The 144,179-nt window shown below is 38.0% G+C and overlaps 1 protein-coding gene across 4 annotated transcripts; it reads right to left on the bottom strand.

Moving 5' to 3' along the window:
* Positions 1 to 44,648: 44,648 nt before the first annotated feature.
* Positions 44,649 to 126,820, bottom strand: LOC106094760 (hemocytin). Of its 4 annotated transcripts, none has more exons than XM_059365539.1 (31): positions 126,430 to 126,820; positions 106,213 to 106,338; positions 105,721 to 106,047; positions 105,552 to 105,638; positions 99,891 to 100,292; positions 99,698 to 99,825; positions 99,336 to 99,629; positions 99,108 to 99,271; positions 94,374 to 94,531; positions 94,152 to 94,306; positions 93,486 to 94,088; positions 92,305 to 93,417; positions 85,889 to 86,465; positions 85,458 to 85,774; positions 85,017 to 85,393; positions 77,676 to 77,847; positions 63,943 to 64,970; positions 62,704 to 63,047; positions 62,377 to 62,629; positions 59,650 to 60,391; positions 59,400 to 59,580; positions 56,397 to 56,707; positions 56,230 to 56,329; positions 55,741 to 56,156; positions 51,235 to 51,718; positions 50,951 to 51,156; positions 50,584 to 50,894; positions 48,947 to 50,231; positions 45,565 to 46,239; positions 45,351 to 45,503; positions 44,649 to 45,286 (listed from the first exon to the last, which is right to left on the bottom strand). In XM_059365539.1, exons 1-31 carry the CDS (start codon positions 126,525 to 126,527, stop codon positions 45,051 to 45,053), a joined length of 11,823 nt encoding a protein of 3,940 aa, XP_059221522.1. In that variant the 5' UTR covers positions 126,528 to 126,820; the 3' UTR covers positions 44,649 to 45,050. The 4 variants fall into 4 exon arrangements, with proteins under 4 accessions (XP_059221522.1, XP_059221543.1, XP_059221606.1 ...); XM_059365560.1 differs by having other exon boundaries at positions 105,721 to 106,017; XM_059365623.1 differs by having other exon boundaries at positions 105,721 to 105,825.
* Between the last annotated feature and the right edge of the window lie 17,359 nt (positions 126,821 to 144,179).

Below are 144,179 nucleotides of genomic sequence, written 5' to 3'. Positions count from 1 at the left end.
TACTTGGCACAGTTGTTAGATATCATAACAAAACACGTCGTGCAAAATTTCATTCCAATCGGGTAAGAATTGCGCACTCTAGAGGCTCAAGAAGTCAAGACCCAAGATCGGTTTATATGGCAGCTATACCAAAACATGGACCTATTTTAACCATACTTGGCACACTTGTTGGCTATCATAACAAAACACGTCGTGAAAAATTTCATTCCAATCGGATAAGAATTGCGCACTTTAGAGGCTCAAGAAGTCAAAACCCCAGATCGGTTTATATGGCAGCTATATCAAAACATGGACCGATATGACCCATTTACAATACCAACCAACCTACACTAATAGGAAGTATTTGTGCAAAATTTCAAGCGGCTAGCTTTACTCCTTCGGAAGTTAGCGTGCTTTCGACAGACAGACGGACGGACGGACAGACGTACGGACATGGCTAGATCGACATGTCGCGACGATCAAGAATATATATACTTTATGGGGTCTCAGACGAATATTTCGAGTAGTTACAAACAGAATGACGAAATTAGTATACCCCTCATCTTATGGTGGAGGGTATAATAAATTATGTGCATGTGTTGATGTCGGGTAAGAAATGTGCCTTTAACGACCCAAAATCTCAAATCGGAAGATCGGTATATATGACAGCTAAATCCAAATAAGATCAGATCTGTAACATACTCAGCATGTATGCCACGGGGCTAAGCAAACCCCTATGTGCCAAATTTCACCGAAATCGGGCAAGAACTGAACCAAGGACCTCAAATCGAAAATCGGTATATATGGGTGCTGTATCCAAAAATGGTCCAATATGGGTCATACGTGTCATCAAAGAACCTGATGCAACTCACTGTTGCAAATTTCTATCAAAGGGCCTAATAAAATTTACTCTGTTAAATTTGACCGAAATTGAGTACAAATTATGATCCAAACCGGACCATACTCAGTACCAATGTCGAGGAATTTAACGCAACTCACCTTGACAATTTATTAGGCAATCGGGTAATAAATGCATCTTTAATAGCCCCAACACCTTAAATTGGGAGATCGATATACATGGGGACTACAACAAAAAAACGAAACTTTGCACAGTTTTTTTTTTTGTCTATAAGCAGGTTAAGTTCATCAGCCCCTCGACATCTTTCTACAATTCGGCCCAGATCGGTTCAGATTTGGGCATATAAAAGGCACATTTATTTTCCGATTTCGCCAAAATTTGGGACAGCAAGTTGTGATAGGCCACTCGACGTACATTTTGAATTTGGCCTAGATCGGTCCAGATCTGGATATAGCTGCCATATAGACCGATCTCTCGAGTCTTAGACCCATAAAAGGCGCATTTATTGTCCGATGTAGCATGAAATTTGGGATAGAGAGTTGTGTTATGCCCTTCACCATCTTTCTGCGATTTGGCCTAGATCGGTTCAGATTTGGATATAGCTGCCATATAGACCGATTTCTTTGGACCCAAAACAGACGCATTTATTGTCCAATGTCGCCGAAATTTGGGACAGTGAGTTGTGTAAGGCCCTTCGATATCCCTCTTTGATTTGGCCCAGAGCGGATCAGATTTTGATATAGCTACCATATAGACCAATCTCTCGATTTAAAGTCTTGGCCCCATAAAAGGTGCATTTATAATTCGATTTCGCTGAAATTTGACACAGTGACTTATGTTAGGCTTTTCAACATCCGTGTGGTATATGATTCAGATCGGTCATTATTTGGATATAGCTACCACCAAAAATTCCAAATCGGACCACCGAATTTCTACAAATGGTGGTTTTCATATGTTAGTGGTGGGTATCCAAAGTTCGACCCGGTCGAACTTAAGGCCTTTTTACTTGTTGTTCTATCGTAAGAAAATCTTACATGGTTCTATTCGATATTTCAATAGGTGTGCAAAATTATAGTCTGAGTAGACTTGGAATTAAGTTCTATATATCAAAAGTAGTACGTAAACTATTTGGTGTAGGGTAATATGTATTCGGCTCCGCCCGACTTTTGGTTTTCCTTGCTGGTTTTTTTAGTGGACCTGACCTAGGATAGGTTGATGATTTCGTTCTCTCTGGAGTAATTCTGGACCAGAAACTAAGCCGGAAAAGAAATTTCGAGAAAAGGCTCTTAAGAGAGCAGAATTCGCTCTACTGCTATCGCAAATTGGACATTATTTGGCAGGGGTTGTGAAGTGGCCTAAAGCAGCTCACTGTACCAAAATGAGGCGATATCGGTACCTTAGATTAATGCATGCTGAAAGAAAAGAGGAGAGCGGGGTTTTGAAAATCTTCACCAGAAGAACTTCGCATGTAGTGGTTCTATCCGCTCAAGAATAACTGAAAAGGGGTCTGAATGCGCTCTATTCCAAACGCAACTCGAAAGAAGGTGCTGGGGGTTAAGGCTGAGAATGGTACACGGAATGTTTACGGCGTTTGTTTGGTGTGGCATCGGGCTTTGATCAACTGTGGTCTCCGAAGCATGATTGAGAAGTTATAAGGTACGGCGTCGTTGCTGGTCACTGGAGCACGGCGGAGCGCATCGCGAAAAGCTCTGAATGCCATGCTCGATCTTAGGCTTTGTATGTTGGGTGTATGGCAAAGAATATTGCCTTAACACTGAGGAGGTCAGGTATCTGGCGCTTCTCAAACTCTTGGTACTCTTCTATTTTGCTTGGGAATTGAGATGCATTAAGGAGGTGGGTGGCGCAGCGAAGAGGTTAGCATGTCCGACGATAAATGCCTGGGTTCAAATCATGGCATGAACATCAGAAAAATTTGTATCCTGACTACATTTGTGATGTATCCTGCCATGTGGAAACTATTGTACCGTTCGGACTCGGCATACAAGAAAAAAATTTTAATCGGACTGCACTCATTGCTATAAGAGAAAAAAATTAGGACTGATTTTAATGAAATTTTAAGCTCGTATTGGAACGTCAATTTAAACGTCTAATGCAAAATCAGACGAAAATTGTGGCTTCTACAGCCTTAAAGGCCAAATCGGATGAAAGATATATATGGCAGCTATATCTAAATCTGAACCGATTCTGATGAAATTCTCCAGATATGTTAAGTAACAGTAACAAAACCGTCCGTGCCAAATTTTGTGCAGATCGGTTGAAAATTGTAGCTACTACGGCCATTTAAGTAAATAAAACACCCCATCCCATATTTGGCAAAGATCGGTAAAAAATTATGGCTTCTACAGCCTTAAACGGCCATTTCGGATGAAAGATATATATGGAAGCTATGTCTAAATCTAGACCGATTTTCATGAAATTTTCCACACATATTAAGACGTCAAATAAAACACCTCGCGTAAAGTATTATAAAGATCGGACTAAAACTGTGGCTTCTACATCCTTAAAAGTCCATATCGGATGAAAGATATATATGGGAGCTATATCTAAATCTGAACCGATTTTTATGAAATTTTGCACACAAACGTAGACCTCAAATAGAACACTCAGTGCCAAATTTTGTAAAGATCGGACGAAAATTGTGGCTTCTGCAGCCTTAAAAAGCCATATCGGAATCAGGGAATCATATAAGTTTCTGAATAGGTAAATCGAATTTTAGGTCGAGATCTTCGCGGTCTTGAGGCAACAGAAAGTCCGATCGGGTCGCCGCTCCCGCAACCATATCGTTAGTTTCGGTAGCGGCGACCCGATCGGACTATCATAATATACGCGTACAGACAGAATGCGCGGAAGAGTTTGGCTTCAGGCCTTGTAAGATCGACACTGGTGTGAGCACGGAAGAGCCATAATAAAGGCTGTGAGGCTTTGTCGGGTTCCGGGGAGGTGGGAACTAAGCTGCCGTCGAGCTGGCCAGATTGACGCAAATGGTGCCACGAAATCAGTGAGTTCTCCCCTATGCGAGCTTCTTGGTAAGGTGCATGCCATCTATGATGACCGCGCGAATGAGGCGTGGGCTGTTGCTGTGGGCTGTAGTGTGACAAGGCCCCGTGGCAAAGTATTTTCGAAAAAGGATATCGCTGAGGCTGAGAAAATTTGACCCATAACTAGTAATTGAAACGTCACAGAGTGGAATGGGAAAAACCATTAGTGGAAATAAATCAGCCATTTTTGAACGAATTAAGATATCTTAAGGAAATTTTTAATGGTTAAAGGCCGGAGCGCCTTTTGTAGGGTCACCTCGACTCTACAAAATTTTATTCAGGGTAGCAAAAACGCGTTTATGCCATTTTATCTATTTTAAACCGTTATACAAAACATGCTTATGTGTGTGAGACAAACAATTTTTATTCGCACCACCATACACCCCCCAAAAAAATAATTCGTTTGACATAAAGGAATTTTAAGCCAAGTAAACTTCTTTTCTGAAAAATATTAGACTTTGTTTACGATAACAGTACATGTTTTTGCTACAAATTCTTGCAAGAATTTGTGACAAATTTAAAGTTTTTTATACCCTCCACCATAAGATGGGGGGTATACTAATTTCGTCATTCTGTTTGTAACTACTCGAAATATTCGTCTGAGACCCCATAAAGTATATATATTCTTGATCGTCGCGACATTTTATGTCGATCTAGCCATGTCCGTCCGTCTGTCGAAAGCATGCTAACTTCCGAAGAAGTAAAGTTAGCCGCTTGAAATTTGCACAAATACTTCTTATTAGTGTAGGTCGGTTGGTATTGTAAATGGGCCATATCGGTCCATGTTTTGATATAGCTGCCATATAAACCGATCTTGGGTCTTGACTTATTGAGCCTCTAGAGTGCGCAATTCTTATCCGATTGGAATGAAATTTTGCACGACGTGTTTTATTATGATATCCAACAACTGTGCCAAGTATGGTTCAAATCGGTTCATAACCTGATATAGCTGCCATATAAACCGATCTTGGGTCTTGACTTCTTGAGCCTCTAAAGAGCGCAATTCTTATCCGATTGAAATGAAATTTTGCACGACGTGCTTTATTATGATATCCAACAACTGGAACAAGTATGGTTCAAATCGGTCCATAACCTGATATAGCTGCCATATAAACCGATCTTGGGTCTTGACTTCTTGAGCCTCTAAAGAGCGCAATTCTTATCCGATTGAAATGAAATTTTGCACCACGTGTTTTGTTATTATATCCAACAACTGTGCCAAGTATGGTTCAAATCGGTCTATAACCGGATATAGTTGCCATATAAACCGATCTTGGGTCTTGACTTCTTGAGCCTCTAGAGGGCGCAATTCTTATCCGATTAGAATGGAATTTTGCACGACGTGTTTTGTTATGATACCCAACAACTGAGCCAAATATGGTTCAAATCGGTCCATGTTTTGATATAGCTGCCATATAAACCGATCTTGGGTCTTGACTTCTTGAGCCTCTAGAGGGCACAATTCTTATCCGATTTGAATGAATTTTTGCATGAAGTATTTCGTTATGATATCCAACAACTGTGCCAAGTAGGGTTGAAATCGGTTCATAAACTGATAAAGCTGTCATATAAACAGATCTGGGGATTTGACTTCTTGAGCTTCTAGAGGGCGCAATTCCTATCCGATGTGGCTGAAATTTTGCATGACGTATTTTATTTTTACTTTCAACAACTGTGTCAAATAAGGTTCAAATCGGTTCATAACCTGATATAGGTGCCATATAAACCGATCTGGGATCTTGACTTCTTGACCCCTAGAGGTCGCGATTATTATCCGATATGCCTGAAATTTTGTACGACGGATCCTCTCATGACCATCAACAAACGTGTTTATTATGGTCTGAATCGGTCTATAACCCGATACAGATCCCATATAAATCGTTCTCTCTATTTTACTTCGTGAGCCCCAATGGGCGCAATTCTTATACGAATTGGCTTAAATTTTACACAGGTCTCCAACATATAATTTAATTGTTGTCCAAACCGGACCACATCTTGATATCGCTCTAATAGCAGAGCAAATCTTTTCTTATATCCTTTTTTTTTTTGCCTAAGAATAGATGCCGGAAAAAGAACTCGACGAATGCGATCCATGGTGGAGGGTATATAAGATTCGGCCCGGCCGAACTTAGCACGCTTTTACTTGTTTAATCTGACATCGCTTTTCATTCTTGATATATAGAACATGTTATTCGGGGTATCAACTAGTTTTTCTTTATTTATAAATTAATTTAATGTCAAACGTTTAAAATGGATTGTGCATATTGGAAAGGATGCCAAGTTCAATTTAATGTTGTAACATAATTCAAACTCAAATTTTGACGAATTGTAAGCACATCTCAGTTTATTTGGATTTATTTCTATGTTATGATACACAATTTTATTAAAAGTCTTCCATTTTCCCACAATTCTATTATGGTTTTGTATTATGATCTGCTGTATTCGTTATGGTGTAATAAAACAAAATATAGTTGTTGTTGTTTTCACACATTTAAATACCTTCTTAGCGATGGATATTTCTCTATCACATAAAGGTTATCAAATAATGCATGCGCCTTAGAAATTCTTGTTGTGTTTTCTTGTACCTAGCAGTCATTTGTGTGTTGCTCTCATGACTTCTATCATTGGACATACCAGCATTTTTTGGTACCGAAACTTTTCGAGTTTACCATCCGCACTCGTCAGAGCTGCTCAATATACTGACTGCTCTTTGCTCAGTCAAAACAAAAAAGGAAAAATGTTGTGTATGATAATGTGTCTTTTCCAGTGACGAGCATACAATTGCAATTATTTGCAAGCCTTTGGGTCTGCTTAGGATTATCTTCTCGCTTACGTACAAATTAATGAGCAATAGAGTGAGTACTTTTGCACACACGGGTCCATACGCTCATATACTCACCCTTTCTCTCTAGTAGAAGTGACACAAGAGAATAATTATTGGTCCAGTACGCGAATAATCTTTTGCAGCTATCGAAGCACTTTTGCAATAAAAGACTTTTTGGTTTTACAAGAAAAGAAAGGTCCTTTTACCATAGACGAAGCTTCTAAAGGGTTAACGATAAACAAAGTTAGTTACGTTCAATAAAACGTTACACGGTTACAATAAAAGCAAAACTTAAATCATATTTGAGTCAGTGAAATCGGATAATGAATGCAGATTTTATAGGCTTCAGAATGGCAGAATATGGCAGCTATATCTAAATATTGTCAGATCTGAACAATATTTACTTCAGACGTTGGGTGGCTTAAAACAAATCACTTTTTTTTTAATTTCTGCGAAATCGTGTGATGCATAAAACTTTTATGGGCTACAGATCCTCTATCGGCAGATTGTTCTATATGGCAGTTATTTCTAAATATAGTGGGATTTGGCCCGTTCCAGAACTTAACCTGCATGCAGCAAAAAAACGTATCCGTGCTAAATTTCGGCTGTAAGGTGATTACAATAGACAGACACACGGGCATCGTTAAATCGTCTTTGAATTTTACAACAATCCGATATATAAATACTTTGTAGGGTCGGAAATTGATATTTCGATGTGTAGCAAACGTATAAAAATAAAGATATTGAGCTGACACTTTGCTCAGATTCTGTCTTTGTCCATAGGCAGGTTGAGTTCGAAGATGGGCTATATTGGACTATATCTTGATATAGCCCCCATGTAAACCGATCTGCCGATTTCTTGGTCTTGGGCTCATTAAAGCTGCATTTATTATCCGATATAGCTGAATTTTGGGACAGTGAGTTGTGTTAGGCGTCTAGATAACCTTGTTGAACCATGCAGACCGATTGCTCAATTTGGGTCTTGGGCCCATAAAAGGCGCATTTATTAGCCAATTTTGCTGAAACTTTTGACAGTAAGTTACGTTAAACCTCTTGACATCCTTATTTAATATGGACCAGATCTGTCCAAATTTGTATATAGCTGTCTTAAAGACTCATCTCTCAATTATAGGTCTTGAGCGCATAACAGCCGTATTTATTGTCCGATTTCGCTGAAATTTTGTATAGATAGTTATGTTAGACTTCTTGACATCCCTGTTCAATACGGGCCAGATCGGTCTTGATTTGGATATAGCTGCCGATCTCCATATTTAAGATTTTATACCCAAAAAAGTTGAATTTATTAACATATTTTGCTAAAATGAGTTACCTTAGGCCCCTAGAGTTCTGATAGACCCTTACATAGCCTTCTTGAATAGCGGAGATCGGACTATATTTAGATATAGCTTCTATGGGTTCATAAGTGATGCATTTTTATACCCACCACCGAAGGATGGGGGTATATTCATTTTGTCATTCCGTTTGCAACACATCGAAATATCCATTTCCGACCCTATAAAGTATATATATTCTTGATCAGCGTAAAAATCTAAGACGATCTAGCCATATCCGTCCGTCTGTCCGTCTGTCTGTTGAAATCACGCTACAGTCTTTAAAAATAGAGATATTGAGCTGAAATTTTGCACAGATTCTTTTTTTGTCCATAAGCAGGTTAAGTTCGAAGATGGGCTATATCGGACTATATCTCGATATAGCCCCCATATAGACTGATCCGCCGATTTGGGGTCTAAGGCCCATAAAAGCCACATTTATTATCCGATTTTGTTGAAATTTGGGACAGTGATCTCTCTATTTTACTTTTTGATCTCACAAAGAGCGCAATTCTTATTCGAATTGGCTGACATTTTACACAGGTCTCCAGGTCTCGCTCTAATAGCATAGCAAATCTTTTCTTATATCCTTTTTTTTACCTAAGAGATGCCGGGAAAAGAACTCGACAAATGCGATCCATGGTGGAGGGTATATAAGATTCGGCCCGGCCGAACTTAGCACGCTTTTACTTGTTTTATTACTGATATTAACATACCTGTATGATTTCTTCTAAATCGGTTCAGATTTGGTTATAGCTCTCTATATAGGTATCACCTGATTTGCGCTTATATAGTAAAAACATTTTTCAACCGATCTCCACAAGATTTGGCACGGATTGTTTTGTTACTGATATAAATAAAAATTTCATCAAAATCGGTTCGGATTTTGGCAGAAGTAACAAAAATTTTCAATCGATTTGTTGAAAAAAGTAAGATAAAGCTCTCATATACTTATATCTATTGGCCGAATTTACAATTTTTGGGTACTTGGAGGGTATTACATTTTCGGCTCAGTCCGATTTTAGCCTTTCCGTACTGGTTTTATGTAGCTGTCATATATTACGAGACTTCAAATTAAGGTATTGGATCCGTAAAAGGCGCATTTATTACCGAAAAATTTTGAAATTTGGCGCAGATAGTTGTACCGATCCCTTCACATCTAAGTCGAGTATGGTCTAGTTTCTGCCGGCTTAACCTGCATCTATACTAGGTAGCTGAAAGAGCTCGACTTAACAGTTCTAGGTAAAATATCACAGTTTAATGAAAATATAAAAATTTATTTAAAATACCTTTATCACCTTAAATAACCAAATTTTTTGTAAATTGTGTAAATTACAAATTAAATTAATTATGCGAAAGTATTAACTAATTAAAAAACGTTATAAGCATAACTCATAGCTAATCCTTACTTTTGTGTTTTGTTGTCCAATAGTTTTCATTTAACTTTCTGTTTTGTTTTACCAGTAACTTGGGATTTGGAAACGGGATGCAATTCCGACATTTTCCCCCACTAAAACAATATAAGTGACATAATCACATTCACACACACACACACAAGTAAACATATTCGCACTGCTCAGTGTTCACTCAAGTTTTGAAAACACATTGCTTACTGGCATGCTGGGGAATAAGGTTGAGTTCATCAGGGTGGCGGATGAATTTCGAATGCATTTGATTTTGTTAGCCATACTTTTATTTCATTTCATTCATTTTTCGACCGTCTGTCCGTTCTTGTATTCACAGTTTTGCCAATGCAAACAAAGAACCTCACCAAGCGGATGCTACACTCATTCTATTGTACATGCATTTTGGGCTGTGTATGGGTTTAAGGTTTGTATACATGTATTATTAATGTTGCGTATGTGTTTGTAACGGTTTAAGGCTTCGACTTTTTTGTAAATATGTGTTAATGTGTGTGGTTGGTTCAATGTTTGCATGCGGGTTTGTATCCCAAAGCAAGCGCATTTGTGTGTGTAGGAATGCGTTGATATGTGTGTTTTTGTATTGTTTACCTTTTGTTTGTGTTTTTCCAGTTTTGTAGAATTTTTGATTTGTTTTATTTGTTTAAAGTGAAATTTGTGGCTTAATTTTTGTGTTGTTTAACTAAGAGGATTGAGGATTTTTGTTGGTTACCCTCATTTTGGTATAGTTTTGGATTTCTTTTCTCCTCTCCATAAACCAAAATGGTCAAGTTGAGTGCATTCCCCTTCGAGCAGTAGTTATTAAATAATGAAATAATTATTGTTTGAAAACTAACGCAAACGAAAACGATTTAAAAAAGATTGAAATTAATAAAGTATGTAATGAAAATAAAATATCAAACTGTGGCTAATGACAGCTGGCACATTGAAACTTGACAAATTTTGTATCTAGAAACTGTTGTCTCAGACAAAGTTTTCTCTTCAAATTTTAAATTAGAAAATTTTTTCTCAGACAGATTTTTCTCCATAAATGTTTTTCTAGGGCAAATCTTTCCATCTGCAATATTTCAGCCAAATCGGTCAAAAAATGCGGCTTGTAAGGGCTAAAGAAATCATATCGGTAGATCGGTTTATATGGGAACTGTGTGTGGTTATAGATCGATTTAGACCGTGCTTGGTACAGCTATTAAAAGTCATAACAAAATACTATTGCAAATTTTAAGCCAAATCAGACAATAAATGCGACATCCAGGGGCTCAAGAAGTCAAATCGGGAGATCGGTTTTTATGGGAGCTACACTGTTGGACAAAACAAAATGCGGTTTTAAATATTTTAAATTTTTTGATTTAAACACAAATTTGTTGTTTTCAAATATTTATCTAATAATGAACTTTTTATTGAATTCTTACTTTATATTTTCTATTTATAATACAAACTTTATGGCACATTAGGAATTTCAAGTGACAAAATAAAGTTACACTTCTCAAATAAATATTATAAACAAGTAAAAGTGTGCTCGGCCGGGCCGAATCTTATATACCCTCCACCATGAATAGCATTTGTCGAGTTCTTTTCCCGGCATCTCTTCTTAGGCAAAAAAAGAGCGATATCAATATATGGTCCGGTTTGGATCACAATTAAATTATATGTTGGAGACCTGTGTAAAATGTCAGCCATTTCGAATAAGAATTGCGCCCTTTGGGGGCTCAAGAAGTAAAATAGAGAGATCGATTTATATGGGAGCTGTATAGGGCTATGGACCGATTCAGACCATAATAAACACGTATGTTGATGGTCATGAGAGAATCCGTCGTACAAAATTTCAGGCAAATCGGATAAGGCAAAATCGGATCAGGCTCAAGAAGTCAAGATCCCAGATCGGTTTATATGGCAGCTATATCAGGTTATGAACCGATTTGAACCATACTTAGCACAGTTGTTGGATATAATAACAAAACACGTCGTGCCAAAATTCATTCAAATCGGATAAGAATTGCGCCCTCTAGAGGCTCTAGAAATCAAGACCCAAGATCGGTTTATATGACAGCTATATCAGGTTACGAACCGATTTAAACCACGTCGTGCAAAATTTCATTCAAATCGGATACGAGTTGCGCCCTCTAGAGGCTCAAGAAGTCAAGACCCAAGATCGGTTTATATGACAGCTATATCAGGTTATGAACCGATTTGAACCATATTTGGCACAGATGTTGGATATCATAACAAAATACTACGTGCCAAGATTCATTCAAATCGGACAAGAATTGCGCACTGTAGAGGCTCAAGAAGTCAAGACCCAAGATCGGTTTATATGGCAGCTATATCAGGTTATGGACCGATTTGAACCATACTTGGCACAGTTGTTGGATATCATAACAAAACACGTCGTGCAAAATTTCATTCCAATCGGATAAGAATTGCGCACTATAGAGGGTCAAGAAGTCAAGACCCAAGATCGGTTTATATGGCAGCTATATCAAAACATGGACCGATATGGCCCATTTAAAATACCAACCGACCTACTCTAATAAGAAGTATTTGTGCAAAATTTCAAGCGGCTAGCTTTACTCCTTCGGAAGTTAGTGTGCTTTCGACAGACAGACGGACGGACGGACAGACGGACAGACGGACGGACGACATAAAATATCACGACGATCAAGAATATATATACTTTATGGGGTCTCAGACGAATATTTCGAGTAGTTACAAACAGAATGACGAAATTAGTATACCCCCCCATCTTATGGTGGAGGGTATAAAAATCAATTTGTATATGTTTGTAGGTTTGTTTGTTTGTGTGTTCCTTATAGACTCAGAAACGGCTGAACCGATTTTCTTGAAATTTTCACAGATGGTGCATATTGATCCTGTGGTGAAAATAAGGTACTACATTTTTTGATATCTGAAGGGGGGCGGACCCTCCCCCTTACCCTAATTTTCAGAAACGCCAGATCTCGGAGATGGGTGGTATGATTTAAGCGATATTTTGTGAGCTCTCATATAGTACCCTAAAAATAAAAAATTTGTATCCAAATTTCGGATGGAATACCTAGGGGGGCCGCCCCACCTCTAAACCTACCAAACATATACTTAGACCAATCACGACAATATGGGACTCAAATGAAAGGTATTTAGAATAAGAAAATCCAATTGTCGGACCAATTGTTAGGACCACCCCAACACCCAAAACACACCTTAATCGGACATATTTACCGTCCATGTCAATATGGGACCTCACCGCCGAAAATACACCGCGGAGGGTATTTTATACTCGGCTCCGCCCGAAAAGAGCTAAATCCATTGGCAAGTATACCGATCTGCTTGGAATCACTTCCTGATTCGATTTAGCTATGTCCGTCGGTCTGTCCATGCATTCTTTTGATCAAGTCACAGGTCGCATATATTGTCCGATTGTCGTGAAATTTTGCACAAGTCTCTCTTTTTGAGTTTGAACAAAATCGGTTCAGATTTAAATATAGCTCCCATATATATCTTTCATCCGATATGGAAGCCACAATTTTGATCCCATCTAACAAAATTTGACATGTGCAAAATATCGTCAAAATCGGTCTAGATTTAGACATAGTTCCCATATATATATTTCATTCAAAATGGAGTCTATGGCCGTAGCAGCCACAATTGTGGTCCGATCTTTACAAAATTTTGCATGAAGTGTTTTCTATAAAGTCTCAATACGAATGCAAAAGTACAAAAAAATCGGTTCAGATTTAGATATAGCACCTATATATATATTTTATCCGATATGGAGTTTTAAGGCTGCACAGCCACAATTTTGGTCCGTTCTTTACAAAATTTTGCATGAGCTGCTTGAGCATTTGACGTCCTAATTTGTGTATAAAATTTTTTAAAAATCGGCCCGGATTTAGATATAGCTCCCATATATATATTTCATTCGATATGGCCTTTTAAGGCATGAGGTGTTTTATTAAACGTCCTCATATGTGTGCAAAATTTCCTCGAAATCCGTTTAAATTTAGGTATAGCAGCCCCAATTGTGGTCCGATCTTTACTACATTTGGCACCAATACGAATGCAAAAATTCATAAAAATCGGTTCAGACGTAGATAAAGCACCCATATATATCTTTTATCCGATATAGAGTTTTAAGGTTGTAGCAGCCACAATGTTGGTCCGATCTTTACCAAATTTGGCATGGGGTGCTTTATTTGGCGTCACCATATGGGTGGAAAAATTCATTCATTTAATTCAAAAATTTGGACCTTTAAGGCTGGTGGAAGCACAATTTTGGACCGATTTCTATAAAATTAGGGTGAATTGTTTTATTTAAAATCCCAATGCGAGTGCGAAATTTCATATAATTCAGTCTCGATTGAGATATGGCTCCCATATACATCTTTTATCCGATATGGTTTTTGAAGCCACAATTTTAGTCCGATATTAACAAGATGTAGTACGAGGTGTTTTATTTGACGTCCTAATACGTGTGAAAAATTCCATAAAATTCAGATTTAGATATAGTTCCCCGATATATCTTTCATCAGAAATAATTTTATCCTGTAGAAACCACAAATTTCGTCCAATTTTGCATGAGACGATTTCATTGACATTCCAATACGTGAGCAAAATTTCATTACAATCGGTCTGGAATTAAATACATGTAGCTCTTATGAATATATTTCATCCTTTATGGACTAAAAAGGCAGTAAAAGCCACACTTTTGGTCACATCTCTACAATATAGGGCGTGAGATGTTCTATTTGGCGTCCCAGTTCGTGTGCAAACTGCCATAAAAAATTGGCACAGGTCCCTGTAATGGTTTATCCGAAACGGCCTTTTAAGGAAGTGGAAATCCAAATTTGTATACCAACCACCGAAGGATGCGGGTACATATATTCATTTTGTCATTCCGTTTGCAACGCATAGAAATATCCTTTTCCGACCCTATAAAGTATATATATTCTTGATCAGAGTAAAAATCTAAGACGATCTAGCCATGTCCATCTGTCCACAAGCAGGTTAAATTCGATTTTGGGCTGCAAAATTATTAATATATACATATATATATTCCCGGTTATTTACCCAAATTACCGGTTTAATACCTTTTGGGTATTTACCCATCGCCCATCTCTTTTAATAAACATTTTGTTTGCAACTATCAATTAATTTCCATATATATCCGAAAAAGATTTTCCATTAGATACCAGCTTTTTGGTCAAATTTTGAGTTTTCATCAATGGAATGCTGTTCTTGTTCCATTGCTGTGTAAAATGGTGACCATTTTAACTGATTTGAGTTTAACGGTAACATAGCATCACAACATTTTCCAATTTGTCTATTTATTCAATAAAAATACCGTGATTTGGGAGACAAACTTCATGTGATGCTATTATTTTGACTGCGGCAATATTGGCTCCAACATTAAAAATCGATTACAATATCTAAACAAATGTTATATGATGGACAAATGCATATGATTTCAAAAGATTACATAATTATCTATTGTATCTTCCATATAAAACTGAAGGTAATAAGAAATATTTTAATGTGCATGTTATGCAGGTACCATTAATGGTGCCATTATTTGGACCGACACTGTATGTATCCGCGGTGGTGGGCATCCAATGTTCGGGCCGGCCGAACTTAATGCCTTTTTACTTGTTATGGTCTCATCCATTTGAAGGAAACCATTTATAAAAATTTTTAATTTTTCCTCACTAATTCACGAATCTCGTAATAAAACAAACTTAACCCTTAAGGCTTATTCATATCAAATGGCAAAAATTCAGGTCACCGTTTCCCAAACCTTTTCAACTGACCTTAATTTTTTTTATATCCTCTTTTATGTTTTCATTTTCTCGGTTGGTTATTTTACATAGTTTGCAGTAACTTGTTCTAGCATATCCCCATTCCAGTCATTAGGCCTAAAATGTTTAGTGAATAGGATATGAGAAGAGCACAAAACAAGTAAAAGCGTGCTGAGTTCGACCGGGCCGAATCTTGGTAACCCACCACCATGGATTCCGCTTAAAATTCATACAAAATAAATTTTGTTGAAGGGCATTATTTTATTCTACATATCAAACCAGCAAATATTAAAGCTTCTAGGAACCGAACAAGGTTGATCGAGAAACCGGTTATGTAGTCTCTGACGAATATTTCAAGGTGTTACAAACGGAATGACTAGATTAGAACACAACCATCCTATTGTGGTGGGTATAAAAAACGCATCTTTCGCTATACAAAAAAAAAAACTTTATAATCATATACAGTAATGGGGCTTTTAGATGCTCTCTTTTTTTTTGTAGGACGATATTGCGGCAACTAAAAACCCATTGCTGTGGAAGCGAACTGCAAAGGAACTCAAATAGACCCAACACAACATTCACGCCAATTATAACTAAAGTGTCTACAAGGACACCGCATTATGGTCGCTATTACAAAGTTATTTACAGTGGCTGATGCTCTTTAGCAGGCCACGTACTCCTTTTCTTGTGGCATCACTTTAAAAAGCAAGAGATTGCCAAGAGAGAAGGAGAGGTAGAAAAGAAACTTTAAAATTTTATCTCACACTTACAAAACAGATGCATTAAATTGATGTTTACCACAATCCTTGCCGCAAGGCTGTTATACTAATTACAGTGAAATTTTCTTTCATCGCTTAAGTATGATGAGAAGAATTTCGGAAATATATAAAATAAGCCTTGCAGACATATTAGAAGATATCTAGTAACGAGAAAATATATTTTATGCAGTTTTTTTTTGTTTCATTTTCATAAAATTTGATAGAAAAGCCATATGACATTTTGAAAGTACAACATTTTATGTTTGGTTTTTAAAACTGTAACACGATTCCAACTGAAAAGTAAGTTAAAATAAAAGAAAAGAATAAAATAATATAAAACAGCATATACATAATAAAATAAAATAAATTAAATTTAACTAAATTAAACTAAATTAAATTAAATTAAATTAAATTAAATTAAATTAAATTAAATTAAATTAAATTAAATTAAATTAAATTAAATTAAATTAAATTAAATTAAATTAAATTAAATTAAATTAAATTAAATTAAATTAAATTAAATTAAATTAAATTAAATTAAATTAAATTAAATTAAATTAAATTAAATTAAATTAAATTAAATTAAATTAAATTAAATTAAATTAAATTAAATTAAATTAAATTAAATTAAATTAAATTAAATTAAATTAAATTAAATTAAATTAAATTAAATTAAATTAAATTAAATTAAATTAAATTAAATTAAATTAAATTAAATTAAATTAAATTAAATTAAATTAAATTAAATTAAATTAAATTAAATTAAATTAAATTAAATTAAATTAAATTAAATTAAATTAAATTAAATTAAATTAAATTAAATTAAATTAAATTAAATTAAATTAAATTAAATTAAATTAAATTAAATTAAATTAAATTAAATTAAATTAAATTAAATTAAATTAAATTAAATTAAATTAAATTAAATTAAATTAAATTAAATTAAATTAAATTAAATTAAATTAAATTAAATTAAATTAAATTAAATTAAATTAAATTAAATTAAATTAAATTAAATTAAATTAAATTAAATTAAATTAAATTAAATTAAATTAAATTAAATTAAATTAAATTAAATTAAATTAAATTAAATTAAATTAAATTAAATTAAATTAAATTAAATTAAATTAAATTAAATTAAATTAAATTAAATTAAATTAAATTAAATTAAATTAAATTAAATTAAATTAAATTAAATTAAATTAAATTAAATTAAATTAAATTAAATTAAATTAAATTAAATTAAATTAAATTAAATTAAATTAAATTAAATTAAATTAAATTAAATTAAATTAAATTAAATTAAATTAAATTAAATTAAATTAAATTAAATTAAATTAAATTAAATTAAATTAAATTAAATTAAATTAAATTAAATTAAATTAAATTAAATTAAATTAAATTAAATTAAATTAAATTAAATTAAATTAAATTAAATTAAATTAAATTAAATTAAATTAAATTAAATTAAATTAAATTAAATTAAATTAAATTAAATTAAATTAAATTAAATTAAATTAAATTAAATTAAATTAAATTAAATTAAATTAAATTAAATTAAATTAAATTAAATTAAATTAAATTAAATTAAATTAAATTAAATTAAATTAAATTAAATTAAATTAAATTAAATTAAATTAAATTAAATTAAATTAAATTAAATTAAATTAAATTAAATTAAATTAAATTAAATTAAATTAAATTAAATTAAATTAAATTAAATTAAATTAAATTAAATTAAATTAAATTAAATTAAATTAAATTAAATTAAATTAAATTAAATTAAATTAAATTAAATTAAATTAAATTAAATTAAATTAAATTAAATTAAATTAAATTAAATTAAATTAAATTAAATTAAATTAAATTAAATTAAATTAAATTAAATTAAATTAAATTAAATTAAATTAAATTAAATTAAATTAAATTAAATTAAATTAAATTAAATTAAATTAAATTAAATTAAATTAAATTAAATTAAATTAAATTAAATTAAATTAAATTAAATTAAATTAAATTAAATTAAATTAAATTAAATTAAATTAAATTAAATTAAATTAAATTAAATTAAATTAAATTAAATTAAATTAAATTAAATTAAATTAAATTAAATTAAATTAAATTAAATTAAATTAAATTAAATTAAATTAAATTAAATTAAATTAAATTAAATTAAATTAAATTAAATTAAATTAAATTAAATTAAATTAAATTAAATTAAATTAAATTAAATTAAATTAAATTAAATTAAATTAAATTAAATTAAATTAAATTAAATTAAATTAAATTAAATTAAATTAAATTAAATTAAATTAAATTAAATTAAATTAAATTAAATTAAATTAAATTAAATTAAATTAAATTAAATTAAATTAAATTAAATTAAATTAAATTAAATTAAATTAAATTAAATTAAATTAAATTAAATTAAATTAAATTAAATTAAATTAAATTAAATTAAATTAAATTAAATTAAATTAAATTAAATTAAATTAAATTAAATTAAATTAAATTAAATTAAATTAAATTAAATTAAATTAAATTAAATTAAATTAAATTAAATTAAATTAAATTAAATTAAATTAAATTAAATTAAATTAAATTAAATTAAATTAAATTAAATTAAATTAAATTAAATTAAATTAAATTAAATTTAATTTAATTTAATTTAATTTAATGTAGTAATTGTCTACATTGTGGTGGTTACAAAGGATGAAAGGATTACTTTACTTTAATTGGCAATGACAGAACATTTGTTCTATTAGCCGAACGTACAATAGCGTTTCGAGTGCCTCGATCCTCTGCGCTCATTCTAAAATCTCTGACACCAAGTTTCGATTTGCCTCCTACAACTTTATCTTTTCATCGAGCTTTTGCTCGTGCAGGTTTGCGTGTACTACCGTGATAGCCTTTAAAAGACTTATTTGCTGAAGCTCCAGCAAATAAGTCTTCATCTCGTCATCCATTCATGACCTAGCCAACGCAACCATTGAATTTTGATATGTGTAACTATGCTATCGTCGTCAAACAGCTCGTGATTCATACGACGCTTATATTCTCCATTAACGCAAACTGGTCCATATATTTTACAAAGAATCTTTCTCTCAAGCATTCCAAGCATTACCTCATCTGCTCCATCGTAACGATATAACAACAAAAACTAAAAGTGAAAGTGTATCGATAACTTCACTCGGGTTGATCAGTTTATACGGGAGCTATTTCATGTTCTTGACCGGTTTGAACCATATTTTGGCACAGTTGTTGGGCTCTGGAAGTCAAATCGAGAGATCGGTTTATATGGGATTTATACCAGGTTATAAACAGATTTAAACCGTACTTGGCACAGTTGTTGGAAGTCAAAATAAAACACTATGTGCAAAATTTCTGCCAAATCGGGTTCCATGGCACAGGAAGTCAAATCGGGAGATCGGTTTATATGGGAGCTATATCAAGTTATGGACCGATTTAGACCATTCTTGGCTCTGTTGTTGGAAGTCAAAATAGAACACTATGTGAAAAATTTCAGCCAAATCAGACATATCTGTGAAAAATTTCAACCGGTTAACCTACGCGTTCGACCGCTTTCCTGATTTCACACTATTCCTCATTACTATGTAGGTACACAATAAAATAAGCCCCACGAAACCAGGAAACCCAGGAAAATGTTTAACGTTAGGCCTTAGGAAACAAATAAAAAGACGTTAAGTTCGGCCGGACGAACTTTGAATACCCACCACATCGGGTATATACGTAAACCAACTTTCATCACCATCCAGTGGAAAATGCATAATTTATTCCCCCTTAGCAGCTTTAGCGAAATATGATCCGATTTGAACCAAATTCGAACCGGATATTGATTGGTCTAATAAGTAAAAATCATTGTTCAATGGTAGTCAAATGGTATCCATATCCAAATATAGACCGGTTTGAATCATATACGACACGGATGTCGAAAAGCGTAACATAAGTCACTGTGCCTCTTATTGGACCAAAACTTTAAAACGATAGATAGATTCCGGCGAAATCGAACAATAAATGCGCCTTTTATGGGCGCAAGACCTTAAATCGAGAGTTCCCTGTATATGGCAGCTATATCCAAATCTAGACCGATCTGGTCCAAATTGAAGAAGGATGTCAAAGGGCCTAACACAACTCACTGTCCTAAATTTCAGCGACATCGCACAATAAATGTGCCTTTTATGTGACCAAGAACTTAAATCGAGAGATTGGTCTATATGGCAGCTATATCTAAATCTGAACCGATCTGTGCCATATTGCAGATAGATGTCACTGTCCCAAATTTTTGGCGACATCCGACAAATAAATCCGCCTTTTATGGACCCAAAACCTTAAATCGAGAGATCGGTCTATATGACTGCCATATCCATATTTAGACCAATCTGGTCCAAATTGAAGAAGAATGTCAAAGTGCCGAATTAAATTAACTGTCCCAAATTTTGGCAAAATCGGATATAAAGTGCGCCTTTAATGGGCCCAAGACCTTAAATTCAGAGATCGGTTTATATGGCAGCTATGTCCAAATCTGAACCAATTAGGGCCAAATTGAAGAAGGATGTCAAAGGGCCTAGCACAACTCACTGTTCCAAATTTCAGCAAAATCGGTTTATAAATGGCTTTTATGGGCCTAAGACCCTAAATCGGCGGATCGGTCTATATGGGGGCTATATCAAGATATAGTCCGATATATCTCATCTTCGAACATAACTTGCTTATGGACAAAAAAGAATCGGTGCAAAGTTTCAGCTCAATATCTCTATTTTTAAAGACTGTAGCGTGATTTCAACAGTAGACCGACAGACATGGCTAGATCGTCTTATATTTTTACGCTGATCAAGAATATATATACTTTATAGGGTCGGAAATGGATATTTCGATGTGTTGCAAACGGATTGACAAAATGAATATACCCCCATCCTTCGGTGGTGGGTATAAAAAAAACAACAATTTTGATTAGTATTTTTATATCCATCACCATAGGATAGGGTGTATATTTATTTGGTCATTCTGTTTGCAATCCATCGAAATATCAATTTTCGACTCTACAAAGTATAATTATTTCGGATCGTCGTAAAATTCTAAGACGATTTAACGATGTCCGTGTGTATGTCCGTCCGTCTGTAGTAATCTCTCTACAGCCTTCAAAACTTGAGATATTGAGCTGAAATTTGGAACAGATACGTGTTCCACTTAAGTTCTTGAACGGGCCAAGCCAAACCATATTTGGGAAAAGCTACTATATAGACGGATCTGCCGATAAAGGGTCTAAAACCCATAAATGCTTTAGTTTTTATCCGATTTCGCTGAAATTTGAAACAGTGGCTAGTATTGGTCCTCCCGACAACCCAAATATGCTTGAGATTGGACTATATTTAGATATAGCGTCTGAAGCCCGTAAAAGCTTTATTTTTTCTGATTTCGTTGAAATTGAAAACAGCGAGTAGTTTTAGGCCCCCCAACATCCGACCTTAATGTGGTTCAGATCGGATATAGCTGCCATATAGACCGATCTCCCAATAAAGTGTCTGAAGCCCATAACAGCTGCATTTATTACCCGATTTGCTGAAATTTGAATCAGTGAATTATTTTTAGCGACTCGTCATCTGACCCAAATATGGTCAAGATCTTGAGATATAGCTGTCATATACACCGATATGCCGATAGAGGTCTGAAGCTTATAAAAGCTTAATTTATTACCCGATTTCGCTGAAATTTTAAACAGTGAGTTTTGTAAGCCTCCCGACTCCCGCCCTAAATATGCTTTAGATCGGACTATATTTAGATCGGACTATATTAAGATATATTAGTTGTCAAATAGACCGATCTGCCGTTTAAGGGTCTGGAACCCACAAAGCTGCATTTATTACCCGATTTCGCTGAAATGTTGGTTTTTAAACCTCCCGCCACCTGACCCTAATATGGTGAAGATCGGACTGCATATGAATATATAAAGCTGTCATATATACCGATAAAGGATCGGAAGCTCATAAAAGCTTTAATTATTACCCAACACCCGACCCAAATGTGAGTCAGCTCAGACTATATTGCTAAAGCTGTCATATAGACCGATCTTCCAATTTAGGGTCTTAATCCTATAAAACGCAGATTTTTTGGCTGAAGATGTTACATGTTTATAAGTTCTCGGGACCCATAAAATAATGATCAAGATCAGCCCTTATTAAGATATAACTACAGATATAGGAGTGGAGTTATAATAAAATGGGATGATTATTATATCCTTGGTGGTGGGTATCCAAAGTTCGTCACGGCTGAACTTAACACGTTGTTACTTGTTTTATTTCGTTTATAGCATAATAAATATAGCAGTCATAATACAAAACTATAATAGATTTATGCCAAAATGGAAGATTTTTAATTTAATTATGTATCATAAAACCGAAAGAAACCCAAATAAAGTCTCAAAGGATTTGAATTAGCAACTGAGATCTGTTTATATATGGTCAAAAAATTGGCTATGCTTGTCACAAATTCTTGCATGAAATTCTCGCAAAAAAATTAACTTTTATCGTAAACAAAGTATAATGTTTTTTTACAAAAGTAATTTATTTGGCGAAAATTTCCTTTATGTGAAACGAATTATTTTTTTGGGTACATTTTCAACGATTCTCTTTTGATTCTTAAAAAGGCTGCAGTTAATACTCCCGGTGACCGATCTGTGATATAGATGTCGTCGGCATCGGCGAGTAGCATGTGTTGTCTTGTAAGTAGTGTGCCACAACCTCTAACATCTGCATCTTGTATAATATTCTCCAGCAGGATATTAAAGAGATCACATGAGAACCTGTCTTCTTGTCTGACACCTCGATTGGCATTGAATGATTCGAATGGAGATTCTTTCCTGTTCTTACTGAGGAACGTATATCAGCAAGTGTCATCCTACAGAATCTTATTAATTTTGCAGCGATACCAAACTCAGACAAGGCTTGAAATACCTTTGAACGCATAGGGCTGTCTGTCAAATAAGGGATGACAGGTGTTGACTTGTCCTTCTCGGGGTCTTTTCTAGCATTTGGCGCAGTGTGAATATCTGGTCTAAGGTGGATTTACCAGGTCTAAAGCCGCATTGATAGGGCCCAATTATCTCATTGACTTCGGGTTTTAATCTTTAACACAGTATGCTCGAGGGTATCTTGTATGAGATGGGAACGATACTTTTCATCTAAAGTTGGCCCCTTCCTTCTGGTCCTTCTTATCTCCTTTCTTGTGTCCGTACACATAGTATGCTGAGGTTCCAATCACCGGGTATGCGTTCTTCTAGCCAGATTGTGCAGACAAGTTGATGCATATGCCTTATCGCCTCCGGTCTTAAATAGTTCAGAGGGTAACCCTTCGACTTTTTGTTCTTCGGGCACTGTGGCCCATATTAAATCGTTGCCCAACACTTAGTCTGAAAAACAAAAATCTTATATTTTAATGCGTCATTAGACCTATTTTATCATATGCATCACCCGTTTGGTATAACGCTGCTAGATGTGACATCAAAAAAATGCAAATCATTCAGAACAAATGTTTGAAAATGATACACAGCAAACAACGGAGATTCCCAAGTTCTAAGTCAAATGTTTGGGGGTCGTGACAACCCCTAAACCAATGGCAATTGGGGATCAAATGAATGAAATTAGAGAAAGGAAGTACAGCACGATGCTGATATGTTTTCAGGGCTAGGTACGGGCTAATGCTGGCAACGTTTTTGAGATAATATGCCATGTAAAACTTCTGTCCAAAGAGGTGTCGCACTGCGCCACGGCTTTCGGACTCGGCTATAAAAAGGAGGCCCCATATCATTGATCTGAAAACTTGAATCCGACTGCACTCATTGATATGTGAGAAGAGAAAGAACAATCGAAAATAAAAGAACATTGAACAGGCTTGTTAATGAACTCAAACGCATCACACAGGAGTCAAAAAATAAGGCTATGTCTAGATACTTAGGAAACCTAACAGCAACCAAAGAAACCAACTACAATCTATGGAAGGCCACGCGGCAATTAAATCAAGCTTCCCCAACCATTCCACCACTTAAAAATGTAGATGGATCATGGGTAAAAAAAGCCGAAGAAAAAGTAGATTTGTTTGCAAATTATTTTAGCAACATATTTAAACCACTTGAATGTAGGTCTGACAATGAAGAAACTTATAAATTAGAAAAATGTGACAACCAAGTCATTAAACCAGCTACAATTAAAGAGCTAGAAAATCTCATCGCCAAAGATCTGAGCGCTAAGAAATCTCCAGGTTATGACTTAATAACAACCAAAATACTTAAAAAGCTTCCACATATAGCTGTTAAAAAGCTTTTATTTATAATAAATGCATGTTTTCGTCTGCGACATGTTCCATTAGAATGGAAAGTTGCAGAAGTTATCGTAATCAAGAAATCTGGAAAACCTGATCATGAAATAACATCATACCGTCCGATATCGCTACTACCGGTTATGTCAAAGATATTTGAAAAGTTGCTAATAAAAAGATTGCGTCCCTTATTAACAAGTAGGCTTCTCATACCTGACCATCAGTTTGGATTCCGAAATAATCATTCAACTATACAACAAGTTCACCGAATAGTTGATATAGCCGAAAGAGCCATTGAAAATAAACTCGTCTGCTCTGCCGTGTTTTTAGACGTGGGACAAGCATTTGACAAAGTTTGGCACCAAGGGCTCTTAACCAAACTTCATAACGATCTCCCAACGGAATTTTATGAAATCTTGGAATCATACTTAACCAACAGACACTTTCGAGTAAAAATAGAAAATAATTATTCAAAACTGAAACCAATAAAGGCTGGAGTACCTCAGGGGAGTGTCCTAGGCCCTGTTTTATACCTTCTTTACACCAGAGATATACCAAACCCGCCTGATGCAACAATTGCAACATTTGCCGATGACACTGCAATTCTTACGACTGCCAATAGTGAAATTGAAGCTACAAATAAACTTCAAGCAGCTCTGTCGGACATTTTACTTTGGATAAACAAATGGAGGATGAATCTAAATGAAAACAAGTCAATCCACATACTTTTCACAAACAAAGAACTTCGTTATTTACCGTTATATCTAAATGGTAAAGTAATACCATTCGCAAACACAGCAAAATATTTGGGAATGACCCTAGACACTAAAATTAAATGGAAAGAGCACGTGAAGAAAAAAAATAAGGAAATAAAAATAAAATTCTCAGAGCTGTACTGGATGCTAGTGGACAATAGAATATCGATTCAAAACAAACTTCTTTTGTATAATCAAATGATTAAACCAATATGGACCTACGGAATACAACTTTGGGGTTGCGCTGCCAAGAATGAAGTAGAAAAGATTCAAAAAACCCAAAATTTAATCCTTCGTACCATTGCTAATGCACCTTGGTACATACGAAACACCGATCTGCACAGAGACTTGGGAGTGAGGTCAATATCAGAGGAAATATCCATTCACGCCCTGAAACATGCGAACAAGTTACATAGTCACGTTAACTCTGACTTAAATAATATTGTTCGAAACTATCCAGCCACCAGAAGACTTCAAAGAACTATACCAATGGATCTAGTCCCTTAAGAGGCCCTAAATCCCAAGAACTAGGATGTAGTTACTGAACTATTTCCACAAAATGAATTCGAACTAGGCTAAATTCTCTAGTTTGTATTATTTATCTATACGCTATCTTAAAATTACTAGATGAGTGTAACTCAGTTGTAATGAAAATAAATAAAAAAAAAAAAAAAAAAAAAAAATGTGAGAAGTTTGCCCCTTTTCCATAGTGGAATGGTCAAGGGCAAAATTTGTTGTTTGTTTGTAAGTACGTGGGTGGCCGCCCCACCATGCATACCCCTCAAACTGGACATACTTGTGGATTATGGCAAAAAGGGGCTCAAATCTGTATCTGTTTCGTGGCCAAGTGTTTCAGGGACGCCTCACCCCATAAACTCCCCCTAAACCACACATATATACCGACTACTGGAATATGCAGCTTCAATATGATTTTCGGGAGTGGAGTATGAATCTGATATCCACTTTTGGGGCAAAGAGTTTGGCTACTCGAATCCACCATCAAATCCAAGAGACTGAAGTAGATCTAACATCCAAACTTTAATGGGCGATCCCTCTCCTAACCCCATTTCCAAAAACGCCAGATCTTGGAGATGGGTGGGATATCTAGGGTCCGCCCCACCTACAAAGCCACCAGCTAAATGGAAGATAAACCAAAAATGACAATATGGGAATCAAATGAAAGCTATTTGAGAGCAGAGCACGAATTTGATATATGGGCATTCGCCTCACTCTCAAAAACACCCGCATACCGCACATATTTACCGACGATAGCAATATACGGCTCCAATAAAAGGTATTTGGGAGAAGAGCACCAATGTAATATCCACATTGGCGCGAAATATCTACAAGGTGGTATGGCCCCCAAACAGGACTTATTTCGTGACGTGGCCGTATAGGGCTCAGATAGTATAAGAGAGTTAAAGAAGGCGCAGCGGATCTGGCCCTGTCCAGCTAGAATATATATAAAGCCCGTTTTAGCCGAGTCTGTGCAAAATTTGAACTCAATATCTAAATTTTTAAAGACTGTAGAGTGATTACAACTGACAAACACACGGACATCATTAAATCTTCTTAGAATTTAACGACAATCAGAAATATATATAATTTGTAGGGTCGGAAATGGATATTTCAATGTGATGCAAACGGAATGACTAAATGAATATGCCCCCTATCTTTTGGTGATGGATATATAGAAATGAGCTGCCATCTATATTTTTATGTTAGGCCATGCCATAGATGGAAGTGCTATATGATTAAGCGCTTGGTTGTCTGTTGAAAGTACATTTTCCTTGTGCTCAACATATATATTTTATTAAAAATTCATAAAATTTAGCTTTGAAATGGTGATGCGGAAATGCATGTATGCACGCTGAAAGAGGCAGCCGATGAATGGATGCATGACAACTTTTGTGTATTTCGGGCAAACAAAATAAAATTCTAATTTGACGCTGTGAAACAAGTCACAAGGATTCGGAGCATTTGAAATACAAAATGAATTTGAGAGTGCATTTAATTTTTTCTCAATTTACAAAAATGGAATTTTTTTTTATTCAAAAAGAATATGTTTTTTTAGTTTATAAACATTAGCATAGGATTTGTATGCATGAAATGGGGGAAATTTTAGAATAAGCTTAGAAGATTACCTTTGGAAAACGTAGTACAAGTAATACAATATGATATAGCGATATGAAAGATATAACAAGTAAGAGCGTGCTTAGTTCGGCCGGGCCGAATCTTATATACCCTCCACCATTGATCGCATTTGTCGAGTTCTATGCGCGGTATCTCTTTTTAGACAAACATAGAATATTGAATAAGAACTGTTATCCTATTGGAGCTATATCAAGTTATAGTCCGATTCGGACCATAATTGAATGCTGATTGACATTGTAGAAGTCATTGTGTAATATATCAGTTCATTCGGATAAGAATTGCGCCTTGTAAGGGCTCAAGAAGCAAAATCGGGAGATAGGTTTATATGGCAGCTGTGTCAGGCTTTTGATCGATTCAGACCATACTAGACACGTATGTTGAAGGTCATGAGAGAAGGCCTTGTACAAAATTTCAGCCAAACCGGATGAGAATTGCGCCCTCTAGAGGTTCGAGAAGTCAAGATCCCAGATCAGTTTATATGGCAGCTATATCAGGTTCTATATCGATTTACGCCATACTTAGCACAGTTATTGGAAGTTATAACAAAACACCTCGTGCAAAATTTCAGCCAAATCGGATAAGAATTGCGCCATCACTTGGCTCAAGAAGTCAAGATCCAAGATCGGTTTATATGACACCTATACCAGATTATGAACCGATTTGAATCATACTCAGCACAGTTGTTGGAAGTAATACCAAAACACTACGTGCAAAATTTTAGTTAAATCGGACGATAATTGCGCCCTCTAGAGGCTCAAGCAGAAATCATGGTGGTGGGATCCCAAGATTTGGCCCGGCCGAACTTAGCACGCTTTTACTTATTATTATACCCTCCACCATAAGATGGGGGTATACTAATATCGTCATTCTGTTTGTAACTACTCCAAATATTCGTCTGAGACCCCATAAAGTATATATATTCTTGATCGTCGCGAAATTTTATGTCGATCTAGCCATGTCCGTCCGTCTGTCCGTCCAACCGTCCGTCCGTCCGTCTGTCTGTCGAAAGCTCGCTAACTTCCGAAGGAGTAAAGCTAGCTGCTTCAAATTTTGCACAACTACTGCTTATTAGTGTAGGTCGGTTAGGATTTTAAATGGGCCAAATCGGTCCACGTTTTAATATAGCTGCCATATAAACTGATCTTGGGTCTTGACTTCTTAAGCCACTAGAGAGCGCAATTCCTATCCGATAAGGCTGAAATTTTGCATGACGTGTTCGCTATGACTTCCAAAAACTGTGCTAAGAATAATTCAAATCGGTTTATAACCTGATATAGCTGCCATATAAGCCGATCTTGGGTCTTGACTTCTTAAGCTTCTAGAAGGCGCAATTCTTACCCGATTTGGCTGAAAATTAGCAAAAAGTTTTTTATTTTGACTTCCAACAACTGTGTTAAGTGTTGTCTAAATCAGCCCATACCCTGATATAGCAGCCATATAGACAGATCTCCCAATAAGACTTCTTGGGCTTCTAGAGGGCGCAATTCTTATCAAATATGGATGAAATTTTGCATATGTCGTTTTGGTATGACTTCCAACAACTGTTCCAAGTATTGTCTAAATCGGTATATAACCTATTGGTTGCCCAAAAAGTAATTGCGGATTTTATAAAAGAAACTAAATGCATTTTTAATAAAACTTAAAATGAACTTTAATCAAATATATAATTGCCATTTTGTTCGATAACCTTTTGCCATCTTCCTGGCAAATTTAATATTCCACGCTCATAGAACTTTTGGCCTTTATCTGCAAAAAACTGAACCAATTGCGATTTTATAGCCTCATCATTGCCGAAAGTTTTACCATTTAAGGAGTTCTGCAAAGATCGAAATAAATGGTAGTCTGATGGTGCAAGGTCAGGGCTATATGGTGGATGCATCAAAAGTTTCCAGCCAAGCTCACTCAGTTTTTGGCGAGTGACCAAAGATGTGTGCGGTCTAGCGTTGTCCTGGTGGAATATGACACCTTTACGATTGACCAATTCTGGTCGCTTCTCCTTGATGGATGTATTCAATTTGTCGAATTGTTGACAGTAAACATCCGATTTAATCATTTGGTTCCTTGGAAGCAGCTCAAAATATACCACACTCCTTCAATCCCACCAAACAGACAGCATAACCTTCTTTTGGTGGATATCAGCCTTTGAAGTGGTTTGAGCTGGTTCACCATGCTTGGACCATGATCGTTTTCGACTAACGTTGTTGCAAACAGATTAGATGGCGCTTATCTAAATGTTAGTGCTGCCATCGTTAAGGGAAAGGTTTAGACTTTAATACCCAAAAAGGTTAATAAAATAACTTAAAAGTTCTTCGTTCAATGTCGCCCGGATGCTAGCGCAATCACATATAAACGACTGAGAATTTGACATTTCCCCCATTTTTGAACATATTGTTATGATTCTATAGATTTCCTTTGTCTATGCTGCTACTCGCATGGAGCGGCTTAGCGCCTATAACATTGACCATCATGTGTTAGTTGTCTATAACTGACTATGTATATGGCTACCTGTTGAATAGTCATAATTTAGTCTTTCAAATTGCCATTTTAATCGAACTAATTTGCCGGTCTTTATATTAGGTGCGGTGGCGACAGTTCATAGTAATTAAACCATGTAAAACTTTTGAATATGAAAGTGTTGCCCAGCAGCACGTTGTTTGGACTTTTCTAGGAAAAGAAGACTCCTTGTCGATGAGCTAAAAAAGGCGGCCCCCATGACGTTAAGGTTTGCAACTGCTCCTATCACACAGAACGTCATAACTTTGGAGGTATGGCGGCAGTGTCCTATTAGGTCGTTAAACTGATCAACTGTTTTTGGGTGAGGTGGTCCGCTAGATATATGAGCAGAATAATGATATCATATTTACAGTCCACAACCTTGTACTTTGAATTTAACCCCATATTGTCATAATTAGTGTATACAGCCGTTTGGTGGGGGCGTAAACAATTGTGCGCCTATTGGAGGCGATTTTAGGAGGTAGAACACCACCAAGGTTCTTGGACACAAAATTTAATGTCATATTCGTAATCTGCTCTCAAATGCCTATCATTTGAGTTTCATCTAGCTATGATTGAGTAGCATTCCCATTTGGGGAGCTTATCGGGGATGGGGCGACTATCAATTACTTGTACCTTCTTTTTTATGTCATATTCGTATTCTACTCCCGAATACCTTTCATTTGAGTCCTATACTGATATATTGGGTTGCCCAAAAAGTAATTGCGGATTTTTTAAAAGAAAGTAAATGCATTTTTAATAAAACTTAGAATGAACTTTAAGCAAATATATTTTTTTTTATACTTTTTTTCTAAAGCAAGCTAAAAGTAACAGCTGATAACTGACAGAAGAAAGAATGCAATTACAGAGTCACAAGTTGTGAAAAAATTTGTCAACGCCGACTTTATGAAAAATCCGCAATTACTTTTTGGGCGACCCAATATATGTCCAATATGTCTAATTGGAGCAGTTTTCAGGCTTAGGCTACCCCTTGGATACTTTAACCCAAGATTTTATACCACATTTGCTTTCTGCTCTCCAATATCTTTCATTTGATACCCATATTATCCCTATCGGTCAACTTTTGATTTTGGATGGCGTTTTTGTGGTAACGGGGGAGGATTTGCCCCTCTTGCAACATCAACAAATTACATAGCCTTTACCTCCTTCTTGACCATATTCGTAATCTACTTGCGAATACCTTTCATTCGAGCCCCATATTGTCATTATCGTCCAATAAACCAATTTGGGGGGTTTTGGGGTTGGGTGCCCCCCAATTACTTAGACTCAATTCTCAATATGGAAATCGTAATTTACTCTTGGATACCTATCACTTAAGTTCCATATTGTCCCACTCGGTCCACTTTTAATTTTGGGTGGTAAGGTTTGGGGTAAGGGGGAGGGTACGCCCCCCTTGCGGTATCAAGAACTTATATAGCCTATTGCTCCTTCCGGACCATATCGTAATCTACTCCCGAATACCTTTCATTCGATTCCAATTTTGTCATTATCGTCCAATAAACATATTTTGTGGGTATTTTGGGGTCGGGGCGGCCCCCCAATTACTTGGACCCAATTTTTAATATAGAATTTGTACTCTACTCTTGAATACCTTTCATTTGAACCCCATGTTGTCATTATCGTCCAATAAACCAATTTGGGGGGTTTTGAGGTGCCCCCCCAATTACTTGGACTCAATTCTTAAAATGGAAATCGTACTCTACTCTTGAATGCCTTTCATTTAAGTCTCATATTGTCAAAATCGGTCCACTTATTACTTATTTAGCCTATTGCTCCTTCCGAACCATATCCGAATACCTTTTATTCGATTCCAATTTTGTCATTATCGTCCAATAAACGTATTTTGGAGGGTTATTGGGGTAGGGGCGGCCCCTCAATTACTTGGACCCAATTTTTAATATGGCATTTGTACTCTACTCTTGAATACCTTTCATTTAAGTCTAATATTGACCCAATCGGTTTACTTTTATTTTTGGCTGGTACTTTTGGGGTAAGGGGGAGGGTCCACCCCCAATGCGATATCAAGCAAGTAAAAGCGTGCTAAGTTCGGCCGGGCCGAATCTTATATACCCTCCACCATGGAGCGCATTTGTCAGTTCTTTTCCCGGCATCTCTTCTTAGGCAGAAAATGATATAAGAAAAAAAAGAAAGAAAAATCTGCTATTAGAGCGATATCAAGATATTATCCGGTTTAGACCACAATTAAATTATATGTTGGAGACCTGTGTAAAATGTCAGCCAATTCGAATAAGAATTGCGCCCTTTGGGGGCTCAAAAAGTAAAATAGAGAGATCGATTTATAAGGGAGCTGTATCGGGCTACAGACCGATTCAGACCATAATAAACACGTACGTTGATGGTCATGAGAGGATCCGTCGTACAAAATTTCAGGCAAATCGGATAAGAATTGCGCTCTCTAGAGGCCCAAGAAGTCAAGACCCAAGATCGGTTTATATGGCAGCTACATCAGGTTATGGACCGATTTGACCCATACTTGGCACAGTTGTTGGATATCATAACAAAACACGTGGTGCAAAATTTCATTTAATCGGATAAGAATTGCGCACTCTAGAGCCTCAAGAAGTCAAGACCCAAGATCGGTTTATATGACAGCTATACCAGGTAATGGCCCGAATTCAACCATACTTAGCACAGTTGTTAGAAGTGATACTAAAACACTATGTGCAAAATTTCAGTCTAGTCGGATGAGAATTGCGCCCTCTAGAGGCTCAAGAAGTCAAGACCCAATATCGGTTTATATGGCAGCTATATCAGGTTATAGACCGATGTGAACCATACTTGGCACAGTTATTGGATATCATAACAAAACACGTAGTGCAAAATTTCATTCCAATCGGATAAGAATTGCGCATTCTAGAGGCTCAAGAAGTCAAGACCCAAGATCGGTTTATATGGCAGGTATATCAGGTTATGGACCGATGTGAACAATACTTGGCACAGTTGTTGGATATCATAACAAAACACTTAGTGCAAAATTTCATCCCAATTGGGTAAGAATTGCGCACTCTAGAGGCTCAAGAAGTCAAGGCCCAAGATCGGTGTATATGACAGCTATATAAGGTTATGGACCGATTTGAACCATACTTAGCACAGTTGTTGGATATCATAACAAAACACGTTGCGCAAAATTTCATTCCAATCGGATTGGAATTGCGCACTCTAGAGGTTCAAGAAGTCAAGACCCCAGATCGGTTTATATGGCAGCTATATAAGGTTATGGACGGATTTGAACCATACTTAGCACAATTGTTGAATATAATAACTAAACACGTCGTGCAAAATTTCTTTCCAATCGTATATAAATTGCGCACTCTAGAGGCTCAGGAAGTCAAGACCCAAGATCGGTTTATATGGCAGCTATATCAGGTTAAGAACCGATTTGAACCATACTTAGCACAGTTGTTGGATATCATAACAAAACACGTCGTGCAAAATTTCATCCCAATCGGATAAGTATTGCTCACTCTAGAGGCTCAAGAAGTCAAGACCCAAGATCGGTTTATATGACAGCTATATCAAAACATGGACCGATATGGCCCATTTACAATACCAACCGACCTACACTAATAAGAAGTATTTGCGCAAAATTTCAAGCGGCTAGCTTTACTCCTTCGGAAGTTAGCGTGCTTTCGACAGACAGACGGACGGACGGACGGACAGACGGACGGACATGGCTAGATCGACATAAAATTTCACGACGATCAAGAATATATATACTTTATGGGGTCTCAGACGAATATTTCGAGTAGTTACAATCAGAATGACGAAATTAGTATACCCCCCATCTTATGGTGGAGGGTATAAAAACTATATAGCCTATTGCTCCTTCCGGACCACTCCCCACAATCTGTGAAAATTTCAAAGAAATCGGTTTGACAAATTTACAAACCCACAAACAAACAAACAAACATACTAACAAACAAACAAACACAAATTCATTTTTATATATATAGACTAGCTGACCCGGGCCCGATCCGCTGCGCCTTCTTTTACTGTATATGGAACAAAAGTTTCCTTGGAATATTTATTTTCGTTAATTAAAGAGCTTTTGGTGAAATACCATGCTACGAAAACAGTATATCGCTTGACTAACAGTTTAACAATATAAGTACCTTTATTTGAATCCCATATGATCTTTATTGGTCTACGAATTTAAGTTTGGATATAAGGTGTACTATATTCTTAAAATACTTTATTTCAGCCCGATATTCTCATGTTTTCTCTGATTTAGGGGCGTTTTCGGAGGTGGTCCCCCAGACACTTGGCCCTGAAAAAATATCAGCATCGTTATCTTCTTTCAAATACCATTTATTTAAACCCCATATTGCCATTGGTTTAGGGGAGTTACCACGATGAGGCGTCCCCCAAACACATGACCCCAAAATAGGTTATCAAATTCGTTTACTAATCTCAAATACCTTTCATTTGAGCCACATGTTGGTTAGGTCGAAAACTTTTACCCTTTGGGGTAAAAGTCCAATTTGGGAGTATACTAATTTCGTCATTCCGTTTGTAACTCCTCGAAATATTCGTCTAATACCCCATTAAGTATATATATTCGTGATCGTCATGACATTTTAAGTCGATCTAGCCATGTCCGTCAACTGTGCCAAGTATGGTTCAAATTGGTTCATAACATGGTATTGCTGCCATATAAACCGATCTGGGATCTTGAGTTCTTCAGCTTTTAGAGGGCGCAATTCTTATCCGATTTGCCAAAATTTTGTACAATACAATCGTTCAACATATGTGTCCAATATGGTCTGAATCGATCTATAGCTTGATACAAATCCCATATAAACCGATCTCTCGATTTTGCTTCTCAAGCCCTTACAAGTCCCAAATCTTATCCGAATGGACTGAATTATTACACAATGATTTCCACAATGTTCAGCATTCAATTCATTTATGGTCCGAATCAGACTATAACTTGATATAGCTCCAATAGAATAACAGTTCTTATTCATTATTCTTTGTTTGCCTAAAAAGAGATACTGCGCAAAGAACTTGACAAATGTGATCTATTGTGGAGGGTATAAAAGATTCATCCAGGTCGAACTTGGCACGCTCTTACTTGTCTTTATCTGATCGGTTGTACAGGGCATATTGGGAGTGGATACCATCCATTCTATTTTATCTCCATTTACGGCCAGACCCATTATCAACGATTCTCTTTCGATTCTTCCGAAGGCTGCAGTTACTACCTACGGTGACCCACCAATGATATCGATATCGTCGTCCCTCTGTAGTTGCCACATTCCGTCTACTCTCCTTTCTTGTGTACGGGACATAGTATGCTGAGGTTCCAATCTTCGGGTATGAGTTCTTCTAGTCAGATAGAGCAGACAAGCTGATGCATATGCCTTATCAGCGTATCTCCCCCGGTTAAGCGCCGCCTTGTTGTTCTTCAGTCGGGTTACTGCAACTTGGACCTCGTTCTAACTAGGAGGCAAACATTCCATAACATCATCAGGGATTGGTTCTGCAGTAACCTCTTCGCCGCTATCGTCGGGCACTATCAGTTGGGTAAAATGTTCTTTCCATATCCTCAGCACGTTATCTGTGTCAGTTACCAGATTTCCTTCTTTGTCTCTGCAGGAGGATGGGACTATACCAAAGCCATCGAATTGATGTTTATTTCATTGGTAGAATTTTCGGACTTGATTCTGATATCTCAATTCGCTCACCCTCACGTCTTTCCATTTAACTTCTTGTTCTGAGGAATAGACGTTTCTCCTCTGTCAAATAACTCATAAACCGTTGGAGATACTAGACATTTCAGCATGTTTGTTGTAGGGTTTTGCGAGCTCTATCTTTTTAAAAGAGATTCAAACCCAATGGCCTATAAATGTCTATTTGGCAAGCAATTCAAAATTTGATATGCTCGAGGTGACCAACTTTTAAAATTTTGGATACTTATTGGAAAACATCTATGACTATGTAAAGTTTTATGCACATATCTCTATCCGTTTAAAGTTCAAGAATTATTTCCAAGACTCACTTGTGCCCGCATGCCCTAGTGCCAATCAAAGCTGGTTGGTCTAAGGAAGGACTGCAGAAAACTCTTCAACAGAGCAAAAGCCAGAAGAGCACCTGTGAAAGAATTTTTGTCCGGTATTGGCAAAGCAACTAAGTATTTTGTGAAATCACAAATAAGTGTTACTGCATACTCATTGCCTGTTTCGGATTTCGGGAAGGGTCCAATGGTGTCAATCAACACAATATCAAAGGGCTGTGCTGGCGTATGTGTCAATGTCATCGGAGTTTTGGTATGTCGGGTTACCTTTGAGAGTTGACATTTCTTGCATGCCTTAACATATCTGGTAATATCCCGAACCATACCTTTCCAATAATAGTGTCTTTTAATCTTCCCGTAAGTACGTGTAATACCAGCATGACCTCCTTCAGCGGCATCATCATGGTATCTTGTCAAAATAGTCTTTTTTTTCATTCTCATTATTTCCGTTTATAATGGTCACCATAGGTAGTAGCGCTACTTTTACCCTATTTAATATCTTCTTGCCCGTTTTCTTGAATAAATCAAGTGGAACAAATTTAAATATTTGTTCGCTTGGTGCCATCTGAAGTTGGGATATTTTCAGTGAGCCAGCTTCTCTATTAAGCCTGTGGAAAAATTGATCTAAATCAAAATTTCCATTAGCACACAAATCCACAACATGAATTCGTTTTAAAATCACTTTGCCATGTTTTAAGCAACACTGGTTTAAAGATAACTTTAATTTTACGAATTTTTTAACATCATTAAAATTAATGACGTCATAAACGTTGGGCTCTTCGATTGAAATATTTCCACGAGTATCGTCATAAACGTGGTTTGGACTATTTCGACGAGTTTCAGATCTTGTCACGACTTTATATACTCCAACTGTCTGTTCATATTGCTCTTTTAGCTCATTAAGAGTGATGCGGGAAAGAGCATCCGCTACAACATTTTGTTTTCCCTTGAGAAATTCCACGGTAAAATCATATTCCTCCAAATCCAATCTTATTCTCGTCAACTTGGAACTTGGATTTTTGAGCGAAAATAAATATGATAAGGGCTTGTGATCCGTTTTCACTAAAAAATGTGTTCCGTAAATGTACGGCCGGAAATATTGTATTGCCCAATGAATTGCAATTAACTCTTGTTCGGTTGTTGATTTATTACTTTCGCCGTTTGTAAACGTTTTGGATGCAAATGCAACAGGAAGCTCTTTTCCATTATACTCTTGGCTGAGCACAGCTCCACATGCATATTTGCTTGCATCCGTTGTAATACAAAATTGCTTTTCAAAATTCGGGTACTGCAGAAGTGTAGGTTTCAACAATTGTTTCTTGAGGTACTCGAATGCCTCATTGCATTGTAATGTCCATTCAAATTTTACATTTTTCTTGCAAAGTCGAGTTATATGCCGAGAATAGAATGAAAAATTTCTGACAAACCTTCGATAATAATTGCAAAAAGCAATAAATCTTCTAGCACTATCGCTATCGGTTGGAACTGGATACTTTTCAATTATGTCGTATTTGCTCTTATCAGGTAGAATACCATTATCCGTACATAAATGACCAAGAAAATTAACTTCACATCGAAAAAATGAACACTTGTCAGGATGAAGCTTGAGGTTATATTTACGGCATTGTTCGAAAACATTCTTTAAATTCTTTAACATATGATTCGAACTACATCCGATAACAATCAAGTCATCCATGTAGACAAAAGCTTTTGTGGGTTCTAGTCCCGAAAACGCAAGTGTCATCATACGCTGGAAGGAATTCGGAGCAATTTTTAATCCATATGGTAATCGAGTGAACCTATACGAACCATTGTCCGTGGAGAATGATGTTATGTCTCGTGATTTTTTCTCCAGTTCTATCTGATGAAAGCCAGACATCAAATCTAAACATGAAAAATATTTAGCTCGACCGAGTTGATCCAAAATATCTTCGATTCTCGGGAGGGGAAATTTGTCTGCTATTACCTTTTTATTAATTTGGCGATAATCAACAACTAAACGCCAACGCTTTTGTTCAGAATTTGGAAGCGCCTTTTTCGGAACAAGAAGTAGTGGGCTATTAAATTCTGATACGGACGGTTCAACTATACCATCAGACACAAGTTTATTTACTTGTTCGTTTATTTCTGCTCTATGTGTATGTGGAATCCTATAGTTTTTTATATATACCGGGTCAGAGTCCTTGAGTTTTATCTTTTGTTTATAAAAATTATTAGCTGTGATTGGTTCTGTTTCTAAACCAAAAACATCCGTGTAATCAGAACACAATTTGTGAAGTTGATCCTTAAACTCTTTGGGACAATTCTTTTCCAACCTTGAAAGAATTTCCTCTTTTCTGTCATTTTGTAGATATTTTTGTTCAATCAAGTCATAATTTTTCAAACTCTCAGTCGCAATACTCTTGGTGTTTAGTATAACATTTTGTGAAGTTGTATTCAAAATTCGAACAAATGTGTTTTTAGCATTTACTATAGAGCTAGCGACTAAAACACCAGGTTGAAGTTCCTGATTCATCACTAAAAACTCTTTTTCGTTTGTTGTTATATGTACTTTTCTAATTACTTCAGAACGAGCAGGTAACAAAACGTTATGGTTAACGTCAGAAAATATAATAGGGACTTGAATATTACAATGAAAGTTGTTAGGTCTTAGAATCAACCAATCATGGTGCTCATTGAAATCCAAAATACAGTTGTATTTCTTAATGAAATCCATGCCAAGAATACCAACACAAGGTATACGGAAATTCCTACCCACCACCTGAAAATCATGGGGTATTAAGAATTTGTCAATTTGGAGATCCAAATCAATTGATCCAAATGACTTGGTTGTTCCTTCACCTATACCACTTATTATTGTGGTATTAGACTTGATTAATTGACTATATTCTTTATTAAATTGCTTTAATAAAGATATATCCGCTCCTGTATCTACTAATAATGTGAGAATGTTATTAGAAAAATTGTTTTTTGCCTTCACAAATATGCTCTGACTTAGATTTATATGATGTATAGTTGGATTTTGGACTATTGTTCTCCCAAGGGAAGATTCAGGTTTCCCGAATCATTATTTTCTTCGGTAAGGATACGCACGTTGCGGTTCCTATTACCTTTATTGTTTCGACTGTCGAAATTGTGGTTATTGGAGCCACGTCCTCGATTGTTTCTATAGTAACGACCTCGTCCTCTATAGTGGCCATTACCCCGTCCACGACTATTTCCGCGTCCATACCATTTCGAATTGTAGTATCTTACATCAAAGGTGGACATGCCCTCGGTGCAAGATGATACAAATTTCGACACCGCATCATTCATTGTGCTAAAGTTCCCAGACTCCATTATAAGCCGAACTCTATCGCTGGATGCGTTTTTCGACATCGTTTTGACGGCTACTTGAGTTGAGTACTTCTGTGCTAATTCTACAGGTAGTCCGTCAGAAATGTAGGCGTTAGACAGTGCTTTCGTAAGCTCCTCAATTTCACTCACAAACGAGTTTGCCGTCTTATTTCCTTGTCTAATATTTAAAATTTTTGCTGTGATAACTTCAGTTGATTCGCCTTTGACAGATTTTCTCAATGTTATTATTATGTCCTTGATGGTCCCTTCTGAGCCGATAAGGTTTCTCGCCGTCCCTTTTAATTTTGTCTTAATGACTCTCACTGCAATCTGTTCATGAGTTTCTTTTACTGAATCTATAAGGTCCAGTGCATCAAGAAAACTCTGCAGATTTTCGGAGCTTCCGTTAAAATCCGGTATGACCCTTGTGGCCAAACCCAGAAAGTCCGTAACCGATTGTGTCATGTTTCCTGCCTCGTTTGCAATGTCAAAGAGTTTGGTAAGTGATTCACAATCAATGTTTTCGCCAACTTCCTCTAATTTAATGTAGAAAACGACCTCGTCATGGAAACTCACTGACAATCTATTTTCTATGCCCTTAGATTCCAATAAATTTGCTAGTTTATTTCGTACATCCAAAAAATATGCTTCTGCTGCTATTTTGTGGGAGGGGGTAAGATTATCGTAGTACCCTTTTAAAAATGTCCGAATTTTTTCCAGGGCTTCAAATAATATTTTGAGGTGTCGACCTAATGTCTCATTTCCTATCGGTCTGTCAACTTTCAGACTTTTGTATGACCTATCAAAGTTCTGCTCTTTGATTATTCTGGCTACACCGATTATGTCGATCCAGTCCATGTGAGTTCTAAAATTTAAAGATTTTCATTTATTTTGTGTGCTGGTATGGCTGGTCAAGATTTTTTTTTAAGTTATTTTTTTGACATATTGATTCCTATACCTTTTCAAGATCGTTTGCAACAGAAGCGGCCCTTATATAATTCTTCTGTAGAGCCCTCTTATGCAGTTGGTAAAGAGTTACCAATAGCTGGGCTGCCAATAAACTAATTATGATTAAGAAGTAGTTGGTAGGACTTTCTACCTTTACAACAATGTCGTTAATCACATTGGCATTGGGATCCTCTATCTTTGATTCCGTACTACCCATGATTACTATACTCTTAAATGATTACGCCGATTAAAGTCTAAATATGTTGAACGAATCACTTGTGCAGCGTCAACAACCAAAGGCGGTAAGAAGAGGCTTAATAAAGTATATGGTGTCTCTTTTAACTCGTTCCTTAAGATACGCTTGTTGCAAATGATCCACAAGATAATTTATACCAATGAACCGTCATATCTGGCTTCTGTTTTGCGTTTTGCTAACTCTACAAGAGGTAAACAAGTAATACAAATACGTCATCAATATCGTGTATCTGAACAACAGTTCTTTGTTAATGCTATACGTCTCTGAAATAATCTTCCCAATAGTATTCAAATTATAAGTAATGAACGTCAGTTCAAATCTTTGATTTATAATCATTTTAATTAATTATTTGTTTTGTTTTTTTTTATAACTATTTTTTTTTTAATTTATTTTATTAGTAACTTTGATTAAATTGTTAAATTTTCTTTAAAGTTTCTTTTTCTTCTTTTTTTTTGTTTTGTTTAAACCTTTTTTTAACTTAAATATTGTATCAGTAACTTTGCTTAAATTGTTAAATATTTTGTACCAATTATTGTTCTATTTAAATGAAAACTTGTTGAACTCATTGTATTTATCAATTTACTAACCCATGCTTTATATAAGACACTGTCTTTTGTATGGGTTTTATCATAATAAAATACAAATACAAATACAAAATAAACTGTGTCCACAAATACATAAACTGAAACATGGTCTTTTCTTATTTTGTACATAATATAAATTAAAATTTTTACTTTTTTTTTCGAGACAAAAATAGTCTTTCTCCTTAAAAAAAAAATCTATACATATATGTATATTTAATATATGGATTTTACTTAACTTTTGAATGCGTTATTGTTGTTGTTGTCCTGCGAAACTCTTTGCGATGGAAGCAGTTAAACTATTTTTAACAATTAGAATTAGCTTATGCTGGAACATCTTTACGTTTCTGGTTGTGGTGGTGGTGGAAGTTGTAGATGCGGTCCCTCTATTTGTATTGTTGTTGCTGCTACTTGTTGTTGGTAATAATAAAGGATTGGAAAAGATGCAATTAACTGATTGTTGGTTTAGCAACAAATGATGGTTGTTGTTGTTGGTGCAGTGTTTCATTTTATAATTGATGCTTGATTTTGCTTAAAAAGATTCTTTTTTATTGTGCTTCAGTTCTCATCTTTTTTTGGTGTTGCTGTTGTGTTTTAATGTTTTCTTCTTGTTTAATTCTTTTTGTTTGCTTTTTTCAGTTTTTTTTTTGGAGTTTTTTGTATTTCATTTATGTTTATTTTCTATGTGTTGTTTTTGCCGTTGAATAATTAAAAAAATCGTTTTTAGTTTTTTTTTTTTCACTGTGCTCTAAATGGCGGCGAGTAGGGGTTTTTTTTTTTTATTTTCACGGTCGCCATGTGAAAGAATTGAGGACCACTTCAATTGGCTGTTGTTCTTAAATTGAATTTTATTTAAACAAAATATTTCTAAGCTAGCTTAAGCCTAGCCAGCGTGTTCCCATGCTGTTGGGTTGCTCACCTGTGTGAATATGCAACGTATGTATATTCACACGGCAACGCGGATGGGTGTCCATATGCGCGAATCAGATTACCTAAGCCAGACAATGATCATGACCAAGGCCAGACAATTGTCTCACACATATACACACTACACACCACACGATTGGGACATCTATAAAACTGAGCTAAGAAAATATAAGGGCGAGCTTAGAAAGGCCCCGAACAAATCCTGGGTAGAATTCGGCAGCTCCGTGGAGGATACCTCAGAGGCCTCTAGGCTAAGGAATATTCTGTCCTCGAGACCTATTACGAGGGGTATATTCAGAAGTCAGAGAATGCATGGACAATGTCCAGGGAGGAAACACTAGAACTACTCGTTGATACACATTTCCCGGGAAATTCTCCAACGAGGGGTATATTCAAAAGTCAGAGAAAGCATGGACAATGTCCAGGGAGGAAACACTAGAACTACTCGTTGATACACATTTCCCGGGAAATTCTCCAACGGACAACGTGGCGCCAGAAGAGGTTCTCACTGGTATGCATTCGTCGGAGGCTATTAGGAAAATTGTGTCTGAGCCTCCAGGCCCTGATGATGTATCACCGGTTGAATTACAAGCTGTGTCTGGCTTAGGGAGATATACTCTGCTTGTATCGGAATGTCATATATACCTGTGGGATGGAGGGACACAATGGTCATTTTCATATCGGAGGCAGGAAAACCCTACCACACGAAGGCGAACGATTTTCGTGCCATTAGTCTTTCATCCTTTATGCCTGTCGCGGCAGCTGCATGCATATAGTAAAAGCAAATTCACTGAAACAGCTCTTCACGACCTAGTCGGCTACATCGAGGGTTCTCTCAATGGTAGCATTTCTTGACATTGAAGGTGCTTTCAATAATGTAAAACCGACGTCAATCAGGAAGGAGTTGGAGTTTCTAGGCATCGACTCAACCGTAAGAAAGTTTATTAATAACTTTTATACTAAAATATGCATAATGGCATGCTTGGGATCTGTGGATCTAAAAAGACGGGTCAGCAGAGGAACACTTCAAGGAGGTGTACTGTCTCCTCTACTTTGGAATATAGCCATTAATATATATTATTCAATATATTATTGTCTCTGGAAGAAAAAAGGCGTAAACGTGGTCGCGTATGCTGATGACGTGGCTGATGAAGCTCTACGTGCAACAGCAAAGTGGGCTACCGAAAGTGGTCTAGGTATAAATCCCTGCAAGACAGAAGTAGTTCTTTTCAGCAAGAAATACAAGTTGCCTACAGTGGAATCTGTCTCCTTGGATGGAGAGAATGTTCCATTTACAGAAAGCGCAAAATACCTGGGTGTTTTGCTGGACAGGAAATTGAACTTCAAATCCAACAATTTGGAAATGGCAAGAAAGGCTACTCTTGCCCTATACACCTACAAGAGGGCCATTGGCAAAAGTTGGGGGCTTAGACTGCGTATCATGCATTGGGTATTTGGTGCAGTTGTCAGACCTATAATGTGGTCTGGTGGACGGCGCTTCAAAAGTTCAGCTGCAGCTCAATACTTAACCGGATCCAAAGGATGGCTTGTTTGTGCATCATAGCCGCACTGAGGACGACACCATCTGATGCACTGAATTTAAAGCTACATCTATGCCTCTGGACATTATGGCTACCCAAATTGCAGCGACCACTGCCGTGAGGTTAAGAGAGCTTTTTCATTGGTCATGTGGTGGCTGCGGACACTGTGTTATCCTTGATATTATAATATCCGATGTTCAAGGCAGTGTGGATTACACCCTACCTGATGCGGTTTTTGATAAATATTACTGTACCACTATTCCTGATAGAACCGTATGGAATAGAATTTATATAGACTTCTGGATGATTCCAAACTAAACGACCAGGTGGGCTTTGGGGTGTAAAGATCTAGTACTGGTCATATTGAAAAGGTTACCCGACCATTGCAGTGTGTATCAAGCAGCGATCTTTGCAATTAAGGAAGTCGTGGAATGGCTTAGATGTAATGCCAGGCAGCCATTAAATCCCTGAAGAACGTATTTCTGAACACTTAAACCGCCCTCGGCTATCACAGATCTCTCAACCAGATGGCTGAACAGTTCTAAATTCACCTGTTCTGGGTGCCGGGCCACAGAGATATCCCAGGGAATTGTAAAGCGGATGAGCTTGCGGGACTAAGAATTACCCTAGACATTCCATGGATATTGGAATCTGTGTGTATGCCTTTAGCGACATGTAAGCTAAGTTTTCAGAACCAGGTCCGAAAGACAACGAATCATAGATGGTCACAAAGAGGGGGCTGTGAGCATTCCAAAACTATGTGGCCTAATTTAGACATGAAGAGGTCTACTGCTTTGCTGTCATTGGCTAGAACTGACGTCTCAGTCATTGTGTCCGTCATGACAGGTCACTGTATAATCGTTGAGGGTTGCCAGCAACGACTTTTGCAGAAGCTGTGAGGACATCGAAGAAGAAGATACTATAGAACAACTTCTGTGTGTGTACCGCACTAGCAGCTAGAAGGAGTTCCACTTTAGGTTCTCATTTCTTTGACAACCTGTCTGATTTAGCGGATGTGAACATTCGCAATTTATTGGGCTTTTAAAAGCGATCTGGATGGTTCAACGGTAGCAACTAGAAGGCATCTTTCTTCATCTGTTCCTGTGGTATCACAATGGACGTAAACGTGTTAGAGCAACTTCAACCTAACCTAACCTTCCAAGATTTTTTCAAATTCACAACACTGTGTATGGTGGGATAGGTGGTAAATCTTTATTCTGGGTTTAATATCATACAAATCAAACAACATGCTTGGTTTTGAATACAATTCCGTTTTATTATTATTTTTTTTGCTTCAAGGCAACATTGTAAGCTTATTTATAACACTTAGATATATTTCTTAAATCTAAACGTGCCTCAAAACTAAAATTATGGGAAAGCGATATAATGTTATCTGAACGCTTTTTAATTATTTAATATAATATTTTCAATCTTCGCTATAGACAATACTCGTATTTGGGTGGGAAGAAATATAAAGTGATTAGTTTTATTTTTCCAATTCTTATAAAGAGTTTTTTAAATTCTTGTACTTATTTAACTTACAATTACTCCTTAAACTAAAGCCCGAGTCAAACTAAATTTAAGAATTTTCGATAAGGTTTTTTGTGTTTTTTTTTTTTCTTTTTTTTGAAATTGATGTTCATGCAATTTCTCTTAACGCCTCTTCATTTCGATCATCTTTGCCAGAGGTAATGGTTGTACACGTAAATCAAATCCATTGCCTGAAGTTTGATATTCTGCAGAATCCGAACAAGGCTGGCAACCACAAGCTGCTGGTATTTCCAATTCCTTGGAGATCTTGACGCCATCTTCACAGGTTAATTGTACAGATATTTTCTTATAGGATTTTATGGTGCAACACTGGCAGATCTTGTCCTGGCCAAAGGTTTCTAAAAAGGGAAAATAAAACAGTAAAAACAAAATGAAAACCTTTAATTTCTCAACACATCCTACCCTTGTTGTATTTTGAACCAGAATTACAAGAGCCCATGCACTCTGTAAAGCCTTGTATAGGTGACTCGTTAATGCAAAAACCGTGACCCGGTTTCAAAACTTTTACCAAATTTCGAGTTTCAGTTTCAGCCAAAGAGACTGGCAAGCAGTTGGCTAAAAGAAAGAAAAAGAGGTTAGCGTTTCTTTTCACTTTTTCCTCAATAATGAGCCTTACTTAAGTCCTCCTTATGCGGCTCCTCTTTGCACAACTTGCAGCAGCTATCCTCTTGTGGCATTAACAAATGCTCGGGACAATCACTGACATCGGGACATGTTTCTTTCATTGAGCTGACAATGAGGCTCTCACCCTTCTTTACACAAGCAAAGGTGGTACAATTATCCACCGCCGATGGCCATTGTTCATTGGCTTCATACAGTTTGCCATCCAAGACACATTGAGTCTGCACACACTCGCCACAGCATTTGGACAGATCCTTGCGTTTATACTCAAAGCCTGGGCCGCACTTGGTATCACAGGTCACAGTATTGGTCACCACTTGAGCTGAATCATGTGGTCCAAAGGTACATTGGAGAATTTTGCAAGAATCATTGGGATCTGTCCAGGTATCGGTAATAGCTTTGGTGTATTTTCCATTGGGTCCTCCGGGTACAATGCAAACTTGCTTGGGCGGATCACAGTAATAGATTGGACAGCAATCGTTGGGCTCTTGTTTGGTGTAGACCTCATAGAATTCTTCGATACAGAACTCAGGTTTGGCCGGGCACTCTTTCTCATCGCAGACAATTTTTTGAGTAGGACAGCAGCCGGCTTCTTCTTTGACAAGTTTTTCGCCGGGTTTCAAAGCGACAGGTGGTGTTAAAGGCTCACACTCCTCTTTCGGTTTGCATTCTAGAAAAGGAAAACGCAATTGAATATATTACAAAAAACAAGTAAAAAGGCATTAAGTTCAGCCGGGCCGAATTTTAGATACCCATCACCTCGGGTATATATGTAAACTACCTTTCGTCATAATCCGGTGAAAATGCTTAATTTATGCCCCCATAGCAATACCATATCGAAATATGGTCTGATTTGGATCGAATTCTGCACGGCATTGAGTGGTCTAATAATTACAAGTCATTTTTCAACTTTGTAGAACAAGATATTGGTCTTTATGGTAGCTATATGCAAATAGAGACCGATGTGAACTATTGTTTATAAGACACGGATGTCGAGAGATCGGTCTATATGGCAACAATATCCAAATATGGTCCGATCTGAACCATATTCAGTTCGGATGTCATGAGGCTTAAAACAACTCGCTGCTTCAAATTTCAGCGAAATCGTGTAATAAATAAAGCTTTAATGGGCTTCAGACCCTTTATTGGTAGATCGGTCCGATTTGGCCCGTTCAAGAACTTAACAAGTAAAAGCGTGCTAAGTTCGGCCGGGCCGAATCTTATATACCCTCCACCATGGATCGCATTTGTCGAGTTCTTTTTCCTGCATCTCTTCTTATGCAAAAAAAAAAAAGGATATAAGAAAAGATTTGCTCTGCTATTAGAGCGATATTAGGATATGGTCCGGTTTGGACCACAATTAAATTATATTTACGTTGGAGACCTGTATAAAATGTCAGCCAATTCGAATAAGAATTGCGCCCTTTGTGGGCTCAAGAAGTAAAATAGAGAGATCGATTTATATGGGAGCTGTATCGGGCTATAGACCGATTCAGACCATAATAAACACGTATGTTGATGGTCATGAGAGAATCCGTCGTACAAAATTTCAAGTAAATCGGATAATAATTGCGACCTCTAGAGGCTCAAGAAGTCAAGATCCCAGATCGGTTTATATGGCAGCTAAATCAGGTTATAAACCGACTTGTACTTTATTTGACATAGTTGTTGAAAGTAACAATAAAAAACGTCTTGCGAAATTTCAGCCAAATCGAATAGGAATTGCGCCCAAGAAGTCAAGTCCCCAGATCTGTTTATATGACAGCTATATCAGGTTATGAGCCGATGTGAACCATATTTGGCACAGTTGTTGGATATCATAACAAAATACTACGTGCCAAAATTCATTCAAATTGGATAAGAATTGCGCCCTCTAGAGGCTCAAGAAGTCAAGACCCAAGATCGGTTTATATGACAGCTATATCAGGTTATGAACCGATTTGAACCATATTTGGCACAGTTGTTGGATATCATAACAAAATACTACGTGCCAAAATTCATTCCAATTGGATAAGAATTGCGCCCTCTAGAGGCTCAAGAAGTCAAGACCCAAGATCGGTTTATATGGCAGCTATATCAGGTTATGAACCGATTTGAACCATATTTGGCACAGTTGTTGGATATCATAACAAAACACGTCGTGCCAAAATTCATTCAAATTGGATAAGAACTGCGCCCTCTAGAGGCTCAAGAAGTCAAGACCCAAGATCGGTTTATATGACAGCTATATAAGGTTATGGACCGATTTGAACCATACTTGGCACAGTTGTTGGATATCGTAACAAAACACGTCGTGCAAAATTTCATTGCAATCGGATAAGAATTGCGCACTCTAGAGGCTCAAGAAGTCAAGACCCAGATCGGTTAATATGGCAGTTGTTGGATATCATAACAAAACACGTCGCACCAAAATTCATTCAAATTCGATAAGAATTTCGCACTCTAGAGGATCAAAAATTCAAGACCCAAGATCGGTTTATATGGCAGCTATATCAGGTTATGAACCGATTTGAACCATACTTGGCACAGTTGTTGGATATCATAACAAAACACGTCGCGCAAAATTTCATTCCAATCAGATAAGAATTGCGCACTCTAGAGGCTCAAGAAGTCAAGACCCAAGATCGGTTTATATGGCAGCTATATCAAAACATAGACCGATATGGCCCATTTACAATATCAATCGACCTACACTAATAAGAAGTATTTGCGCAAAATTTCAAGCGGCTAGCTTTACTCCTTCGGAAGTTAGCGTGCTTTCGACAGACAGACGGACGGACGGACAGACGGACGCACAGACGGACGGACATGGACGCACAGACGGACGGCATGGGTCTCAGACGAATATTTCGAGTAGTTACAATCAGAATGACGAAATTAGTATACCCCCCATCTTATGGTGGAGGGTATAAAAATTTTAAAATTTAGTCTTTGGAAGAAATTTTATCCTTAGAACAAGATTTGTAAACATTTTATCTTTATACCAACTTATATTTAAATATTGTCGTGAGAGCTTAAATATTTGTTTAAAAAATAGTCATTAAAATTTGTTTTGAAAATAATTCCATTTAATTTTTTTTAGCACTGACAGTTTTTTCCCATTTCTTCCCCTTTTCTTCCCTCTCTACTCTTTTTCCGTTCCCCTTTTTTCTCACTTTTACACACTTTTATTCCTTCCCAAACTTTTTCGTTTACCCCTTTTCCACTTTAAGCATGAAATGGCCCACCACCCACCACCCTTATCCACCCTTTTTCTTAATTTTCCTCTTTTACCCTCTTTTTCTTCATTTTTCCTCATTTCTGCTCACTTCCCGTTACCCTTTTTCTCAATTTTTCATCTTTTGCCTTTTTACCCCTCAATTCACATTCTTACTCACCGCATATGTATTGTGGACAACCATCCGAGCCAGTCTTAATCTTTTTAAACTGTCCCGGTCCGCAAATCGGCATTAAAGGTTCCAAGCAATCCTTGCGTAACGCTTGTGGCGGTTCCTGTACACAAGTGTAGCGAGGACAACACTGATCTTCTGGATCATATTTCTTTTGTTGTACAAAACCTTCGGCACAGATGTTCTCCTCCACCAGACACTTGCGTTCCATGCATTGAGTCTTGCCTTGCTTGTCACACAAGCATTCGGTGCACTTATCCTTTTTCCATCTCTCGCCAGGCGTGTGATCAGGATCTTCACATTTAACGCACATCTCCTCGCTAATGCATTTGCCGTTTTCCAATACCTTGTTGGGAGGACAGAAACAGCCTTCATAACGTTCGCTAGGGGCACACAGCTCCTCGCTGGTCACTGTATTCACCATGGTGTTGGTATTGATGTTGACCGCTTGGAATTCATTGAGTTGCTGCAAGGAATCACAGGATTTGGAGCAACCACAAGATTCGTAATGCATATCGGCGGGACAATCATAGGGACACAAACCAGGACTACGCCAGTCCAGGCAAATGCCCTGTTTGGCACATTCCTTGGCATAGGCCGACAAGGATTCACATGAGCCCTTCTGGTCATTGCCCGGTTTGCACAAGTCCTGCTGGCAGGTGGAAATATAAGGCAAGGGATCCACTATCATATTACATTTGCCAAAAATGGACTCATCAAACATAAGCATGCAGGGGTCTTTCTCAGGTGGCAAGGGCAAGCACTCTTCAGTTACTTGTACCTCACTCAAGCACTCGTCGAGTTCAAGTCCCAACTTGGGTTCTTCAGCCTTCCAGGAATTGATGACATCTACCAAATCTTTGCTGGGTTTGCGACCCTTCTTCTTAGCAGGATTAGGCAACAAATCATTGTCAGGATTGCCATCACAATCGCCACAAAGTCCTTCCATTTTACTGCCGTACTTAATACTGGGCACTCCAAGCGAAAAGATAAGATCTTCTAGAGATGCTTTAAGCTCCACATGAGCTTCGGTCAAGCTAAGCACCAGCTCTTTGCCGGGCACATCTTTTAGATTAATCCAGGTGTCCTTGTAGGGTAATTTCTTAACCAGAAAACCATCGACCAAAACTTGCAAAGCTTTGGCTTTCTTGGGATCTCTTTGGATGTGTATAACATGATCACCATTAAGAATGTGAAGAGATTTGGCACAGCTGGAGTGTTCGGGAGCGGAGAGTTTACCCATTTTGCGGCAATCCTCCATGGTGACGTAGACCTGCAAAGCAAAAAAGGGGGAAGAAGAGGAAAAAAAATTACAAAATAAAATAAAAAAATATAATAAAATACAATAAAATAAAATAAAAAAATGTATCTCGATATCTTTTTTAAGACAAATAACCTATATCAGGTTATCGGCCGATTTCAACCATACTAACCACACATGGACCGATATGGCTCATTTATAATCCCAACCGACCTTAACTTATAAGAAGTATATGTGCAAAATTTAAAAAGCACGCAAACTTTTGAAGGAGCAAGGCTAGCCGCCTTTACTCCTTCAAAAGTGGTGAATATACAAATGATTTGCTTTCATTTGCTTTAAACATTTTATTCATCTCTTCACTTACCTGGAATGTGTGAACTCCTGGCAGCACAATGTCTCGCGACAACAAATAAGTACAATTGCCATTAAAGGTAAAGGAATTGCGATCGTAGGTAAAGTATTTCTTGGCGCCAATGGTATCACAAACGCAATCCTTACAGTCTGAAATGGGTACACAGGTTTCACCCTTGCGTACAGTACCCTCAGGACAATAACAACCGGCAAAGCAGGCATCACCCAACACGGGACAATCATCGGTGTTCAAAGTATCACAAGAGGGTTCACAGCGACGTTTATAGCAGTCCGAATGAACGAATGGAGCAGGACAGGCAATTTCTGATTGTAAAACAAATTTATTTTTTTTCCCCTTCGTAAAGTTATGTTTTACCTACCACATTGATGCTTAGCCCTCCATGTATCCAATTTCACATGGGGATTTACGGTCAAACACTGTTTAACATAATCTTCCATTAGGTTACATCTGCACTTCTTAACATCGCCATTGTGCACCTTAAGGCATTCGCATGTGGTCTCCACACATTTGGTGGCGAAGGGCTTATAACTGACCGATTTCTTGCAATTGATAAATTCATCAAATCTAAAATTTAAATTAAAGATCAATAGCACTTAGCCTCGAAACCATCTATCACTTGAACCCCTTTCAGTGAAGACTTACTTGATTGAGTTACACAACGTCAAAGCTTGAGTGCGCAATTTCAATGGGCATGTCTGAGGATAGCATTGATCCTTGGGTGTTTTATTGTCAAACCAACTGTCACCGAATTTCGCCGTATTTGACATTTGAACACCGTCGGGCGTACGTTTGTCATTGCTGGCGTTGCCATCGTAGTAACCGCACAAACCATCAACAGTTTTAATGAATTTCGATGAAACGCCTATCCTAATATAGCCAATGTCGTCGTAACGTACCCAAAAACCATTCTCTGGTGACACTACCATCACCGTATCACCCACCTGTGAGACAACAAATGAAGCCTTGCAAATAGGCGAATTTATCAATTGCGGAACGGTGTACTCGAATCCATTGAAATTCAAACGTTTCTTGGGTAAAATGGTGAGTGTGGCACCACGTTCGGCATCCTTGATAGTAATTGTTTTGCGGCAGACTTTGCGTGTGGCATCGGTGCATTCAAGATGAACTACAAGCGAAAGGATGAGCAAAATTGAATTCAATTAAGGCAAGAAGAATGGGGCAGATAAGGAATTAAGAGGTTTAAGAGAGTGTTATTAAGATTTTGTGTTAAAAGATAAAGGAATGGGGATACATAAATTAGAATACAGGACAAAGATTCTAAAGATATATGTTTTTCCAAACAAATTATCTTTTAACTTTTTTCTACAAATAAAATTTAAAAAAAATTTACAAAAAAATATAAAAAAATAAATTAAAAAATAAAAATATTAAAATTTAATTTTAAAAATTAAAAAAAGACTATATAAAAATTTCGGGTCACATCCCACGATGGCCGCCCAACCCCAAAAACCACCCCCAAATAGAAATGTAGGCCAATCAGGACAATGTGGGACTAAAACGAAAGTAATTTGACAGAAGTATACGAAACTAATATACACAAAATGGGCCAAGTTCCAGAGGGCCGCCCCGATACACAGCCAAATGGACATGTGAACCGATCGGGACGAAATGTATTTGAGATTTAAACGAAATGTCAAGTTCAATACCCAGGATGTCGCCCACCCCAAAATTATGCCCTAAATATGACATGTACACCGAACAATATGGAGTTCTAATGAAAGATAATTGAGAGTTAAATACGAATGTGGGATGAGTATTCATACAGATGACATATACTGTTGCTGACAAGAACCGTGGAGACAGCATAATTGACTGACAGTATACTGAAGGGAATTTTCTAATTATACCCTCCACCATAGGAGGGTATAATGAATTGGCTGAAATTTTACAGAATAACTTCTACTATGGTCTTCAAAATTCAGTTTAATTATGGTCCGAATGCGGATAGTGGATTGCTCGGAGTAGTTGCAAAGGCAGTTGCGGACAATCAGCGGTATCGAGCGGTGAGATGTAACATAGGTTAACAATTGTAACAAGGTGTTAATCGGCTCATAACTTGATATAGCTTTCATATAAACCGATCTTGGATCTTAACTTTATTGAGCCTCTAGTGGGCGCAATTCTTATCCGATTTGGATGAAATTTAGTGCCGGGTTTTTTGTTATAACTTTCAACAACTGTAATAAGTATGGTCAAAATCGGTTCATAACATGATATTGATGCCATATAAATATAGCTTTGAGGACGGGAGTTGAGTGTTTTACCAGCCGTCAAAGAGTGACGATCGTGAACACTCATTATAGGTAAACAGGTTCATTGCCCGGCATCTCACTATAGGCAACAGACTATAATGATAAGAATGCCGTCCTAAAGGGTGATTTTTTTGAGGTTAGGATTTTCATGCATTAGTATTTGACAGATCACGTGGGATTTCAGACATGGTGTCAAAGAGAAAGATGCTCAGTATGCTTTGACATTTCATCATGAATAGACTTACTAACGAGCAACGCTTGCAAATCATTGAATTTTATTACCAAAATCAGTGTTCGGTTCGAAATGTGTTCATTCACCGTAACGTTGCGTCCAAAAGCATCTTTGAAAAAATACGGTCCAATGATTCCACCAGCGTACAAACCACACCAAACAGTGCATTTTTCGGGATGCATGGGCAGTTCTTGAACGGCTTCTGGTTGCTCTTCACTCCAAATGCGGCAATTTTGCTTATTTACGTAGCCATTCAACCAGAAATGAGCCTCATCGCTGAACAAAATTTGTCAAAATTTGAACACATTTCGAACCGAACACTGATTTTGGTAATAAAATTCAATGATTTGCAAGCGTTAATCGTTGGTAAGTCTATTCATGATGAAATGTCAAAGCATACTGAGCATCTTTCACTTTGACACCATGTCTGAAATCCCACGTGATCTGTCAAATACTAATGCATGAAAATCCTAACCTCAAAAAAATCACCCTTTATATGGACTCAAGAAGTAAAATCAGGAGATGGGTTTATATGGGAGCTATATCAGGTAATAGATCGATTCGAACAAATTTGGCGCGCATGTTGAAGGACTAGAAGCTCCAGAAGTCAAGATAAAAGATCGGTTTATATGGCAGCTATATCAAAACATGGACCGATATGGCTCATTTACAATCCCAACCGACCTACACTAATATGAAGTATTTGTGCAAAATACTTTATTCGTTTGAAAGTTAGCGTGCTTTCCACAGGCAAACGGACATGGCTAGATCGACTTAAAATAGCATGGTGACCAAGAATACATATACTTTATAGGGCCTGAGACCAATATTTCGATTTGGTACAAACGGAATGGCGATGTTAGTATACGCCCATCCTATGGTGGTGGGTATTAAAAGAGTGTTTTTTGAAAAGAATGGCCAAAGGTAAGATCCCACACGAATATAAACTGTTTAAAATTTTCAACTAAAATTGGGGCCGAAAAACTCTTTAGGGTGAAGCGAAGCACTCCGGGCCAGCTCGTATAAAATCAAGAATTTGACCAAATTTTCTACAGAAAAGAAATTCAGGAAAATTACAAAAAATTTTGTCTCTAAAAAATTAAAAAAAAAAAATCCAATAAAAAGGCATTAAGTTCGGCCGGGCTGATCTTTGGATACCTACCACCTCGGGTATATATATTAAACCACCTTTCGTCATGATCCGGTGAAAATGCATAATTTATGCCCCTGTAACATCTATATTGAAATATGGTCCGATTTGGACCAAATTCGGCACGGACAAATGAGTGATCGAATAAGTTCAAGTCATTGTTTAATTTTGTAGCTGTATCCAAATATAGGCGGATCTGAACCACATACGACATGGATGTTGAAAAGTCCAACATAAGTCACTATGTCAAATTTCAGCGAAATCGGACTATAAATGCGCCTTTTATGGGCAAATACTTTGAATTTGGGCCAAATTGAAAGAGATGTCGAGGGCGTTGCACAACTTACTGTCCCAAATTTCGGCGAAATCGAACAATAAATTTATATTTATGGACCCAAAACCTTAAATCGTGAAATCGGTCTAAATGGCAGCTATATTCAAATCTGTCCAATCTGGGACAAATTGAAGAAAGATATCGAAGGGCCTAACACAACTCACTATCCCAAATTTCGCCGAAAACGGACAATGGGCCAAGGACCTTAAATCGGGAGATCGGTCTATGTGGCAGTTATATCTAAATATGTCAGATGTCGTTAGGCATAAAACTACTCTCTGTTAAAAATTTCAGCGAAATCGGATAAAAACTAAAGCATTTATGGGCTTTAGGGCCTGTATCGGCAGATCGGTCTATATAGCAGCTATATCCAAATATGGTCCGATTTGGCCTGTTCAAGAACTTTACCAGCGTGCATCAAAAAGATGTATCTGTGCCAAATTTCAGCTGAATATCTCAATTTTTGAAGGCTGTGGAGTAATTACAAACATAAACATCAAATCAGGAGATCAGTTTATATGGGGGCTATGTGAAGATATTGTCTCATCTATGTTATATAACGCACGGATATCGAGGTCCCAAAATAAATCGCTGTTTGAAATTTCAGCGAAATCGGGTAATAAATGCGGTTTCTATGGGCTTTACTCTTTAAATCGGCAGATCGGTCTATATGGGGGCTATGTTAATATATTGTCCGATCTGGACCACATTCAATACAGATGTCAGAGAACTTACTGTGGCAAATTTCAGCGAAATCGGGTACTCAATGTGACTTCTACGCACCTTAGACCTTCAATCGGGAGATGGGTTTGTATGGGGGCTATGTCAAGATATTGTCCGATATAGGCCATCTTCGGACTAAATCTGTCTATGGCAAACAAAAGTAACTGTGCTATCACGCGTGCAGCGTCGTAACCACAGACAGACGGACGGACGGAAATCGATAGATGGTCTAAGAAATTGAACAACTATCAGGGATATAAATAGTTTGTCGAGTCGGAAATGGATATTTCGATACATTACAAATGGAAAGGCAAAATGAATATACCCTCATCCTTTGCTGGTGACGAACTTGACAAAATAAAATATAGACATAAAATTTTCACAAAAATTTGCTATTTAAACTCATTTTTCACCAAAGTTTCCAATCTAAACTCACCCGATATGACCCACGATGAATTCAATAAATCTCTTGCTAATATATGACTGCAGGTCTCATAGTTGAATTCGGTGCCATCAAATGTCCTAAACACTTTGCCGCTTATCTCACAGAAATCATCCTTATTGGGTTTTAAAATACAGGCGTAGGGTGGACAATCTCCTGGTTTCACCGAGGACATATCCAACTCGACCATATATTTGTCAGGGCATGCAGGTGGAGGACAGCTTCTGGTTTCATTTCTCGAAACCACCACCTCCTTCAAGGGCACACAGGTAAATTCAGCACAATCATCTTCATGTACCATATCCAATTCTTCGGTGGGTTTACCAAGGAACTCCTCGGAGGAGGTGATAACTTTGGTTCTAGTTAAGCGGCCATCTTCACCGCGATTAACGGTGACCTTTTTAGTGAAGCTAAAATAGAGTGAGAAAAGAAGGGTTAGAAATAAAAGTTTTTTTAAATGATGGTTGAAAGGAAGAAACCTACGTGGATGAGAACATGCTGGACATTTTCCTCTGTTTCTTTTCGGTGATCTTCATTTTCATTTTTGGAGGACATTCAGGAACAGGACAAGAAATAATTTCAGCTGCAAAATGGAAAATTAATTTTGGAGAGGTCCTTTTGAAAACCTAGCTTATTATTAGGTTTCTTACATTCAGTAGAGGTAATATTGGGCTTATTGTTAACCAGTATAACATTGGAGCAGGTTTTATCCTCATCATCAGCACAATCCTTAATGCCATTGCACCATAACACCTCGGCAATGCAATCACCACTTGAAGGACACAAACGTTGATGTTTGGGACATGGCTCACATTTGCAATAACAGCCTGTACCCACAATGGGACGTTGATCAGGCTCCTTGCAGGGAGGACATTTCTTGGGTTTACAGCTACTATGACCACCCAAGACGCAGGTGCATTCTTCACACAATTCATTTTCAAAAGTGGAGCCAATGGGGTAGCTAAAAGGGAAGGGGAACCAATTTAAAACTTGAGACAAAATAAAAAAAGTTTTAATTGTTTTTGAGAAAATTTCATAGAAATGATTGATGAATTTCTTTGGAGAAAAGGTCATAGAATTTTTTTCTTTAGAGAAAATTTCATAGAAAAAAAATTCTCGAAAGAAAAAAAATTCTATGACATTTTCTCTAAAGAAAAAATTACTAAATATCTAAAGAAACCCAGTAAGGAAAGGCAAAAGTGGGACGGAGTCGAATATATAATACCCTACACCACCCAGTCTGTGTACTACTTTGCATGCATTGAACCTATGTTGAAATATAGTCAGATTTTATTTTTGCATACCTATTGATATATTGAATAGAATCTTGTAAGATTTTCTTACGATAGGGCCTAAATTGTACTTACCCCCATTTTATATGAATGGGGCCTACATATATCTAAATCTGGACGGACTTTGATTAAATTTAGTATACGTCAATAAAACACCTCACTCAACATTTTATAAAGATCAAACCAAAATAGCCTTATAAGGCTATATCGGATGGAATATATGTATGGGAGTTATATCTAAATCTGAACCGATTTTTATGAAACTTTGCATACATATTGCAAGCGTTGCTCGTTAGTAAGTCTATTCATGATGAAATGTCAAAGCATACTGAGCATCTTTCTCTTTGACACCATGTCTGAAATCCCACGTGATCTGTCAAATACTAATGCATGAAAATCCTAACCTCAAAAAAATTACCCTTTATATGGGAGCTATAACTAATCTGAACCGATTTTAATGAAATTTTGCACACGTATTAAAACGTCAAATAAGAGATTTCATTTCAGATCGGACCATATCAGATGAAAGATATATGTGAGAGCTATATCTAAATCTGAACCGATTTCCAGTCTTAAAATACCATATTGGCTGAAAGATATACATGGAACCTATATCTTAATCTGACCCCATTTTAATGAAATTTTGCAACCGTATTGGAACGTTAAATAAAACATCTCTTGCAAAATATTGTAAAGATCGGACAAAAATTGCAGTTTCTACAGTCTTAAAAGCTATATCAGCTGAAAGATATATATGGAAGCTATATCTTAATCTGATCCGATTTTAATTAAATTTTGCACAGATATTGAAAACGTAAAATAAAACATCTCATGTAAAAACAGCCTTAATAGACCATATCGGATAAATGATATATATGGGAGCTATATCTAAATCAGATTCGAATCTGATGAAATACTGCATATATATTGGGACGTCAATAACAGAAGTTCGTGTCGAATTTGGTTAAGATCAGACCGAAATTGAAATTGATGAAAATATATATGGCAGCTATATCTAAATCTGATCCGATTTTTATTAATTTTTGTACATACATTGAGACTTCACAAAAACGACTCCACGCCAAATTTGGCGAAGATCGGAACAAAATTGTGGCTTCTACAGCCTTAATAGTTCAAATCGGATGAAAGATATATATGGAAGCTATATCTAAATCTAAACCGATTTTCATGAAATTTTCCACACATATTAGGACGCCAAATAAAACACCTCACGCAAAATATTTTAAAGATAGGATCAAAACTGTGGCTTCTACAGCTCTAAAACTCCATATCGGATGAAAGATATATATGGGAGATATGTCTTACTCTGGACTGGTTTTTATGAAATTTTGCACACATATGTAGATCCCATGTAAAACACCCAATGCCAAAATGTGCAAATATCCGACGAAAATTGTGGCTTTTACAGCCTTAAAAAGCCATATCGGATAAAATATATATATGGGAGCTATACGTAAATCTGAACCGATTTTTTGTCCTTGGGCCAAAAAAGTGACATGTGCAAAACTTCGCGAAAGTCGGACAACAAATTCTACCTGCACTTTGATTACAAAAATACATGGACTCACAGACGGACATGGCTAAATCGAATCAGAAAGTGATTCTGAGTCGATCGGTATACTTTTCAATGGGTCTAGGTCTTCTCCTTCTTAGCGTTGCAAACAAATTCACAAATCTATAATACCATGTACCACAGTGGTGGTACATGGTATTCAAGAAAAAATTTCAATGAAACTTTCTTTAAGAAAAAATTTCAAAGAAATTTTCTGTAAGAAAAAAAATCGATGATATATTCTTCAAAAAAAATTCTAAAAATTAGAAAAATTTAGATTTTTGTCTTTTAAAAGAAAAACTTCTATTAAATTTTTCGAAAAAAGTCTCTTAAATAAATTACTAGGAAAAATTTTTAAGGAAACATTTTTATGAAATTTTCTCCTAAGAAAAAAAATACAAAATTTTTGTTCCACAAAATTTAACAATGGCTTGTACATATTAGACCACGCAATGTCCGTGTTTAATTTGGTCCAAATTGGACCATATTTCAATATAGCTGCTATGGGGCATAAATTATGCATTTTTCACTGGATTATATATAACCGAGGTGGTGGGAATCCTTTTTACTTGTTTTTTTTTTTTTTGTAAATTTTTAATGATTTTTTCCTTTAGAGTAAATTTCATAGATATCTTTTCTTGGGAGAAGTTTTCTTAGAGAGTTAGTAAAAAGTCCAAAAAAATTGAGCTTTAAACAAAATTGCATTAAAAATTTTGCTTAAAGGGACATTGTCTGGAAATTTTTTTTGATGGTTTTTGTTTTTTTAATTATTTTTCCCTTCAACTTACGTGATATAATTCTCCACACAAGGGCACAAATTACTTTGTACACATTTATTGCCGTCCCAGAATAAGTTATCCTTGCACTTGCAATTGCCATCTGTGAGAGAAGAGTCCAAAATGCCTTCGCATACAAAGCATTTGCTGGTCTTTATAACTTCCTGGACGGCGATATTCTGTTTTACAATAGCTGCAATAAATGAAGCACAAAAAGTAAAGAAGACCGTTTTTATTTTCTCCTCCAAAAAATAACACTTACGATATTTCTTGAAACATCCCACCGGTTCCACACGCATATTAATGTTATTCTCATATTTGGCAGGCACCAATTTTATGTACTGTGTCATTATGGGCGTCTTGAAATAGGTCGCATGTTCGGTATCCTTATCATGATTACCGGCAAAGATTCGCGGTTGGCCATCATTACCCAAAACTTTGTTCCATATCAATTTGTTCTTGGAGTACATAATTTTATAGCCAGTGACCCAGCCATCAGGTCCACCCTTGGTTATGAATCCCGAGACATTACGTGGCTCCAAGAAGTCAAATTCTATGTACTCATTGGGTGTATTGAGAGCTGGTTTCCAGCCTACAGGAGATGATAGTTTAAGCAAATCCAATAGCTGAGGTTTCTTCGCAGGCTTGGGCAGTTGCCATATGGTGCTGGCCTTCACTTGATTGGGACTCATCTCATTGTTGTCCACACCCATTTTGTCGGTACACTGTATATCATCTATCAAATGTATGGGATGTTCTGTAATGGGAGTGATCTTGGGTTTAACGGTGGTAGTCTCTATGTGACCACAACCCAACAGTTCCACACGTATAGCTATGGAGCCATGCCATTTCAAAGGATAGATTTTCAATGTTTTTGCTTCGATGGGTATTTTGAAAAGGGTCTTGGCCGGTGTACGTGAATCATGGGGTCCATTGAATAATTGTGGTTTATCGGTTTCATCGTTGAGGGCATGGTAGGCTTCACCATCATTGCTGTAGTAGATCTGAGAGAGGGAAAGTGAAAGAAGAAAGAAACAACGCATAGAGAATTATATTATTTTTTTTTTTTAATTTTGCAGATAAAAATGTCCCTAAAAGACCAAAAATAAATTCTGTTTACAATAATACCAAAACACATATTTCCGGCAAAGATGAATTAACAAGTAAAAGCGTGCTAAGTTCGGCCGGGCCGAATCTTATATACCCTCCACCATGGATCGCATTTGTCGAGTTATTTTCCCGGCATCTCTTCTTAGGCAAAAAAGGATATAAGAAAAGATTTGCTCTGCTATTAGAGCGATATCAAGATATGGTCCGGTTTGGACTACAATTAAATTATTTGGTGGAGACCTGTGTAAAATGTCAGCCAATTCGAATAAGAATTGCGCCCTTTGTGGGCTCAAGAAGTAAAATAGAGAGATCGATTTATATGGGAGCTGTATCGGGCTATAGACCGATTCAGACCATAATAAACACATGAGAGGATCCGTCGTACAACATTTCAGGCAAATCGGATAATAATTGTGACCTCTAGAGGCTCCAGAAGTCAAGATCCCAGATCGGTTTATATGACAGCTATATAAGGTTATGAACCGATTTGAACCTTATTTGACACAGTTGTTGAAAGTAAGAATAAAATATGTCATGCAAAATTTCAGCCAAATCGGATAGGAATTCCGCCCTCTAGACGCTCAAGAAGTCAAGTCAATAGATCTGTTTATATGACAGCTATATCAGGTTATGAACCGATTTGAACCATACTTGGCACAGTTATTGGATATAATAATGAAACACGTCGTGCAAAATTTCATTCCAATCGGCTCGGGAATATATGTAAACCACCTTTCATCAAAATCCGATGAAAATTGCATACCTTATGTCCCATAGCAGTTATATCGAAATATGTTCCGATTTGGTCGAAATACTAATAAGTGCAAGTCATTGTTCAATTGTATATAACAAAATATTAGTCTAAAAATAAACCGATCTGAACTATATACGACATGGATGTCGAAAAGCCTATACCCACCTCATCCTTCGGTGGTGGGTATAAAAAGCAATATTTCAGCTGCACCAACTTGAACCAATTCAATATTTTGGAATATTTCGAAGAAAATGATTTTTCGGCCCCTGTTTGGAAACGGGGTCAAAAACTCCCTTAAATTGGGATTATATCACCGGATATATAACCCGGAAAATTTCATTATAGTCTCCTGAATACACCAAACCCCAAAAGCAAAATTCATTGTGCAAAATTTCAGAGAACTGGAAGCTCAAGAAATTAAATCGGGAGATCGATTTATTTGTGAATCAGGGTATAGACCGATTAAGACCAGGGTATAGACCGATTAAGACCATACTCCACTTGTTTATACCCAACACCATAGGATGGGGGCTTCTTGATTCTTGATCATCTCGAAATGCTGATTCGAACTAACCATATCTGTCCGTCCGTCTGTAGAAATCACGATAGCGTTCGAACGCGTAGAGCTAACAGCTTGAAATTTTGAACAGATACCGATCTCCCTTGACGCCCTGGAAGCCTCAATTTTCATCGGATGTGGCAGAAATTTTGCACATAGTATTCTGTTATGACTCTCAACAACGGAGCTATGCACAGTGCAAATCGGTCTATAAACTGATATAGCTCCCATACAAGCCGATCTCCCGATTTGACTTCCTGAGCCCCTGGAAGCCGCAATTTTTGTCCGACTTGGCTGATTTTTTTTGCACATAGTGTTCTATTTTGACTTCCAACAACTGTGCGAAGTACGGTTAAAATCTGTGCATAATCTGATTTGCATCCCATATAAACGGATCTACCGATTTGACTACTTGAGCCCCTACTAGCCGCGATTTTTATCCGATTTGTTTTAAATTTTGCGTATAGTATTCTGTTATGACCCTCAAGATCAACGGACAAAAAGTTGTAGATTTATTTCCAATTTTTTGCCGTTTGGCCCACTGGGCAGGGTTTCAGTTTACTCACCTTGAACAAAGTCACATAATTATCGAAATCCGGGCTGCCAGCCATGATAACACCAAACAAGGGTTCCGGTTCTGGTAGTGTTATCTCCAAATATTGATTCTGATCATTGATCATAGGTGACCAAGCTCCAGCATTTTCTTTGGAAGTTTCCAATAACCGAGCCTTTGACGGCACATAGTTGGGACCCAAAGAACTGTTGGCCTTAAATATGGTATCTGGTAGAGGTACTTCACCTTCGATGACAGGAATCATGCTGTGAGTAGAATGGAAATATGAGACACCACTTTCTATGAAACATTCCATCTTCCTCCCCCAAAACAGACTTACTTCTCGGGATTGCATTTCTTTGGTGGCGAAATGGTGGTAGGGAAGACATCAAATGGATCTAGACTATTAACCCTGGGAGGTGGTTGGGGACGATTATCCTCTAGTTTATTGGGCAAGCAAGTGTAGGCATTATCCAGACACTGGCAAACTTCCCATTCGCCCACGAAGGGCATATGGGGTTGAACATATTTCTCCGAGCTATCCATACAAGGACAAGCATCAGCTTCCACGCAATTGTTTTCATCACGCCAGAATCTACCGGGAGGACATTCAGTACGTTTGGAAGGCACACAACCGCCTTTGCAATGTTCACCCTCTTTGCAGAGACCACGTCTGAGAAGGATCTGAAATTATAAAAAAAAGTAACGAAATAAAAAGAAAAACAAGTAAAACCGTGCTTAATTCGGCCGGGCCGAATCTCATATACCCTCCACCATGGATCGCATTTGTCAAGTTCTTTGGCTGATATCTCTTTATATGCAAACAAAGGAAAATGGATAAGAATTACAGCTATTTGAGCTTTACCAAATTATGGAGCCAAACTTGCTTTGGCTGTTGGAGACCAAATGCAATGTGCAAATTCCATGTGCAAACTCCATGTGCAGCCAAATAGGATAGGAATTGCGCCCTATTGTGGCTCAAGAAATAAAATCGAGAGATTGGTTTACACAGAAGCTATATCAGGTTGTGAATCGCAGCTATACAAAACATGGACTGTTATGGCCCATTCATAATCCCAACATACCTGCACTAATAAGAAGTTTTTGTGCAAAATTTCAAGCGTCTTTACTCTTTCAAAATTTAGCGTGCTTTCGACAGACTGATGGACGGACGGACAGACGGACGGACAAACGGACATACATGGCTATATCGACTCAAAATGTCATGACGATCAAGGAGTCTTAGACGAATATTTCGAGGAGTTTCAAAAAGAATGACGATATTAGTATACCCCCATCCTAGGGTGAAGGGTATACAAATATATAGAAATTAATTCAACATAAATATGATTTTTGCGAAAACTCCTCAAAGACTGTATCTCTCGAAAGAAAAACTTCCGTGGACTGGATTCATTTAAATTTGCTTTTAGTTTTTTTTGTTTTTTTTTTTTTGGAGAGCAGCCTATAGATGAACATTTTTGAACGGTTGACGCAGCCGTTTTTGGTTTGACTGTTCACAATTTTTGAAAAACTCTAAATTCTCTTTTAAGGATTTTATATTAAAAAAAAAAATGCTCACCTGTCCATAGTAGTGACATGTACGCTCACACTGATTGGCACAGTCCGACCACACAGTGTTCGGAGGACACAAAAGACCCAAGACTCCGCTATCATCTTTCTTGCCGCATATCGGTTTCAACTCTTGCACTGTAGCTATATGATCGCAAACAAACATTATGGGATTGAACATCATGGAGTCACCGCAGGTCTTCTCCACATAATGCCAGCTACCATCAACTTTTGGCTGGCAGTGCAAGAACTTGTGACAATCTCCCGGGAATTCTTTGTACTCAGAAATGACACTATCACAAGCTAAACCAATTTCGGGTTTCTCAGTAGGCTTAGGAGTTGTTTCTGCCACAGCATCACATTCACAGAAGACACGTATCTCATAATCATGGCAATTTCCGACACAATTGAGGCCATTTTGTAAATTGCAGAACACATTCTCATCCATAAATTCCGAAGATTCATGGGTATTAACCACACGGCATTCGATTTTCTTCATAAACTCTTTTTTGCAAGTACCATAAATGGATTCCATGCGATCATAGCGAGGCAATTTCTCCGAGTCGTCCAGACGTATGACATTATTTGAAGCATAAGGATCATCATCGAACCATCTTGTCCAGCCTTTGACACATTTGGTTTGTTCTTCTGTCTTCAACGGCTTCAGTGTAGTTCCATCGATTACGGGATTGGGTGTTATCAACTCCTCTGCACATTTCACCCCATTGCAAATCTCTTTCTTCTTCGAACAGCGACAGGTGGAGCATTCATCCTGGTAGGTGATATCGCCCTCATAGTAGGTGATGCCATCCGTAATCATGCACACTGGCTTACATTCCGACTTCGGTACACATTCCTTATAGGTATCGTTGAGATAGATTAAACCCTCCTCGCAGGTTTTGATCTGACAACCTTCTATGCAATTTTCGGCCTTGCACATTTGTTCACCGCCCAATTGTAGGAAGTTGTCACAAGTCTCAACGGGACAAGCAGAAGTACAGGATTTATATTCCGAACAGTGGGGGTCACATTGCATGGCTAAGGAAAGTGGAGGAAGAAAAGATTGATGATTTACTTATGATTCAATTATTAATTGAAATATATAATTCACTGTTGGTATGCAACTTGTCCTAAACCTTGATTTCTAAGTTAAAAATACATTTAATTTGACAATCTTGGAAAAGCAATCACACTCCGTCATATCTACTGTTGAGTTCATGACGGAGTTGTATGAAATGTTGAGGCGCTCCGTAATTTCGTTCGTTTTGCCAGTGCTCCATGTAAGCTCAAAGTCACCCTGTAGTGTACTCCGAGGGTGGCTTACAAAATTTTCGAAGAAGGCGGCTATATCAAATTGTTCCGTTTTTCTGCTCGAATGCTGGACGCGGTGTTCTCATGTCACCGGTGTAAGGGTTTCGGACACGGGATGAGGAATTGCAGCATCACACGTGAGTTCTTGCCGTCGATGTGGAATGGGTGAGCATTGGTCGCCATGTTGTCCGAATCCAGTTAAATGCAGCAATTGTGAGTCTAAGGGCGTATCGCCGGATTATATGACGATCTTCGCTGCGTTTCCGATGTATGAGGGCTTGGCAGCTACTGCTCCAATGTTAAATGCAGTGTTATAATGTCTCTACTATATTGGTTTTGAACACAAGGTACGGGATTGCTGCATCAAGGAGAGGGTCTGACGACGATGTGGATTAGTTCGTGCTGTACGCATCCAATAAGATGCAGGAATTGTGAGTCTAAGGGTTAACCGCCGGATCATATGATGATCTCCAGTAGTTAGATCAAGACATGGGCTACACTTGTTGCTTGGTCGCGCTGGTGCGGGAATTATATGTTGTAGATGGATGTTTTGTAGGATTGCCCGGAGGGATGCGAGTTTTACTGGCAATGGATATGACTTTGCGATAATTATAGACTACAGCGACATCGACTGTACGGAGGCTGGGCCTACATTTGTACAGAAGGGCAGTATGAAAAGATGTTCTTGGCTAGCATCTATTATAGGTTTAGTGCCGACTTGTAGTCCTATCTAAGGTATTTGAATACGTTGCTACCTCTAGCAAGTAACAATCCGCTCAACCTAAGTCTAAATTACCCAGCAATCGCTTGAACATGAGAATCGCTATCGGGGACAGTTGCTCAGCATGTAATAGAATTTCAATGAATTGAATACATTAAACATGCCGAATGCGAACATTTACTGCTTACCAGTTTAGGTAGAGGGTGTGTGGCGAATGGGGTATAAGTGACCATTACCCAATCGGGGATGCTGTCACAGGTAAAAATCGACGAACTAGGATTACTGTATCATCATTGTCTTTAGGATGGATGATCAGTTTAGACGAGTGGATGAGTGGGGTTAATGATGCGCTCCTTGGATAAGTCGAAAGGCTAACCAAGTTAGGTCAAGTGGTGGACCCTAGAGTTTGAAACGACGCGGCGGAATGTCGGGCGTCAAAAGAGCCAGAAAATCCAATGCGTAGGATCTTGTGTAGCACCGACACAACTACGTTGGCAATATGAAAACAAGCGCCTTAAGAATTAGGCACAAGAAAAATCACTTTAGAAGGTTTGTAAGGTAAGGTATATCGCGTGTGCATGCGATATACCTAACCTAACAAATATAGGTAATAGGGTACTAGGGCGACTTGAGTGAGTTTAGAATAAGGGACAATGTATTGAGTTCTTAATAGAATGTTTATTCCTATTGAGGATGATCACAAACATCCTTCCAGTGTCAAGATGATGGTTGAAAAAGTGGACAGTATCTGCCTAGTATCTGGCTATAACTGGACAGATGTGAAGTAGTATTTGGAATACTATATCAGATCATATTGAGTCGATTCTCACTCGTACGTGAAAATATACCCGAGTCGTAGTTCTTTCGAATTTGCCTGATCGATTTAGGAGCCATCGGGGCTTCAGTCTCCTACCCGAGCTTGCAAAACTAATGGAGAGGACAATTTCGGGGCTACGACGAGGGTACATCCCCATTCCAGTTTGGCTTTCGGCAAAAAAAAAGAGGACTGTGGATTCATGTGCAGGACTATGTGAGCGTGTCGAGCGCCAAATATGTCCACTGTATATATATCGATTTCAAAGACGAATTCGAGAGAACTTTTTTTAAGTAGTCACTTCTATTAAATAACAAGTAAAAAGGCCCGGCCGAACTTTGGATACCCACCACTTCGGTTATATATGTAAACCATCTTTCGTCAAAATTCGGTGCAAAACTCATACCTTATGTCCCATAGCAGAAATATGTGGAGGGGCTTAACTTAACACTTTGTCCCAAATTTCGGCAAAATCGGAAAATAAATGCGCTTTTTATAGCCCCAAAACCTAAAACCGAGAGATCGGTCTATATGGCAGCTATATCCAAATCTGGACCGATCTGTGCGATTACGCAGAAGTATGTCAAGGGGCTTACCTTAACTCACTGTCCCAAATTTCGGCGACATCGGATAATAAATGGGTGTTTTATGGGCCTAAGACCCCAAATCGGAGGATCGGTCTATATGGCAGCTATATCCAAATCTGGACCGATCTGAACCAAATTGACGGAGGATGTTAAAGGGTCTAACACAACTCACTGTCCCAAATTTCAGCAAAATCGGGTAATAAATGTAGCTTTTATGGGCCTATGACCCTAAATCGAAGGATCGGTCTATTTGGCAGCTATATCCAAATCTGGACCGATCTGAGCCAAATTGACGGAGGATGTTAAAGGGTCTAACACAACTCACTGTCCCAAATTTCAGCAAAATCGGATAATAAATGTGGCTTTTATGGGCCTAAGACCCTAAATTTAAGGATCGGTCTATATGGCAGCTATATCCAAATCTGAACCCATCTGAGCCATATTGACAGAGGATGTCGAAGGAGCTAAGACAACTTACTGCCCCAAATTTCAGCTAAATCGGATAATAAATGTGGCCTTTATGGGCCTAAGACCCTACATCGGAGGATCGGTCTATATGGCAGCTATTTCCAAATCTGTACCGATCTGGGCCAAATTGACGGAGGATGTCGAAGGGCCTAACACAACTCACTTTCCCATATTTCAGCAAAATCGGATAATAAATGTGGCTTTTATTAGCCCAAGACCCTAAATCGGCGGATTTGTCTATATGGGGGCTATATCAAAATATAGTCCGATATAGCCCATCTTCGAACTTAACCTGCTTATGGACAAAAAAAGAATCTGTGCAAAGTTTCAGCTCAATATCTCTATTTTTGAAGACTGTAGCGTGATTTCAACAGGCAGACGGACGGACATGTCTAGATCGTCTTAGATTTTTACGCTGATCAAGAATATACATACTTTATAGGGTCGGGAATGGATATTTCGATGTGTTGCAAACGGAATGACAAAATGAATATACCCCCATCCGTCGGTGGTGAGTATAAAAATGAAATTGTTGCACATTGTTTGTTTGTTCGTTTGTCTGTTCCGTATAGACTCAAAAACCCTGAACCGATTTTCATAAAATGTTCATAGATGGTAGAGTTTGCGCCCCCGGTGAAAGTAGGGTATTATATTTTTTCATATCGGGGGGCTAAACTTACCCCCATTTTCAAAAAAGCCAAATCTCGGAGATTGGTGCACCGATTTAAGCAAAATGTTGTATGCCACGAAATTGGTTTAAAATTTTGGGATCAAATAACTTGGGGGGACGCCCCATCCCAAAACTCACCTGAGCGGATATGTTAACTGATTGGGAAAATGTGGGTATCAAATAAAAATATTTAAAAGTATAGTACAAATCTGATACAAAAAATTATTCCTTGGTGTCTAAAGGGACCCCCCACCTCCCGGCAGCAGATATTTACCTGGGATGGGATTTAAATGTAATGTCTTTGGGAGTTTAATAGAAATATGGCATTAAAAATTGAGTCCAAGTACCTAGGAGGCCACCCCAGGTCCAAAACCGCCCTAATAATAGCCCCCAAATCAAAAGTGGACCGAGCGGGCCAATAGGGGATTGAAATGAAATGTATTTGGGAGTAGAGTATGAATATGATATTTAAAGTTGGGTCCAGGTACTTAGCGAGCTGTCGTAATCCCAAAACCACCCCAAAAGTACCGCCAAAAATCAAAGTTGACCGATCAGGACAATATGTGATTCAAATGAATGATTTCGGGAGTAGAATAAGAAATTAGATGCAAGTACCTAGGGCGTTGCCCCAAGAGTCCCGCCCGAAATAAAAAAAGACCGATCGGGACAATAAAGGACTCCAATGAAAGGTATTCGAGCGTAGAGTATGAATATGATATTAAAAATTGTATCCAAGTATCTAGGAAGCCGTTCCAAGCCCAAAACCGCCCAAAATCTAAGTTTACCGACCGGGACAATATGGAACTCAAATGAAAGGTATTTGGGAGTAGAATATGATCTCAAAAATTAAATCCAAATACCTAATTCCAAGTATCAGCCTAATAGGATAAGAATTGCGCCCTCTAGTGGCTCAAGAACTCCAGACCCAAGATCGGTTTCTATAACATTTATATCAGGTTATGAACAGATTTGTACCAAACTTGGCACAGTTGTTGGAAGTGATACCAAAACACCACGTGCAAAATCTCAGCAGCAGCTTCATCAAAACATGGACCGATTTGCCCCATTTACAATCCCAACTGACCTACACTAATAAAAAGTATATGTGCAAAATTTCATCCGTCAAGCTTTACTAAAGGGTGATTTTTTTGAGGTTAGGATTTTCATGCATTAGTATTTGACAGATCACGTGGGATTTCAGACATGGTGTCAAGAAGAAAGATGCTCAGTATGCTTTGACATTTCATCATGAATAGACTTACTAACGAGCAACGCTTGCAAATCATTGAATTTTATTACCAAAATCAGTGTTCGGTTCGAAATGTGTTCATTCACCGTAACGTTGCGTCCAACAGCATCTTTGAAAAAATACGGTCCAATGATTCCACCAGCGTACAAACCACACCAAACAGTGCATTTTTCGGGATGCATGGGCAGTTCTTGAACGGCTTCTGGTTGCTCTTCACTCCAAATGCGGCAATTTTGCTTATTTACGTAGCCATTCAACCAGAAATGAGCCTCATCGCTGAACAAAATTTGTCAAAATTTGAACACATTTCGAACCGAACACTGATTTTGGTAATAAAATTCAATGATTTGCAAGCCTTGCTCGTTAGTAAGTCTATTCATGATGAAATGTCAAAGCATACTGAGCATCTTTCTCTTTGACACCATGTCTGAAATCCCACGTGATCTGTCAAATACTAATGCATGAAAATCCTAACCTCAAAAAAATCACCCTTTATTTCAAATGTTAGCTTGTTTCGACAGACGGACGGATGGACAGACGGACGGACATGGCTAGATTGACTTAGAATGTTATGACGATCAAGAATATATATATTTTTTGGGTCTTAGACGCATATTTCGAGGTATTATAGATTGTATATAGGCCGGGCCGAACTTTGGATACCCACCTGCTCGGGTATATATGTAGACCACCTTTCGTCGAAATCCGATGAAAAATAAATAATTTAAGCCCCATAGCAACTATATTTAAATATGATCCGGTTTGGATCAAATACGGCACGGACATTAAGTGGTCTAATAAGAACAAGTCATTGTTCAATTTTGTAGAACAAAATATTGGTCTTTTTGTAACTTTATCCAAATAAAGATCTGACCATATACGACACGGATGTCGAAAAGCCTACCATAAGTCAGTGTTTCAAATTTCAGCGAAATCGGATTATAAATGCGTCTTTTTAGGGTCCAAGACTTGAAATCGAGAGATCCATCTATATAGTTTCAATATCCAAACCTGGACCGATCTGGGCCAAATTGCAGAAAAATGTCGAAGAGCCCAACACAACTCACTGTCCGAAATTTTGAAATCGACAAAATCGGACAATAAATGCGCCCAATACCTAAATCGACCGATCGGTGCCAAATTAAAGAAGGATTTCAAGTGGCCTAGCACAACTCACTTTCCCGAATTTCAGCAACATCTGTAATAAATGTGGCTTTTATGGTCCTAAAAGCTTAAATCCGCGGATCGGTCTATGTGGGGTCTATATCAAGATATAGTCTGATAGAGCTCATCTTCGAACTTAACCTGTCTTTGGACAAAAAAGAATCTGTGCAAAGTTTCAGGCAGAGCAGGCCGGGTACAGTTAGTCTGTGATAAAAGGACTTGTGTATTTGGTGATTATTGTGTTGGTGTTGCGTCGCCGCGTACAAAACTGCGATCATACTCACGATCAGTGTTGCCACTCAAGAAAATTATTTCCTACCAAAATTAAAGAAAAATCGTGCCAGACCAAAACCTACAAAATGTTGAACAAGCCAAAAATTGTGGTATAGGGTGTACTTGTAGCCCCTGCCGTTTGGCCATTTTGGCATTCCACTTTGAACACATCAAATTACATTACATACATTTTCAACTCTACGAAGTTCTAGATCGTCGTTATTCGTAGAGGGTCTAGACAAAAACGTCTGTCTGTTTGTTGAAATCACCCTTAAGTTAAACACTGCCTTAAGTTAAACAATTGAAAGGGTGCTAAGTTCGGCCGTGCCGAATCTTGGGAATCCACCACCATGGATTCTGCTAAAATATGGGAACTATATCTGGTTATAGACCAATTTGAACCGTAATTCGCACTGTTGTTGAGACTCATAATAGAACACTATATGCAAACATTTCAGCCAAATTGCATCGTTTTTGAAACAATTGTTGAAAGTCATAACAGAACACTACCCGGAAAATTTCAGTCAAATCAGACAAAAATTGCGGCATCCAGGGGCTCAAGAAGTCAAATCAGGAGAACGGCTTATATGGGAGCTATATCTAAATCTAAACCGATAAGACCCATTTGCAATCCTTAACGACCTCCGACTGAAGGCATTGAACGCACAAATCCCGCATTTCCTACGCAGATTTACGAAATTTGGAAGATATCCCATAACACTCATACCAATTATAGTCAATATCAAAATTAAGGACCTTTTTCTTGAAGCAGTGAGACCCCATGTAACAGTAACACCCATGGTTTTATTCTGCACTTCTAACGAATACACTGAAACGGCATGAAGTGAATTAGTTTTAAGTTTTCCCGAGGATTTTTTCTGTAATTAACTTGGTATTTACGTATTGGTGGTATGATATTTATGTTGGGAAAAACCTATCAATTATTGAGGTCAGCCTAGCAACCTACCAATTTTGGTAGCAACCTACCAACCAAAAACGGCAGCACTGCTCACGATTCGATTTGGTACACAGCACTGGTAAAATATCTGCGAGTGACTGTTTCAGATGGAATTTTCAGATGGTCCAACTGGACCAGGACCATTCCTGGTAATTGCTGATTTTTCATATAGTCGGCGTTGACAAATTTTAAGCATTAATCGAATTGGATCGTCATGTAACTGAGCGTGAGATAGGAGAGAAGTTAAATATACCAAAATCAACCGTTCATTATCGCATAAAAAGTCTTGGACTGGTGAAAAAGCTTGATATTTGGGTACCACATGTATTGAAAGAAATTCATTTAACAAACCGAATCAACGCTTGTGATATGCACCTTAAACGCAATGAATTCGATCCGTTTTTAAAACGAATCATAACTGGAGATGAAAAATGGATTGTTTACAACAACGTTAGTCGAAAACGATCATGGTCCAAGCATGGTGAACCAGCTCAAACCACTTCAAAGGCTGATATCCACCAAAAGAAGGTTATGCTGTCTGTTTGGTGGAATTGGAAGGGTGTGGTATAGTTTGAGCTGCTTCCAAGTAACCAAACGATTAATTCGGATGTTTACTGTCAACAATTGGACAAATTGAATACAGCCATCAAGGAGAAGCGACCAGAATTGGTCAATCGTGAAGGTGTCATATTCCACCAGGACAACGCTAGACCGCACACATCTTTGGTCACTCGCCAAAAACTGAGTGAGCTTGGCTGGGAACTTTAGATACATCCACCATATAGTCCTGACCTTGCACCATCAGACTACCATTTATTTCGATCTTTGCAGAACTCCTTAAATGGTAAAACTTTCGGCAATGATGAGGCTATAAAATCGCACTTGGTTCAGTTTTTTGCAGATAAAGGCCAGAAGTTCTATGAGAGTGGAATACTAAATTTGCCAGGAAGATGGCAAAAGGTTATCGAACAAAATGGCAATTATATATTTGATTAAAGTTCATTCTAAGTTTTATTAAAAATGAATTTACTTTCTTTTAAAAATTCCGCAATTACTTTTTAGGCAACCCAATAGATATATGGGAGCTATATCTAAATCTGAACCGATTTCTATGAAATTCACCGGTAATTTCAAGAGTCATAAGAGAAATCTACGTACAAAATTTCGTGAGATTCGGTTAAAATCATGAAGTCATTGCAATATTTCTCCAAATCGGGCGAACATGTATACGAGAGCTATATCCAAATCTGAACCGATGTTTTCCAATTCCAAAAAAGATTTATGTGCCTAATTTTAAGACAATCGGATGAAAAATGCGACCTGTCATTTGTAGACAAATTAACATGGACAGTTAGACAAACGGACAGACAGTCAGACGGACACAGCTTAATCGAATCAGGAAGGGTTTCTGAGTCTATCGGTTAACTTATCAATGGGTCTATTTTTCTTCCTTCTGGGTGTTACAAACAAATTCACTAAGTTATAACAGCCTGTACACAGTGGTGGTGTAAGGCGTAAATATTTCAATATCAATTATCCTTTGACAATTAACTTAATTTCTCATCTTTCCTACCTCTCTTCCATATGTATTTAGCCAAATACATACATATATCAACCTAAAAACGAACTCAAAAAAAAAATAAACTCATATATTTTTGTCCTTACAATTCACTTACATTCTGTAAAATTCAGCTTAATGACAAATTTCCTAAAGTGTGGTCCCAGTCATACCATTGTTGCCAATTTAAACCCATATGGGGAGATGCAAGTGTGTGAATGCATGTGAGCATATCCTTTTACATATGCTTCGCCTCATAACCCCATTATAAGAACTTTGGGGCTTCAGACCATCTCATCATGACTTCCTTGCCATTCATACATCCATCCATGCATCCATGCTTCCCCTGTGTTGGCGAAGTAAATCTCTAATAACCACAATAACGATTATAAGATTATACAAATCAACTAATGTTCCATGGATACCCAATGGTTGTATTAAAAGTCTTTAAGGATCTATTAAGGCATAAGAGACCCTTCAAACTTTAACGTCATTGAACGTGCATACGTTCATACGAACAATGTATACATCAGTCACTTAAGCATGTCGACGGTACGAACATACGGCTGAAAATTCCTTATCCTAGCTAACCTGTATGCTTTGTATTGGGGAGCGAAAATGCTGAATGTCGAGGGGCAATGCGACAACACCCAGATACCAGTGTTGTGTCAACCAAGCTATCGCCCATTTTGAACTTCGTATGTTTTTGGGCTCAAGGTGTTCTTTCGGAAGGGTGTAGGTGTAGAAGTGTTGATGTGAATGCAAGATGTAAAAATCCACCGTCTGAACAATGACAATGGCAACATATTGAACAATGTGCTCCAAAACCTTTTGCGTTTTTTAAACATTCTTTTCGGTACATGAATACATGTACAACGCAACTAAAGGATTTTTCAACGGGGGGTAGCATGATAACGGAAGGGAAGATAATATGGGTGTAGATGATACATAGCCAAGTCGTCTGAAATATTACATGTAGAGTTCTCTAAATTTGCAAAGTTGCCCAAGGACATTCCTTTAAGGAACAATTGGGGGAACTCCTTTTTATCATTAATACTCTCTATCAATGAGTGCTGTCCGATACAAGTTTAAGCTCAATGCTAAGTGACTTCCTCTTTATTGCCGAGTCCAAACGATCTGCCGCAAAGCGACACCACTTAGTAGCGAAGTTGTACATGGCTCATTACCTAAGGTAAAAACCTCACAAATGTCGCCAGCACTAGAAGGGTTTAGGATAGATTAGAGTGGCAGTCCTTTTCTTTATAACAACCACAGAAGGATGGTCATTCCGTTTGCAACACATCGAAATATCTATTTCCGACCCTATAAAGTATTTATATATATATATATTCTTGATCGTCGTAAAAATCTAAGACGATCTAGCCACGTCCGTCTGTCTGTTGAAATCGCGTTACAGGCTTTGAAATTAGAGATATTGAGCTGACACTTTGAACAGATTCTTTTTTTTTTGTGCATAGGCAGGTTTAATTCGAAGATTGGCTACATCGGACTATATATTGATATAGCCCCCATTAGGACCGATCCGCCGATTTAAGGTCTTAGGCCCATAAAAGCCAACTTATTATCCGATTTTGCTGAAATTTGGCATAGTGAGTTGTGTTGGACCCCGCGAAATCCACCTTCAATTTGGATCCGATCGGTTAAGATTTGGATAAAGCTGCCATATAGATTGATCTCCCGATTTAAGGTTTTGGGCCCATAAACGAGCATTTGTTATCCGATTTCACCGAAATTTGGGACATTGACGTGTGTTAGGCCCTTCGACATCCTTCTTAAATTTGGCCCCGATCGGTGTAGATTTAGACGGCCATATAGACCGATATTTCGATATAAGGTTTTGGGCCCATAAATGAATATTTTTTGTCCGATTTCGCCGAAAATTGGGGCAGTGAGTTGTGCTAGGCTCTTCGACATCTTTCTGAAATTTGGCCTAGATCGGTCCAGATTTGGATACAGCTGCCATATGGACCAATCTCTCGTTTTGAAGTGTTGGACACATAATTCGCCGATTTCGCCGAAATTTGGAACAGTGACTTTTCCACATCCGTGTCGTATATGCTTCAGATCGGTGTTTATTTGGATATAGCTAGCAAAAATCCAATATATTGTTCTACAAAATTGAATAATGATTTGTACTTATTAGACCACTCAATGTCCGTTCCGAATTTGGTGCAAATTATGCAATTTTTGCCGGATTATGACGAAATGTGGTTTACATATATACCCGAGGTGGTGGGTATCCAAAGCTCGGCCCGGCCGAACTTAATGCTTTTTCATACCCTCCACCATAGGATGGGTGGTATACCAATCTAGTCATTCCGTTTAAAATACCTTGACACTGGTCGTTTCTTGGAGGAGGCTTCCAGTACCCAAGTACAGATTTCGCGGCATTTTCCATGGAGTGGGCAAAAGTTTGCCAATGCGCCATTATATCATCGGAACAAGAAGTGCTTTCATCAAGCAATTGGGTCAGTCGAGTGGACTATGCAACTGCCATTTGTTGTGTTGGCAGCTTTTCAATGTCCACCTTCCGTGCGCTTTATGGGTGTAAGACCTTAAATCGAGAGATCGGTCTATAAGGCAGCTATATCCAAATCTGTACCGATCTGGGTCATATTGCAGAAAGATGTCGAGGGGCCTAACACAACTCACTATCCCAAATTATGGCAAAATCTGACAATAAATGCGCCTTTTAAGGGCCCATGATCTTAAATCGAGACGTCGGCCTATGTGGCACGAACTGGGCCAAATTGAATGTAGATGTCGAAGGGCCTAACACAACTCATTGTAACAAATTTCAGCAAAATCGGATAATAAATGTGGCTTTTATGGGCCTAAGACCCTAATTGGGCGGATCGGTCTATATGGGGGCTATAACAAGATATAGTCCAATATATCCCATCTTCGAACTTTACCTGGATATGGACAAAAATGAATCTGTGCAAGGTTTCAATATCTCTATTTTTAAAGACGTGTAGCGTGATTTCACCATACAGATGGACGGACAGACAGACGGACGGACAGACGGACGGACATACGGACGGACAGACGGACGGACAGGCGGAAAGACAGACGGTCGGACATGGCTAGATCATTTTAGATTTTCTCGGCGATCAAGAATATATATACTATAGAGGATCAGAAATATTTCGATGTATTGCAAAAAGAATGACAAAATTAATATACCCCATATCCTTCGGTGGTGGGTATAAAAATTTATGTTTTAATCCATTTTTTTTTTGTTTTCGGGCATTTTTCGGCCATAAAAACAAAAACAAAAATTTTTCTTCTGCATTTTTTCGGCATCGCACGCTGCCCACATCAACCTCGTTAACGCAGCACACTTGTTAGTTTCAATGCTTTCTTTTTTGTTTTTATCATATCGAGTGGAACAATGAACATATGAAGTGCAAGACAAGTATGTGACGATTTTCCATAATGAATAATTGAAAACAATAGTTGAACACACATTGAACACAACATCATCGCCAAAGTCTTCAACATCTTCGAGAGGGAGGTGGCGCAACAGCAAAGGGAATCGAGTGGCAGCTTAACATTCTGATGAGGATACCAAAAACGGCACAGTGACAACATTGTCAAGGACCATGAGGTTAGAGAGAGGTAAGTACTCTCTGTGTGTTGTCGAAATGCACAGTTATATTCCCCCTAGGTGAACATAGCATGCATGCAACATGTTTTTCGGTGCTTGCCTTTACACAAAAGGGATCATACTGGAGGGGTTTATATGGGTGTAAAAGTATGTGTATATTTCCTCATACAAAATCCTTTTGTCACATATAAGTTGCATGAATGAATCAATGAGTGAATGCTTTTGTAAGCTATAACTATGTCTGTATGGGTGTGAGAATGTTAAATGAGCGCGTGTGTGTGTGTGTGTGGGGGGGTTTTTGTGCATAAGTCCTTCCGGTTAGTTTGTAATTGTACTTACGACAGAAATGTGGTGTACGCCATCTAATTTGTATGCCCTTTTGCGAACAGGCATGGGCATATGCTGCCACAGCGGTGCAAAGACACTCACAGTCGCCACCTTGATCACAGGCACAGGTATCGAATATGCAACGTTTCAAGTATTTTTCCACCGGCACTTCAGCATGACAATCCTACAATTCTCCCAGGAAAGCAGCAGCACGAAGGGGTAGGTGTGTGGGAGTTTGGTTGGTTGGTTATTGCAACGGTCACAGCACAATAGTGATAACAGCAGGAATTCAGCAATCAGTTGGTGGGCGTGTCAGCAAAAACAGAGCGATGCAAGAAGAATCGGAAAGAGAACAAAGAATTTTAATTACATTACAATCAAATGGCATACACGCACACTGTTACTACATTAAGCATTAAATGCCAGCTAGTCTTGCAAATGATTCTAAACGAGTCTTAAGAACTACTTTTGCGGTAGCATATAACAAAGAATTTTTCATACAAGGGACAGTAATAAAAATCTAGTTGTAGGGGGTATGCAAAACAGACAATTGTTGAATTGTAGAAGATTTTAGATATGAAAATAAAGAATGCCTTTATAACTTAGAAAGCTATTATGAGGCTAAGGAGTTAGGTTTCAAACGGTGTTGCTTCTTAAAAATGCTAATATATCAAAGAATCAACTTTCTTACTTTGATGGGTTAAAAAATCTTGACTTTGTAACGACAAAAATTCAACAATAGCGGGTTAACTAACAATTGAAGATTGTTGAGGTTTTGGAGTACAAAATCAAGTAAAAGCGTGTCAAATTAGCACTTGGCCTGTTCTTTGAACTAGATTAGTTTGTAATGGCTCTATATCAGGTTATGTGCCGATTCGGACCATACTTTACAATAACTCCATCGGACACGCGCACTCGAGCGAAAAATAAATGCACTCAAAAAAAAAAAAAAAGTGCGCTAACATTGCAAACACTGTCTGCTGAATATAAGTAGATAATTGTGTTGCTATTGTAGCAGTAGTTCTGCAATTTCAGAGCAGCAAGCTTGCTGCCGAAAAGTCATTTGTTTGGGGAATATGATTGACGCTTAATTATGAAAACGATGTTAGAAGAAAGAAGCAAATGCTTGCTAAGTTCGGCCGAGCCGAATTCTGGGAGGTCACCATCATGGATTCTGCTAAAAATATATACAATATAAATTTAGTCGAAGGGCATAATTTTATTTATTTATGACATTTAAATGCGCCTTTTGTGGGGCCAAAACCTTAAATCAAGAGATCTATCTACAAGGCAGCTATATCCACTTCTGAACCGATCTAGGCTAAATTAAAGAAATTTGTTGAAGGGTCTAACGCAGCTCACAGTCCCAAATTTCTGCGAAATCGGACAATAGAAGTGCCTTTTATTGGCCAAAACCTATATCCAAATCTAGTCCGATCTGAGCCCACTTGAAGACGAATGTTGAAATGCCTAACACAACTCACTGTCCCAAATTTTGGCCAAATCGAACAATAAATGCGCCTCCTATGGGCCCAAGACCTTAAATCGAGAGATCGGTCTATATGGCAGCTATATCCAAATCTGAACTGATCTGAGCCAAATTGAAGAAAGATGTCGACGGGCCTAACTTAATTCACTGTCCCAAATTTCGGCTACATCAGACAATAAATGCGCCTTTTATGAGCCCAAAACCTTAAATAGAGAGATCGGTTTATATGGCAGCTATATCCAAATCTGAACCGATCTGGGCCAAATTGAAGAAGGAAGTCGAAGGGCCCAACACAACTCACTCTCAGCAAAATCGGATTATAAATGTGGCTTTTATAGGCCTAAGACCTCAAATCGGCGGATCGCTCTATATGTCAGCTATATCAAGATATAGTCCGATATAACCCATCTTCGAACTTAACCTGCTTATGGACTGTGCAAAATTTCAGCTCAATATCTCTTTTTTTAAAGACTGTAGCTTGATTTCAATAGACAGACGGACAGACATGGCTAGTTCGTCTTAGATTTTTACGCTGATCAATAATACAATATATGTACTTTATAGGGTCGGAAATGGATATTTCGATGTGTTGCAAACGGAACGACAAAATCAATATATTGTATTGCACAAAAAGTATATACTGGGTTGCCCAAAAATTAATATTGGGTTGCCCAAAAAGTAATTGCGGATTTTTTAAAAGAAAGTAAATGCATTTTTAATAATACTTAGAATGAACTTTAATCAAATATGCCTTTTTAACACTTTTTTTCTAAAGCAAGCTAAAAGTAACAGCTGATAACTGACAGAAGAAAGAATGCAATTGCAGAGTCACAAGCTGTGAAAAAATTTGTCAACTCCGGCTAAATGAAAAATCCGCAATTACTTTTTGGGCAACCTACCTCCATTCATCGGTGGTGGGTATAAAAATTGTTGCAATCGTAACGTTTAGGTTTGCAACTTCACCTATCACACTGAACGTTATAATTTTTGGGGTATGGTACATTTATTTGTGTCCCCCATACATTAACTAAATCATACAGTGTCCTGTTAGGTCATTATGTTTAATCGACTGTTTTTGGGTGAGGTGATCCGCTAGATATATGAGCAGAATGAGGATATCAGATTCGCAGTCCACAACCGTATACCTTTAATTTAACCCCATATTGTCGTGATTGGTGTTTATCTATCTGCCACTTGACTGCAAATTGTAATGACACACTACTCAGAAATATCTATCATTTAATCCCCCATTGTTTTAGATGGTCAAATAATCTATTGGAGGCGATTTTTGGAGGTAAAGCGTCACCTAGATTCTTGGACACAAAGTTTTATGCCATATTCGTATTCAAATCCCAAATAACTTTCATTTGATTCTTATATGGCTATGATGGAGTCAAATTCAGATTTGGGGGACCTTTTGGGGGTGGGCGACCCGAAAATATGTAGACATAATTTTTATACCCTCCACCATAAGATGGGGGGTATACAAATTTCGTCATTCTGTTTGTAACTACTCGAAATATTCGTCTGAGACCCCGTAAAGTATATATATATACTTGATCGTCGCGACATTTTATGTCGATCTAGCCATGTCTGTCCGTTCGTCCGTCCGTCCGTCTGTCGAAAGCACGCTAACTTCCGAAGGAGTAAAGCTAGCCGCTTGAAATTTTGCGCAAATACTTCTTATTAGTGTAGGTCGGTTGGTATTGTAAATGGGCCATATCGGTCCATGTTTTGATATAGCTGCCATATAAGTTGGGGGGTATACAAATTTCGTCATTCTGTTTGTAACTACTCGAAATATTCGTCTGAGACCCCGTAAAGTATATATATATACTTGATCGTCGCGACATTTTATGTCGATCTAGCCATGTCTGTCCGTTCGTCCGTCCGTCCGTCTGTCGAAAGCACGCTAACTTCCGAAGGAGTAAAGCTAGCCGCTTGAAATTTTGCGCAAATACTTCTTATTAGTGTAGGTCGGTTGGTATTGTAAATGGGCCATATCGGTCCATGTTTTGATATAGCTGCCATATAAACCGATCTTTGGTCTTGACTTCTTGAGCCTCTAGAGTGCGCAATTCTTATCCGATTGGAATGCAATTTTGCACGACGTGTTTTGTTATGATATCCAACAACGATGCCAAGTATGGTTCAAATCGGTTCATAACCGGATATAGCTGCCATATAAACCGATCTTGGGTCTTGACTTCTTGAGGCTCTAGAGTGCGCAATTCTTATCCGATTGGAATGAAATTTTGCACGACGTGTTTTGTTATGATATCCAAAAAGTGTGCCAAGTATGGTTCAAATCGGTTCATAACCTGATATAGCTGTCATATAAACCGATCTTGGGTCTTGACTTCTTGAGCCTCTAGAGGGCGCAACTCCTATCCGATATGGCTGAAATTTTGGATGACGTATTTTGTTCTTACTTCCAACAACTTCAAATCGGTTCATAACCTAATATAGCTGCCAAAAAAGCCGATCTGGGATCTTGACTTCTTGAGCCTCTAGAGGTCGCAATTATTATCCGATTTGCCTGAAATTTTGTACGACGGATCCTCTCATGACCATCAACATTCGTGTTTATTATGGTCTGAATCGGTCTATAGTCTGATACAGCTTCTATACAAATCGATCTCTCTATTTTACTTCTTGGTCCCCCAATGGGCTCAATTGTTATTCGAATTGGCTGACATTTTACACATATAATTTAATTGTGGTCCAAACCGGACCATATCTTCATATCGCTCGAATAGCAGAGCAAATCTTTTCTTATATCCTTTTTTGCCTAAGAAGAAATGCCGGGAAAAGAACTCGACAATTACGACCCATGGTGGAGGGTATATACAGACCGATAGGTTGCCATAACAAAGATAAATGCTGCATGATAAATTTTTACCACTCGGCCCTCTCTCTGGAGAACTCATTTACTGACCATGGCAATATGGAGATTAAATAAAAGGTATTTGAATGTCGAATACGAATCTGATATCCAAATATGGAACCAAATATTTGGGGGGCCGCCTCTCCTCAAAAGCATCCCCCAAAGGGGACAAATTTACGACCATAGCAATATGGGGCTCAAATGAAATGTCTTTGGGAGTAAAGCACGAATTTGATATCAATATTCGGGAAAAGTGTCTATGGGGCAACGCCACCCCCACAACACCACCCAAATAGTAAGTATTTTCTGACAATTGCAATATGAGGCTCAAATAAGAGGGGTTTTAAAGTGGAACACGAATATGATATATATTTTCAAGGCCAACTCACCGAGAGGCCGTCCATCCCCCCAAACACCCCCCAAGCTGGTCATGTTTGCCGACTATGGAAATATGGGGCTCAAATTAAAGGTATGTGGATGTAGACCACGTATCTGTTATCAACATTAGGGGCCAACTGTCTAGCGGACGTTCCACCACCATAACAAGCCCCAACGTATTTGCTCACCAAGACAATTTGGGTCTTAAAGAGAGTGAAACAAGGTTTTTAAGGCTAATACCCCAAACCGGACATATTTGCTGACTTTTGCAATAAGGAGTTTAATGAGATTTGAAAACGAATTTGATATCCAATTTTGATGGCAATGGCAAGATGGGGTTCAAATAAATTTATTTGAACCCCATATATAGATATATGAGAATAGAGCAGATTGCTGAAATATTTTTAAACACCCCTAAATCGGGCATATATACAGACCATGACAATGTGGGTCTTAAATGAAAGGTATTGATACCCATTTTCGGGACCAATTTTCTGGGGGTCTACCCCTTTCCCAAAATACCCCACAAACAGCAATTTTTTAGTGACCATCGCAATATGGGGCTTAAATAAAGGTATGTGGGAGTAGAATACGAATTTGATATTCAAATGTAGGACCACGTATTTAGGGCATCACCCCTTTCCCAAAACACCTCCCAAGGGTTAAAATTTTTCGACCATGGGAATATATGGCTCAAATGATAGGTTTTGACATTAGAAAACGAAATTGACAAACAATTTTGGGACCATGTGTTTGGGGGACGCCTCATCCCGTAAACTCCCGTCAAAATCAACGGCAATATGGTGTTTAAATAAATGGTATTTGAAAGAAGAGCACGATGCTGATATTTTTTCAGGGCCAGTGTCTGGGGGATCACCTCACCCTCGAAAACACCCCTAAATTAAATATCATGAGAATATTGGGCTGAAATAAAGTATTTTAGGAATGGAGTACAACTTACATCTAAAATTTAATTCGTAGACCAATAAAGATCATTTGGGATTCAGATAAAGGCACTCATAGTGTTAAACTGTTAGTCTAGCGATATACTATTTGCGTAGCATGGTATTTCACTAAAAGCTCTTTGTCGAAATTAAATATTCCAAGGAACATTTTGTTTCTTATAAAGTAAAAGAAGGCGCAGCGAAGCGGGCCCGGGTCAGCTAGTGAGTCGATAAATTTCCTTTGTCTATGCTGCTACTCGCTTGGAGCGGCTTAACTCCTATAATATTGATCATCATGTGTTAGTTGTAGTTGGCTACCTGTTGAATAGTCATAATTTAACCTTTCTAAATCAAATCAAATTGCCATATTAAACGATTCTCAGTGGTAAAGAATAAATTTGTCGGTCTTTACATTAGGTGCCGTGACGACAGTTCTTAGTAATTTAAGCATGTAAAACTTTTGAACATGAAAGTGTTGCCCAGCAGCACGTTGGTTGGACTTGTCTAGTAAAAGAAGGCTCCTTGTCGATGAGATAAAAATGGCGTCCACTTTGACTTAAGAGTTGCAACTGCTCCTATCACAATGAACGTCATATCTTTGGCGGTACGGCGGCAGTGTCCTGTAAGGTCGTTATAATTGATCAAGTGTTTTGAGGTGAGGTGGTCTGCTATATATATGAGCAGAATAAAGATATCATATTCGCAGTCCACAACCGTATACTTTGAATTTAACCCCATATTGTCATAATTGGTGTATACAGCTGTTTGGGGCGCCTCACTCCATCTGCCACTTGGGCTCAAATTTGAATGACGTATTTCACTGAAAAATATCTGTCACTTGATCCCCTTTCAATATCAACAAACTAAAAATCCGTTTCCTCCTTCCGGACCATTTCCGTAATCTACTCCCGAATACTTTCCTTCGATTCCCATATTGTCATTATCGTCCAATAGACCTATTTTAGGGTGTTTTTGGGTCGGGCGGCCCCCAGTTACTTGGATCCAATTTCTAATACGAATTTCATAGTCTACTCTTGAATACCTTTTGTATGAATCCCATTTGGTCCCGATCGGTTCTCTTTTATTTAGGGGTAAGTGGAAGGGTCCGCCCCCTTCCAATATCAGCTAATTATATAGCCTATTGTTCCTTCCGGACCACTCCCACAATCTGTGAAAATTTTAAAGAAATCGGCTCAGCCTAGTTTGAGTCTACACGGAACCAACAAGTTTAGAAACCCACAAACAAACAAAGAAACATACAAACAAACACAAATTTATTTATATATATATATATATATTTATATATATATATATATATATTTATATATATATATATATATATATATATATATATATATATATATATATATTTATATATATATATATATATATATATATATATATATATATATATATATATATATATATATATATATATATATATATATATCAAGTTTGTTGGTTCAGCCAATTCTTCTGGGGTAATATCTGTCTGTAACACAACTCTTTGCATAAAGATGTATTATAAAATTTTGTCAATAAAAAAATTTAATTTTTATTTGACAAAATAATTTTGGTGGTGTAAGATTTTATATAGTCGTCTTCGCCCGACTTTTACCATTCCTTACTGGTTTACTTCGGATTCTCCTACTTACCTTAAAGTGATTCGATTTCAGAATTCCACATTTCAATTGAGCCCAAGTTTCACGTTCAGGATGTTCTTTGCATGCATCTATGGGCACAGTGGGCATAGCACAGTACTGTTGTACCTTCCAAGAATGGCCAAATGTCAAGGCACTTGTCTCCAAGGCTTGAGTAGGAGTTTTCATATCATCCATGGCATTGTCGTTATAATTGCCGCATAAGCCGCTAACTTTGTTTTTCCATTCATTGCCCAGCTTGACATAGACACGAGTACCTTCATCCCATTTGATTTGCAAATGCAAAGGCAAAACTTCAACCACCACGAAAACACCGGCCTTATAGACATGGAAGGCGCCATGGGCTTTGGTGTTGACAGTATCGCGTATTTCTTAAAAGAGAAAATTTGTGTAAAAACCCTTATTTCTGCTTTCTCTTTACATTTTCTTGCTTACTGTTCATTATGGATTTGCTGGGATCATCCAGATAGGAGGCATCTCCCGCCAATATCAAAGTATCCTGCACACTCCCCGTCAGCGAGATCTCCACCGACTTGGAGCAGGTAACACCCATGGTGCCACATAGAACATTTTGTATGGTAATGGAAAAGCCATCGCCATTGTTGGCCACACCTTTTGACAGAACATAATCGCAGGCACCCTGGAAGTCAAAGTCATGATGATCGAAAGTGGTAAAATGCGAGTCACCCCACACAGAACAAGTGGATTCACAGCCATTCGAGGAGCATTTCCAATTACCCGCTTGACACACACTAACCAAGGCCAAAGCAACAGCATCACCAGCATCATTGGGAACAACAAAAAACAGTGGCACGTTTCATATTGAATTTCTTGAATTTGAAGCAAAGAAAATATGGCACACTCACCATGTATTACAATCCTCTCTAATTTTTTCGCCATCGTTATAACTTTTGCCACCATGATGACATGAGCATTTTTCGGGTAAAACGCACATTTTCAATGCAGTATCGTACACATAACCCTCCATGCACTGGCATCCCGGCACGCACTCATCCATATCGGCTTTGTATACGTGCATATTCTTGCAGGTTTGGGGTTCTTTGGCAACACATTTGGTAAACTCGGCATAGGGACGACTGGCACATTCCGCTCGCAACTCCGACGAGGGAGGATAGTTTTTATCATCGCCCGGCTCAGCCTCTTCACATTCCCACAGGCCATTGATGCAGGTGCATAAGTCAAGGAATTTGGGACCAGGTCGCACTTCTTTATAGCCCGGCCTGAATGTCATGCCATCGTAGGAACAATGGCATTTACTTTGAGGCACACACTCATTTTGTTCATTTAGATATTCGCCATGGGGACAGCGGCAACCTTCGACACACTCCTTGGCACAGGTATCCTTGGTAGGTAGATCTTCACAGGTAAGGGCACAATTGTCACCACATTCATCGTAGATTTGACCCAAAGGACATTTAACAGCTGTAAGGGAGGATAATAAAGAGTTTGGAGAAAAAAAAAGAAAAGGATTAGAAAAGGAAAATATTTGCAAAAAATAGTTATGTTAGGAAATGACACTCAAAAAGAAGCAGAAGCTTTATAACTTAATGCCCTGGTTTGTAATACCCAGAAGCTAGAGCGGTAGATCCATTGAAAGGTATATGGATCGACTAAGAATCACCTTTTAATTCGATTTAGCTATATTAGTCTGTCCGTACGTCTATCTGTCCAAAAAAAAACACACACACACACATAAAATTACAAAAATTCTTGAAATCTTTATTTGATTCGGTAGTACGGTCCATATAATTTAATGTTTGAAGATTATTTCATGCAAATGTCCATACAGTTTTGGCATACTCTTTCCAACATTTCGGGCTGTATCTCACGAATAAGTGCTTCAATGTTGTCTTCCAAAGCATCAATTGAAGCGGACTTATCTGACCAGACATGAGCTTTAACATAAGTTTTAACATAGCCCCAAAAAAAAAATTGACCGGTCCCGAACCTGAAATATAATGTTCACCTAACTCGTCTCTCAATAAGTCCATTATTACGCGTGCTGTGTTGCATGTGGCACCGTCTTGTTGAATCCACATGTCATGCAAGTCAAGCTCATGAATTGTGGACAAAAAAGATGAATATCATCTCACGAAAGCGCTCACCATTCACAGTAACATTACGATTCGCATCATCTTTAAAGAAGTACGGTCCAATGATGCCACCAGTCCATAAACCGCACCAAACCGTGACCTTTTCTGGATGTATTGGTAGCTCTTGCAACGCTTCTGGCTGGTCTTTAATCCAATATCGACAATTCTGGATGATTTACAGAAGCCGACCCATAAGGTCGGTGGATGGTAGAACCCGAAGCCCCCCGAGAGTCTCCTGAGAGATGAAGGAATATAGACGGAGTCTAGATCCGAAATTCTCGAACTCCTGGCAATAAGCACATTTTTCGGTGTGCTGGGATATGGCAAGTGGATCGGTGATTTTCGATCTTACAGTTTGCCCTCGGATGCAAAGCAGTGCTGAAGCGCTGTCGGTTATTGAAGGTTAAACATCAACCGAACCGTAAGGTATATCGCCTGCCATACTATTAAAGGGACCGTATGCCATGTGGCTTAGAGCTTGCCACTGCCAAGGACTGAAGGATAATCAGTTTTTCGTCTTGAATACACCACTGAACCACTCCCTGCCAAAGGGCAGTCTTACGTCATGAAGACACTTGACAGACAGTCGGACGTGTACTTCAGGGATCTTGTTGATTCATAATTGGTTAGCGGTTCCAGAATGCCTACACCAAGGGTCGATTAGTTAATAGTACATAGAAGGGAACTTTGGGACAGGCGTCTGCACTCTTGGAATTGTTCATAGAAGGAACTTTTAATAACGGGAAGTTGGGGTTCATACGTATTTCATACGGTTGATATGAGAGTTCGCCCTCTTCTGGTGAAATGAAGGGCAAAATATTCAAAGCTTCATTGTCTGAGGGCTCATTAAGGAAGAAATGATAAGAGGTTTCATCCTCTCTCTAGTGGTTCTTGGTTATCTAGGGGACTCTCAGGCCATTTGAGGAGGAACAAGTAAAAGTGTGCTAATGTCAGCCGGACCGAATCGTATATATCCTCCACCATGGATCGCATTTGTCAAGTTTCTTTCGCCGGTATCTCTTTATAGGCTAACAAAGGATAAAGGATAAGAATTGTTAAGCTATTGTAGCCATATCAAGTTATGGTCCGATTCGGGCCATAATTAAACTGAATGTTGAAGACGTAGTAGTAGAAGTTAATCTGTAAAATGTCAGCCAATTCGGATAAAAATTGCACTTCTTCGTGAGCCCCTAAGGGTTTGTGTGTAAAAAGAGTTTGTGTGGGAGCTGTATCATTCTATAGACCGATTCAGACCGTGTTTGACTCGTATGTTGAAGGGGTTGGGAGAAGCCGTTGCACAGATAAGAATTGCTCCGTCTAAAGACTTAAGAAGTATAATCGGGAGACCGGTTTATATGGGAGCTATGTCAAGTTATGAACCGATTTGGACCGCGTATGTTTAGGGACTTAAAAAAATAATGCGTTATAAAAAAAATCTGCCCAACCAGGTAAGAGGTTGACTCAAGAGGCAAGAGGATCCAGAAATATAATTGGGAAATCACTTTACATGGGAGCTCTATCAGGTTATATACCAATTCTGATCATACTTCACACGTATGTTTAAATTCATAAAACAAATCACTGTGCAAAATTCAGCCAAACCTGGTAACAATAACTTCCTCTAGAGGTTTAAGAAGCAAGATCGGGAGATAGGTTTACAATCTATATCAGGTTTTGGACTGATTTGGACTATACTCAGCACATATATTACATGTCATTGAAAACGTCATAGTACCCATTTTCAGCAAAATCTTACAGGAATTCCGCTCTCAAGAAGACTCAAGAAGTGTAATCGGGAGATCGGGTTACATGGAAATTATATCAGATTTTTGGCCATTTCGGACCATACTTACCACGTCTATTAAATGTCATCGAAAACGTCATAGTGCCAAATTTTAGCCATGTCGGGTAAGAATTGCGCTCTCTGGAGACTCAAGAACTATAATCGAGAGATCGGTTTACATTGGAGCTGCATTAGGTTTAAGACTGATTTGCACCATGCCATGTAGTACTAAATTTCAGCCAAATCCGATAATCGGGAGATCGGTTTATATGGGAGCTATATCTAAATATAGACCGATATGGCCCAATTACAATTCCAATAGGCCTACATTAGTAAGAAGTATTTGTACAAAATTTCAAGTGCCTATCTTTACTCCTTCGAAAGTTAGCGTGCTTTCCACAGACAGGTGGATGGACGGACGGACATGACATGGTGATCATGAATATATATATTTAAAGGGGTCTTAGCCCGGCCGATACGGGGTGACTATGAGCATCACTCAGGCTGGAACTTTGAGCTCCGACTAGTGTGGTGCCCATCGTTATCACGGGAAGCCGTTTTTATGCGGAGTAGCTGCAAATGCGGCCGCGGGCAGTCAGCGATTTTCGAGAGGAGAGTCTCAGTGAGGAGTCAGGTGGCACTGGCTCTTAATTAAATACTGAGTGCTAATGATACTCGAGATGACAAGGCGGGTTATTGGCGCCTTCAAATAACCAATGGCCAACATCAGCGTCTGTTCCCAGGTTAGGGGCGGCTGGCGGCTAGCGTCGGATCTTGGAGCAAGCGGCTCGCCACAACGAGGGATACATTTAATCCATAGCCAATTAAAGTAAGTAAAGGGGTCTTAGACCAGTATTTCGATTTATTACAAACGGACGATGTCAGATACCCCCATCTTATGGTAGAGGGTATAAAAAGTGAAGGTGATTACTTTTGCTGATGTTGTAATTTTTATACCCACCACCATAGGGTGGGTGGTATACTACTCTAGTCATTCCGTTTATAACACCTCGAAATATTGACCCAAGACCCTACAAAGTAAACATATTCTTGATCGTCTCGACTTTCTGAGCCAACTTAGCCATGTCCGTCCTCCGTCTGTTGAAATCGCGATCGAAAGATATTCGCTTGAAATTTATCACAGATTCTTCTTATCGATGAAGGTCATTGGGGATTGCAAATGGGCTATGTCAGTTCGAATTTGAATATAGCCCCCATATAAAGCGATTCCCAGTTTGGAATTCTTAAGTCCTTAGAGAGAGACCTCGATTTTTAACCGATGTGGCTGAAACTTACACAAGAACTTGTGTTCTGACCTCCAATATCGGTGCCGAGTATGATCCGAATCGTTCTATACACTCATATAGCCCCGATGTGACTTCTTGAGCCCCTAAAAGCCTCAGTTTTCATACCATTTGGGTGAAACTTAACACAAAAGCTTCTGTTTTGACTTCCAACATTATTGAAGAGTATGAACGGAATCGGCTCATAAACTAGTATACCCCCCATATAAACGGATTCCCGAATTTTACTTCTTGACCTCCTAGAATCCTCAATTTTCGTCTAAATTGGCAGACATTTGGCACAAGGATTTCTGCTATGACTTTTAAAAACCATGACAAGTATGATCCGAAGCGTTCTATTTACTGATATAGACCCAATAAATGTACCGATCTCCGGATTTGATTTATTGAGTCCTTAAAAACATCAACTATGTAGCATTGGCAACGCGACGGATCCCCAGTGCCTTGGTTGTGATCCTGAGTCAGAGGCCACGATTTATGTGGGCACTCAGGTTGCGCTAAAGCCCTGGCTGCGGATCATGTGAGGCTTGTCGGGAGATGCTAGCAGCTCTCGGACGTTTGGGGCCTGCAGTGCAAGACCATCAACGAGGCAGCTGACGAGCTGGCCAGGTTTGGATCGTGGGTGGATTATGCAAGTGCTACGTCGGTGATGAGCCCCTCCATTATTGGGATAGAGGATGCCTACTACAGCGAATGCCCACACATGGCGTAGGCTGGCTCTGCTGGGTGCAGGTTGGCCAAGGCCGTGTCGGCGAGATGCTCGGAAACGATCATATCCATTGTCCTTGAGCTGGGGAGCGCAGCGTTGTCCGATATCGTGATACCCCCATCCTGCTTGGATCCCGCTGTTTACATGAATTAGTTCAAGCTAGATTTGTGCACCGCGGCAGTGGTTCTTGTTGAATTCCTACTAATTAGGGGGTCAGATACACATCTGCACGGGTACAGTGTCTGTCAGACTGAGGTTTTTGCGATCCTGCCGCCGCCTCTCACTCAAGATTACATCCAAGGACCTGAGCATCGCAAAAACCTCAGTCTGACAGATACTGCACGCGTGCAGATATGTATCTCACCCCCTAATTCGTAGGAATTCAACACTGTCAATAATTCAGACTGTCGCAATTTATTTGGGCACTCAGGCAGCGTTGAAAGCCTTGGCTGAAGGTCATGTGAGGTCAAGGCTTATCGGCGGATGCAAGGAGCGTCCCGACTTTTACTGACTTCTGTCAGATTGTACTGGGCCGTCAAGGGGTGGCGTGGAACGAGACGGCGGACGAGCTTGTCAGTTTTGGACGCGCATGGATTATGCGGGTGCTCCTGCAATAATAAACCTCCCTCTGTATCGGATATTTCGGATAGTCAATACCTACTACGGTGAATACTCAGACTAGCCGTGGGCTGGCACTGCTGGTTGAAGGGTGGCTGAGACCTGTTGGCTAAGGCACTATGGGACAACGCCTTCGCGGGATCCAGGACGTCTAATGTTCTTGAGCTTGGGAAGCGCGACAATAGATTGTTGGGGGAGTCCAAACCGGTAACTGCGATGTCGGGTCACTGACAGTAGTAGGCGTAGAATTATGAATGTACACTTATTCTCTTTCCTAAGCTCTTTACAGTCTTTTGACCCCCTAGTCATTCCAGTCTCCTCTAAGGGCTTGAAATGGCTGTCCAGGCAGGTTTCTAGTCGGAGAAACTTTTTCAAACACTATGCTGGCGTTTTGTTAATATCTCTCTCTATTTCTTTCTCTTGCTCCTTCTCTCTCTCGCTCTTTTTGTCTTTGGCGTATGTGCATGGCTATGTTTCGGAGTAATCCCTCCTCTATATTCATCTTTGTCTCTCTTATTTTATTTCTTTTTAAGACGAAAACAATGGACCAAAGTTCTCTGTATAAAGCGTTTGGCAACTGTTGTTGCCAGGCGTTAGTCTTTTAACTTAACCCAACACTAATATGTTCGTCCCATTTGAACCAATCGGCCACATCATGATATTTGTCAGCCGATCCTCACGAAATGTGGCGCGAACGATTTGCTTTGACTCTTCAAATGTCATGAATTTCATAGAAATCGATACAGATACTTACCACATTCCTTTACAGCCATTCGCCAACCCGTCTTAATGCCTTGACGCATACATTCTGTGCCATAAGAAGACAAAATAGGGCAGAAACATTTGGCTGGATCATCTTTACATGCGCAAACATCATACAAACAGTCCTGATAGTATTGTTCTGTGTCCACTGACCAATGACAATCTTGGAAGATATCATCCATAATCCAATTACAATGCTTCTCAGCCTCTGCCCTCTTGGCAGGATTTGCAGTACAGGGATGAGGGGTTATACCAGTTTCGGTTAAGAAATCGCAGGTATCTTTGGTACGCCATTTATCTGCAAAGGGTTCTACGGCAGTTTCAATGTCACCTTCGGGGGTAAGGAAATCATCCATGGTATTTGAATTGAAGGTGCCGCAAAGACCTGAAGTCTGATCCCTATAGGAAGGAGGAGCATCTATGTATACTCGCGAAACACCATCCCACCATATTCGTATGCCATCGGGGAATTCCACAGTGATGAATGAAGAACTGGCACGTCGAATCAATACCTCACCGGATCCCAATATTTTGGGAAATTTGGTCAACTCTTTGCCATTGATTTGAGCCGCCAATCCCTGGTCCAGTTTAATGCTAGTGGCCACACCATTTTTCTGTACAAATTTCACAGTCACCGATTTGGTGCAGGAGGGATTTTCAGCGGCAGCAAAATTTAAATTTTCCGAAATGGCCCCCGAACAGGCAACATTTTCTGCCTCCACTGATAAATTGGAGGTTTTCAACAGATAATAGGAACATTTGCCCATGAAATCAAAACGACGACCATCGAATGTTTGATAATGGGGATCGCCAATGGCTCCACAACGAGCACCACATTTCTTGTCGGTACATTTCCATTGACCACTTTTGCAGGTGCAGGTATTGCAGTGTTTTCGTATCTCTGTATCGGGCTTAAATTCACGATCTCGCATGGAGCAGGGACATAATTCGGGCGTAATGCAGACATCCTTGTATTGTACTGTGCCCTCGGGACAAAAGCAACCCTCATTGCATTTGCCTTTGGTGGGTGTTACAGAGGATTCGCAGGTGGGCTCCACATCGGGGCCACAGGGCAAATAGACACGACCAAAGCCGCAGCTGATGGCTGAAAAGGAGTAAAGGTATATTGGAAAAATGTTGGGACCTACATTAGACCTCCCTCAAAATACTTACGACATATCTCCAAATTTCTCCAGCCATGTTCCAGCTTTACACCCTTAAAGCTGCATTCCTTGGCCAACATGGACAATGCATCACAATTACAGGTCTCTGGATGAGCTTGATTAGCACAGTTACAATAATCATCCACACAGGTCCTTATCAAGGCCTCAAAATTAAAGGCCTTTATGCAATCGCCCAATTTCTCATTGGTCAGCAAACGTTCACATACCGATATGGCCTGTTTACGTTTATTGGGATCACAATTCTTGGAATCAAACTGCACTTCGGCACTATTCTCCATAACACAAAGCTCTGAATTATCTTCGACCCTCCAGGAATCAGTGAACGACTTCACAGTTTGTACAATTTTGCCAGTCTTTGTCATGAGATCATTTTTGTAATCACCATCTAAAGAACCACAGAGGCCACCCACCCGAGACCACAAAGCAGGACTGGCGTGAACACCCACATACTGATGACGATCCCAATCAATTTTCAAACCAATTGATTCCAGATCAATTTGTATTTGTTGGGCCACTGGAACAACTTTCATACCCATTACCTGTACGGGTATGGGTAGCTTTTTGGTGGGAGTTTCCAAGACCACAGTGCCATCTACAATAATAGAGCGAGAAATCAATCTAAATTTAACTCTGAAATCAAATCCTAAAAACTTACTTAGATTTTTGAAGGTATACAAAACCGATTGCCAGTAGACTATGATGGTATGGCTGCAACCATAGCCAGAGCCAAAGGGACATCCCTTTAAGGTTATATCAAATGTGGCATCTACTTTGTCTGTTATCAGGGTATGAGAGCAGGACAGTGGAGCTCTGTAGAGATTCAATGACAGATAAGTCCTATTATTCTTCTTTTTTTACTTCTTTCTCTTAAACTTACTTGAATACCAAACCATCAAAGGTCTTCATATTAATTCCACCCCATGAAGTACAAAATGCTGCCTTAGGGGTGCGATCAATCATGACATTGATATCCTCACTCTCATACAAGGAATAACTGCTGGGGGTAACATGAGTCTCCTCAGAGGACCACCATTCCTAAAAGTGGAAAATTTAAGAAATTTTAATAATTTATTAAGAAATGTTGTTTTTATTGGAGTTTTACAGCATAACATACAATAACTTGGACATTTTTTTGCAAAGCTTAGAAGGAGAAGAACTACGCCCATTGATAAGTATACCAATCAGCTTGGAATCACTTCCAGATTCGAATTAGCTATGCCCGTCTGTCTGTCTGTGTGTCCAAGTATTCTTGAGATCAAGGTGCTGGAAGCATTTACCAGGGAAGTAGCCTGGATTTTAGCAATCGAAATCCGTTTTTGCATCCACCTATTGCTTATAATTTGCATCATTTGGAGATGAAATAAGAAAAGGTGTTGAAGTAACAAGTAAATGCGTGCTAAGTTTGGCCGGGCCGAATCTTATATACCCAGCATGGAACTCATTTGTCAAGTTCTTTGCCCGACATCTCAATACAGGTAAAACAATTTCTTTGCTTTCTTTAAAGGCAAACAGAAGGTTAATGATAAAAATTGCGTCCTATATGGGCTCTGGGCTCAAGAAGTAATATAACAAGTAAAAGCGTGCTAAGTTTGGCCGGGCCGAATCTTACATACCCTCCACCATGGATCGCATTTGCCGAGTTCTTCTCCCGGCATCTCTTCTTAGGCAAAAAAGGATATAAGAAAAGATTTGCTCTGTTATTATTATACCCTCCACCATAAGATGGGGGGTATACTAATTTCGTCATTCTGGTTGTAACTACTCGAAATATTCGTCTGAGACCCCATAAAGTGTATATATTCTTGATCGTCGTGAAATTTTATGTCGATCTAGCCATGTCCGTCCGTCTGTCTGTCGAAAGCACGCTAACTTCCGAAGGAGTAAAGCTAGCCGTTTGAAATTTTGCACAAATACTTCTTATTAGTGTAGGTCGGTTGGTATTGTAAATGGGCCATATCGGTCCATGTTTTGATATAGCTGCCATATAAACCGATCTTGGGTCTTGACTTCTTGAGCCTCTAGAGTGCGCAATTCTTATCCGATTGAAATGAAATTTTGCACAACGTGTTTTGTTATGATATCAAACAACTGTGCCAAGTATGGTTTAAATCGGTTCACAACCTGATATAGCTGCCATATAAACCGATCTTGGGTCTTGACTTCTTGAGCCTCTAGAGTGCGCAATTCTTATCCGATTGGTATGAAATTTTACACGACGTGTTTTGTTATGATATCCAACAACTGCGCCAAGTATGGTTCAAATCGGTTTATAACCTGATATAGCTGCCATATAAACCGATCTTGGGTCTTGACTTCTTGAGCCTCTAGAGTGCGCAATTCTTATCCGATTGGAATGAAATTTTGCACGACATGTTTTGTTATTATATCCAACAACTGTGCCAAGTATGGTTTAAATCGGTTCATAACCTGATATAGCTGCCATATAAACCGATCTTGGGTCTTGACTTCTTGAGCCTCTAGAGTGCGCAATTCTTATCCGATTGGCATGAAATTTTGCACGACGTGTTTCGTTATGATATCCAACAACTGTGCCAAGTATGGTTCAAATCGGTTCATAACATAATATAGCTGCCATATAAACCGATCTTGGGTCTTGACTTCTTGAGCCTCTAGAGTGCGCAACTCTTATCCGATTTGAATGAATTTTTGCACGAAGTATTTCGTTACGATATCCAACAACTGTGCCAAGTATGGTTTAAATCGGTCCATAACCTGACATAGCTGTCATATAAGCCGATCTTGGGTCTTGACTTCTTGAGACTCTAGAGTGCGCAATTCTTATCCGATTTCAATGTAATTTTGCACCACATGTTTTGTTATGATATTCAACAACGGTGCCAAGTATGGTTCAAATCGGTTCATAACCTGATATAGCTGCCATATAAACCGATCTTGGGTCTTGACTTCTTGAGCCTCTAGAGTGCACAATTCTTATCCGATTGGAATGAAATTTTGCACGACGTGTTTTGTTATGATATCCAACAACTGCGGCAAGTACGATTCAATTCGGTTCATAAACTGATATTGCTGCCATATAAACCGATCTGGGATCTTGACTTCTTGAGCCTCTAGAGGTCGCAATTATTATCCGATTTGCCAGAAATTTTGTACGACGAATCCTCGCATGACCATCAACATACGGGTTTATTATGGTCTGAATCGGTCTGTAGCCCGATACAGCTCCCATATAAATCGATCTCTCTATTTTATTTCTTGAGCCCCCAAAGGGCGCAATTCTAATTCGAATTGGCTGACATTTTACACAGGTTTCCAATATTTAATAATATAATAATATCAGAGCAAATTTTTTCTTATATCCTTTTTTGCCTAAGAAGAGATGCCGGGAGAAGAACTCGGCAAATGCGATCCATGGTAGAGAGTATGTAAGGTTCGGCCCGGCCGAACTTAGCACACTTTTACTTGTTTTATTAGAGAATGTTATGCTGAAATTTTGTCTTTAGAAATATTTCATTAAAAATTGTTTTCATTAAATTTCATTAAAATTTCTAAGAATTTCGTTACAATTATGTCCTTAAGAAAACAAATTTTTAAGCGGCCCCGCTCTCAGTATAGTGTTGTATTTGTAAAATATTATAAATATGAAATTTTGTCATTTTAAAAAACGTTATTTTTATTTTTTTTATCAAATTTAGGGTTTTGCGTGCAAACCTAAATTCCCATCCATCCCCAAGATCTTGCATTTAGAAAAGTATAGGCAGGTAGAGGTCTCCCTTTTTACTTCGATCATATATTGTTCTTATAAGTTTACATTCTTCACTCAGTTAACCGTCGAATTTGTTTTCCTCTTCCAAACCCCTTTTATTTAAATCTTCCCTCAGTAGCTTGACTTGAAAAAATATTGTTGTCACTCGATTCGTTCGCCAAGTCGTTATTTTCCCGTCATAAAATCAGCTGTTTTCAATGACTTTGCGAACGAATCGAATGACAAAACAAAAAAAATGTGTGCTTATCGGCACGCCACTTGGGCTCACCTATAAAAATGAGGCTTCTTATCTTTGAGATTTATTTTCAATCAAACCAGCTCCACTGAGCTTTCGCTTTCAAAACGTAGAAAAATTCCACCTCTGTTACGTAACCTACTCTCCAATAGCTCTGATTCTGTGTACGTTCGTTGAGCCTTCCCCTCTAACAGTTAAGCACAATCTTGGATATTCACACTCTACTAAATAAAATTGTATTTATAGGGAAATCAGTGGGAAATTTAAAAAACAAATACGACAATCAACCGCAACGAAATTCCTATATAAAATTTTTCTTTATTTTAAGGACCGATAGGTTACCATAACAAAGATAAATGCTGCATGATAAATTTTTACCACTCTGCTCTCTCTCTCTGTTCGTGGTGGCGTCACCATTCAGTTGATCCATTTGCAAACAGATGACGCTTTTCTAAGAGAACGGTTTATGCTTTAATACCCAAAATGTTTATAAAATAACTTAAAACTTCTCCGTTCCATGTCGCCCCGGATCCATGCGCAATCACATATAAACGACTGAGAATTTGACATTTCTCCCATCTGTTAGAGGTTTTTGCTACTCGCTTGGAGCGGCTTAGCACCTATAATGTTGATCAAATTGCCATATTAAACGATTCTCAGTGGTAAAGAACTAATTTGCCGATCTTTATATTAATTGCGGTGACGACAGCACGTTGTTTGGATTTGTCTGGGAAAAGAAGGCTTCTTGTCGATGAGCTAAAAATGGCGGTCATGACGTTTGCAACTGCTCCTATCACACTGAACGTCATAACTTTGGAGATATGGCGGCAGTGTCCTATTAGGTCATTATAACTGATAAACTGTTTTGGGGTGAGGTGGTCCGCTAGATATATAAGCAGAATAAAGATTTCATATTCGCAGTCCACAAACGTATACTTTGAGTTGAACCCCATATTGTTATAATTGGTATATACAGCCGTTTGGTGGGGGCGTAGGACAATTGTGCGCCTCACTCCATCTGCCACTTGAGCCCAAATTTGAATAACGCACTCCGCTTAAAAATATCTATCACTTGATCCCCCATTGTTTTAAAAGGTTATATTTGTAGTCTAGTCCGGAATACATTTCATTTGAGTCCCATATTGATATTTTTGGGGATGGACGACCCTTGCCTACTTGATCCCAATTTTTAATACCATATTCGTATTGTATTCCCCACTACATTTCATTTGATACCTATATTGACCCTATCGGTCCACTTTTGATTTTAAGAATGTTTTTTGTGGTCAACAAACTAAAAAGCCTTTTCCCCTTCCTGACCATTTTCGTAATCTACTTCCGAATACCTTTCATTCGAGTCCCATATTGTAATTATAGTCCAATAAACCTATTTTAGGGGGTTTTTGGGTTGGGGCGGACCCCCAGTTACTTGAACCCAATTTTTAATATGAAATTTTTAGTCTACTTCTGAATATCTGTCATTTGAATCCCATATTGTCCCGATCGGTTCTCTATTATTTTGGTGTCGTACTTTTAGGGTAAGGGGGAGGGTCCGCCCCCCTACCGATATCAGTAAATTACATATATAAAATTTTTTCTGGAATATTAAATTTTTGGATTGTCCTACTTACACTCTTCGAATCATATTCCTTATATCGTGCTATAATGGCAAATATCTTCTCACGTTCCGACATATATTGATAACCATAGGAGCTGCTCGAGCCAGTTTTGGTATAGGCTTGGGATCCTGTATAGTGAGAAGTTCTGGAACCTTGGCGAATGGTATAACCAGGAGCTAAAAGTTTAAGACCATAAAACATTCAACTTCTAAAATCCTGTACCTATCAACTAGTACTTACGATATATGCATTTGGGTAATGGTGAAGGGAAGAATACACCTTCTTCATATTTGCATTTGTACTCAATGTCCAAACGTCCTTCGACTTTTAAACCGGGAACTTCTGGGCATAGGAAGGTACATTTGGCCACATCATTGTCATATGCACATTTATAATTGCCATTGAAATTTGTTTTGGTCACATTACAGGCACTAATGCCATGCTGGCAATGGTCACCGCGATAATTTTTGGCACATTGGCAGACATTAAAGGATATGCAACGACCACCATTGGCACAAGGAGGGTCACAAATGGCTAAGGTTTGGAAAAGTTAATGTACGATATGTCTACAATACTAAGAGACAGAGACGCAAAATACTTACGACCACAATCTGGAGGTTTGGTAAGGCCGGATTTCTTGTGTATCCATTTGTCATCTTGGCACTCAATGTTGGTAATGGTGCTGCCATCGGGGAATTGAAAGCCTCGAAAGCATTCGGCATTACAAATTCTTAAGAAAGAGTCAAAAAATTACGATAAAATTTGGAATTCTCCCCAAATGTTTTGCTTTATTACCCATTGGTACAGCTAACTTTGGAGTTCTTTGGCACCGGCACTTTTGTGGTACACACCGATCTTTTGTTTTGACACAATGGTCCTGAAAAGTTGTCAGGACATTTGCACATACCAGCTTCCACGCAAATACCGTTATTCTGACAGGGTGGATTACAAGTAGCCTGACATGGTGGCACACTAACATATTCCGAATCTCGTATTATCCAAGCATCCCCAATACAAACCATTTTTAGGCTAGTCTTGCCATTGGGAAAGGTGTACAAGGGGGGACATGAGACCTCACATTGTTCAGCGCGACAGGTATGCTGCACATTGTTAGGCAGTGAATAGGCCAAACATGCACCATAGACAGGCAGCTGGGAACGTCTTTCGTATTGTAGAAAATTGTTATGTGTCTGTTGTCTATAATAAAGGGAGAATTAGGAAATTTTTTTAACTTTTTTCATAGAACTGTGTACTAAGCCTAGATCAAACGAAGGAGTGTTTATAGGATTACAGCCAATATTTTGTGGGTGTTAAGTAAATTTTGGAATTTGGAAAGGGATTGTTAAGTGAATTCCAGAAGAGAATATTTTTCACAATACTTTCAAGATAATTTTCAAACATTGTTTTAATAACTTATTCACGAGAGATTTCTCTCAGGTTGGAAAAGAATCCAATAAACTATTGTATACTCGAAAGAGCAAATTTCCATGAAGTTAATTGTCATTAAAATATTCTCTATAAACAAAATTGCCAGGAAATTATTTCCAAATGAAAATTTCAAGAAAATTTTTTTGGAAAGAAAAATTTCCACGAAAATTTACACAGAAGCATTGAATTTCACAAAAAAAAATTCTAAAAAATTTTACTAAAAATCAAAATTTTAATTAAAATTTCCCATATAACAAAACGTCCCTAAAATTCCCAAACACAATATTTTCATGAAATGTTCTCTACAGAAAAAATATCCATGAAAGTTTTTTTTAAACAAAATTTCCACAAAATTTTCTCCTAAGACAATCAACCGACCGACAACCTTGAAATTTTCACAAATTATGAAGGTTGGTCTGGAAGGAAAAATAGGCTATATGTTTTTTTTGGTATCAAAATGGAGACAGACCTCTCCTTATTCCAAAAACACCACCCAAAATCAAAAGTGGACCGATCGGGATCAAATGAAAGGTATTGAGGAGTAGAAGACGAATATGGTATTAAACCAGTAAGGAAAGGAAATCAGACTTTAATTTTCATGCCTACTGAAATAAATAACCGATCGGTTCGATGGATCTAGCTCTTCTCTTTCTTAGCGTTGCAAACAAATATACAAAGTTATAATACCCTGTACCATAGTGGTGGTATAGGGTATAACAAGTAAAAAGGCGTTAAGTTCGGCCGGGCCGAACTTGGATACTCGGCTATACTCGGGCCGAACTTTGGATCCTCGGGTATATATGGAAACCACCTTCCATCAAAATTCTGTGAAAATTTCATACCTTATACTCATATACCTCATACCGATCTGAACTATATACGACACGATGTCGAAAAGCCGAACATAAGTCACTGTGTCAAATTTCAGTGAAATCGGATTATAAATGCGCCTTTTATGGGGCCAAGACTTTAAATCGAGATATCGGTCTATATGGCACCTATATCCAAATCTGGACCGATTTGGGCCAAGTTGCATTAACATGTCGAAAAACCTAACACAAAGCACTGTCCCAAATTTCGGCGAAATCGGACAATAAATGCCTCTTTTTTGTGCCCTAAACCTTAAATCGAGAGATCGGTCTATATGGCAGCTATATGCAAATCTGGACCGATCTGGGCAAAATAGAAGAAGGACGTCGAAGAGCCTAACCAAACTCACTGTGTCAAATTTCAGCGACATCGGACAGTAAATGCGTCTTTTATCGCCCCAAAACCTAAAACCTAGATATCGGTCTATATGGCAGCTATATCCAAATCTGGACCGATCTGTTCGATATTGCAAAAGTATGTCAAGGGGCTTAACTTAACTCACTGTTCAAAATTTCGGCGACATCAGACAATAAATGAGCATTTTATGGGCCCAAAACCATAAATCAAGAAAGCGGTCTAAATGGCAGCTATATCTAAATCTGAACCGATCTCGACCAAATTGAAGAAATATGTCAAAGGCCCTAACACAACTTACTGTCCCAAATTTCAGCAAAAACTGATAATAAATGTGGCTTTTATGGGCCTTACACCATAAATCGGAGGATCGATCTATATGGCAGCTATATCCAAATCTGGACCGATTTGAGCCAAATTAACGAAGGATGTCGATGGGCCTTACACAATTCACTGTCCCGAATTTCATCAAAATCAGATAATAAATATGGCTTTTATGGGCCTAAGACCCTTAACCGGAGGATCTATGTATATGGCAGCTATATCCAAATCTGAACCGATCTGGGCCAATTTAACGAAGGAAGTCGAAGGGCCTAAGACAACTCACTGTCCCAAATTTCAGCGAAATCGGATAATAAATGTGGCTTTTATGGGCCTAAGACCCTAATTCTGAGGATCGGTCTATATGGCAGCTATATCCAAATCTGGACCGATCTGAGCCAAATTGACGAAGGATATCGGAGGGTCTAACGCAACTCACTGTCCCAAATTTCAACAAAATTGGGTAATAAATGTGGCTTTTTTGGGCCTAAGACCCTAAATCGGCGGATCGGTCTATATGGGGGCTATATCAAGATATAGTCCGATATAGCCCATCTTCGAACTTAACCTGCTTATGGACAAAAAAATCGTGAATCGTGTTCCGATTTGGACCAAATACTAATAAGTACAAGTCATTGCTCAATTGAGTGTAACAAAATATTTGTCTTTTTAGTAGCTTTATCTAAAAATATACCGATCTGAACCATATACAACATGGATGTCACTGTGTCAAATTGCTGTTAAATTGGATTATAAATGCGCCTTTTTTGCGGGAACACAACTCATTGTCCCAAGACATTAAATCGAGAGATGGGTCTATATAGCAGCTAAATCTAAATCTGGACCGATCTGAGCCAAATTGAAGTAGGATATCGAAGGGCCTAACACAACTCACTGTCCCAAGTTTCGGCGACATCGGACAAAAAATGCGTTTTTTATGGCCCCAAAGCCTAAAACCGAGAGATCGGTCTATATGGCAGCTATATCCAAATCTGGACCGATATGTGCCATACTGCAGAAGTATGTCAAGGGGCTTAACTCAACTCATTGTCCCAAATTTCGGCGACATCTGACAATAAATGCGTCTTTTATGTCATTGTCACCCTCCCCTTATTTCAAAAACTTTACCCAACATCAAAAGTGGACCGATTTGAAAAAAATGGGTATCAAATTGGCGAATGGATTGCGAATGTTGTATTAAAATTTGGCTGGCCGCCCAACCACGAAACTCCCCCAAACAAACATATGGGACATTCATGTCAATATGGGACTCAAATAAAAGGTATTCGGAAAAAGATTATGAATATGACAAAAAAAATTAAGTTCACGTTATGGGAGGTTTAATTCCCCCAAAAACCCCATATGTGGGCATATTATCCGACTATGGTTATATGGGACTCAAATAAAAGCTATTTAGGAGCAGATTAGGAAAATTAAAACACCTCAAATAGATTATTATCCCAAATCCCAAATCCCAAATTCATTATCCCAAAAACACCACTTAAAATCAAAAGTGGACCGATAGGGACAATATGGGTATCAAATAAAAGGTATAGGGGAGTGAAATACGAATATGGTATTAAAAATTGGGATCAAGTATGCGAGGGGTCGCCCAACCCCGAAAACCCCCTCAAACAAACATATTACTACGGATATGAAATAAAAAAAGTGATCCAAGTTATTGGGGGTCGCCCCACCCCCAAATGGGAATATAATTCAATCATAGCTAGATGAGCCTCAAATTAAAGGCATTTGGTAGCAGATTACGTATATGACATTTAACTTTGTGTCCAAGAATCTAGGTGGTACTTTACCTCCTAAAGTCGCCTCCAATAGTTTATTCGACCTATTAAAACAATGGGGGATCAAGTGATAGATAATTTAATGTGGAGTGCGTCATTTAAATTTGGTATCCAAATTTCGAATGGGGCACCTAGGGGGGCTGCCCCACCTTAAAACCTACCAAACATATATTAAGACCAATCACTAAAATATAGGACTCAAATGAAAGGTATATAGGATAAGAAAACGTATCTGATATCCAATTGTCGGACCAAGTGCTAGGGGGACACCCCAAGCCCCAAAATACCCCTAAATCGGACATATTTACCGACCATGGCAATATGGGACTCAAATGAAAGGTATTTGCGAGTAGAATACGAATCTGATATCCAAATCTGGGACCACGTTTCTGGGGGTCCACCCCTTCTCCAAAACACCCCCCAAACTGAACTTATTTACTGAACGAGGGAATATGGGGCTTAAATGAAAGGTATTTGAATGTAGAATACGAATCTGATATTCAACTATGGGACCAAGTGTTTGGGGGGGCCGCCTCTCACCAAAAACATCCCCCTAAAGGGACAAATTTACGACCATAGCAATGTGGGGCTCAAATGAAAGGTCTTTGGGAGTAAAGCACGAATTTGATATCAATATTCGGGAAAAGTGTCTATGGGGCTACCCCACCCCCACAACACCACCCAAATAGGAAGTATTTGCTGACTATTGCAATATGAGGCTCAAATAAGAGGGTTTTTAGGGTAGAACACGCGTCCGATATCCGGCCAAGTCACTGTGTGGCCGCCCATCCCCCAAAACTCCTCCCAAGCTGGTCATGTTTGCCGACTATGGAAATATGGGGCTCAAACTAAAGGTATTTGGGAGTACACCACGTATCTGATGTCAACATTAGGGACCAACTGTCTAGGGGACGTCCCACCACCATAACAACCCCCAAATAGGACATATTCGCTCACCCAGACAATTTGAGTCTTAAAGAGAGTGTTACGTACAAAAACACAATCAAAGGGTAACAATTTTTCGACCATGCCAATATGTGGCTCAAATGAAAGGTGTTTGAGATTAGAAAACGAATTTGATAACCAATTTTGGGACCATGTATTTGGGGGACGCCTCATAGTGTAAACTCCCCTAAGCCAATGGCAATATGGGGTTTAAATAAATGGTTTTTGAAAGAAGAGCACGATGCTGATATTTTTTGCAGGGCCAAGTGCCTGGGGGACCACCTCACCCCTGAAAACACCTCTAAATCAGATATCATGATAGTAGCGGGCTGAAATAAAGTATTTAAGGAATGAAGTACACCTTACATCCCAAACCGGGAAGACCAAAAGCCCGACGGAAAGATCAAGTGGTGGGGACACCTCGAAACTTGGTGTCAGAGATTTTAGAATGAGCTCAGAAGATCGAGGCGCTTGGATTTCTGTTCGATTTGACTAAAATTTTCCAATTAGTGTTTTGTTTTAACTTCCAACATTCATGCTGGTCAAATTCGGTCCATACCCTAATATGGCTCCCAGATAATCCGATCTCCCGATTTGACTTTTTGAGCCTCTAAAGGGCGCAGTTATTATTATGAAATATTTTAAATAGTTTATTCTATTTTCTGATTTTCGTTGAAAAATTTCACTTGAAAGTATATTAGAAAATATCCAAATATTTATTCCAAAATTAAATTACCCTTTGTACATATTAGTGCGTGGGCTTCCATACGTATAGTGGCCATAATTGTAGCGACTTTGGCTAGTACCAGTACGACTAGGATAACTTTTAATTGAAATAAAACATTAATTAAATATAAATAAATAAAATCTAGTTTCTACGAATCTATCCTATAAACTACACTTACGTTTTAATACCATAATTGGACGATCCATAACCAGTATTCGCTGAGCCATATCCGGTATTGGCCGAGCTGTAGCCTGTGTTTCCACCATATCCAGTATTTGCAGCGCTATAAGACGAACCATAACCAGAGTTACCACCAGCTAAATTTAAATTTAAGCCGGCACCATAGCCAGCAACATCTAAACCGACATTGGCACCATAACCTCCAGCCCCACCAGATTTAAGACCATAACTACTGCTGGCATAACTGCTGCCATAACCGCCGTAGCTACTACTGCTCGAGCTGCTGCTAGATGCACTATAAGCAGATGATTTATAGCCATAGCCGCTGTACCACAGGTATTTTTTTGAAAAAATAATTTTTTTATTTTTTATTTTTTGAAAAAATAAAAATTTTTGATTTAAATAAAGCCAATTATTTTCAAGCCAATTAGTGTTTGACTATCTTAAAAATAAAAAAAAAAAATATTTGTATATTAAGAGATATCCTTACGCATTGGTTAGGGACGAAGAAGCTTGGGCGGTGGCAACTGCGGGAGCTTCCTTTTTCTTAAACATATCGAAAACGCCACGTTCATCACGTTCTTTGTCATGAGCCTCTTGCAAAATTTCCAAGGGGCTGAAATGTAAAAATATGAAGAAAAGAAAGGGAATGCTTAGTACTTAAAAGAAATTAAAAACAAGCAAGGCAACTCAAAAGTCGGCCGATATCGATTTTATAATACACTACACCTACCCTGTAAGTAGAAATTGGAAGCTATATCTAATTCTAAACCGAATTTCATGGAATTCCGTATAGGTTTTAAGTTAGTTTATAAAACAATCCGCATAAAATTTCGAGCAAATGTTTTCAAAATTGTAAAAGCTACGGCTACGGAAGGTCAATTGTCAGTAGTCATAAAGGGATTATATAGGTCAATTTTCGTGGCAATCGGTTGAAAAATTACCACATTCCCACACAAAATGAACGCAAATTACTCAAAGTCGGACGACCGTATATATGGGAGCTATATCTAAATCAAAACCGATTTCAACCAAACTCTTAATATATCGTTGTAGTCGTCGAGAAAAGCGATGTTAAAAATTTTTGGAAGATTGGTGAATAAATGTGCTTGCAGTGGCTCTAGTAGTGAAAATCGGATGAAATTTACATATATATGGAAGCGATATTTATATCTGAACCGATTTCTATGAAATGCGCCAGTAATGTCGAAAGTAAAAAAAATCGTTCGTTCAAATTTCAAATTTCAAATTTCGAGTGAACGGCTTAACAAATGACCACATAATTGCAATATTAATCCAAATCGGACGAACATATATGGAAGCTATATCCAAATCTGAACCGATTTTTTCCAATTTCAATACGCTTCTTTTGATTTAAAGAAATGCTAGTGATACATTTAAAGACGATCGGATGAAAACAGCAACCTATAGTTTGTACACAAATTACCATGGACAGACATACAGCCAGACGGACATAGGTAAGTCGAATCAGAAAGCGATTCTGAGTCAATCTGTATACTTCCCGTTCCTCAGTAGCGATGTAAGTATAAAGAGAAAACATGTAACAAGTAAAAGCGTGCTAAGTTCGGCCGGGCCGAATCTTACATACCCTCCACCATGGGACGCATTTGCCGAGTTCTTCTCCCGGCATCTCTTCTTAGGCAAAAAAGGATATAAGAAAAGATTTTCTCTGCTATTATTATATTATTACATGTTGGAGACCTATGTAAAATGTCAGCCAATTCGAATAAGAATTGCGCCCTTTGGGGGCTCAAGAAGTAAAATAGAGAGATCGATTTATATGGGAGCTGTATCGGGCTATAGACCGATTCAGATCATAATAAACACGTATGTTGATGGTCATGAGAGGATGCGTAGTATATGATTTCAGGCAAATCGGATAATAATTGCGACCTCTAGATGCTCAAGAAATCAAGATCCCAGATCGGTTTATATGGCAGCTATATAAGGTTATGGACCGATTTGAACCATACTTGGCACAATTGTTGAATATCATAACAAAACACATCGTGCAAAATTTCATTCCAATCGGATAAGAATTGCGCACTCTAGAGGCTTAAGAAGTCAAGACCCAAGATCGGTTGATGTGGCAGCTATATCAAAATATAAACCGATTTGAACCATACTGGGCTAAGTGGTTGGATATCATAGCAAAACACGTCGTGCAAAATTTTATTTCAATCGGATAAGAATTGCGCACTCTAGAGGCTCAAGAAGTCAAGACCCAAGATCGGTTTATATGGCAGCTATATCAAAACATGGACCGATATGGCCCATTTACAATACCAACTGACCTACACTTATAAGAAGTATTTGTGCAAAATTTCAAGCGGCTAGCTTTACTCCTTCGGAAGTTAGGGTGCTTTCGAAAGACAGACGGACGGACATGGCTAGATCGACATAAAATGTCGCGACGATCAAGAATATATATACTTTATGGGGTCTCAGACGAATATTTCGAGTAGTTACAAACAGAATGACGAAATTAGTATACCCCTCATCTTATGGTGGAGGGTATAAAAAGGCGTTAAGTAAAAGGCCGAACTTTGGATACTAATCACCTTGGGTATATATGGAAACCATCCTTCATCATAATCCAAGGATAAATGCATAATTTACAAAATATGGTTCGATTTGGACCAAAATCTACACTGATATTGAAAGGTCTAGTAAGTAAAAGTCATATTTAAATTTTTTAGAACTAAAAATAGAGGTCTTTTTGGTCCAAATGTAGAACGATCTAAATCATATACGACACGGATGTCGAAAAGCCTAACATAAGTCACTTTGTAAAATTTCGGCGAAATCGGATTATAAAAGTGCCTTTTATGGGACGAAGACTTTAAATCGAGAGATCGGTCTATATGCCAGCTATATCCAATTCTGAACTAATCTACACCAAATTGAAGAAGTATGTCACTGTCCCAAATTTCAGCAAAATCGGATAATGAATGTGGCTTTTATGGGCCTAAGACCCTAAATTGAGAGAACCGTCTATATGGCAGCTATATCCAAATCTGGACCGATCTGGGCAAAATTGACGAAGGATGTCGAAGGGCCTAAAACAACTCACTGTCACAAATTTCAGCATATAGAAGATTTGGATATAGATGCCATATAGACCGATCTCTCGATTTAATGTTTTGGGCCCATAAAATACCGCTAAAAAGGCGCATTTATATTCCGATTTAAACGAAATTTGACACAGTGACTTATGTTTGGCTGAATACTATGAGCAAAACTTCAGCCTAGTCGGATGAAAGTTGAGGCTTCGAGCACCGATTTGGCCCATACTGAACACAGCCGTAGCGAATCACTGCATACAAGATTTCAGCCAAATCGGACAAAAATAGCGGCTTGTAAGGGCTCAAGAAGTCAAATCGAGAGATCGGTTTATATGGGGGCTATATCATGTTATCGACCGATTTGAACCGTACTTTGCACAGTTGATGGAAGTCATAACGAAAGACCGCATGAAAAATTCAGCCAAATCGAACCAAAATTGCGGCTTGTAAAGGCTCAAGAATTCAAATCGGGCGATCTGCTAATATGGGGCTATATCAGGTTATCGACCGATATCAACCGTACTTTGAGCAGTTGTTAAAAGTCGCAACGAAACACCGCATGCATAAATTGCGGCTTGTAAGGGCTTAAGAAGTCTAGTATGGAGATCGGTTTATATCGGAACTATTGGTTTGCCCAAAAAGTAATTGCGGATTTTTCATATAGTCGTCGTTGACAAATTTTTCACAACTTGTGACTCTGTAATTGCATTCTTTCTTCTGTCAGTTATCAGCTGTTACTTTTAGCTTGCTTTAGAAAAAAGTGTAAAAAAAGTATATTTGATTAAAGTTCATTCTATGTTTTATTAAAAATGCATTTACTTTCTTTTAAAAAATCCGTAATTACTTTTTGGGCAACCCAATATATCAGGATTTAGACCGATTCCGACCGTACTTGACACTGTTGTTGGAAGAAGTAACGAAACACAGCGTGCGAAATTTTAGCCAAATCCGATTAAAATTACGGCTTTATATGGGAGCTATATCATATTATAGACGCAAAATTTCACCCAAATCGGACAAAAACTGTGGCTTCTAAGAGCTCAAGAAGTCAAACAAGAGATCGGTTTATATGGGAGCTTTATCTAAATCTGAACCAATATGGCCCATTTGCAATCCCCAACGACCTACATTAATATTAAGTATCTGCACAAAATGTCAAGCGGCTGGCTTTACGTGTTCGACATTTATCGTGATTTCGACAGACGTGCGGACGGACATGGCTAGATCGACTCAGAGCGTAGAGACGACCAAGAATATATATACTTTATGGGGTCTAAGATGAATATTTCCAGGTGTTTCAAACAAAGTTAATAGTAGTCTAATGGTGGAGGATACAACAAGTAACAAGTAAAAGTGTGCTAAGTTCGGCCGGACCGAATTTTATATACCCTCCACCATGGATTGCATTTGTCAAGTTCTTTGAATGACTTTTTATATATGAGCTATATCAAGTTATTGACCGATATGGACCGTATTTGTCATGCCGTACAAGCCATATAAAAATATCACCTCCAAAGATTCAGGCAAATCGAGTAATAATTGAACATTCAAGAAGCTCAGAAAGTCAAATTGGGAGATCGGTTTATATGACAGCTATAACAGGTTATTGCGCCCTCTAGTAGCTCAAGAAGCCAAGATCCCAGATCGGTTTATATAGCATATATATCAAAACATGGAGCGATATGGCTCATTTGCAATCCCAACCAACCTACACTACACTAATAAGAAGTATTTATGCAAAATTTCAAGCCGCTAGCTTTAGGTCGGTAGGGATTGTAAATGGGCCTTATCGGTTAATTTTTGATATAGCTGCCATATAAACCGATCTTGGGTCTTGTTTTTTTGAGCCACTGCAGGACGCAATTTTTATCCTATTTTGCATGAATAGTTTTGTTATCACTTCCAACATATGTGATAAGTATGGATGAAATCGGTACATAACCTGATATAGTTGCAATATAAACCGGATTCGGATTCTGATTTATCTAGCCGCTAGAAGACGCAATTATTATCTGAATATCTGAAATTTTGCATAATAAGTTTAGGTTTGACCATCAACATCTATGTTAAGTATATTTTAAATCAGTTCATAATCTGATATAGCTCCCATATGAACCGATCTCGGATCTTGACTTCTTGAGCCGCTAAGGAGCGCAATTATAATCCGATATACCTGAAAATGTGCAATTCAGATAAAGGCACTTATATTGTTAAACTGTTAGTCAAGTTAGCATGGTATTTCACTAAAAGATCTTTAATTGTCGAAAATAAATACATAAAGGAAACTTTTGTTCCATATAAAGTAAAAGAAGGCGCAGCGGAGCGGGCCCGGGTCAGCTAGTATATATATATATATATATATATATATATATATATATATATATATATATATATATATATATATATATATATATATATATATATATATATATATATTGGTCTACGAATTAAAGTTTGGATGTAAGGTGTACTCCATTCTTCAAATATTTCGGGCGAGAGGTGGTCCCCAGATACTTGGCCTTGAAAAATATCAGCATCGTGCTCTTCTCTCAAATACCATTTATTTAAACCCCATTTTGCCATTGGCTTAATAGGAGTTTACAGGATGAGGCATCCACCAAACACATGGCCCCAAAATAGGTTATGAAAGCATGAATCTGAAAAAGAAATTTCAGAGCTAGCTATTGGATGAACGCCGCACCCCAAACTGACTCAGACAGATCGGGTCAATATGTGGCTCAAATTAAAGGTATTTGAGAGTACAATACGAATCTGGCAATTAGTTTTTGAACCATTGGAATTATATGGATGTAGCTGTCATATAAACCGTTCGCCCGATAAAAGGTCTTGGACCCATAAATGGCTCATTTATTAATTTATTTCGCTGAAAATTTAAACAATGAGTTACATTACGATTGAGCTCTACAATATCTCCACTGGTTTCGGAGATAATTGTGGTTCGACTTTCATTTTTATGCATGTGACAAAATTTACAACGACTTTGCCGCAACTAATGTCCACAGTTAAAAGTTTTACAGTTTGAAAGTCAACAAATGTGAAAAAATTTTACTTTTTGCATTTTTTTGTGAAAAAAAGTATTTTCATTGATAGGCGTTTTTTGATAAAACTTGCTTACCTTAATTTTTTTTCTTTTTTGTTGGTGAGGAGAACATTTAAAGATGCGCTTTAAGTGAAATTTTGCCAAGATATGTCAACTCATATGGGTGCTTTATGTGCTTCAAAATATGCAATTTTTATTAAAAAATAGGAGAAACCCCTCCAGTACATGTTTTTTAAGAAACAAGAAACATGTTTTTTAACTCCATATGTCTCCTAAACCTATGCAAATTTTTTTTTGCACCAAACAATGTTTGTAGCAAAGTTTACTAAAAGATTACGATTTTGAAGCCATCTTTGATCGAAAGGTGTATTTTGGGGATTTTTGTAAAAAAATTCTGGCAAAGCTTTTTTTAGTTCTTTAAGGACACTCTTATCAGCAATATTAAAAAAAAATACTAAGATATATATCTATTTTCTTTTTTTTTTATTGAATTTTTTTCATTTTTATTTTGAAATTTTGTACACGATCTCGTAAACACCTCAGCTCTAACCTTTTCAAATTTCAAAGAGATATCTCTACCCGTTGTCCACGGTAAATTTTTTAATTAGTTTTTTCGATTTTCTACCACTGTGCGATGTAGGTCATCAGGATACAATTAGGGGAAAATGGTTTAAGTATATCCCAACCATAGGATGGGGGTATACTAATCTAGTCATTCCGTTTGTAACACCTCGAAATAGCCCTCTAAGACCCCATAAAATTGCAAATTTTGCCCATGAACATTCCACTAAGGAACAGGGGCAAACTTCTCACATATCAATGAGTGCAGTCCAATTCAAGTTAAAGCTCAATGATAAGAGGCCTCCTTTTTATAGCCGAGTCCGAACGGAGTGCCGCAGTGCGACACCTCTTTGGAGAGAAGTTTTACATGGCATAGTACCTCACAAATGTTGCCAGCATTAGGAGGGGAAAACCACCGGTAAAATTTTTTTCTGAAAGTCTCGCCAGGATTCGAACCCAGGATTCGCAGGGATTCGAACACAGGATTCGCCAGGATTCAAACGCTGAACGCGTCATAGGCGGACATTCTAACATGCGCTACGGTGGCCTCCAGACCCCATAAGGTATATATTGGGTTGCCCAAAAAGTAATTGCGGATTTTTTTAAAAGAAAGTAAATGCATTTTTAATAAAACTTAGAATGAACTTTAATCAAATATACTTTTTTTACACTTTTCTTCTAATGCAAGCTAATAGTAACAGCTGATAACTGACAGAAGAAGGAATGCAATTACAGAGTCACAAGCCGTTGAAAAAATTTGTCAACGCCGACTATATGAAAAATCCGCAATTACTTTTAGGGCAACCCAATATATGTTCTTGATCGCCTCGATGTTCTGAGTCGATCTAGCCATGCCCGTCCGTCCGAAAGTCCTTCCGTCTGTCGAAATCATGACAGCGGTGGAACGCGTAAAGCTAGCCACTTGAAATTTTTTACAGATACTAACTATTGATGTAGGTCGTTGGCGATTGCAAATAGACCACATCGATTTAGATATAGCTCCTATATAAACCGATCTCCCGATTTGAGTACTTGAACCCCTGGAAGCCGCAGTTTTTGTCAAATTTTCTAAAATTTTGGCATGTAGTTTTCTGTTGTGACTTCCAACAACTGTGTCAAGTTCGGTCTAAATCGGTCTATAACCAGATATAGCTCCCATATAAACTAATCGTCCGATTTGACGGTAAGGGCGTCATTTTTTGTTTGGTTTGGCTGAAATTTTGTTTTAACTTCCGACATCTCTGTGTCAAGTAAGGTTCAAATCGATCTTTAACCTGTCTCTCGATTGTCCTTGTTTGGTTCATAGAAGCTTGAATTTTTGTTGGTTTGGTATGTAATAGAATAAAATTATGCCCTTCAACTTAATTTATTTTCTATAAATTTTTAGCAGAATTCATAGAGGTGGGTTCCCAAGATACGGCCCGGCCGAACTAAGCACGCTTTTACTTGTTTTTAAATAATAAAGTTTTTAGTTTTCATTCCAGTGTATTTTTAAGGTTGTGAGTAATCTTAAAAAAAATTGCAAAAATATTTAAATTGCGTTTCCGTTCACACTTTGTGATAAAAATTTACTTCTGCTTATTATATAACAAATACAGTACGTCCGTTCAACTGTTTTATTTTCGAATATTTTTTATCGCAAAACACTCTCATTAGGCATTTCTTGCATAGGCTTAGTTTTGCCAGTACAGCATCTAAACAATGTCGCTTAGAGAAATTCAATGTCACATTTAAATACTTAAGTCGATTAGCTTTTTTATCTCGATAATGGTATTGAGCTTGAACTATATAAGACGATCAAATGCTTTGTGTTTAGTATGTTTTAGCTCTTGATGTTCTATTAGCTACAAAATATAGGCATGTTTGTTATTTATTTTTATTATACATACCACCGAAGGATGGGGGCATATTAATTTCGTTTGCAACACATAGAAATATCCATTTACAACCCTAAAAAGTATACATATTCTTAATCGTCTTTAAAATCTTAGACGATATAGCCGTATCCGTCCCTCTGTCTGTTGAAATCACGCTACATTTAACAAGTAAAAAGGCGTTAAGTTCGGCCAGGCCGAAATTTGGATACCCACCACCTCGGGAATATACGTAAACCACCTTTCATCAAAATCCGGTGAAAATTTTATACCTTTTGTCCCATAGCAGTTATATCAAAATATGTTCCGATTTGGACCAAATACTTATAAGTACAAGTCATTGTTCAATTGTGTATAACAAAATATTGGTCTTTTAAGTAGCTTTATCTAAAAATAAACCGATCTGAGCTACATACGACACGGATTTCGAAAAGCCTAACATAAGTCACTGTGTCAAATTTCAGTGAAATCGGATTATAAATGAGCCTTTTATGGGGCCAAAACTTTAAATCGAGATATTGGTCTATATGGCAGCTATATCCAAAATTTGAACCGATTTTTCCCAAGTTTCAGAAAAATGTCGAAGGGCCTAACTCAACTCACTGTCCCAAATTTCGGCGAAATCGGACAATAAATGCGCCTTTTATGAATCCAAAACCTTATATTGAGAGATCAGTCTATATGGCAGCTATATTCAAATCTGGACTGATATGGGCCATATTGCAGGACAGTAACCTAACTTACTGTCCTGAATTTCGGTGACATCGGACAATAAATGCACCTTTTATGGGCCCAAAACCTTATTTAGAGAGATCGGTGTATATGATAGCTATATCCAAATCTTAACCGATCTGTGCCATGTTGCGGGACTAGGTCGAGGGGCTTAACTTAACTCACTGTTCCAAATTTCGGCGACATCGGACAATAAATGAGCATTTTATGGGCCCAAAACCTGAAATCGAGAGATCGGTCTATATGGCAGCTATATCCAAAATTGGTCCGATCTACACCAAATTAATGAGGGATATCAAAGGGCCTAACACAATTTACTGTCCCAAATTTCAGCAAAATCGGATAATAAATGTGGCTTTTATGGGCATAAGACCTTAAATCGGAGGATCGGTCTATATGGCAGCTATATACAAATCTGAACCGATCAGAGCTAAATTGACGATGGTTGTCAAGGGCCTAACACAACTCACTGTCCCGAATTTCAGCAAAATCGGATAATAAATGTGGCTTTTATGGGCCTAAGACCCTAAATCGGAGGATCGGTCTATATGGCAGCTATATCCAAATCTGGACCGATCGGAGCCAAATTGACGAAGGATATCGAGGGTCCTAACACAACTCACTGTCCCGAATTTCAGCAAAATCGGATAATAAATGTGGCTTTTATGGGCCTAAGACCCTAAATCGGAGGATCGGTCTATATGGCAGCTATATCCAAATCTGAACCGATCTGAACCAAATTGATGAAGGATATTGAGGGGCCTAACACAACTCACTGCCCAAAATTCAGCAAAATCGGAGAGTAAATGTGGCTTTTATTGCCCTAAGACCCTAAATCGGAGGATCGGTCTATATGGCAGCTATATCCAAATCTGAACCGATCGGAGCCAAATTGACGAAGGGTGTCGAAGGGCGTAACACAACTCACTGCCCAAAATTCAGCAAAATCGGAGAGTAAATGTGGCTTTTATTGCCCTAAGACCCTAAATCGGAGGATCGGTCTATATGGCAGCTATATCCAAATCTTAACCGATCTGAGCCAAATTAACGAAGGATATCGAGGGGCCTAACATAACTCACTGTCCCAAATTTCAGCAAAATCGGATAATAAATGTGGGTTTTATGGGCCTAAGACCCTAAATCGGCAGATCGGTCTATATGGGGCTATATGAGGATATAGTCCGATATTGCCCATCTTCGAACTTAACCTGCTTATGGACAAAAAAAGAACCTGTGCAAAATTTCAGCTCAATATCTCTATTTTTAAAGACTGTAGCGTGATTTCAACAGACAGACGGACAGACGGACGGACATGTCTAGATCGTCTTAGATTTTTACGCTGATCAAGAATATATATACTTTATAGGGTCGGAAATGGATATTTTGATGTGTTGCAAACGGAATGACAAAATGAATATACCCCCATCCTTCGGTGGTGGGTATAAAAATATAGATGTTGAGCTGAACCATTGCACAGATTATTTTTTTGTCCATAGGCAGCATAAGGTCGAAGATGGGCTATATCGGACTATATCTTGATATAGCTGCCGTATAGACCGATCTCTCGATATAATATTTTGGGCTCATAATAGGCGCATATATTGTCCGATTTCGCTGAAATTTATGACAGTGAGTTGCGTTAGGCTCTTCGATAGACCTCTTCAATTTGGCCCAGATCGGTTCAGATTTGGATATAGCTGCCATATAGACCGATCTTTCGATTTAAAGTCTTGGCCCCATAAAAAGCACATTTATAATGCTATTTTGCCGAAATTTGACACAGTGACTTATGTTAGGCTTTTCGACATCCGTATCGTTTATGGTTTAGATCGGTCTGTATTTGGATATGGCTACCAAAAAGACCCACATATTTTGTTCTACAATATTGAGAAATGACTTATACTTATTGGGCCAATATCCGTATCGAATTTGGTCCAAATCGGATCATATTTCGATAAAGCTGCTATTGGGGCGTAATTTTGTGAATTTTTCACCGGTTTGTGACGAAAGGTGATCACAATGTTCGGTCCGGCCAAACTTAATGCCTTTTACTAGTTAGCTCAACGATAGGCAAGACCAAATGACGTGCTGCTGGGCAACACTTTTTTCTTCAAAAGCTTTATATGCTTTAATAGTAAGATCTATCACCACCGCACCAAATATATTGACTGGCAAATTAGTTCTTTACCACAGAAAATCGTTTAATAAGGCTATTTGATTTAATTAAAAAAAAAGACTAAATGGTGACTATTTAATAGGGAGCCATATAGTAATTTATAGGCAACTACCACGTGATGATCAATGTTATAGGCGTTAAGCCTCTCCAAGCGAATAGTAGTAGCACTAACATTTAAGTTAGCGCCTTCTACTAGTTGCATTTAAGGGCTATTTTCAAATGGACTTAGTAGATATTTACAATTAAAAACAGCCAGTAAATCGCGTTAATTTTGAGGAGCCAACATGAATAGAAAGAGGGCAGAGTGGTCAACATTGATCATACAGCATTTATCTACGATATGTTGCGGTTGTTTGCGGCATTATTTGTACCCACCACCGAAGAATGGGGGTATATTCATTTTGTCTTTCCGTTTGCATCACATCGAAATATCCATTTCCGACCCTATAAAGTATATATATTCTTGACCAGCATAAAAATCTAAGACGATCAAGACATGTCCGTCTGTTGGATTCACGCTACAGTCTTTAAAAATAGAGATATTGAGATGAAACTTTGCACAGATTCTTTTTTTTTGGCCAAAAGTAGGTTAAATTCGAAGATGGGCTATATCGGACTATGTCTTTATATAGCCCCTATATAGACCGATTCGCCGATTTAGGGTCTTAGGTCAATAAAAGCCACATTTATTATACGATTCTGCTGAAATTTGGGACAGTGAGTTGTGTTAGGCCCTTAAACATCTCTCTTCAATTTGGCTCAGATCGGTCCATATTTGGATATAGCTGTCACATATACCGATCCGTCGATTTAGGGTCTTAGACCCATAAAAGCCACATTTATTATCCGATTTTGCAGAAATTTGGGACATTGAGTTGTGTAAGGCCTTTCGACGTCCATCTGCAATATGGTATAGATCGATCTAGATTTGGATATAGCTGCCATATAGACCGATCTCCCTATTTAAGCCTATGAAATGCGCATTTATTGTCCGATGTGGCCGAAATTTGGGACGGCGAGTTGTGTTAGGCCCTTCGACATCCTTTTTCAATTTTGCCCAGATCGGTTCAGATTTGAATATAGCTGCCATATAGACCGATCTCTCGATTTAACGTTATGGGCCCATAAATGGCGCAGATTTTAATGAATTTTGACACAGTGACTTATGTTAGGCTTTTCGACATTCGTGTCTTATATGGTTCAGATCGGTTTATTTTTAGATTTAGCTACTAAAAATATCAATATTTTGTTATACACAATTGAACAATGACTTATACTTATTAGTATTTGGTCCAAATCGGAACATATTTCGATATAGCTGGGGCATAGGTATGCATTTTTCATCGGATTTTGACGAATGGGGGTTTTCATATATACCCGAGGAGGTGGTTATCCAAAGTTCGTCCCGGCCGAACTTAACGCTTTCTTACTTGTTTTTTAACTTTCCCACTCTAAGACGGGCCTTAACAATAAGTTTCAAAATGGGTAGGTCGATTTAAGAGAAATTTTGTTGGCACACTTATATTAAGCTAAAATCAAAAATTTGGTATCAGAATCTGAGGTGGGGTCCTAGAGGGCTGTCACCCCCAAACACGCCAAACGGATTTAAAGATATACAATATGGGTATCAAATTAAAGGTAAGCGAATCTGATATACAATTGTGGGACTAAGTGTTTCGTGAGTCACCCCACCCAACAAACCCCTCAAATCGGACATATTTACCGACCATGTCAGTATGGATCTGAAATGAAAGGTCTTTGGGAGTAGAGCACGAAATTGACTTCCACTTTTGCGACCAAGTCTCTGGGTGATCCACCATACCCTTAAACAGGACTTTAACTTATTTGGGTTTAAATAAGAGGTATTTGAGTGTAGAAAAATCCGCAGGAAAATTGTAATACAAATTCAACTGAAAATAGACAGAAATTGTCAAATTAAGAGTACTTTTCTAGAACATAGCATTACCAGGTGCAGCAGAGCGGGCCGGGCTCAGCTAGTCTTTTATATATAAAAATTAATTTGTGTTTGTTTGTTTGTGGTTTTTGGAAATGGAGTATGAATCTGATATCCACCTTCGGGGCAAAGTGTTTAGCTACTTCAATCCACCGCCAAATCCTAGAGAACGAAGTAGATCTAACATCCCCATACCCTATTTTCAAAAACGCCAGATCTCCGAGATGGGTGGGGCGATTTAAGCGAAATTTAGTTTGTTTATAATAATTTTAATATAGAAATTTGTATCCTTATTTAGGGTGGAATATCTAGGCGGCCGCCCCACATCCAAAGCCACCAGCCAAATGAAATATAAACCAACAATGACAATAAAGGACTCAAATGAAAGGTATTTGAGACCAGACCACGAAACTTATATATGGGGATCCCCCTTTCCCCCAAAAATAGGCCCATACAGGATATATTTACCGACCGTAGCAACAAAAGGCTCCAATGAAAGGTATTTGGAGAGGAGCACCAATATAATATCCACATTGCCACGAAATATCTGAAAGGCTGTACCAGCACCTCCAAACAGGACTTATTTCCTGACGTGACCGTATAGGGCTCAGATAAAATAAGAGAGTGAAAGAAGGCGCAGCGGAGCGGGCCCTCTCCAGCTAGTAATAACCTAAAAACAAAAATTTAGTATCCAAATTTCGGATACCTGGTGGCCGCCCCACCACAAAACCTACCAAATATATATAGAGACCTATCACGACAATATGGGACTCAAATAAAAGGTACTTAAGATTAGAAAACTTATCTGATATCCAACACCCACAACACCCCTAAATCGGACATATTTACCCACCATGGCAATATGGGACTCAAATGAAAGGTATTTACGAGTAGAATACGTATCGAAATGTGGGACCAAGTTTCTGGGGATCCACCCCTTCACCAAAACACCTCCCATACATGACTTATTTACTGACCATGGCAATATGGGGCTTAAATAAAAGCTATTTGAGTGTAGAATACGAATCTGATATCGAAATGTGGGACCAAGTATTTAGGAGGCCATCCCTCCCCAAAAACATCCCCCAAAGAGGACAAATTTAGAGGAGTATAGCACGAAGTTGATGTCAATATTCGGGAAAGTGTCTATGGGGACACCGCACCCCCATAACACCACCCATATAGGAAATATTTGCTGACCATTGCAATATGGGGCTCAAATACGAGGTATTTTAAAGTAGAACACGAATATGATATATACTTTCAAGGCCAAGTCAATGAGTGGCCGTCCTTTTCCCCAAAACTCCCCCAAACCATTCATGTTTGCCGACTATGGATATATGGGGCTCAAATTAAAGGTGTTTGAGAGTAGACCATCAATTTGACATCAACATTCGGGACCAACTGTCTAGGGGACGTCCCACCACCATAACAACCCCCAAGTACGACGAATTTGCTCACCAAGGCAATTTGGGTCTTCAAGACAGTGGAGCTCGATATTGATAGTTTTTGGGGCCCATAACCCAAACCGGATATATTTGCCGACTTTTGCAATAAGGGGTTTAAGTGAAAGGTATTTGAGACCAGAAAACAAATTTGGTATGTAATTTCGAGGCCAATGCCAATATGGGGTTCGAATAAATGATATATAGATACATGAGAATAGAGAACGATGCTGATTTATTTTCAGGGATTAGTGTTTGGGCGGCCACCTCGCTAATGAAAAGTATTCGGGAGTAGAGCACGAAATTGATACCCATTTTCGGGTCCAATTTTCTGGGGATCTACCTCTTTCCCAAAATAAACCACAAACAGCGATTATTTACTGAACATCGCAATATGGTGCTCAAATAAAGGTAGTACACGAATATTCAAATGTGGACCATATATTTGGGGCACCGCTCTTTCCCACAAAAACCTTCCAAAAGGTAAAAATTTGCTGACCATGCCAATATGTGGTTCAAATGAAAGGTATTTGAGATCAGAAAATTAATTTGATTTGGGCCAAGTCTCTGGGAGACGCCTCATCCTATAAACTCTACTTAGACGAATGGCAATATGGGGTTTAAATAAATGGTATTTGAGACAAGAGCACGATGCTGATTTTATTTTTCAGGGCCAAGTGTCTACGCCTTTAAAACACTCCTAAATTGGACATCATGAGAATATCGGGCGGAAATAAAGTCTTTTTAGAATGGCATTAAACCCTCCGAGTGAATTCGTGGTCCAATAACGATCATATGGAATTCAGATAAAGGCACTTATATTGTTAAACTGTTAGTCAAGCGATATGCATATACTATTTTCGTAGCATGGTATTTCACTAAATGCTCTTTAATTGTCGACAAGAAATACTCAAAGGATAACTTTTATTTTGTTATTTCTTATTGGGATCAAGAGAAAAACAAGTAAAAAGGCGTTAAGTTCGGCCGGGCCGAACTTTGGATACCCACCACCTCGGGTATATACAGGGTGGCTGATGAATATTGCTACAATGATGAATATTGCTACATTTTTTTTTCGGTGTATGGAATACATTTTTCTTTTATTCATGTTAAATTAAATTATTAAATTAATTATTAAATTATTATTAATTAAATTAATTAATTAATTAATTAAATTAATTATTAAATTATTATTATTAAATAGAAAAAAAGTTATTACATTTTTTTTTGGTAGCGGCTTTCATCAGCCACCCTGTATGTAAACCACCTTCCATCAAAATCCAGTGAAAATTCCATACCTTATGTCCCATAGCAGTTATATCGCAATATGTTCCGATTTGGATCAAATACTAACAAGTACAAGTCATTGTTCCATTGTACAATATATAACAAAATATTGGTCTTTTTAGCAGTTATATCTAAAAATGAACCGATCTGAACTATATACGACACGGATGTCGAAAGGCCTAACATAAGTCAGTGTGTCAAATTTCAGTGCAATCGGATTAAAAAAGCGCCTTTTATGGGGCCAAGACTTTAAATCGAGAGATCGGTCCACATGGCAGCTATATGCAAATCTAGATCGAACTAGACCAAATTGCAGAAATATGTGGAGGGGCTTAACTTAGCTCTTTGTCCCAAATTTCGGCATCATCGGACAATAAATGCGCCTTTTATGGCCCCAAAACCTAAAACCGAGAGATCGGTCTATATGGCAGCTATATTCAAATCTGGACCGATCTAAGCCAAATTGATAGAGAATGTTGAAGGGCCTAACACATCTCACTGCCCCAAATTTCCGCAAAATCGGATAATAAATGTGGCTTTTATGGGCCTAACACCCTAAATCGAAGGATCGGTCTATATGGCAGCTACATCCAAATCTGAGCCGATCTCAGCCATATTGATGGAGACAACTCACTGTCCCAAATTTCATCAAAATCGGATAAAAAATATGGATTTTATGGGCCTAAGACCCTAAATCGGAGGATCGGTCTATATGGGAGCTATATCTAAATCTAAACCGATATGTGCCATATCAAAGGAGGACATCGAAGGGCGAAAGACAACGCACTGCTTCAAATTTCAGCAAAATCGGATAATAAATGTAGCTTTTATGGGCCTATCACCCTAAATCGGAGGATCGGTCTATATGGCAGCTATATCCAAATCTGAACCGATCTGGGCCAAATTGACGAAGGACGTTGAAGGGTCTAACACAACTCACTGTCCCAAATTTCAGCAAGATCGGATAATAAGAGTGGCTTTTATGGCCTTAGACCCTAAATTGGAGGTAAATAGGAGGATCGGTCTATATGGCAGCTATATCCAAATCTGAACCAATCTGAGACATATTAACGGAAGCTGTCGAAGGGCCTAAGAAAACTCACTGTCTCAAATTTCAGCAAAAACTGATAATGAATGTGGCTTTTATGGGCCTAAGACCCTAAATTGAAGGATCAGTCTATATGGCAGCTATATCTAAATCTGGACCGATCTAAGCCATATTAACGGAGGATGTCGAAGGGCTTAACACAACTCACTGTTCCAAATTTCAGCAAAATCGGATAATAAAAGTGGCTTTTATTGGCCTATGACCCTAAATCGGCGGATCGGTCTATATGGGGGCTATATCAAGATATAGTACGATATAGCCCTTCTTCGAACTTAACCTGCTTATGGACAAAAAAAGAGTCTGAGCCAAGTTTCAGCTCAATATTTCTATTTTTGAAGATTGTAGCGTGATTTCAACAGACAGACGGACGGACATGTCTAGATCGTCTTAGATTTTTACGCTGATCAAGAATATATATACTTTATAGGGTCGGAAATGGATATTTCGATGTGTTGCAAACGGAATGACAAAATGAATATACCCCCATCCGTCGGTGGTGGGTATAACAAGTAAAAATGTGTGAAGTTCGGCCGGGCCGAATCTTGAGTACCCACCACCTCGAATCCTGGTGAGAACACCGCAAAAGAAAAATATTTCAGCGGTGGTTATCTCCTCATGGCAACATTTGTGAGGTACTATGCCTTGCAAAAACTTCTCCCCAAAAGAGGTGTCGTACTATAGCACGCCGTTCGGACTCGGCTATAGGAAGGAGGCTCCTCATCATTGAGCTTTAACTGGAATCGAACAGCACTCACTGATATGGGAGAAATATGTGCCGGTTCCTCAATGGAATGTTCACGGGTAAATTTGCAAGAGTACTTCAAGTACCAAATTTCAGCCAAATCGTATGAAAATGTTGGCTTCTATGGGCTCAAGATGTCAAACATGGGGATCGGCTTATATGGGGCTATATCAGTTAATAAACCGATTCGAATCATACTTGGCACGGATATTGGAAGTCAGAACAGAAAGCTTTGTGTAAAATTTCAGCCAAGTCGAATGAAAATATAGAAGCTTTTAGGGGCTCAAGAAGGGGATCAGTTTATATGGGGGCTATATCCAAATCTGAATCGACCTAACCCATTTGCAATACCCAAGTCGATATCTTTATTCGTTCGTCTGCCATCGTGATTTCCACAGACGGACGGACAAACATACCTATAATGGTAATGCATCTTATACCTATAACGCTATATGGTGGACGGAACGTCAAAAGTCCACCTACTAATCCATGGTTGGTTATGTATCACATTTGCTCTGAGGCCTACATCATCTGATTTAGTTTTCGTTATGGACATACGTCTAAGACAGTAATAAGTAAAGGCGGCCATACCAAGTTATGAACCGACTGGGATCATAATTGGTTTGGCTGTTGGAGACCAAAGTGGAATTCATTACGCGAAATTTCAGCCAAATCTGATAAAAATTGCGGTTTCTAGGGGCCCAAGAAGTCAAACCGGGAAATCGGAGCTAAATTTCAGCCAAATTGGAAAAAAATTTCGGCTTTTAAGGGCTTAAGAAGTTAAGTCGGGAAAGCAATATCAGGTTATAGACCGATTTGGACCGTATTTGGCACAGTTGTAACAGAACACCACATGCAAAATTTCAGCCAAATCGAACAAAAGAAATCAAATCGGGCGATCGGTTTATATGGGAGCTATATCAGGCTATAAACGGATTTGAACCATACTTAGCACAGTTGTTGAAAGTTATAACAGAACACTACGTTTAAAATTTCAGCCAAATCGTACAAAAATTGTGTCTTCCGGGGGCTCAAGAAGTCAAATCGGTTTATATGGGAGCTATATCAGGTTATAGATCGATTTGGACAGAAGTTAGCACAGTAGTTGGAAGTTGTAACAGAACAGTATTTGCAAATTTTCAGCCAGATCAGACAAAAAGCTCAGGAGCTCAAAAAATGATATCGGATATGGCCCATTTCCAATCCCCAACGACCTACATCAATTTTATATTTTTATGCAAAATTTTAATTGGTTAGCTTTACGCGTTCGACCGCTATCGTGATTTCGACAGACGGTCGGACGGACGTGGCTAGATCGACTCAGAACGTCGAGATGATCAAGATGATAAGAAGTTTCTTCGAAGAAACCATGTAACAAAAATATAATCCAAATCCGCGCCTCTCGACTTCAAAATGTATTGTAAAATGTATTCTTTCGATAGTCGATATTTATAAGTCTTGTTATCAAGGTACAGGTCTCATTTGTTGTTCGATTATCGTACAAGTCACTTTTTTGATCCATGAACGAACGTTATTGATTTTTAACAAAATCGGATCAGATTTAGATAGAGCTCTCATATATATATTGTATTTCATCCCATACGGCCTTTTAAAGCTGTTATAGCCATTTTTTTGGTCCGATCTATACAAAATTTTTCACAAGACGTTCTTTTTAATGTTCCAACATATGTGCATAATTTTTAAATAAAATAAAGATTTTATGGCCTTCAGACTCTTTATCGGGAGATCGATATATGGCAGCTATATCTAAATATAGTCCAATCTGAACCATATTTAGGTCAGATGTCGGGCTTGAAATAATCCACTGTTTTAAATTTTAGCGAAATCGGGTAATAAATAAAGGTTTTATGGTCTTCAGACCCTTTATCGGGAGATCGGTCTATGTGGTAGCTATATCTAAATATAGGCCGATCTGAGCCATATTTGGGTCAGATGTCATGAAGCTTTAAACTACTCACTGTTTCAAATTTCACCAAAATCGGATGAAAAATAAAGTTTTATGGGCTTTAGACCATTTATCGGAAAATCGGCCTATATGGCAGCTATATCCAAATGTGGTCTCATTTCAAGAACTTAACCAGCGTGCATCAAAAAGACGTATCTGTGCCAAATTTCAGTTCAATATCTGAATTTTTGAAAGCTCTAGAGTGACATCGTTAAATCGTCTTAGAATTTTACGACGATGCGAAATATACGATGTGTTGCAAACGGAATGACTGAATGAATATACCCCTTATCGGTGGTGGGTATAAAAATTGAAGACGAGAGGCGATTAGGATTTTATTTTAGATACTTTTTTCATCGAAGAAACTTCTTAGAATTGTATGTAGATTTTTACGATTTTTCACTTTTTTTCATCCATACAAATCAACCCGGCCTAATACTTTATATACTTTATGGGGTCTTAGACTAATATTTCGAGGTGTTACAAACGGAATGACTAGATTAGTATACCCCCCTCCTATGGTGGTGGGTAAAAAATATAAAAAAAAAAAACATTTTGTCTCCCCTTCTAATTAGTAAACCATACTGAGCTAGCCCTAAGATTTTTTCTTATGTTGACAAAATCATTATACAGCACAATAACAGATTTTAAATTTTTCGACAATCCAGTTAATTTTTTATTCCAATAAGTTAATTTTCAAAAAATATTCACTCACTTTATATCCTCGGTAACCACAATATCGCCGTCATCCACATTAGCCAAAACTGAGCCCAATAATGCCAGGGCACCAATATAAACACAAAGTTTGAACATTATAAAAATAAATGATTATCCTTAAAATGGATATTTTGTAGACTAATAAATACTCGATTTTTTTTAATTTATCATAATTGTTTAATTTTGCTTTTCTAAATACACAAAAAGTGCTTTTAATTATTTGTTGTTTTTTTTTTATCCTTCAGGATCTTATAGGATATATCCTTTTTTAGATTCTTTTTAACAGTTCACAATACTTTGGTGTATTTGTTTAATTTTTTTTTTTTGCACAACACTACCGTTTCACTTTCCGTTTGTACGGACTCAAGCGCTTCTTAGGCAATCCAATCCGCACTATGATGTGATAAACATGGTTGGGGTCTTTTATAGCAAATTTGCTCTTGAAATTAAATCGCAAGCCAAAATAGAAGCCGCTGTTTGATAATAAGCAAGCTTACAATCTTAATTATTATGAGAATGTACAGTGATGCGAACAAAATCGAGAAGTACTTAGACCCGAAGGACACAATTTATTACAAAGACATAAAGACAAATTTTCTCTAAAGACAAATTTTCTCTAAAGACAAAATTTCCATGAAATTTTCTCTAAAGACAAAATTTCCATGAAATTTTCTCTAAAGACAAAATTTCAATGAAATTTTCTCTAAAGACAAAATTTCCATAAAATTTTCTCTAAAGACAAAATTTCCATGAAATTTTCTCTAAAAACAAAATTTCCATGAAATTTTCTCTAAAAACAAAATTTCCATGAAATTTTCTCTAAAAACAAAATTTCCATGAAATTTTCTCTAAAGACAAAATTTCCATGAAATTTTCTCTAAAGACAAAATTTCCATGAAATTTTCTCTAAAGACAAAATTTCCATGAAATTTTCTCTAAAGACAAAATTTCCATGAAATTTTCTCTAAAGACAAAATTTCCATGAAATTTTCTCTGAAGACAAAATTTCCATGAAATTTTCTCTGAAGACAAAATTTCCATGAAATTTTCTCTAAAGACAAAATTTCCACGAAATTTTCTCTAAAGACAAAATTTCCATGAAATTTTCTCTAAGACAAAATTTCCATGAAATTTTCTCTAAAAATAAAATTTCCATGAAATTTTCTCTAAAGACAAAATTTCCATGAAATTTTCTCTAAAAATAAAATTTCCATGAAATTTTCTCTGAAGACAAAATTTCCATGAAATTTTCTCTGAAGACAAAATTTCCATGAAATTTTCTCTGAAGACAAAATTTCCATGAAATTTTCTCTGAAGACAAAATTTCCATTAAATTTTATCTAAAGCCAAAATTTTCATGAAATTTTCACTGGAAACAAAATTTTCATGAAATTTTATCTAGAAACAAAATTTCCATGAAATATTCTCTAAAGACAACATTTTCTTGAAATATTCTCTAAAGACAACATTTTCTTGAAATATTCTCTAAAACCAAAAATTTTCATGAAATTTTCTCTAAAAACAAAATTTAAATGAAATTTTTCTTTAAAGACAAAATGTCCTACAAATATTCTCCAAAAAAAATTTAGCTTAATGTAATCTGTCATGACGGACACTGTGACTAAGACGTTTGCCAGCGACAGCAAAGAGATAGACCACTTCAAGTCTACAACTCCTCCTTTTTGACCATCTGTCTGTCAGACCTTCGAACCTGATCCTGAAGACTTATCTTACATGTCGCTAGAGGCATACGCACAGATTCCAGTTCCCCTGGAATGTGTGAGGTAGTTCCTAGTCTCGTAATCTCGTCCGCTCTACAATTCTCTGGGATATATTCGTGGCCCGGCACCTAGAATAGGTGAATTTTGAACTGTTCAACCATCTCGTTGAGAGATCTGCGACAGTCAAGGGCGGTCTTTGAATTCAGAAATACGTTCTCCAACGATTTAATGGCTGTCACTCATATGCATTCATCGGAGGTTATTGGGGAAATTGTGTCTGAGTCGAAAATCCTTTGGCGATGATAAGTTTCGACTCCTTTAAGTCGTCAGGCCCTGACGATGTATCACAGTTGAATTACCAGCTGTGTCCGACAGACTGGCTCGTTGGCTTAGCGAGATATACTCTGATTGTATGTCGTATGTACCTGTGGGATGGAGGGACACAAAGGTCATTTTCATTCCAAAAGCAGGAAAACCTTACCATTATGCTGAAGACTCTAGAGAGGGCATAGATCCCTTGAGATCGTCTGTCTCGGCAACAGCATGCATATAGTAAGGGCAAGTCCACTGAAACAGCCGTTCACGACCTAGTCGCCTGCATAGAGAGTTCCCTCGCTGTCAAGGAATATATAATGGAAGCATTTCTTAACATTGAAGGAATCTTGGAAACCCACCACCATGGATTCTGCTAAAAATTTATACAAAATATTAACATCGTTGGATAAGTTGGACTTGAATAAGGGAAGAAAAATTTGATTTGTTTTCTATCACACTTATGAAACAAGTCGACTTAAAGAGCCCTGTTCAAATTCAGATGTGTGTTCAAGTTGGAATGGTTGTAAAGCACCATGATCCATTTGACATCTCCTTCTGATGATTTTTCTGGTTTGAAAATGAAACCGCGATAAAGGAAACCAGTTAAAGGCTTCTAGCTACAATGGTCTAATGCCGGACAATATCCTGCAATGGAATCTCAGTACAAAATAAATTAAATAGAAGGGCATTATTTTATTCTCATACCAAACTTCTATCAAACCAGCAAAAATTAAAGCTTTTAGGAACCGAACAAGGACGATTTAGAAACTGGTTTACATGGGAACTATATAAGGTTATAGACTGATTTGGAACGTATTTGGCAGAATTGATGGAAGTCGTAACAGAACACCGCATACAAAATGTCAGCCAAATCGGACAAAAATTGCGGCTTGTAAGGAGATCAGATTATAGGGGAGCTATATCAGATTATAGAGCGATTCGGACAGTACTTGGCACAGTTATTGGAAGTCATAACGGAATACTACGTGCAAAATTTCAGCCAAATCGACAAAAAAATTGCGGCTTGTTAGGACTCAAGAAGTCAAATCGGGAGATCAGATTATAGGGGAGCTATATCAGGTTCTAGAGCAATTCGGACTGTACTTGGCACAGTTACTGGTAGTCATAACAGAACACTACATGCAAAATTGCAGCCAAATGGGACAAAAATTGCGGCTTCCCGGGGCTCAAGAAGTCAAATCGGGAGATTGGTTTACATGGGAGTTATATCAGGTTATCAACCGATTTGAAGCTTCCACAGAACAGTTGTTGGATGTGATAACAAAACACTTCATGCTAAATTTCAGCCAAATCGGACAAAAATTGCGGCTTCCAGGGGCTCAAGAAGTCAAATCGGAAGATCGGTTTATATGGGAGCTATATCAGGTTATAGACAGATTCGGACTGTACTTGGCACAGTTGTTAGAAGACTGAACACTACGTGCAAAACTTTCATTCAAATCGGACAAAAATTGCTATATCAGGTTATATACAGGTTATATACAAATTTCAGCTAGATCGGACAAAAATTGCGGCTTCCATAGGCTTAAGCAGTCAAATCGGGGGAGCTATATCTAAATCTGAATCGATATGGCCCATTTGGAATCCCCGACGACCTTCATCAACATTATGTATCTATGGACAATTTCAAGCGGCTAGCTTTACGCGTACGACCGCTATAGTGATATCGACAGACGGACGGACATGGCTAGATGTACTGAGAACGTCGAGATGATCAAGAATATATATACTCTATGGATTCTAAGACGATTATTTCAAGGTTTTGCAAGCGGAATGACTAGATTAGTATACCCCCATCCTATGGTGTTGGGTATAAAAAGATGGGTCAGCAGACGGACGCCTCAAGGAGGTGTATTGTCTCCAGTACTGTGGAATATTGCCCTTGTCTCTGGAAGAAAAAGGTGTAATAGTGCTTGCGTGTGCTGGTGACGCCACAATTGCGGCTAGTTGTAAATTTCCCAGCGCTTTTAGATATATAGTAAGGGAAACTCAACGTGCAACAGTGCAGTGGACTACGGATAGTGGTCTAAGTGATTCAGCAGAATATACAAATTACCCACAGTGGTACCTGTCTCCTTGGGAGATCCCCACGCGGGACCATTAGGTGTAATGTATATAATAGCTCTTCACCACTTAAGAGATTAATGCTACCCAAGTAACGAGTTGTTTTGGAACTTTTCTTAACAATAGATCTCCTGGGTAAGACAATGATGTATGAAAGATTAGTGCTGTTTATTAGTTGGAATAGAATGGTAGATGATAACGTGGTTAAGGACGATGAGGAAATTATGGACGATTGAAGCGACGAGACGAAAAATGGATGAGTAGTCAGTAGACTGTATCGAAAAGATCGGTGAGTTGAAGGCTGCTGTACCGTTTTGAAATCTTCGGAGCTGGTCGTGTGGGTGTAGAAGTTCAGGTGATTTGAATATTTTTCACACGGTGTCGCTGCTATTTGCTGCAAGTAGCAGACAGTATACCTTGTTATACCCTCCACCATAAGATGGGGGGTATACTAATTTCGTCATTCTGATTGTAACTACTCGAAATATTCGTCTGACACCCCATAAAGTATATATATTCTTGATCGTCGTGAAATTTTATGTCGATCTAGCCATGTCGATCCGTCCGTCTGTCCGTCCGTCCGTCCGTCTGTCTGTCGAAAGCACGCTAACTTCCGAAAGAGTAAAGCTAGCCGCTTGAAATTTTGCACAAATACTTCTTATTAGTGTAGGTCGGTTGGTATTGTAAATGGGCCATATCGGTCCATGTTTTGATATAGCTGCCATATAAACCGATCTTGGGTCTTGACTTCTTGAGCCTCTAGAGTGCTCAATTCTTATCCGATTTGACTGAAATTTTGTACGACGTGTTTTGTTATGATATCCAACAACTGTGCCAAGTATGGTTCAAATCGGTTTATAACCTGATATAGCTGCCATTTAAACCGATCTTCGGTCTTGACTTCTTGAGCCTCTAGAGAGCGCAATTCTTATCCGATTGGAATGAAATTTTGTACGACGGATTCTTTCATGACCATCAACATACGTGTTTATTATGGTCCGAATCGGTCCATAGCCCGATACAGCTCCCATATAAATCGATCTCTCTATTTTACTTTTTGAGCTCACAAAGAGCGCAATTCTTATTCTAATTGGCTGAAATTTTACACAGGTCTCCAGGTCTCGCTCTTATAGCAGAACAAATCTTTTCTTATATCCTTTCTTTTTGCCTAAGAAGAGATGCCGGGAAAAGAACTCGACAAATGCGATCCATGGTGGAGGGTATATAAGATTCGGCCCGGCCGAACTTAGCACGCTTTTACTTGTTGTGTAATTGTTTTGGTGGCATTCCTATGTTAGCTCAATGTGTGCTGAGTCAGTATGGGTTATGCCACCTGTTTACATATAGACTTGAATGAGGTGTTGCTACGGGGTGCTGCTTGCATCATCCCACTAGTCGACCAGTCCGGAACTGTTTGGAGACGTTTGTAGACGCATTATATTTACCCGGGCACTAGGACTTGACTCCTTTGCAGGAGATAACGTTCCAATTACTAAAAGCGCAAAATACCTGGATGGTGTGCTGGTCAGAAAATTGAACATCAAATCCAACATTTGGAAACGGCAAAAATGCAACTCTTGCCCTATACACTTGAAATAGAGCTATTGGCAAAAGTTGGGACTTAAGGTATAGGTAGGTTAGGTATATACCGCAGTTGCCATATGGTGTTATGATCAGGTGGACGGCACTTTAAAAGTCCACCTACTGTTCACTTCTTAGCCGGATCCAAAGGATGACTTGTTTGTGCATCACAGCAACTAACGTCTCTGAACAGCAAGAAGTGGAAGACTTGAAAGTTGAAAACTCTAAGTTGAAAATCGAGGTAGAGAAGCTTACGAACCGAATTGAACAAATAGATAGACGAAGCAGGTCGGCAAATGTTGTGGTGAGTGGGCTTTCGTGTAAAAGCACCTTATCAGCTAAGAAGAGATTTGAAAAAATATGTAAAGATGATTTGAAAATGGAAGTTGATATCGTGAAAACAAGAATGTTATCGTCTGGCAAATCCTTTATCTTCTCTCTTGATACTTATGGACAAGCGCAGCGTGTAATCGATTCAAGGACAAAACTAAATGGAAAATCTATATATATACAAAAAGATTATACTGCCGTTGAACAGATGAATAGATACAATCTAAGAAAACTGTCTAAAGTACTATCCAGTAGCAAAAACAATATAAAAGTTCGTCTAGGTGAATTCTGTATTTTCGTTGACGACATAAGATACACTTGGGGAGATGGTAAAATACTTGCACCTTCTCAACGTGAGGCAGATTATCTCAACAATATTCTAGCAGATACAGATTGTTCTTTTGAAGTTCACTGTCAAAAACCAGTTAATTCAAGTAATGTAAGCTCAGGTTCTTTCACACAATAGCAGTTTGATTCGTGCCATATACTATCTTATAATGTTTCAAATCTACAAAGTTGTCTCAATTCTGGTAATTTTGTAACTTTTTTAAATAATTTTGATGTTTTCCTTTTATTTGAAACACATGTAACTGCAAATAAACGATCAAACTTTTCGTCATACCTCAAAAACTACTACCTACACTGGGTGGACGCAATTAAAATGAATAGATTTGGTAGAGCAAGTGGAGGAGGCCTCTATGGATTCAAAAAAGAGTTAAAAATCTCACTCAAAGCTAACTTTATAACGTCATACTCTTATCCATTTCTATCTTTAAATATTTGCGGTAACACAGTCTATTTAATTCCCATCTACATAAACTGTACTAGCTGGAAGCATGAGGCTGAAAAATTTGACTCCTTTTTATTGGATCTTGGCCCAACAGACTTTTGCCTAATGGGAGATATGAATGCCAGAATTGGCAACGTCCAGATTTTAGACAACAACATGATTCGTGGTATTTCTCATATTAATTCCGTTAGAAAGTCCAAAGATATAACTACAAACTCTCGTGGGAAACAACTATTGAACATTGTTGAGAACATTGGCGGTATTATATTAAATGGTAGGATAGATGGCGACGTTGAGGGAGAATACAGTTTCTGCGGTGTAATGGGTAACTCTGTTATTGATTACTGTATCTGTTCCACTACTTTCATTCATTATGTCGAGAAACTTGTGATTCCCCCTAAACCATATTCTGACCACATGCCTTTGTGCCTTCAAATCAGAATTCCTAGGCTAATGGGCAGTGGAGGCGATAACATCATTCAACACCGTCTTTATTGGAAAGGAATATATAAAGCACAGTATGTACGAAAACTTAATTCCATGCTACTTGATCTAGGTCAAATAAATAGTTTACCTGTTGATGTTATGGTCGAGAGCATTTCCCGGGCAATTAGACAGGCTCATATCCACAGGAGGAATAGAAAATTTTTTGAACCTAGGCAAAGATGGTTTGATTGGTCTTGCTTCCGTGCACGGTCTGTTATGTACAGAAGGCTAAAATTGTACAAAAGAATGAATACGGAGAACAATAGGAGGCTCTATTACTCATCAAGGAAAAGTTTTCGAAGGCTGTGTAGTGAAAAGAAGTTGGAATATTTTAACAACAACTTGATGAGGTTAGACGAAGTAAAGTGTAGCAAGGAATGGTGGGAACTATCTAAATCATTAAGTACCAGTTCGAACAGCATGAAAGGAAACATTGATGCAAATGAGTTCAAACGATATTTCAGCTCGCTTTTGGATAAGTCTGGTCAATCCCAGGAAATTAGTTGGTGCATGCCGTTTTTCGTAGACCCGTTCTTAGATTCCCCTATTGAATATTATGAATTATATAATGTTATAAGGAAGTTGAAACCGAATAAGTCCCCAGGGCAGGATGGTATCCCTTATGAGTTCTACAGACATGCTCCCAGATGTTTCCTTCAAAAACTGTTATACGTTTTCAATCAAATCTTCCTTAAGGGAGACATACCAATCACATTCACTGAATCCATTCTGATTCCATTACACAAAAAAGGGGATGTAAACGTACCAAGCAACTACAGAGGCTTATCGCTTATTGACTCGGTTTGTAAAATTTTCAACTCTATTCTTTTGAATAGGATAACGAATTGGTTGTCAATGAATAGTATTTTGAATGAATTTCAGGCTGGCTTCAGAAAGGATTATTCTACGATTGACAACATTTTCAATTTAGTTAGCATTGTGAAGTTGAACCAGGCTAAAGGTAAGACCACTTATGCCTTTTTTGTTGATTTTTCCGCGGCTTTTGATCTTATCCCAAGAAACAGTCTGTTCTACAAACTCTCATCTTTAGGACTTTCAACGAAAATTGTATCGATAGTGACATTACTGTACAAGAATACTAAAAGCAGAGTATGGGATGGAAATACATACTCGGAATATTTTCCTGTAGAGTCGGGAGTGAAACAGGGATGTATTCTTAGCCCAGTTCTTTTTTCACTATATTTAAATGACTTACCCGATGCTCTAACTGGAGGAATAAATATCGCGAACACACACGTGAAGATACTACTCTATGCCGACGATATTGTGATCTTGTCTGATACACCTAAAGATTTACAGATTATGATTGACACTTTGCAGGAATATTGCAGTACATGGAGCTTAAAAGTAAACCTTACTAAGTCGAAAGTTATGGTTTTTAGAAAGAGTACTAGGATATCGTCCGGTCTTCGTTTCCGCTACAACGATGAAGATATAGAAATAGTTAACAGATATACTTATCTCGGTGTGGAAATCGCGTACAATTTGTCTTTCAAAGACCATTTAAAGAACAAATTATCGGCATCGAAAATTGCTATTAACTCCACGTGGTCGAAATATATAAATAACCCAAGAATCTCTCACGATAATAAATTAAAAATATTTGACTCTTGTTCAAAGTCTATCATGTGTTATGCTGCTCAAGTATGGGGTTACGAAAAATATGATGATGTTGAAAAGTTGTTTCGTTTTTTCATTAAAAAGATGTTTTACTTACCTAACAACACACCTAATTATATGTTGTATCTAGAATCCGGACTATACTCCTTATACTCCTCCACCCTTAAAACTCATTTTCTTTACATCAAGAGGGTACTTCAACTAGAAGTTAGTAGACTTCCTCGAATTCTAGCAGAGGAAATCCTTAAACTAAATATTTCCTGGGCAAAAGTGTGGTCGGAATTATGTCAGGATTTGAACTATCTGCCCGCCAACAATAGATTGCCCTTATGCGCCTATTGGAGGGAAATAATTGATGCCTTGAATGTAAAGGAACGATATAGTTTTGAATCGGCAGCCAGAAATTCTCAGTTTCACGATCTCTACCCATATCTTGATTATAATATGATCCCAACACTGACAGAGAATCTTTCTGCTCGTGCTACCAGCTTGATCATTAAAGCCAGAGGTGGATTGCTTGATCTGAATTCCAGGGCATTTCGAAGTAACACTACTGGCATATGTTCTATCTGTAACACAGATGAACCTGAAAATACTTTACATTTTATTGGAAAATGTCCTATTTTGAAAGAATTTAGGAAACTTTATTTTAACAAAATAAGTCTCGAAGAAAATGAAACATTAAACATACTAAATGGCACGAATCTTACCTCTCTGTACTCTTATTTAGAAAGCTGTATCAAATATAGAAAATTAATAATAAACTGTTTTGATGTTTGAAAATTATATAAATGATTAAATATTTTAACATGGCAAGCAGCATATGTGCTAAGCCATATATAGATTGTATGCTTAAGAATCAATATTATATACATGCATGTATTATTTTGTATTTCTTAATCAATCTATTAATAAATAATAATAAATAATAATAATAATAATGTCTCTGAACATTGTGGCTAGCCAAATTGCTACAACCACTGCTGTGAGGCTAAGGGAGCTTTCCCTTTGGTCATGCGGCGCCTATGGACACTGTGTTTTCCTTGATAGAACAGTTTGGAAATACACTATCACTGGTAATAGAAGTTACATAGACATATACGAATGGTTCCAAACAAGACAAACAAGTGGGCTTTGGGGTGCACTCTGAAGAACATGGATTGGTCATAGCGAGAAGGTTATCCGATTCTTGCATTTAAAGAAGTGATGGAATGGCTAAGATATAATGTCATAACGACGACTGTCATAAATATCTATGACAACATTTTTTTATCGTCAAAGTAACATCGAAATAGCCATTTTCGACCCTACAAAGAAAATAATCTAAGACGATTTAACGATGGGTGTGTGTTTGTCCTTCCGTCCGTCTGGCTGTCCGTCAGATGTATTCACACTACAGTCTGAAAAAATTGATGCCATGATCGTACAATGTACTATGTCGTCAAATAGTTTGCCATGGTTGATCGTGCCTTCGATAGGTCCAGTGCCCCGAGGACCATCCTATCACATGGCCTGGCCTGATTGAAGCCATGGCAAATGTTTGCGGTGATGGCATGCAGAGCAGTTATAATGCTAAACAGTCTTCGAAATCCATGCTAATGCCCGGCGAATTGAAATTCTCCAACGAGGATCGGGAGGAGTAGAGCCTCAAGCGTCTTGGCTAATGATGAGTGAAGGGAGATCGGTCTGTACGACTCCCCCATACTCGGTTCCTTTCCAGGCTTTAGTAGTGGGATCACTCTGCTCATCTTCCAGACATCGGTAGTTATAAGAGTGTTGATTTGGCGCCACGAATGACATTCGTTACTTCGCCCTCGGTATATTGTGATGGCTGTCCATCGGCTCGGAGACCACGGATACGACGAATGGCTCTCCTCCTAGCCCTGTCACTCTTGGGATGCATAATAAATTGACGGTTGAACATCCTGACTCATCTCTTCGGATCAGTCTAAGTTACGTCGCCAAAAGTAACTGAGGTCCTGTCATCCTGTCTACCGAGGTTCGAGATTAACTTTACAGTAGACCACAGCTTGCCTAAACCGGTACCTTAATTACATTCATCCAAGTGTCCCAGCAAATTCCGCTAATGTCCGTTGACTACGCTGATTATTTCCAGAATCAGTTCTCTGATTGTGAGGTTAGTGGGTTCCATGCAACGAATCCCATCACGCTCGTCTGCGAGTACCATTGCCTGCGGCGGGAATTACCGCGTTAATGATGTCTCGGAGTTCGCTCTGAAGCCCCCATTGGTGTTTTCTCTGAAGTCGACCCAATCGGCCTTCTTCTGATTGATAGACGTCCGGCGCTCAGAGATTGTAAAGTTGGGTCTGATAAAAAAGAAATGAAGGCTTGCCAGGATACGTCACAAAGCAGATCAGGGAATGCAATGGAAATATCTGGCGACCTACTGCACCACCTCGTAATCTTATTGGGGGCATCCTCATTCATAGTGCAAAACGTGGAGCCATCAATCTGCTCTGCCAAAGCTGTGCCCCGCAGTTCCTTACCTAGGGAAGAATGCCATGACAGTCATGCGCATTAAAGTCTCCTGGAACCAGACGATTGTGGTCAGACAGTATACCAATTATGTCGGGATTGTGCGCCTGGCCATTAATTGGATCACAAATACCAACCGGCGGTATATACACGTTGTATAGCTCCATCTCGTCAGTACTGGACTTGACTGCTATCCCAATGCACTCAATGTTGGAACAACTAGCGCCAGGAGCAGGCGAGATGGGTCTATACTGCACGGACCGGTATATCACGATCAGGTTAGAGACCGATTTAGACTGTACTTGTCACAGTTGTTGAAAATCATAATGGAACATAACATGCAAAATTTTAGCCAAATGGAACAAAACTTGCGGCTTATAAGGGCTTAAGGGAAATCGGGAGATCGATTTATATAGGAGGTATATCATGTTATCGACCGATTCGGACCGTACTTGGCACAGTTTTCCTAACAGAACACTACATGCAAAATTTCAGCCAAATCGGACTGAAATTACGGTTTGTAAGGGGTCAAGAAGTCAAATCGGGAGATCTGGTTATATAGGAGCTATATCAAGGTATAAATCGATTCCGACCGTACTTGGCACAGTGGTTGGAAGTCACAACGGAACATTTCACCTAAATCGGACAAAAATTCCAGTTCGTAGGGGCTCGAGCAGTCAAATCGGGAGATCGGTTTATATGGGAGCTATATCAGGTTATAACCCGATTTGAACCGAACTGTACACATATGTTGAAAACTATTTCAGCCAAATCGGGCAAAAATGCGGTGTAGATCGGACTATATTTGAATAGGGCTACCATTTAGACCAATCTTCCGTTTATGTTAAACCCCTCTACGTGCCTGGCGAGTTTGAACCAGATCGGCCCATATTTCGATTAGGTTTAATAAATGGTTTTTATACCCTCCACCATAAGATGGGGGGTATACTAATTTCGTCATTCTGTTTGTAACTACTCGAAATATTCGTCTGAGACCCCATAAAGTATATATATTCTTGATCGTCGTGACATTTTATGTCGATCTAGCCATGTCCGTCCGTCCGTCTGTCTGTCGAAAGCACGCTAACTTCCGAAGGAGTAAAGCTAGCCGCTGCTGGTATTGTAAATGGGCCATATCGGTCCATGTTTTGATATAGCTGCCATATAAACCGATCTTGGGTCTTGATTTCTTGAGCCTCTAGAGTGCGCAATTCTTATCCGATTGGAATGAAGTTTTACACGACGTGTTTCGTTATGATATCCAACAACTGTGCCAAGTATGGTTCAAATCGGTCCATAACCTGATATAGCTGCCACATAAACCGATCTTGGGTCTTGACTTCTTGAGCCTCTAGAGTGCGCAATTCTTATCCGATTGAAATGAAATTTTGCACGACGTGTTTTGTTATAATATCCAACAACTGTGCCAAGTATGGTTTAAATCGGTCCATAACCTGATATAGCTGTCATATAAACCGATCTTGGGTCTTGACTTCTTGAGCCTCTAGAGGGCACAATTCTTATCCGATTTGAATGAATTTTTGCACGAAGTATTTCGTTATAATATCCAACAACTGTGGCAAGTATGGTTGAAATCGGTCCATAACCTGATATAGCTGTCATATAAACAGATCTGGGGATTTGACTTCTTGAGCTTCTAAAGGGCGCAATTCCTATCCGATTTGGCTGAAATTTTGCATGACGTATTTTATTTTTAGTTTCAACAACTGTGTCAAATAAGGTTCAAATCGGTTCATAACCTGATATAGCTGCCATATAAACCGATCTGGGATCTTGACTTCTTGTTTGTTTGTTATTTTTTACCGGAATTGACACAATGAGGCTAATATGTATATCCGATGTGGTGGTTATCCAAATTTCGACCCTACCGAACTTAATACACTTTCTTTTTTATACTCACCACCGTAGGATAGGATGTATATTCATTTAGTCATTCCGTTTGTAACACATGAAAATATCAATTTTCGACCCTACGAAGTATATATTCCGGATCGTCGTAAAATTCAAAGACAATTTATCGGCAGATCAATTTATTGCACAGATACGTGTTTTTTGATGCAAGCTGGTTAAGTTCTTGAGCGGGCCAAATCGTACCATATTTGGATATAGCTGCTATAAAGACCGATCTGCCGATAAAGGGTCTGAAGCCCCTTAAAATTTTATTTTTTACCCGATTTCGCTGAAATTTGAAACAGTCGGTTATTTTAAGCCTTCCGACATATGACCTAAATATGGTACAGATCGGACTATTGTTATATCTATTTAGCTGCCATATTCATTATTCAAAGTTTTTTAGTCACTGTGCTTAGAGCAATTGCGATTTTCTCTTACTGAGCGAAATATATGATCATTACTCATAAAACAAAACATTTAGACGTAATTTTAGCAGAGTTTCTCATTTAATTAAATCTCAAATATTTTTATCTCAAAAAAATTAATTTTCTTATTATGAGCTTGAACTATATTTTCAACGTCTCAAATTCTAGACGAAACAAAGAAAGTAAAACAAAAAACTTAATTAATTCGCAAAGGCTGGCGCAAACCAAGAAGAAAACTTGAATTTATCACCGCACTTCCTCTGCTCATATTGCGTTTGCTCCCTAAGAAGTCTTTGGCCTTGGGCATCGCAATTTTTTTTTGTGTTTGAAAATTTGCAAATATTATCACGAAGTCTTAGGGAATGAGGTGCGCCACAGAATACCAAAAGAAAAAAATTGGTTTTTGAATATTTTGATTAGAATGGCAGTGCAAAGAACGAAAATAAACCATTTACCACATAGTTGAGATAAAGACAAGTAAAAGCTAAGTTCGGCCGGGCCGAATCTTGGGAACGCACTACCATGGATTTTGCTAATCTTATATATAAAAATCAATTTGTGTTTGCTTGCAGGTTTGTTTGTTTGTTTGTGTGTTCCTTATAGACTCAGAAACGGCAGAACCGATTTTCTTGAAATTTACACAGATGGTGCATAATGATCCCATGGTGAAAATAGGGTACTACATTTTTTCATATCTGAAGGGGGCGGACCCTCCCCCTTACTCTAATTTTCATAAACATCAGATCACGGAGATGGGTGGTGCGATTTAAACGAAATTTTGTGTGCTCTCATATAGTACCCTAAAAATAAAAATTTGGTATCCAAATTTCGGATAGGGTACCTAGGGGGGCCGCTCCACCCTAAAACCTACCAAACATATATTTAGACCAATCAAGACAATATGGGATTCAAATGAAAGGTATTTAGGATAAGAAAAGATATCTGATATCCATTTGTCGAATAAAGTGCAAGGGGGACCACCCCAACCCCCAAAACACCCCTAAATCGGACATATTCACCGAACATGGCAATATGGGACTCAAATGAAAGGTATTTGCGAGTAGAATACGAATCTAATATCCAAATGTGGGACCACGTTTCTGGGGGTTCACCCCTTCTCCAAAACACCCCCCAAAGAGGACTTATTTACTGACCATGGGAATATGGGGCTTAAATAAAAGGTATTTCAGCGTTGAATTCGAATCTGATTTCCAAATATGGGTCCAAGTGTTTGGGGGGCCGCCTCTACCCAAAAACATCCCCCAAAGAGACAAATTTACGTCTATAGCAGTATGGGGCTCAAATGAAAGGTCTTTGGGAGTAAAGCACGAATCTGATATCAATATTCGGAAAATTTTCTATGGGGCCACCCCACCCCCACAACACCACCCAAATAGGAAGTATTTGCTGACTATTGCAATATGAGGCTCAAATAAGAGGGGTTTTAGAGTATAACACGACCATGCCAATATGGGGCTCAAATGAAAGGTCTTTGGGAGTAAAGCACGAATCTGATATCAATATTTGGAAAATTGTCTATGGGGCCACCCCACCCCCACAACACCACCCAAATAGGAAGTATTTGCTGACTATTGCAATATGAGACTCAAATAAGAGGGTTTTTAGAGTAAAACACGACCATGCCAATATGTGGTTCAAATGAAAGGTATTTGAGTTTTGAAAACGAATTTGACCTATTTTAGGACCATGTGTTTGGGGGACTTCTCATCGTTTAAACTTCCTTAAACCAATGGCAGTATGGGGTTTAAATAAATGATATTTGAAAGAAGTGCACGATGCCAAGTGCCACTTCACCCCCGGAAACACCCTTGAATCAGATATAATGAGTATATCGGGCTGAAATAAAATATTTTAACAATATAGTACACCTTACATTTAAACTTAAATTTGTAGACCAATAAAGATCATATGGGATTCAGATAAAGGCACTTATATTGTTAAACTTTTAGTCAAGCGATTTCGTAGAATGGTATATTCACTAAGAGCTCTTTAATTATCGAAAGTAAATATTCCAAGGAAAATTTTGTTCCATAAAAGGTAAAAGAAGGCGCAGCGGAGCGGGCCCGGGTCAGCTATTAATGTATACAAACAAAATTTAGTTGAAGGGCATACTTTTAGTCTGCATACCAAACTTCTGTCAAATCAGCAACCGAACAAGGATAATCGAGAGACCAGTTTATATGGGAGCTATATCAAGTTATGGACCGATTTGGACCTTACTTGGCACAGTTATTGGAAGTCATAACAAAACACTATGTGCAAAATTTAAGCCAAATCCGTCAAAAATTGCGGCTTCTAGGGGCTCAAGAAGTTAAATCGGCAGATCGGTTAATATCGGAGCTATTTCCAGATCTGAACCGATATGGTCCATTTGCAATCCCCACCGATCTACATCAATATTGAGTATCTGTGCAAAATTTCAAGCGGTTAGCTTTACGCGTTCGATCGCTATCGTGATTTCGACAGACGGACGGACGAACATGGCAAGATCGAATCAGAATGTCGAGAGAATCCTGAATATATATAAACTTTATGGGGTCGCAGATCTATATTTCGAGGTGTTACAAACTCAATGACTAGATTGGTATACCCCCATTCTATGGTGGTTGATATAAAAATTTTAAATACTAAAAATATACAGCACAATTATCAAATGTGGCATGTAAAAATAAAATTTGACCCAAATTAAGAGTAGTTTTGTTATTTCACTGATGTGGTTGCAGTAATTTAGGATAGGGACTTAGAATAATAAAAAAAAATACAAACCTCAAGTGAAATTTTTTTCATAGACAAAATGTTTGCAAAATTTTAATAGAGACAAAATGAGTACAATTTTAATCTAAGAAAATTTTCTAGGATTTAATGACAGGAGTTTTAATCGTGAAATTTCATGTTAAGACAAAATTCAAAGAAAAGCATGTCAAAGAAGTTATAAAAGTTAGGCAAGTGAGTGCTGTTGTCAAAACATTTTGAAAACATTTTTAAAAATTTTTTAAAACACAAAATTTTTATGACATTTTTGTATGCATTTTTTTTTTAATTTTTGTTTTAGTTGTTTACTTCATTTATTTGTTGTTCTTTACTCTATGAAATACTTTTAACTAAAATATTCAAATAAAGTTTAAACGTTTATTTCCCTCTTACAATATCAGATATTGGTGTTTATTTGGCATTTTTATCGTCGCTAATGCGATGAAAATGTACGGAAATATTTGGCAAATTTTATTTGTAGAATTCGTTCATTTTTACTGTCCATCTGTGAAAATCTCGTTAGAAAAATTGAAATAGAGATTCATTCGCTGTATCAAAAGTAGTTTGTAATGCAAAAATAGCATGTTTATGAATCCACACTAAGAATGGGTCTTCCATGTGAAATCTGTGCTGCCATTACTGGTACACTCCGAAAAAATTATCAAAAATATGTTGTCACTTAACCCATTAACGGCGAATGGGTAGAAAAATCCCAAGAAAAATTCCAGCTCTAGTTAGAAAAGAGGGATCATAGTGAAATTAGGATTGGCGTAGGGGACGAATGAATATGCAAATGCAAATTTGCACATAAACATTCCATTAGAGAACAGGGGCAAACTTTTCACATATCAACGAGTGCTGTCCGATTCAAGTTTAAGCATAATAAAAAGGGGTCTCCGTTTTATTGTCGAGTCTAAACGGCGCACAGTGTTGCCTTATAGTGTATTCGTTGGACAAAAATAGTAAGAGCTAACGTAGAGTTCTAAAATTTTGCACAGAGTGTAATATAGAACATATTAAAGAGTACTAAGTTCGGCCGGGCCGAATCTTGAGAGCCCACCAACATGGTTAATGTGGTTAAGTGGTTAAGTGTTTGCCAAACATCCCATTATGGAAGAAAGTAGAGGAAATGAACTTCTCACAATATCAATGGAGTGCTGTCCGTTTCAAATTTAAGCTCAATGATTAGGGA

This window comes from Stomoxys calcitrans, chromosome 1 (genome assembly GCF_963082655.1).
Source record: "Stomoxys calcitrans chromosome 1, idStoCalc2.1, whole genome shotgun sequence".
Taxonomy (NCBI): Eukaryota; Metazoa; Arthropoda; class Insecta; order Diptera; family Muscidae; genus Stomoxys; species Stomoxys calcitrans.
The sequence above is the reverse complement of the archived record's forward strand: the minus strand, read 5'-3'. Positions and strand labels throughout refer to the sequence as shown.

What these genes read in the sequence shown, in the direction of transcription:
- LOC106094760 (XM_059365539.1), bottom strand. Translation starts at nt 126,527, where the DNA reads ATGTTCAAACTTTGTGTTTATATTGGTGCCCTGGCATTATTGGGCTCA. An exon ending in ATTACCCAAATGCATATATC is followed by an intron (nt 99,272 to 99,335) that starts GTAAGTACTAGT and finishes TTAAACTTTTAG; the next exon opens with CTCCTGGTTATACCATTCGC. An exon ending in AGGAATATGATTCGAAGAGT is followed by an intron (nt 94,532 to 99,107) that starts GTAAGTAGGACA and finishes TTCCACTTTTAG; the next exon opens with GAATGGTGGTCCTCTGAGGA.